Here is a 144,179-nt window from a genome sequence, read left to right on the forward strand (position 1 = left end):
ACAGACCAATGGAATTGAATAGAAAACAACAGGCAATCATAGATAAGAGACATTCTATAAGGGGGGGAGGAGGGAGAGGGATCAAGACAGGGGTGGGAAGAGCACAAGGGACTATGGTGATGGTGCATGGGTGAATTGGTGGTGGTAATTTCACATGAAATCATACATTGTACAAAAATGAAGGATGATGTTTAATATATATATATATGTATATATATGTATATATATACATATATATCTTATTGGGTTAGTTTTTTATGTCCTTCAGTAGGATTATTTTATTCATTTGAAATATAGTTAGATTGATGTTCTTCTGTTTATATTTAATTTTTGGCTTTCTTTTTCCTTGTTTTTTTAACTTAAAAAGGCAAAAGTTTAATATGCAGAATTTGGTACTATGACATAGGATTACAGTATCTTTTATCCTTGTTAATTTTACATAGTCCTTACCAGATTTTTGATGTCTCATAAAAAATATGAATGAAAAATCAGGGATCTCCAGACATATGATGAATGTTTCCAGCATTAAATCTAGAGGAAAAAAATTAGTAAAAATTCAGGGAATGGTGAACATATACACTAATGTATCTCTTCAGAATGATTCACAAATGGATTTAGAAAATAAAAGCAGATGGATAAACAAACTCAGAGAAAAGAGAGTTCACGGAATTAAAGAATACATTATTCGTTTTTTTTAAAAAAAGATTTATTTATTTTTACAAGCATTGAATACAGTCAGAAGCGTGGGAGGGTGAGAGAATTCACCAGAGACAGAGTGGGGAACAGACAGGCAGACTGACAAAGACACTGCTGAGGGGAGCAGCGGGCACAGCAGGAGAGATCTGCGTGCCATGTGGGACCCTCGCCAGTGGCGGGGGATAGAACCGGTGCTGCAGAGGCTGCAGGCAGCTTCGCAGCCCAGTGCTCAACCACTGAGCCACCGGGGAGGCACAAGAATATATTATTCTTAAATAATATTATTTAATTAAAATAATAATATTATTATTTAATTCTTAAGTTGAAAAAATCAATGGAGGAATTGGTTGAACAGTGAAAAAAATTTCCTAAGGAAGAGATCCAAATGACAAAGATTAAGAAAACATAGGGGAGAACCTAAGGGTCAATAGAGAATCAGTTCAACTCATCATCCAAACAACGGGGATAACATCAGTAAAGAGGAAACAATGTGCAGAGCAGAAAACAGAGAACTAATTAAAAACATTTTCCCAGAGGGCCTCCCCAGTGGTGCAACGGGTTGAGTGCAGCGCTGTGAAGCTGTCCGCAGTCTCAGCAGCATGGGTTCGATTCCCAGCTGGCCAGGGAGAAACCCACAGGGCGAACAGACCTCTCATGTTGCGCCCGCTGCTCCCCTCAGCAGTGTTTCCCTCAGTCCGCCTATTCTGCTTTCGGCTCTGTCTCTGGTGAATCCTCTCACCCACGGCATCTCTGGCCTGTAACCCAGTTCTTGTATAAATACATAAATCTTAAAAAAAAAAATTTTCCCAGACACAAAGGACATGAGTCTCTAAATTGAAGGGATGCAATGAATGTCCTCCCAAGGAATTAAAATGAGCCCCATTCATAATCTCAGCGTGATGAAACTTCAGAACATCAAGAAGAAGAGATGCTAAAAGTTTTTTTAAAGATTTATTTATGTATACAAGAACTGGGGTAAAGGCCAGAGGTGTGGGGGGTGAGAGGATTCATAAGAGACAGAGTGGGGAGCAGAACAGGCAGATTGACTGAAATACACTGCTGAAGGGAGCAGCAGGTGTGTCAGGAGAGGTCTGCTGCACCATGTGGTAGCTCTCTAGCCAGCTGGGGATTGAGCTTGTGCTGCAGTGCCTGCGGATAGCTTCAAAGTTTGCATCTTTTTTTTAAAAATAAATTTTATTTTTATATTCCCCATAGAATTGCAACCCCCTTACTTTGACCCCAAACCCTCCCCTCCCCGCCCCCCACACCCTTAGAGTGTCTCTGGTTCATAGTTGTTTGTTGATTTTGATTTTCACTTTCTTATATTCATTTTCCTGGTCCCTTATTTAAGTTTTCTAGATTCCTGCTATGAGTGAGACCATCCGGTATTTTTCTTTTTCTTTCTGGTTTATTTCGCTGAGCAGGATCTCTTCCAGCGCCATCCATGTTGCTGCAATTGCATGTGTTTATCTTTTTTGAATGCTGAGTAATATTCCATGGTGTATATGGACCACATCTTCTTGATCCAGTCATCTATTTTTGGGCATTTGGGCTGTTTCCAAAGCTTAGCTATTGTAAATAGTGCTGCTATAAACATAGGGGAGCAGGTGCTCTTTGGAATTGATGTTTCTGTGTCCATTGGGTAAATACCTAGGAGAGGAATTGCTGGATCATATGGAAGCTCTATCTTTAGTGGGTCCAGAAATCTCCACACAGCTCTCCATAGTGGTTGGACCAGTTTGCACTCCCACCAACAGTGCAGGAGAGTTCCTTTTTTTCCACATCCTCACCAACATTTGTTGTTGCTAGTTTTTTTAATATGTGCCATTCTCTCTGGTGTAAGATGGTATCTCATGGTAGTTTTAATTTTCATTTCCCTGATTACAAGTGATGTTGAACATTTCTTCATATGCCTGTTGGCCATTTGCATTTCCTCTTCAGAGAAGTTTCCTTTTAGCTCTTCTGCCCAGTTTTTGACTGGATTATTTTCTTTGTGTTGAGTCTCATCAGCTCTTTGCAGATTTTTGTGTTCAGTCCTTTATCATTACTGTTGTGTGCAAAAATGTTCTCCCAGTTGGTGGGGTTTCTCTTTATTTTTGTTATTGTCTCTTTTGCTGTGCAGAAGCTCTTTAATTTGATGTAGTCCCAGCTGTTTATCTTTGCCTTCACTATCACTGCTTTGGGTGATGTGTCTGTAAAGATGTCTTTGATGTGAATATCACGCAGTGTTTCGCCTATATTTCCTTCTATGTATATTATGGTTTCAGGTCTTATGTCTAGTTCTTTAGTCCATTTTGTGTTGATTTTTGTGTATGGTGTGAAGTAGTGGTCAAGCTTCATTCTTTTGCATGTAGCGACTCAGTTTTCCCAGTACCATTTATTGAACAAACTTTCTTTGCTCCAATGCATAGTCTTTGCTCCTTTGTCAAAGATTAGTTGACCATAAATCTGTGGGTTTAGTTCTGGATTTTCCATTCTGTTCCATTGGTCTGTGTGTGTTCTTGTTCCAATACCATGCAGTTTTGATGATTATGGCTTTGTAGTATAGTTTGAAATCTGGGAGTGTGATGCCTCCATTCCCTTCTTTTTTGTTTTTCAGGAGAGCTTTGGCTATTTGGGGTTTTTGGTGATTCCATATGAATGTCATCAATAATTGTTCTATTTCTTTGAAGAATGACATTGAACTTTGTATTGGAATAGCATTGAATCTGTATATTGCTTTTGGTAGGATGGCCATTTTAATAATGTTTATTCTTCCAATCCATGAGCAGGGGATGTCTTTCCATTTCTTTGTGTCTTCTTCTATTTCTTTTAACAGTGTTTTATAGTTTTTTTGTAAAGGTCCTTTACCTCTTTTGTTAGATTTATTCCCAAGTATTTGATTATTTTTGTTTCGATAATTAAAGGGATTTTTTTTCTATTTCTTCTTCTTCAGATTTATTGTTTGTGTATAGGAAGGCTATTGACTTTTGCATGTTGATTTTGTATCCTGCCATTTTACTGAACTCATTGATGAGTTGAATTAGTTTTTCTGTGGAGTTTTTGGGGTTCTCTATGAATAGTATCATATCATCTGCAAATAGTGATAGTTTGACTTCTTCTTTTCCTGTTTGGATTCCTTGTATGTCTTTCCCTTGTGTCATTGCTCTGGCTAGAACTTCCAGTATTATATTGAAAATCAGTGGTGAGAGTGGACATCCTTGTCTTGTTCCAGATCTTAATGGAAATATTTCAGCTTTTCACCATTGAGAATGATACTGGCTGTTGGCTTGTCATATATAGCCTTTATGATGTCGAGGTATGTTCCTTGTATCCCAAGAATTTCAAGGGCTTTTACCATGAATGGGTGTTGCACTTTGTCGAAAGCTTTCTCAGCATCTATTGATATCATCATATGGTTTTTATGTTTCTTTTTGTTGATTTGTTGGATAACGTTGATTGATTTTCGGATGTTGAACCATCCTTGTGTCCCTGCAATGAATCCTACTTGGTCGTGGTGAACTATCTTATGGATACATTTTTGGATTCTGGTAGCTAAAATTTTGTTGAGGATTTTTGCATCAGTGTTCATTAGGGAGATTGGCCTGTAGTTTTCCTTTTTTTGTGTCGTCCTTGTTTGGTTTTTGTATTAGTGTAATGTTGGCTTCATAGAACGTGTTTGGTATTAGCCCTTCCTTCTCAATTTTTTGGAAGAGTTTGTGAAGAATAGGCACTAATTCATCTCTGAATGTTTGGTAGAATTCATTTGTAAATCCATCAGGTCCTGGGCTTTTGTTTTTGGGGAGGTTTTTGATTACCATTTCAATTTCGCTAATTGTAATTGTCTGTTTAGGTGTTCTATTTCTTCTTTATCTAGCTTTGGGTGATTGTAGAGTTGTAGGAATTTGTCCATCTCCTCTAGATTGTTGAATTTGTTTCCACATACCTGTTCATAGTAGTTACTGATTATTCTTTTGATTTCTGCTGTGTCCATTGTGATTTCTCCTCTTTCATTTATGATCCTGTTTATTTGTGCTTTCTCCCTTTTTTCCTTTGTGAGCCTGGCTAGGGGTTTGTCTATTTTATTTATTTTTTCGAAGAACCAGCTCTTGGTTTCATTTATCTTTTGGATTGTTTTTTCAGTTTCGATTTCATTTATTTCTGCTTTGGTTTTTATTATATCTTTTCTTCTATTGGTTTTAGGGGTTTTTTTGTTGTTCTTTTTCTAGATCTTTGAGCTTCGAGATTAGGTTGTTTCTTTCAGTTCTTTCTTGTTTCTTGATGTGAGCCTCTATTGCTATATATTTTCCTCTTATTACTGCTTTTGCTGCATCCCATACATTTAGGAAATTGGTGTCCTCCTTGTCATTCAATTCAAAGAATTTTTAAATTTCTTCTTTGATCTCCTCATTAGTCCAGTGGTCTTCAGTAGTGTTGTTTTCAATCTCCATGAGGTAGGAGAGTTCCTTGTCTTCTTTTTCTGGTTTATTTCTAGTTTGATGCCTTCATGGTCAGAAAAGATGGTTGGTATGATTTCAATCTTGGTGTATCTGTTAATGTTTGTCTTGTGTCCAAGTAGGTGATTGATCCTGGAGAATGATCCTTGCGCACTTGAGAAAAATGTGTATTCAGATTTTTTTGGGTTTAGTGTTCTATAGATGTCTGTGAAGCCCAAGCGCTCTCGATCCTTATTTAGAGCTTTAGTGTCTTTACTTATTTTTTGTCTCGTTGATTTACCCATTGTTGATAGTGGTGTGTTGAAGTCTCCCACTACATAAGTGTTTTCTCTGATGTCTGTTTTCAGAGATGACAATAGTTGTCTGGTATATTTTGGTGCTCCTTCGTTGGGTGAATAAATGTTAATGAGTGTTATTTCTTCTTGAAGTATTGTCCCTTGATCATAATGTAGTGACCGTTTGTGTCGCTTTTTACCTTTTTTCAGTTTGAAATCTGTTTTATCTGATATAAGTATAGCTGTTCCTGCGTTCTTTTTTGGTCCATTTGCTTGTAGGACTGTTTTCCATCCTTTAACTTTGAGTCTATTTTTAACTTTTATAGCTAATTGTGTTTCCTGAAGACACCAAAAGGTTGGGTTTTGTTTCTTAATCCAGCCTGCAACTCTGTGTCTTTTTATTGAAGAGTTTAGTACACTTGCCTTTCGAGTTAATATTGGTATGTTAACATCTGTATTTGCCATTGTGTTTGTCTTTCCTTTGATTTTATTTATTCTTTTAATAACTTTTTTTTTGGCCTTCTTTTGTTGTTATTCGTCCCTCTGAGGTTTTGGCTTTTGTATTCCTTGTAGTATTTTTTGAAGTGGGGGTTTAGTCGTAATGAAATTCCAGAGTTTCTGTTTGTCTGGGAAGGTCCTTATTCTTTCTTCATAGAGGAGGGAGAGCTTTGCGGGATAGAGTATTCTTGGTTGGCATCTGTTTTCTTGGAGTCTGTTGACTATGTCCCTCCACTCTCTCCTTGCCCGTAGTGTTTCTTCAGAGAAGTCTGATGTCAGCCTGATTGGTTTTCCTTTGAATGTTATCTGTTTCTTCCCTCTTGTCAACTTCATTATTTTAACTTGTCCTGGATTCTTGGGAGCTTTACTATCATGTGTCTTGCTGTATTTTTCCTTTCATCGTGGAAGTTTGGTGTTCTTCTTGCTTCTTGTATATCAATTTTCATCTCCTTCTACACGTTTGGGAAGTTCTCTTCAATTATCTCCTTGAATATTTTCTCTGTTCCCACATCTCTGTCCTTTCCTTCTGGGATTCCTATATCTCTTATATTTCCTTTCCTCATGGAGTCAGATAGTTCCCAAAGTCTTTCTTCGTCCTTTTCCCTTCGTACTTCTCTTTCCTTTTCTGTTTTGGTTCTTTTTATTTCTGTGTCTTCAAGAGTACTTATTCGTTCTTCCATTTCATCTATTCTGCTTTCATTGCTTTTCCCAGAGTTCTTTAGCGTCTCCATTAATTCTTTGATCTCCTGCATTTTTTTACTTCCCTCTTTAGGGACTCAATTTAATTCTTCTGATCATTGATTATTTTTCTCATATCATTGCTTTCCTTTATGACTTCTGTCAGTTTTTTAATCATGGCAATTTTGAATTCTCTTTCTGGAAGGCTCAGAAGTTCTTCCAAGTTACTGTCATTGCAATCTGGGGGGGGGGGGTGGTTTTCTTTTTGTGGTGTGCTTTTTTCCTGAGGAGTTGCTAGGTTGCGTGTGGTTCTTCTACTCCCTACTGTCTGTTTTCTAATTTGCTGTATGCATTAGGACACTGTGTTGCTGGGACTGGCCAGCATCTTGGGTGAACTTCTCAGCTCCTCTCTTGCTCCTCCCAGAGCCATCTGTCGGTTTCAAGCAGTCTTTACTGAAGAAAGGTCCCTGTTCTAAAATGCTGATGTAGGGACAGGCTCCCCTGCACGCCCAGTTTGCCCTGGTGGTGGGTTCCTGCTCCGCCTCTGGGCTCGGACTGCAGGCCAGAAGGGGCCTGGCAGGGGCAAACTTCCCAGGTCACCTCTGGCTCCTCTGGGAACCTTCTGCTGGTTTCAGGCAGTCCTTACTGAAGAAACATCCCTGTTCTAATATGGCGATGCGGGACGCACTTCCAGTGAGCCCAGTCTGCCCCGGTGGTAGGTTCCCGCTCCCCCTCTGGTCTTGGACTGCAGGCCAGAAGGGGCCTAGCGTGGGTGAACCCAAAGGTTGCATCTTAAACCCTTTAGCCACCAGGGAGGCCCCAAGATCCTAAAAGTTTTTCAGAGAGTATATGTCAGGATCTATACAAAGCAATAAGAATCAGAAGAACTTTAGACTTAGCAAAATGCTCTGCATTTTAGAATAAAATGTAGCAACATCTTGAAATAAATATGGGAGGCAATGCTTTTAACAAATAAATACATAACAAGCAAAACTATAGATTAAGTATGATAGTGGAAAAAAGATGTTGAATATTTGAGAAACAAAACAAATGACTAGACAAAAGCAAACTAAAACAAATCCTGGAATCTAACTGTAGAATTGAGGCTACCAGATGAGGAAAGGGGGAAGGAGAACAAAGTATAGAGGGAACCCAATGGACTATGATGGAGGACTCTGGGTGCCTTGTTGGTGGGTGTGGTGTGGTGATGTACATCTGAGGAGGTGTGAATCCATACCTCTGAATCAAAAATAGTGTTAGAAACTAATGTTATCTCAGTAAATATAAGTGCAGTTTTTAAAAATATAATTTTTTTAGCAAAAAAATAATCCTCTCTTACCTTTTCTTCCATATTTCCCTACAATTTTTGCCATCTGTGCTTTAATTTTTACATGCACGTGTTGTAATGCTATATCACTTATACTTTCTTCTATACTTACACGTGTCTCCTGTGCTGTTTCTTTCCTGCCTAAATAGGGAAGTGAGAGTGAGAGTAGGGAATTCCTGGAACAAGAAAACTGCATAGATCTGGAAAAGCTCAGGCATGTTACTTGCCCTTTCAGTCTAGCCAAGTTAAAGTCCCATTCCATTTCCCCAGTATATGTATGTCTCAGAATGGGTCCTGGGATTCATGACCAGACACTTCCTCCCTCCTTCATTCCTCCAAATACGAATGTACTCACTGGGGAAGTGCTTCAGAGGACAGGGAGTGGGCCCCTATGGGCAGCAGCAGAGTACAGAAGGGTGAGTTGTCAAGATACTTCTCCTTTTGTATGTCATCCAGGAGCAGAGCTAACAAAGTCACTGGACCATGCCCCAGTTCTGCTCTTCCCTGCCAATAGACACATTTATACAGCAAGAGGTGTGGTACATCTCACAAAGGTGAGATATTATATTCTTCATATAATTTTTATATATGCCATCTCCATATTTCAGCACAACAACCCCATGTGTTTCTACCTTTATTCTATACATGGGGAATCCGAAGCTCAGAAACTGAATATGGCTATTACTTTCAAGGTGACACAAGCGTGATTTCAGTCTCTGCAGCCAGAGGGAGACTTATACTGCATGGTTTGCTAGAACTGCCTGAGTCTCTGCCACTCCCTCCTTAAGAGGATTCTTCAAACTTTGGGGTTGATGAGAGGGCTTGGGTCAGTGTTGATAACTCAGCAGCTGTGAATCTGTATCCCTCTTCTTTTTCTCTCTTTCCCCTTTATCAGCCCTGGGGCTGGCTCCTGCACTCTGGAGATGAAAACAAGATAGAAATGGTGGAATGGGAAACAGATCATGGAAGAAAAGTGCAAACTGTCCAAATGTCAGCATTCTTTCATGAGTCAGCAAAATGGAATCATCTGATTATTAACAAGGTTATATTAGGTGTAAAATAAGTCACTGCAATGTGAATTCTTCTTTGAAAAATTCCACATGAATAAAAAATGAGACAGGGTCTAATGGATTCAAAATTCCCAAAGTTTAGAAAATGAAAGAGTCTGTGGTATGTTTCTTTCTTTTTCTCCTCTTACCAAGAACTTTCTAGTAATCTTTCCTTCTAATTAATGCTAAACAATGAAAACTATACCTTTAAAAGTGCTTCTTATAGTGTAGATGGAGTATCCTGTTTTGTTATGTGAAGGGAATGTCTAGCAGATGAGGATGAAACTACAGAATGAGTCCTGTCTCAGATCTAAAAGGAGACCTGGATTTGAAGCATAGTTCTGCCATTAACCTGTTTTGCTCATCCAGGTCAACTCTCTCTGGGCTATTATTTTCTTATGCATAAAATAGAAATGATGGTGGACAGGTTAAACTAAGTAATCTCCAGGCCCTTTCCTATTCTATGGGCCGTGATCAGTCTGTCTCTTCTCCTGGGAGTATAAAATCCTTGTGACAAAATGGCAGCATTGGGCATCACCTTGAAGATCTCTTTCAATTCTTCCATTTGGGATCTGAAGTGATTACACATTTTTGCTCACCTGCCCCCTTCGCCAGCTCCCCACATTCGACATCACATTGGACATCTTGTCCTTGAAGCTGAGAGGTACCCCAGGAGAATGGAGTGTAACCTTGTTCAGAAAAGGTAGAGAAGAAAAATTATGGTATGCTGGGTGTAAGTGTTAGAAGTGAGAGGTAGACACTAATTCCCAGATGTTGTGCTTTAAGCAACTCATGTAATCACTGGGAGTCTTATTTTGTTTGTTATCAATATGTGGATAACAGACCATGTTGTAAAGATCTGGAGAGAGAAGACATCTCTCACTTAGGTCTTAGGACAATATTCATTGCTCTACAAAGACCACTTATGGCCAAATCTATTCATCACTGGGTTCACACTGGTATGGGGGTCAATCTGGTAGGTCAGAGCTTGGGTCATAATGAAACCAGATTCCTGCTGCATAAGCTCTGGGGCATGACTTGCTTTCCACCCTCCTCATCCCCTCCTGAGCTTCCAGTGTTGCCAGCTTTGTTGGGGCTGAAGTGTGCTGCCTCAGCCTACCACCTGCAAGTGTTCCTCCTCCCCTGGCCACAGCCTGTGCAGGCTACAGACCAGCACAGGCCTCTGTGAAAGCAGCCACTACTCTCAGTGTGAACTACCCTGCTGGTACTTCTGCAGCCTGCCCTAGGACAGGCTACCTCTAGACAGTTCCCAGGCCATTTGAAAGCTGCTGGAAGAGTCAGCAGTCATGGTGGTTCCCCCACCCCAGCACTCCAGGGCATAAAGCCCCTCCTGGGCTATAGTGGCAAGGTTTCCTGCCCTCAGAGCAAGCTACCCTGGGGCTCCCACAGCAGAGGCCTACAGAGTGCTGGGTCAACACAACTCATTCTGTAGCAGCTGTGACTCATATGTCAGTGCTGCTGCAGGCTCCCCGCTTGCATTGCTGCAACTGGTCCCACTGAGGGGCATTGGGTGCAGTATGCATCTGGTCCCACTGGGGCTGGCTCTGGCTGTGGTTCCTGGAGCTCCAGTGGACCTCAGTGCAATTCAACTCTGTGCAGGTATCTGGGTTTTCCCTTTTGTATATTGTGCCAGGATTATAAATGGACCAATCAGGTTCAAGCTCTCCAGCTGTCAGTCAAGGGCTTGAGCTCATTATTTGAATCAAAATTGAAGTGAAGTGATCGATACCTCCAGGAACAAACAGTTAAGATTGAAAAATGGTCCAATCAGGCTTGTAGGGTAGGGGACCCTGAAGAGGAGATAAGCAGGAAGTGAGCCAGCTTGAAATTCATTCAACTGACAGCCTCCAAAGAGAGAAGACTAAGCATTCAACCTCTGAAGAAAGAGGGATTCAGCAGATGGCATCTGAAGAAGAATCACGTAAACAACCCCTGTGGGATTCAGCAGACCTCCACAGACCTGCAGACCTCCATAGATATCCAGACCTCCATAGGACCTCCAGATCTCTGTAGACCTTCACAGAGACCTGGCCACTCTACCTGCTTCTGGCCCTGCCTCTGACATCATATGAAAAGAACACTGTTAGCCTTGGCCCAGTGTCTCAAAGAGCTGCTGGCTATTGATTCATACCAATATCTCACAAAGAGCTGTAAAACTGGTGTCTCTGACACTGTCTCCTGGTGACTAGTGTTGACCAACACTACTGACTGGTGACTGGCACTCTGGCCACATCTGAGAGCTATCCACTGCTCCTTATCTTCTGGCACCATCTCCCAGTGCTGTTGCCTCCTTACTTTCCAGTCCTGTGCTAGTGCTGTCCTTCCCAACCTTCAGACTGTTGTTGTGGGTATCACCTCAGCGATTCCACATGTGATCACCTCAAGCTGCTATCATAAATTGGAACCTGCCACCAGCTCCATGCCCTGTTGACAGCAGAGCACTATCTTACATGAGTGGCCTTTGCTTGGGACTACCAGACAGTATCTGGGATGAGACAGCCAACGACTTCTGGCCTTCAAAATGCTGTTTCCCCAATCTCCCATTTGTTAAATAAACCCTATAGTTGTTAGACCCCTAGCCCCAGTGGTGTCTTGGAATTTTCAGCACATATGTGAGAATCCATAGACAGTGATCTGTCCCCTGCTTTGGCACTGTTTTAAGTACTATTCTTAGCGCTTTTTAATGACAGTTGTGAAACATTTTCAGTATCACTCCCTGGTGATTATTATTATACAATGTTTCTAGAAGACCTCTTAGAAAAACCTGGAAGATCCTGGGTCCTGGGTCTTCTCAGCACCCAGAGAGTCACATCTCAGTCAGTCCTTGCTTCTTTATAAGGATGCCTGTTCAGATACGGGTAAAGATTTATTGCTGGGCATATATGTTCCTTCTGCAGATTCTTAACAGAGCTATGGTGGAGCATAACACAGCATGGCCATAAGTAACCTATGCACAGACACATTTAAAAGACATCTAAGATTGTGATGAAGACAGGTATACAATGGTTTTCAATAGAGATTTTGCTGAATAGGGGAAATCCTACTTGTTTGTATTTGACGAAATGACATGTTCCTTCAATGGAGAGATTGGCTGCCACTCTCTTCAAATTTAAGCATGCACAGGAGCCAATTGGGGATCTTGTTAATATGCAGGTTCTGATTCAAAGGTCTATGGGGGCTGTGACTGCATTTCTAGCCAACCCCTAGGCAGTTTGAGTAATTTTGAGGAATAAGCAATCAGGTGACTTCATTGGGATCATGTGCTCTGAGAGAATTACTTCTCTCTGAAAGAGGGGGTTGACTATTAATCTTTGCTTTTATACTTTGGTTCAAAATCAGAGCCTGGTAGTGAGGAGGAAGGGGACAGGGACCTACTCTAGCAGGGAATTAGTGACTGAGATGCAGCATAAATGAAATAAGACCTAGAATCTCTCCTTATCTGTTTTTGGGGGAGTCAACTAGCAATGACTGAAGTAGGGCATTCAAACAAATGGACAATTTACCATTTCTTTCTCAACCGGCTGTTCATTCATTTCCTCATTCATTTGCTAGCTCATGTAACCAGTAAATGTTTGTTATATCTCTGCTCTGTGCTAGCCCTTGTGATGAACACATTCATTCAGAAGTGAATCATATACGTAGCTTCATCCCTCAAGAAGCTCACAGTCTGAGAGAAACACAGCGATTGCAATTCACTGTGATACACTGTATAATAAAATATAAGCAAGATGAAATAGATTCATGAAGTAAAGGTTTCATGGAGAAAGAAGGTGATACTAAGGTAGGATTCGTTTTATGAATATGTCATGCCTATATGCTGGAGAATGCATTCTAAAATCAGCAAACACAAAGGCAGGTACTGGTGTGTTCAAGCAACTATAGATTGTTCAATATAGTTCGGACGCTTTCAATTGCAAATAAGTAGATATCTCACAAAAAGTATGAACACATGAGCAATTATTGATTTCTTATCTCACATGATTAGAAGTCCAAAGGTAGGTGGTTCCCAGATATGTTCAGTGGTTAAATGTTTCAAGGGCCCAGAGGTTATCTTATTCTTCTGCTCTATCATCCTTGGTGTCAACAATATTACTCTTCCGGATTGTAGGCACAACCAGTTCCAGAGAAGAACAAGAGAATCACTCCTTCCCAAACATGTTCTTTCAGTAGATAGAAAACCTTTCCCTGAAGTTTCCCATCATACATCCCTTCTAGTCCCTTGCCATGCCTGATGTGCAAGGGAGACTGAGAAGGCAAATATATGTCACTCTCAGCCAGTGCAGTGGCAGGCTCTACCACAAGGAAGGAATGGCAGGGAAGGAAAGGGCCTGAAGAAGCCAGGCCGTGAAGGCCTTATATGCCTCACTAACATTTTGCACTTTCTTCTACAAGCTATTTGTGAGAAAATGGATCAGAGGAATTATGTAACCATATCTGCTTTTTGGAAATATGACATTGTTACATATGTGTATATGAAGGTGCATATATAGAAAACATCTGGAATTGAGACTAATAATCATCTCTGAGGAGAGCAGTGGGGTTGGCACAGGTAAAAGGGGATATGTACTTTTTGCTTTTAACAGTGGTTCTCAACAGGGAAAGATTTTGCACCCCAAGGAATATTTTGAATATCTCCAATTTTTTTTTTTTTTTTTAGTTGTCACAATTAGGCGAGTGCTACCTGCAATTAATGGACAGAGGCAAGGAATGTTGTTAAATATCTCATAAGGCACGGGACAGCTCCCTCAACAAAGACTACAGTGTAAAACCTCAGTAGTACCAAGATTGAAAGGCTGTGCTCTTAGACTTCTTATTGCTTGGTTGTTTGCTACAAAAACATTTTCCTGTAGTATTTGTTTTAAAAATGTTTTAAAATGTTGAATAAAGTATAATTGAAAAGCAATATTGGAAATTAGATTGGAAGGGTGGACACTGGAGGCAGGGAGGTCACTTCAGGAAGCTGTTGTGGCAATAGTTAATGAAATTATAGCATGAATGAATGAATGAATCAACCAATCCATTAATCAATCATCACTGCCCTGGTTGAAGCAGGAGTGGGGTCTACAGCCCTAGTTTCTGATGTGCTCGCTCCACCTCTCCCTTTGTGGTGATCTGATTACTTCCACAGAGCATTTTTAAAAACTACTACCTCCCTGCCAAGGCAGAAATTGAGCCTTGACTCAGAACAACCTTCACAGGTTAGGTGTGTGCAGTATGTTTGCTAGAGCAGTCATGATAACAAGCCAGATAGTTAATTACAAACCATTTGCTACAATTGTGTCAATAAGAAGAGGCATCTTGGGAGCATTTCTAATTTGTGACAAGTAATCCCCTTACCATGAACACCATGTAAAGGAAAAGCTATAAAACTGAGAGTGATATTCAGCAGATGGAATCTGCTGGTGGAGGCTGCAGATAAAGGGTAGACTTGGATGGTCCAGGCTTAGGTAAGTTAGCCATCTGTAGAGGCAGGAAGGCATAAAGCAGGATCTATATGATCCGAGCAGACAGGTAAAGGAGAGTCCTGCAGCCCTTGGTGGCTTTTTCAGGCTTTTAGTGGGATTTTACCAGGTACACTGCAGGCTGGCAGGCCTCCCAGCCCCCGGCGAATCTTCACTCTTCTGGGTTCTCTGGTGTTCTCTTGTGGTCTCGTTCTCTCTCTTCTGCTGGTTCCATTCTCATTCTTTGTTCTTTCTCTGCTTCTCTTTCCTCTCCTTCTCCTTCATTCTTTCATTCTGTCTTCTACTGATTCCCCGTGATGTCGCTTTTATGAGCCCAGTCTCTCAGCCCAGATGTACCCACCTACGTATGCCCACACCCTATTCCAGGTGCCTGCCATCAGGCATGCATGTAGGACTGCAGTGATCCATTATCAACGCTAATGGCGGGAGGGCAATCACTTACCCTACACCATCCATAGCCTCATCTCTGGATCAATAAAGTGGATCATGGGAGGCAGAGGCACTATTGACTATCCAAGTACATGATAGGTTTTATATTTAAAACGTGGACAGTGGAACATTTCATAGAAGAAGGGGGAAATTTCTGAGCAGACAAAATAACTGACATGAAAGATTTGAGAGGAGTTCCTGAAGCTTTCAGACCCTGAGATTTCCAATGTTTCCTTCTACCTTCCTCCTCCCTCCCCCACCCCATCTTCTTCCCAACAGAGACAAACCTGTAAACAGACAAGGGCAGAGGAAGCTATGTAGTTTCTCTAAGTCCTGCTGTTCTTATCCTTACTCCTTTACTGTTTGGCTTTTATACTCCAAATGCCAAGGGGTAGCCAAATGATTTATTTTATTTATGCTGCCAGGTCAAATCCCTCTCCTCCTGAAGGACTTTCCCTCTCCTCCCTCTTTCTGTGGGAAAGCAGTCAATCCTCCTCCCTGCTAGTCGCCTGTAGGATAAATGATTGAATGATTGTCAGGCTTTTCTGCCCTCCCGCCATTAGGATTGATGATGGATCTGCGGTCCTGAATGCATGCCTGATGGCACACACCTGGGGTGGGGTGTGGGCATACATAGGTGGGTACACCTGGGCTGAGAGAGTGGGCTTATAAGAATATGTAGGGGCAGGATGGCCACGGAACAGATTCTATGATTCGAGCAGACCAGGTAAAGGAGGAGTCCTGGAGCCCTCAGTGGCTTTTGCAGGCTTTTATTGGGATTTACCAGGTACATGGCAGGCAGGGTGGGCCGGAGGCTTGCCAGCTTCCCAGCCCCCAGCAAGTCTTCTCTTTGTCTGGGCTCTCCTGCCTTATCTCGCATTCTCTCTGCTTCTCTCTACTTCTGCTGGTGTCCCCATGATGCTGCCTTAAAAGCCCAGTTGTTAGCCCAGGTGAATCCCATCTACATATGCCCACACCCTAATCCAGGTGCCTGCCCTCAGGCATGCATTCAGGACCACAGGTTTCTATCATCTATCCTAATGGTGGGAGGGCAGAAAAGCCTGATATTTTACTTACCCTACAGTCCACCCCCTCAGGGTTTTTTGCCATACAGTCTATCTTGGCAATATGAACACTGCAGCCATGGCCCATAAAAGCAAATGAAATACATCACAATATAACAAAATACACCAGAACGCAAATAAGTTCAGGCAGGGCACCAACCTAGTGGCAAAAGGCAATTATTGGCACCAGTTATATCCACCAAATCTGCTGCTGAAGGCACTGCTCATGGGAGGGAGGGGAACCACTCACTGCATCTACCATCACATGCCTAGGAGCCGTCAGGCTTCCTGACTTTCTCTGGCTGTGGTCTCGGCCACAAGCCACACACCGCATCCACCCCAGGATACACTCACTCTGGGATTGGCAATTCTGTGCTATTGGGGATAATCACCAATCTTCAGGGGTTCTGTCTGTGGTCGCTCCAACACTCGGCTTTCATAGCCACCAATGTGACATGCAGACCCCTGCACTCAGGCCAACCGATTGCATAAGCACATGGGTCGGGGATCCGTGGATACAGACTCCACATGCAGCCTCTCTTGGGTCCCCTTTTTGGCTGTGGGCTCCAACACAAGCCATGTTCCCCACCGGTCCCCCAAGGACAGGTTCCTCAACAACTCACCCTCACTCAACCGTGAGCAGGGCATCACCCATAGGTGACTTTAAGAGACTCACTGGCCTTTTCTTTTTTTTTTTTAAGATTTATTTATTTATTTATATAAGCACTGGGTACAGTCAGAAGCGTGGGAGGGTGAGAGAATTCACCAGAGTCAGAGCGGAGACCAGAGCAGGCAGACTGACGAAGTACATTGCTGAGGGGAGCAGCAGGTGGCAGGAGAGGTCTGTGCGCCATGTGGGACCCTCACCCAGTGGCCGGGGATAGAACCGGTGCTGCAGAGGCTGCAGGTAGCTTCCCAACCCAGGGCTCAACCACTGCGCCACCGGGGAGGCCCTCACTGGTCTTCTTCAACACATATTCAAGCTGTTTAACAGCCACTCAGGGCGTCTCAATCTTAGCACCAGCTTTTGCTTTCTCAGTTGGCTTTTCTCTTCTGCCTAGCTGCTGGGCAGTACACAGGCTGCTTTTGGCCACTGAGGCCCACTGGCCACCCCCAGATTCCCATCTCCTGGGGTTCACAAACAATACCATCCACCCCCAGGGTCCCAAAACAACATTAACTTGCCAAAGCTCCTCTGACTTCTGGTGGGATAGTCCATCAGTCCAAGTCCATTAGGCCTCTCCCTGCATCAGCACTGGTGAGCTCCGAATTGTGGTCCTTTCCTCCCTGACAATTCTGCTGCCTCAGGGGGTTGTTGGCTGGTCCTCTCGGGCCGTCAACTCCAGGCGAGGTCTTGTCCGCAGCTCCCGGACCTTGTCCACCTCCTGTGCTGCCATGATGCCTCCAGCATTGTCACAGGCTCGCAGTCTGCTACTCCTCAGTCCCTCCACGTCTTTGGAGGGCTCCATATATGTCTGCATGGATTATCCTGCCAACTACACCAAATGGAGGGGCAGAATGGCCACAGAGCAGGTTCCATGATTCAAGTAGACTTGGTAAAGGAGGAGTCCTGGCTTTTGCAGGCTTTTATTGGGATTTACTGGGGACACAGCAGGCAGGGGTGCCTGCCAGCCTTCCAGCCCCCAGCAAATCTTTACTCTGTCTGGGCTCTCCTACCTTCTCTCCTGTTCTCTCTGCTTCTCTCTGCTTCTACTGGTGTCCCCATGATGCTGCCTTAAAAGCCCAGTTGTAGCCCAGGTGAATCCCATCTACATATGCCCACACCCTACTCCAGGTGCCTGCCCTCAGGCATGCATTCAGTACTGCAGGGTTCTGTCATCTATCCTAATGGTGGGAGGGCAGAAAAGCCTGATATTTTACTTACCCTACAGGGCAGTGTAAACCAATCAACCTATTCCGGGTAGGTTTATGAATGGTTCTGGTAGCCACATGCTCTTCGCCATTGTTTGTAGTTGCCTTACTCCTCTGTACACTCCACTGCACTCCTCCACCCTCAACACCGCATTACCACCACACCACACTCTGCTGCACCACCCTTATAAACCAGTCTCTTAGCTCAGGTGGACCCACCTATGCATGCCCACACCCTACTCCAGGTGCCTGCCATCAAGCATGCATTCAGGACTGCAGGGTTCCGTCACCTATCCTAATGGTGGGAGGGCAGAAAAACCTGATACCTTTTACCTACTCTACAGATGGTGTCACAGGGATGCCAGCAGACCAGAAGGAAAGCAAGCAAGAGACCAGAAGAGAACCAGCAGAGAAGCAGAGGCCACAAGAGGACTCCAGAGAGCCCAGAAAGGTGAAGTTTTGTTGGGGGCTGGAAGGCCTGCCAGCTTCCTGGCTCCCTGGCACCCCTGCCTGCCATGTACCTGGTAAAACTCAATAAAAGCCTGAAAAAGCCACGAAGGGCTCCAAGACTCCTACTTCACCTGTCAGCTCGGGTCATAGAGATCCTGCTTTATGCCTTCCTGCTGCTACAGGCCCAACCTACTACAGCTTGGTCAGACTTCAGCTGGGACCCATTCCATCCCAACACTGGCAACATGTGCTCTCCTTTGATGCCAAAATGACCGGACCGGCCAGATCATTAGTCCTGTTATATTGTGATGTATTTCATTTGCTTTTGTGGGCCATGGCTGCAGTGTTCATATTGCCAAGAGAAACATATAGACTGTCTGCAGAAAACACTGAGGGGGTGGATTGCAGGGTTAGGTAAAAAGTATCAGGCTTTTCTGTCCTCCTGCCATTAGGATAGATGATGGAACCCTGTGCTCCCGAATGCATGCCTGATGGTGGGCACGTGGAGTAGGGTGTGGGCATGTGTAGATGGAATTCACCTGGGCTCATACTGCACTTATAAGGGTGGTGTCACCGGGACACCAGCAGGAGCAGAACCACGAGAGGAGCAAAGAACACGGCTACCAGAGAACGCTGGAGAGCCCATAAAGAGTGAAGTCTTGCAGGGGGCTTGGAGGCCTGCCAGTCTCCCAGCCGCCCAGCACCCCTGCCTGCTGTGTACCTGGTAAATCCCAATAATAGCCTGCAGAAGCCGCTGAGGACTCCAGGACTCCTCCTTTACCTGGTCTGCTGGATCGGAAAACCTGCTCTGTGCCCTTCCTGCCCCTTACAGGTGGCTTAACTGTTTAGCCCAGCATAAATAACCCCTTTCATTTGCATGGAAGTTTGTTGAGCCCCAGTATTTTCACATCTATCCTATTTATTTAATCTTAAGGATAACCCTAGCAGGTGGCCAGGACAGGGTTTGTTATCCATAGTTTTCAAAAGGTAAAAATGGGGCATGAAGTGATACAGAGGTTTTTGCCCAAGATCACTCACTTATAATGAACTGAGCAAGGTACAGCTACTACCTCTCAAATCTGTTTTGTTGCTGAGACAATATTGCTAACTTTTTGATGGGAGGACTGTGTCTTATTCAACTTGGGTAAACTCACTGGGCCTGATGCTAAAATTGAAGTGCTGACTGTGTGACTGTCTGAATGGGGCCCCTCATCTGAAAGATGAGGGGTTCACTGATAGTGACTTCCAGGAACTGGGGCAAAAACTAGCCACTTCACCCATTGCTTGACCTTGCCCCCAGAGTTCAGCACATGTGCTTACGAGCCCAGAGCCCAGGATGGTAAGGAGAGGAGAGTAAAAGGCACAACTGAGCTTCTGTTCCTAATGGCTAGTGAAGACACTCCTGTCATCCGTGGGAACCAGCCCACTGCAGGCACTTAGCCCTGGGTTTGTTAGGATGTGCCAGAATGCAGGGCTTTATGTGGGACTCAGTGAGATGTGGGCTGGAGGGTGAGGAGACAGATTGGGATGGTGGAAGGAAGCCAGGGCTGGCATAGAGACCTGGGCTCCAGGTCCATCCCTGGTGCTGTTAGTGGCTATGTGACTTCAGGCAGTTGCCTTTTACCCACGGGTCCTCAGTTTCCTGCTCAGCTACATGGGAGGTTAAACCAGAGCATGGGTCCATAACCAGATCTGCTCACCAGCATAATCTGAGGAATTTATCTTTTCAAAACACATAAACCCCAAGACCCCCAGCCCAAATCTGCTGAAGCAGAATCTCTGGAAGGTGGAATCTGTGATTGTGTTTTTGGAGATGGCTCCCAGCTGATTCTGTTGCACTCCTCTGGTTTGAGAACAGCTGGGTTGACTTGCTGCCAGGGCCCTAACCAGCAACTGAGCCCTGCCCTCTTCAAAGGCCATATAAGGAAGGCAGACCTGTCCCTGCCTTCACACTCCTCTCCTAGTCTACTCCCAGGGGCCACACTGGCCTCTCTGCTCACACCCTGGCTGTCGGAGCTTGCTGAGTTGAAGCCACAGGGCTCCAAAGAGCCTCTTCCCCTGCCCATGGGCTGCATACCCCAACCCGGGCATCCGCTCTGCCTTCTTCCTCTGGAGTGTCCTCTGTGTGAAGGAGACCTCCAGAGGCATCTGGGAAGGAATCATCACAGGACTCCAGGGGGAAGGGAAACATGGGAGAAAGAGGTCCCTGTAGAGACAAAAAGCAAAAGGGGAAGCACAGACTCTGCTGGCACTGAGGATTAGAGCAAGAGCCGTTCTCCCCATTTGGGCAGCTTTACAATTTTCAGAGCACTTCCATAGTCATCAACCACTTTATATTTTGGCCTTGAAGATAGGGACAGATATCTCAGGTCTCTAGACCTTGCTTTCTGGTCACCCTAGCTAAAATAGCCCCGTCATTTTTTATCTTCTTACCTTGCTATATATTTATAGCCTTCACTACCTGGAATTTTATTTGATTCCCATGTATCATTACTTGTTTCTTTGTTTATTGTTTGTCTTCTTCACTAGAATGTAAGTTTCAGGAGGGCAGGAAGTGTGGGCGTCTCATTAGCTCTTCCATCCCCAGTGATTAGAAGAGCATAAAATGTGAACTCAAGAAATGTTTGTTTAGGGCCTCCCCGGGGTGGCACAGAGGTTGAGCGCTGGGTTGCGAAGCTGTCTGCAGCCTCCGCGGCGCAGGTTCGATCCCCGGCTGCTCCCCGGCCACCTGAGGAGGGTCCCACATGGCGTGCAGACCTCTCCTGCCGCCCGCTGCTCCCCTCAGCAGTGTACTTCGGTCCTTCTGCCTGCTCTGCTCCCCGCTCTGGCTCTGGTGAATTCTCTCACCCTCCCGTGCTTCTGACTGTACCCAGTGCATGTATAAACAAAGCAAACAAACAAACAAATAAATAAATAAAAACATGCCTCTATTAAAAAAAATTAAAAAAAAGAAATGTTTGTTTAATATGTAAATGAGATGTATAAATGGGGAAAGCAAAATCCACAAAGAGAACCCCTTGGTTGCAAATTAAACAGCCAGTCCCAGCTTTAGACAGCACTGGATTCCATGTCCCTTTTTGTCCTAACTCCCTGGAAAGTCCTCTCTCTTCTCCCACTGTGTCAAGGCTGCTGCACAGCACTTAGCTCGAAAATCTCTCCATTGATTTGGGCTCCTGGCCACGAGAAAAGGGCCGTTGGGTTTGGTGGTGAGGACCCATGGCAATCACTGAGAACCTGAGAAGGGGCTGGTTTGCTTTGCCAGATACAGCACAGAAACTAAACCCCTCAGCCTGACCAGCCAGTGCCTTCCATGGTCTGGGCAACTGGAAGGACCAACTGATGAAGACCAACCCACACCCACTGATAGACACCCTCCCACTAACTGCCCATGGGCTGGCAGGTTTCGCTGGGCTTGTTTTTTGTTACTCTTCCCATGAGCCTGCCCATGGGAGACCATTGGGCATGCATTATTTATGCAGGCTTCAGCCTGCCAGGATTAGAAAGCTACCTCACCAACTTTATGATCTTGAACAGATGTCTCTGAACTGCCTCTGTTTCATCATTTCTACCTCACGGACAGGGTTCAATGAGACAACCCATAAAAAGTGTCCAGATGGGGTCTGGCACAAATTAAATGCTTAATGCATGTTACTCATGGTTGTGGTTATTTTGTTAGAGCTCAATATTTTATGTTCTTATTGTTTCTGATTTATTTTATTTCATCGTCCTCATTGCTATCATTGCTTTTACTTTGCTTTATTCTCCTTCCACATATTCTATGCATTCTTCTTATTCTAGACGATAGATAAGGAAATGGAAATACAACAGAAGCCCAGCAGTGACTTGTCCTGGATTCACCAGTCACCAAGAAGGCCATAGCCCCTGAGCTCAAGGGCTGCTTTAACCCTATACTTTTGGGAAGACCTCTTGCCACCATGGTTGGGACTGAGCCTTGCTGCAGGAGCTGGGTGGTGTTAATCACATGAGGCACACACTGGGCTGAATTTGACCCTGTGGGAGGCCTATTATCTAACCTTGCCAGGGACCCAACCACTATGGACTTCCTTCCTCCGTGGCTGAGATCTTTGAACCTCACCTTCAGATCCAATTTCATTCCTGGCACCCATCCTGACAATGGGCAGCCCTGGGCTCACCTGCTGCCTTCAACATCAGCCCTTGGGTGGCCTGGTCCTGGCCTCGTGTCTTCATTCCAGTCACTGCGCACTCATTGGTAACAGTGACACATCCTTACCTTGACCACCCTAGCTCTTCTCCCTGGTTCTGTCCTTGGTGACTGGAGAACTGAGCCCTGCCTTGCCTTTGCTGGGCTCCTGCTGGGGTCCTCCTGCTTGTAGACAGACCCCCTCCAGCTGCCACATCCTGGGGCCCTAGGAGGAGGCCTCCACTATGTTATTGGCCCATATTTTGCTCCAAGGAAATGATTAACTGCCTCACATATGCTGGAATTCCCCACAGTGAGGACACTGAAACTGGTAGTCTTCTGCGGCTAAAAGATGAAGGGGAGTCCCAAAATCTTGTGTGCAATATTTTGTATTGCATCTCCCTGGGGAGGAAACCAAAGAGGGGATATAGAAAGAGCTCAAGTATAAAGTTATATCCTGCCTTTCTAGTAGAATCTGTTCATGGGTGGTTCATAAAGAATTATCAGAACCAGAAGAAGCCATATAGCCACCTGGTCCATTGGTTTCTAAACCCAACTGTTCATCAGAATCACCAGAGAACTAGGTCTTACCCCTTAAGATTCTGATTCAGGATATCTGGGAAAGGGCCTGACAGTGCATTTTTTACACATACATGTGCAGCCTGGTTTAGGAACTACTGCTCTAATCCAGTGCCTTTTTTTTTTTTTACAGATGGGGGAAACCGAGACTCAGAGAAGTATGTTTTCAAGATCATATGGCAACTACCTAACCTGACATCGAAGGCCCTCTATGATTTACTTCCAATCGACCCTTCCTCATTTTAGCATCTCATTTCTGCATGCTTAGGGCTGCTATATAAAATACAGGATGTCAGTTAAATTTGTATTTCAGACATTTATACTAAGAAAATTATTCATTGTTGATCTGAAATGCAAAATGAACTGGGCATTCTGTACTGAAGTTTACTCAATCAGCAGTTCTAGGGGCCTCCTGCAGGGCCCCTGAAGGAAGTATACATCAAGTTACTCAATAAATGTTAGCTATTGTTATAAATCATCATCATCTTTTCTCTCCAGGGCCAAGCAAGCATAGTGATCAGTAAAGATGAATGAATGAATACATGATTAAAAGTAAAAGGTGTGGAATTAAGGTCCTGTGTTCTAGTGACAAGATGTGCTAGATGCCAATGTGAGCAGCTTTGCATTGAAAATACATATGCATTGGAAGACTATGCGATAAACCTCTCTCTAGGGGAGTAAATTGCTTTTGGAGATTGTTACACAAATATTTGTTACACATCTATGTTTCTGGTTTTGGCAGTAATTATTGGAAATGAAAATTTAGACTTGTGCCTTTTGCTATGTGCCTGCTTTCTTGTGTGCTACTAGGAAACTGTTTCCATCAGGCTTCACTTTCTTTCTCCTTCCATCAACATGGAATTCACTCATCGGAAGCTTGGCAAATACTTCGAGGCAAAAAAAAAAAAAAAAAAAAGAAGTTCAAGTATAAAATCAATTCCTCACTGGGGCTTCCAATAAATATTGTAGTCAAGTGTTCATTGAGGCCATGGCTTTCATTAAAATGAGCATAAAATAAACAGGTTAATACTGAAATAAAAGTAGGCAATGACAGGTAGTTTTCTAGTGCAGTGGGATCTAGTATTCTCATCTAAAATCACTTCTGGCTTTTGTTGGCAGAAAGCACCCAGCACATTGCCTGCTATTCAGTAGGTGTCAAATAAATAATTGTTGATAAACGACTGGACATCATTGAATGAAAGGTAGTGTATAAATACATGCATACTTATATGAATCATTTCAAAATAAAATCAATGTGGAATAATTATTCTACCCCTTCTTTCTGTCTACCAGGTTCCTGGTTAAATCTGGGAAGTGACTGCTTAGACCTTGCTACAGGAACCCCACCTCAGCTTTCATGCATTTATATCACCATTTATAGTGATCCCTGTTAGGTACTTGAGGCTGATAGGTGAGTCAGACCAACTTTTCCTTATAAACACCCAGTGACTATTTTGGAATCTTTGCTGTGTTCTTTACTTATTCTATGATCTTTGAATGTTCTGAAAAGCCCTGACTGCAGCATCAACGATACATCTGGTACCAGAACACAAACTTCTCTATAACCCAGATTAAGTCCTCCCTACTGTATTACCCTTAGCACCATAAAGCTGTATTTATTCAAAAGTGATGGGGAAAAGAACTTTTCCAGGCAGCAGGAGACATGGATGCAAGTCCGAGCTCTGCATTTGATTTGCTGGGTAGATTGGATACTCCCTTCCCTTACTTGACCCTCAGTTTCCCTTTTTGAACAATGAACTGGCTGCTCTGCAAGATTGTTCCTGCTCATGTGTTCCAGGATTTTCTACTGAGGTCTAGTTAAGATCTCGTAATACAGTGGTTTCAAATTATACCCCAGCCATTCCTATAGGTTCCTGAGACCCTGGAGTCCAAGAGTCAACAAAGTCCCCCTTTTCAAACTATATATTTGTGGAAGGCAGAATTTTCTGATCTACTTCATCCATCTCACAACAGACTGAATGCAGAAATAGCAATGAAAACCTGGATGTCTTCCACTAAGCCAGACATTAAAGAGAATAGCAAAAAATGTAAAATCATGGCACTTTTCTGAGAAAATTTATTTTTGTTCTAGAAAATATTATTCATAAAATATATTAAGAATATGTTCTAATATCTGTAATTTATGTTAATCTGGTTGATTTGTAAAATCTTTTTCAAATGAATGATGAGTGAGTGAATCAATCCTCTTTAAATGTCTCAGTCTTGGGGCCTCCCTGGCGACAAAAGGGGTTAAGACACAACCTATGAAGCACAAGTTTGATCCCCAGTCAGGGAGCTACCCACATGGTGCAGCAGACCTCTCCTGACTCGCCCACTGCTCCCCTCAGCAGTGTGTTTCAGTCAATCTGCCTGTTCTGTTCCCCACTCTATCTCTGGTGAATCCTCTCAGCCCCCACCCCACACCTCTGGCCTGTACCCCAGTTCTTGTATGCATAAATAAATAAATCTTTAAAAAAAGTCTCAGTCTTAATTTCTAAGTAGGTTACCATCCACAAATATAACCCATGTAAATAAAAAACTCTTTGGTTTTTAATAACTTTTAATAGAAGAAAGGTGTGCTGAAATTAAAAAAAAAATCCCTAGAATAGCTGTTCTGTCACGTCTCTGACTTTTGTCTCATTTTATTTTTTCTTGTTAAATTTTTACTGATGTGCTGTTGTATCAGATCCTTGTCAGTGTTTGGACAGTGTAGGATTTCTCCTCTCAGGTGTGGTCATGGTAGCTCTCTCATCAGCTGTCTCATGTTTTACAGCCTTTTGCATTGGGGAACCCAAGTGGGATCTGTTCGGTATTGGGCAGAGGGATGGACACAGTGATCCGGGAAGAGGTACCTCTCTTCCTAACTCACAGACCTCAGCCAAATCAGGCTTCTCTTATCCTTTACCGGGGTCCCTTGACAGAGGCTGGTGGCTCAGGACTTTGTGGAGATACCCCCACTGCAGGCAGCGCCAATTTCTGGGTGGGTTAAAGTGAGAGTCTCTTCCCTGCTTGTCTGCCGACAGGTTTACAGTCCCTTCCAGTTCTGCCTGCCCTAGCTGTCACATTCTCCATACATCCTACCTCTCTCCACTCTCACCACCATAGAAAGCAGGCTTCATATCTGCTCAGTCTATCATGGGAAGCCCTGGGTGTGAGGGAAGGGAGTACTCCCCAGGTTCAGAGCTCCCTTCAGGCATGAGAGCAGAAAGAGAAGAGAGAAGGGAAGATTCCCCTTAACTGACAGAAGCCACTACACATCAGTCTCTTCATGTCCCTTCTCCCTTAATGGCAATCCTGGGAGGTGAGGAGAGATTTTTATCCTCATCCCCATGTTATAGCCAGGGAAACTGAGGGTTCCAGAGAGAAAGTGACTTGCTGAGATGTTACTTTTTGGCTAAAAAGTAGCTGTGCTTGGATTTGAGCTCTGATCATTGGATGAAACAGAGAGTACAAATACATACATGCATAAATCATTTTTAAACAAAATTCATGTGGAAGAATTCTACCCTGTCTTTCTGCTACCTCCTTGACTCCTACCAGTACTCCTCTGGTTATGAGAGCAGAATCCATAGGCAATGAGCTAACAGGTTCAGAGAAGTGAAGTGGATTTCTGAAGGGCACATTGCCAGAATGTAGCAGACCCAGCATTCAAATCTACGTTATGCTAGACACAGTACAGTGTTTTAGTTCATTTAACTTAAACCTTCCAACAAGGTAAGTACTAGAATTTCCCCCCATTGTATGGATGGGATTTGAATTCAGGCAGCCTACTGCCAGACCTCATGGGCTCCAACACTGCTCTGTGCTTTCTTGAGGGATGGATGGCATGAGAGGCCTAGAACCAAAGCCAAAGTCTCCTGATCTCTCAGGTCAGTGTGCCATGCACTATAGTTTCTTGAACGAATGCCCAGAGCCACAGCAGGCACAACTCCTCTTGAACCTAAAGAAAGTCTGAACCTAAAGAAGGAAGTGAACTCCAGGGAGCAAGGCCACACTCCATCCACGTAGACCTGTGCCCTGGCTATGCAGCCCAACCATCCTCCTATGTTGTCCCATGGTTCTCCATCCTCAGACCCTCTGGCAGCAGGCAAGAGAGTGAATGCTCTGAGGAGGGAGCACACCTCTGCTCTGGGTCTTCATGTTGCTACCCTGCCCTGTGTAGAGGACTTCGCCTTCTAAGCCCGTGTGCAGTTGGACACAGGTGAGAAGGAGCCACTAGTCTTGCCTGTTGCTGACTGCCATCCTGAGAGGCCCAATAGAATGGACATGTGCACAGCGCTGGAGGTCAGGGTTAGAGGTGAAAGATCAGTTATCACAACCTCTTGCAGTACAAATCTGGTAAGTAAGGGCCACAGAATAAGTTGTAAGCAGAGCTGGAGGGATCTTTGTGGACCCTTAGGACAAGCCTCTGGGCCATACCACTGATGAGGAAAATCTCCAAAGATAGGTGGAGGCTTCCTCAAGGCTGGTTTGGAGTTGAGGACCTTCCAGGGTCCCAGAATTTGGCCTTTTTCCTGACCAGCTCAGATCTGTGACACGGAGGGGAGATCAGAGGGAGTAAGTTATTCTGGGCGTTGTGATGACATGTGCTCCCAGAGACCCAAGTCTGGCCCTTTGCCATGGGGTCCCTGGGAGCTCTCTGGCTATCAGCCATGGCACCCTGCCTGCTGAGGCCTGGGGGGAGGAGGAATCACTGATTCTTAATGGCATCCTGCCCAGAAAGCCTACAGAACTGCCCAGTGCTAACTCTATTTCCACTGAAAGAATTGACTTCAGTGTATCCAGAGGGTTCAAGTTCAGATTCCAGGCTGAACTTCTGGAACTGGGCAGTTCTGAGCATGGCAGTAGACAAAGGAAGGAAGCCATTATCTCCTTAGATGTTCTGGAAAGGATTCATATCCAGTCTCAGTCTATCTGAACTGGGAGACAGCTGTTATACCCGGAAAGAGGGGAATGGATGAAATGACTTTTGAGAGCTCTTGTTCTCTTTGGGGCATTACCTGACAAAACACAAGCATTTCAAGAGGAGCTATGACTCCTGTGAAGAATGGTGTTTTTTTTCCAGACTTTCCCTGTAGATAACCCCAACAGAAGACTCAGAGACCTGAAACCCTACCTTTCATTATGCCACCGGGAAACTGAGGCCCAGAGAGGGAGGGGCCTCCCTGAGATGCCAGAGTGAGTCATGATTCCTGACATTAATGAGCAGAGCTGGAGAATTGACCCCCTCACCCAGAGCTCAGAATACCTGTCTGAGAGTGTTTCCTGAGGCCACAGCTTTTATCCTCCTACTGACTGTCTTCATACTGTCCATGTCCTGCCCAGACCGAGGGCTCTCTTCTCTTTCCCCTTTTTGTTGGCACACTTTCTACAGCCCCTGTTTGTCTTGGTTGTACACAGAGGCCCCAGGGAGCGCTGGTGTGGCCTTAGGCAGGAGGCAATCAGACAGGTTGCCAGATGCAGGTGACAGGACTGACAGGTGAGACAGCAGGCAGGCTTGACACTCCAAGTTCAGGGAATTTCAAATGGTATTGCTGTTCAGTCCCAGACTACTGGTTAACGGTGCCTGCCATGTCTGAATTGGTGATCCGCCTCCCAGTCCCTCCTCCTTAGCTAGCCTCTTTCTCCCTCCCTCCCTCCCTCCCTCCCTCCCTCCCTCCCTCCCTCCCTCCCTCCCTCTGTCCTTTTTTTTTTTTTTTCCTTCCTGAAGGCTCCTGGAGTTGAGGCGAACTGAGCTCAGGCAAGCCACTGCTCTCCGCCTTCTCCCCTCATGGTGCCCGCTGATGGAGCTTAGGACTAGAGCTGGCTCTCACAAAGCCCCCAGTCCCCTCTAGCCTAGTCCCTAGAGAGGGAGAGACTTATGCACAGCAGAGCTCTGCTGGGCCCTGCTACTTTTCGAGTGCCCCCATTATGCCTCTGCTGGATGTTTTCTGGGCTTGCTTCAAGAAAGTGAAGGTAAGTGCCTGCCTAGACCCAGCCCACCTGCTGCTCAGGGATCTATGAGACAGCTGGGGACCACCTCACACCAACTGGGAAGGCAGATGGGCTTCTGAGACTACCTTGGAGTTAGAAAATTTTGGGTTCAAATCTTGCTTTTGTCATTTAACCCACTCTGCGAACTTCTGCTTTCCCATGAAAATCAGTAAGCTAACTGACTCTTTTTCATAATACTTGTCTCTGTTGCTTCCTCAGCCTTGCCATAAAGGCATGATTCTTAACCTCTCTGAGTCTCAGTTTTCTCAACTTTAAAATGATGACGTTGGTGTTACTGTTTATATATTAAATGCATACAAATACAAGAGATTATGTGTGTGTAAAGTTCCAGCATGATTCCAGGAATATAGCATCCATATGAGTCATGGTAACTATTATTATGATCATTAGTACTAATTTCCATCAGCATTTATTAAGCACCCACTCTGTGCTAGGCAACATGGAAATTACACAAAGCCAAAAGGAGACTTGACTTCTGTCCTCAAAGAGGAGGTAGAGAAAGTGACAAACTTTTATCAAGCACCTACTGCATGCAAGACACTATGGTAGGTAGTGAGTTAGTCAATAAACATTTTTTGTGTGCATACTACATCCTGGACTTGGGGCATTCAGATACTAGAGGGATATGTGAAGAACAACTTCTGCTCTCAATAACCAAGGGATGATATTTGTTTAGTACCACTTATGTATCAGACATAGGCACTTTCAATGAACTTTTGTGGTAATCTTCAGCACCACCCATTACTTCCCTGCTTTGGTGGGTGGGGAAAGGAAACTGAGAAATCTTTGCAAGGTCACTTGTTAGGACTGGCAGAGTTAGGATCTGAATTCCTAAGTGCAAATTCTTCTCGACTTTATGTGACTTTCTGCGGCTCAACCCAGTAGAAAGACTTTTAAACAAGTTTGACTATAAGATAGGATGAAAGTAAGGCTAGGACTCTTGGAAAGGACAGATCACTTCCACTAGGAGGGACTAGGAAAGGTTTTATAGGGAGGTCACAGTTGGGCTGAGCCTGAGGCTTGAAGGAAGAGTTTTCAGTATGACAAGGGGGGGAAGGACATTCCAGGCATGCTTAGCAGAGGGAACTCTGAGCAAGAGTCTGCAGGCAGTCCAGGGGTGGTGGGCTGGGGGAAGGGCTAGTGTAGTAATGTGCCTGGAGCGCTAGAGATGGAGAACCAAACTGATTGAAAATGGTCTGTTAGTTCACTAACCTCAGTGACGTTTTCAACTACCTGTAGTAAAATGAGAGAAAAAGTGGGGATGATGTAGTACAGTTTTCAGAATGCTAAATTAAGTCAACTCAAAGGGATGTTCTTTATTTGGATATTACTATGTCCTTCATTTGGGGTGAGGAATCAAATTATCTTCTTTTTAATGAAATAGGAATGAGAGATCCTCTTGTGATTTTTAAAATGTTTGGCCCCATCACAATAAAAAAGGCACACTTTGTTTCTGTATTTAGTTATTTAAAAATTGTCTTCTTTATCCATGAAATCCCAAAATCTGGGGACGGGTCGTTTTCAGAGACAAGGATGGGGCAAATTCCAGTAAAGTGGAGACATAATTAAATGGGTGGTTTTTAAGGAAAGTACTCCAGCGGCCTTGGGAGGGGGCATTGCAGAAGGGCCCTATGCTGATGAGTGCAAGGAGGTGGCTGCCATGGCAGCAAGGGTGGTTAGGCCAGAGTTGAGAAGGGCATGGGTCTAGTGTTAAGCACAGGGCAAGGGGCTAGTGAAAGTGCCTGGGAGGTTTGATCTTCCAATTAGGCATTCTAATTGGCAGTGACTGGCAGTGTTTAAACCCTTTTGCACTCCTGACCTCAACCTCTCAGACCTGCCACAAACACAGTGTCTTAGAAATTGTGAAGGTGGGAAAGCCACAAGAGAAGGTCAGGGACCTCTATCCCAGATCCCAGACACTAACCCCTTCCATTCACATATGAACAAATCTGCAAACACAAGATGGAATTTGAGCACACTCTCAGCTATACCTTTTTCATCCACTTCAATTTCTTTCCCTTTGGTAATCACCAATCTGTTCTCGGTGTTTAGGAGCTTATGTTTTGCTTTGTTGTTCATTTATTTGGTCTTGTTTTAATATTTCACATGAGTGAAATCAGATGATATTTGTCTTTTTTTTCCTCTGCGTTATTTCATTTAGTATAATACCCTCGAGTTCATCCATGTTATCATAGGTGGCAAGGATTTGTTATTTTTTATGAGTAGTATTCATTAACTCATCAGTCAGTGGGCACTTAGGTTGTTTCCAAATCTTTGTTTTTGTGAATAGTGCTGCAGTGAACACATTGGTGCACAGAATTTGTCAAATTAATGTTTTCGCATTTTTGGATAAATACCCAGAAATGGAATAGTTAGGTATGTTACCTCTGATATATTGGTTATATTATTACTTTTTAAAGGGATGTCCCTACTAAGGAGATTGTGTCTTGGAGTAGGTAGGGCACAAGCCTGATTTTCTGGAAGCAGATGCCCAAACTGGACACCAGGAGCACCCAGAGAAAGAACAAGGGCTATGTGCAAACTCCAGGGTTAAGGCCTCAGGTCTTACCTGCTCCATTGCCGTGGGTCCCATTGGCCCTCTACTCTGGCCTGAATCTAGGAACAGAAGCCACCTGTTTGAGATCTTAAGAATAACTCCTCAGATATCAGGGATACTGGGAAGGTGTCAAGAGACTAGGCCAGGGTGTGGGATTGCTCTGAGCTGCACTGAGGTTAGGGGCAGACAAGAGACATGCATTTGAATGGGAGATGAACCCAGAATAAATCATTTGACATGTATCTGATGTGTCTTCCCTGGAGGCCAGTAGGGCAGGAAGATACCCAGACTGCTCAGCACAACCAAACATGCCTCATGCTCATGCCAGCCCTCACATAGGACTGTTTCTCTGATTGTCCTTTTGCCCCCTTCCAGCACTTCACATGCACAGAATGAGTATCCAGAACCTGAATCCTGTGTCATGTTGCTCTCTTTGTATCAGGTGGACATATCAGTTGCTGCAGGCCACTGGCCAAGGAGGTGGAATATCAGCTGGTGCTCCATCTCAGTCATGACCTCTAGGTGACTTTGAAAGGGTCCATACTGTTTTTTTTTTTTTAAGATTTATTTATTTATACATACAAGAACTGGGGTACAGGCCAGAGGTGTGGGGGGTGAGAGAATTCACCAGAGACAGAGTGGGGAACAGAACAGGCAGATCGACTGAAATACACTGCTGAGGGGAGCAGCAGGTGAGTCAGGAGAGGTCTGCTGTGCCATGCGGGTAGCTCCCTGGCCAGGGATCAAACTTGCGCTGCAGTGGCTGCGGTGAGCTGCGGCGAGCTTCATAGTTTGTGTCTTAACCCCTTGTGCCACCAGGGAGGCCCAGGGTCCATACTGTTTGCCGTCCCTCTATTCCTCCCTCTCATAACATAGAAAGATAGTCACACAATATCAGAGATGGAAAGACCCATAGAGATGACCTTTTTTTTTAAAAAAAAAAGATTTATGTATTTAAAGGGCCTCCCCAGTGGCGCAGCGGTTGAGCACTGGGTTGAGAAGCTGCCCGCAGCCTCTGCAGTGCCAGTTCGATCCCCGGCTGCTCCCCAGCCACCAGAGGAGGGTCCCACATGGCGTGCAGACCTCTCCTGCCGCCCGCTGCTCCCCTCAGCAGTGTACTTCGGTCCTTCTGCCTGTTCTGCTCCCCGCTCTGGCTCTGGTGAATTCTCTCACCCTCCCGCGCTTCTGACTGTACCCAGGGCTTGTATAAATAAATAAATCTAAAAAAAAAAAATTAAAAAAAAGATTTATGTATTTATGCATACAAGAGCTGGGGTGTAGGCCATAGATGCAGGGGGATGAGAGGATTCACCAGAGACAGAGTGGGGAGCAGAATAGGCAGATCCACTGAAATAAACTGCTGAGGGGAGCAGCAGGTTAGACAGGAGAGGTCTGCTGCACCATATGGGTTATCTCCCTGGCTGGGGATCAAACTCCTGCTGCAGAGGCTCCAGATAGATTCATATTGCTGAGACTTAGCCCCTTGCACCACCAGGGAGGCCCACGACTTTTCATCTCTCCCTCTTCCCTCTGAAATACCAAATGAAGAAATGGAAACCCAAAGAAGGGAAGAAATATGCTCAAGGTCACAGAGGGGTCAGTACATAGCCAGATGCACATGTGGTCAATATAGACCACATGGCCCTACTTGTTCTGTGACAAAATCCAAACACAGCTTGTCTCAGGTAGTCTCTAACAACAAAACCAGTGATTCACTTATACATGCCATATACACGTGCACACATAAACACACAGGATAATAACCCCATTGCTCCTGCCTATAGAGTTTCTATGCAAGGGAAAGCAAACCATGGACAAAAAAATCCCTTGCAAACTGAGAAGCCTCTTAGTGATTAGCTACCCATCCATGTGTCAACACAGAGTGTGGTGCTTTTGCTATCACTGCTCTCCCCTTAACCAGCCCGTGTGTGTAAGTGGTAATGTACATGTACACTTTTGCGACTTGTACATACAGTCACCTCTCAATTTCTGGGTTCAAGGAAATGAATTATGACATAGACTCCCAGTTCATGGAAAAACCACTTACCAATGGTAGGGCAAGATCCTGTACCCCATAGGAGGAGGCTTCACAGCCAGGATTCCTCTTTCAGTTCCACAATCCAGTAAAATGTGTCAGTTTTGTTATGGGTACTGGCTGCCAACATGGATGAAAAACCCACACTGTGGGTTGTGCCTATGTGGCTAATTGTAAATTTCTCAGCTGCTGATGACATATGTTGTGATTCTGTAAGGCACAGATATCTGGGCTGAGATGAAGGAATAAGTTGTTGTAGGCTTACTGTCACAGGTGGTCTTAAAGGAAGTTTTTAGATGTGGATGATCTAAGCTATCTTGGAGGAGTTTCCTGGTTCAGGACAGAAGGCGGCTTAGTATGGCAGAAAGAGTACTTGACAAGGGGTCAGAATGACCTGGATGTCATGCCCACCTCTGCCACCACTAGGCTGACTGGTCACAAGCAAGCCATCCAGGGGAATAAGACATAATGTAGTTGCCAAAGAACTGATGACACACCAGAGAGGCTCAATTGCATGGGAAAATGAAGGGACAATCTATGATGGTAAAGAGAAGGAAGGCTTCTCAAGGAGAAGTAAGTTTGGAGACAGGAGACGAAGGTGGCACAGTCAGGGAATTTGTCCTGGATATAGGGGTTGGGTAGGAACGGTGTGGGAAGAATGACCAAAATGAGAAACCTGGAATTTCTTAGGTGGAAGTTGGATCTTGGTGCTCTTGCTGCAGTGCAATCAGGAGGCTCTCTAGAGTAAGAAAACATGGCATCCAACACTTTACCTATCTAAGCCACAACTTGCTGGTTGTGTGACCTTAACAATGTTGTTTCACCTCTCTGAGCTTTCGTTTCCTTCTCTGTAAAATGGAGATAATAGTACCTACCCATTGGGTTAATATGTATTAAATGTTTAGAAAAGTACCTGGCACATAGTTAGTGAGCATTAACCATTTTTTTTATTGTTTGCACACTGGGGAAAATTATAATTCCTACCTTACAAGTCTGTAGTGAGGATCACCTGAAATAGTGATGATAAGGCTTGTTGAGATGTTTGTTGTTATTGTAAATGAAATGAGGAGTTTCCATAGCCTAGGGAAAGTTTTGAGGAATTCATTCTTTCATTCATTCAGCCTAACAATATTGTTTTCAGGGCCTACCATGGGCCAGGCACTGTGCTAGGCCCTGAGAAGATAGATAATGGTAGAATGGTAATGCTAGGCCCTGAGAAGATAGGCCCTGAGAAGATAGATAATGATAGATAATGGTAAGATAGCTGTGGGTCCTACCCTCATGGAGCTTACTGTTGAGTAGATATAAAATTAATAACGCTCAAACTTCCCAAATACCCTGTTGGTGGATATGGCTGATTTAGTCCATAAATTGTCAGCATGTGAAACTATCCAGTCAATTAACTAGTTTTGTCTATCTAATACTGGTGCTTGGCAGTCTTGCCCAATTCTCAAAGCAAAGGAATGTCTACACTGGAGCCCAGGGTACTTCCTGCACCAGCACAGTCAGGAACAATCTTGAAAGTGGGCCCAGCCTGGGAGGAGAAACCATAGGACTTGCCTGAACTGCACTTTTAATTTTTGTTCCTCCTTTTGTTGCCTCATGTTAGCACAAGTGATAAGGTTTGCTCAAGATGCATTTGAGGTAGAGTATATTCTCTAGGCAGTGGGAGAGATGGGCATAGGCACTCGGGAGGTAAGATTAGAAGTAGGAAGCAAGGCTTTGAATCTGACTTCTGTCTTGGACACAAATTCTTACTTTGCCTTCAACTTCTTTGGTGCCAAAAGGAATATGAGTGGGGACATAAAGAGGGGGGCGGGAAGTGGAGGTCATACCTGACAGCATGGCTGGTGGGGGCAGGAGTAACTGGAAAAGGCTGCAGATAAGCAATGCCAGATGTTTTCCTCCCAAAACATTAGAGAAAGTCAGCTCTTCACATGTGTTAACTCATTTCACCATCATAGCAACACTGTGATGTGAATGCTACCATTTTCATCATCCTCATTTTAGTGAAACACAGGCGGGTTTAGAAACTTGTCCAAAGTCACGCAGTCACTAAATGGTAAACTTGGAATTTCAAACCAAGCTAATTTCATTCTAAAGTCCATGTTCCATCTTTCAGGTTTATGTAATCTCCACCTATAAATGGAGCTGCTGGGTTGGTTTATCTTTGAGATTCATGTGACAGTCTCATTACATTTTATATATACTTATCGGAAATTTCAAACCAAATGAAAAAAAAAAAGCTCTCAAAATGTCAGTGATTTCCATTCAAGGTCCCTTGGGAGGAGGAGGGGGGCCCAGACTCAGGGAACTGTGCCTGCACTGGAGGCTGGTCCTCCAAGCAGCTGGCCCCCTAGGGCCTGAGAACAGCTGGAGCACTGAGAAACTGTGGGAACCAGGGTCTGGTCTGTATTTCCACGTCACTAGTAACAATAGCAGGCAGCAACAGCTCAGGTGGTCTGTGGCCGGAAGTGGGCCCTGAGGTTTCACAGTGGGGTCAGGGTGAAGCTTCTTGACTCACCCCTCTAGCCCACCCCTGAGCTGCTGCTGCCAGGGTCCTTGGAGTACAGTTGGATGGACAGTGCAGGTGCCAATATTGCCAAGGGGCAGAGGAAAGGAAGTCCTGTATTTGGGGAATGGGAGTTGAGGGCCATTCCTCTGCCCTGGATGGATCATTATGGGAGTTTGAGAGAAGAATATGATGTAATGGTCATAGTAGCTGCTGGAAATAGGATATCAATCGCTAGCCCGGGTTCTGCTTCTTATTACCCGTTCTGAGCCTCATGGGGAGCGTACTTCCTATTTCATAATTGATTGCCAGATGTGAAAAGACATGCCACATAGTATGCAGTCGGTAAAGAAGAGTTAAATTTGAGGATAATTGATTGGGTGTTCTTGGTGACTCTGGAGTCATGGCTTGTGTCCTCAGTTTCCTCATCTGTAAAATCAGACACTTGACCTGATTGAGGAGAGCTTAGAATTATGGACGTCCTGTGAGAGTAAAAAGACTATAGGAAAGACAGGTGCTACTACCACAAAGCACAGGAAGTGGGTTGTTTAGGTGGTTCCCCAATTCCTCTTATCCCCACCCCTACTCCAATACCTGGTCAAATTAGTTCAGAGGTGTGGAAAAGCAGCTTCATTCCACCCTGGAACCACCATGTGTCTCCCTTCCAGTCACTTCTTACACTCACCCTGTCTCAGGCCCCACTCCCAGAAAGTCTCCCAAGCTCCCAAGTTTGGAGCAGGAAGGAGGGTCCCTGTTGGCTGGTGGGAAAGTCACATCTTTAGGATATGACATTCCTGAGATTATCCAGAGAACCTCTGGGGGTTGCAGCTGTTGGCTTACTCTCCTCCCTAACTCAGCTCTAGGCCTGCTGTGGAGGTGGAAGAGTAGGCCCAAGGCTGGAGAAGCCTGGAGAAAAAGGGGCCCAAATACAGGAAGCTAGGCCTGGAGTGGTCTTGCAGGCCCAGTGAAAAGCAGGGAGTGGGGAAGGATAAAAGGCCCTGCCAGGAATTAGGGCAGAGAGCCCAATGCTGTAGGGATTTCTACCAGGGGGTAGTTATATAATGGTCTGTGGACCAGCATTCCAGAGGCCACAGTTCTGGTCACCTTGTGGAGCCAGGTGGGTAAGTGGATATTAAACCACGGTAATCCTGGTAGGTAGGAATGGAGGTCCCACACTCCAATATAATATGGGGAAGCTTGTATCCTCTGAGAGGTGACAAAGGGGAGACAGACTCTCAGACTCTCAGTTCTACAGAGGCCTTCTATTGTAGAAGTCATTTCTTCTATCACCCTATTCCAGCTGGGATTGTCCCTCACCCTCTTTCCTGTGATGGGAGGTAAGAATGTTTAGGACCTATTGTTAAGACAAGTCTAACCAGCAAAGAATTGGTCAAAGGCACAAGGTCAGGCCCAGCATGCCAGTGCTGGTCAGTCCTACTCTCTAGTAGGTCTCCTCTGTCCTTTCCAGGGAAAAGATTGGCATCCCTCAGGGCTGAAGCACCCCATGCTCAATAGACCTCACACACTGAACATGAACACATGTTCCCATGCCACTTGGATGGGGTTCATAAGACACTAATGATCTAATTTCCACCTAATCCAGCCCCAGCCAGCACACCATCCTATATATATATAGGATGTCTTCAGGCCAGACTAAGAGTTCCTCTAAGGACTCAGCCAAATACAACCCCTATTCTAGTTCTAGCATCATGGAAGTTGGCTGAGTGTGTAAAACACACATGTACACTCCTGCATGTATAAGTGGCCAAACCCAATGTACCTTCTCCCAGTGGAGAGACCCCAGGAAGCAGAGGAGTCAGCTCCTGAAGGGCCAGGGGAATCCACTACCCCCAGTGGCCATAGTCTATGTTGACAAAACACAAGCTGAGCCTGGGGGTGGTGAAAGCCAACTCTGGAGGTTGGCAGAGTCAGACTGTGAATAAGGCTCTGTGTGGCTCAGCTGAGAGGGCCGGGGGAGGCTGGAATGTCAAGAACGTACTCTCATGACTGGCCCCAGGCTTGGGCCTGTGGTACAGGGCTTGCCAGGGACCTGGGGGTGGGATGGCAGGGTGGGGGAAGAGCAGAGAAATGAGGCAGGCAAAGGATGAGGAGTCTCTCCAGGCCTGCCATCAAGATAGCAGGACAAGGGTTGTCAGGGAGCCTGCAGGCCAAGAGAGGGTGCTGGAGAGAATGAGCTCTTGCCCAGCCAGTGATGGGCATGGACTCCTTGAGCCTGGGCAAAGCCTGCCAATAGCCCTTGCAGCTTGTTTCCAAAGCACCCTTCTCTGACCTCCTCATCGAGCCACCAGCTTTGTGTTTCCGTCTCCCCTTTGATGATGCTCTCTCTTTTTCATTTTTTCAACACATCTCCCCTTTTCTGTAAAAACCTCCTGATGTCTTTTGCTATCTGATCACCCTCTCTCCCTCTGGGCCGTAAGCTCTTCAAGGGCAGGGACTATATCTTCTCCTGGGCAACTCAACATCTGCGGTTGGGCCACAGCGCCCACTGGACAACCCTGAGCAGATGTTTCACAGACCCCTCAAATCCAACACGTCCGAAAGGATAGTAATTACAAACAGAAGATTCCCTCCCACCTTTTCCCTCTGTTCCTGACTTCAGTTAGTGGTCATCCACCCAGTTGCCCAGGTCAGAAACCTAGGAGCCATCCTCAACTCCTCTCTCATCCTCCACATCCTGTCATTCACTTTGGCTCTATCATGTAAATAGTCCACACATTGGCCCCCTCTTTTCTACCCCATGGACCACTGAACCATCACTAGTTTTGCTTAGCCTCCCCCACCTCCATGCCCAATCAATTCTTCACTCAACAGTAACATTCTGAAACAGGAATCTGACTATGTTGCTCTCAGGCTTAGGCCCCTTCAATGTTCCTGGCCCCACTGGGCTTAGGATAAAGTTGAAGTTCCTTCATATGACCTACAGGATCCTTACGGTCTGGTCTGGCCCCTTCCACTGTTCACACTTATTTCTCACTCTCTGCCTGGCATTCTGCCCTTCAGCTAGACCACACACAGTCCCTGCAATCACATGCTTCCATACTTCTTTGCCCTGCTCTGTGCTCTTCCATCTGCCTGCCTTACTCGTTGGCCCCTTGCCTGCCTGATGAACAACTATGCACCCTTCATGACCTGCTCCCAATGCTGCTTCCTTCTAAAAGGCCCTCATGACAATGCATCGGTACTCCCAGCAACTAATTACTCCCTCTCTGCAGTTCCACAAGGCTTTATACTTTCCACAGCACTTACTTGAAATTGTGATGATTTGTTCACGTGGCATGTTCTTCCTTTCTTAGCCCCTCACCCCATAACACACACGATTGATTGTGAATTCATCAAAGGTAGAGAACAAGTCTGATTTATCCAAATCCCTGAATATCTAACATGGGGCCTATTTCTTAAGAGGTTCATAGTGAGAGCCTCCTCTGGATGGGAATGACCCACTGGATGGGAAGAATGTCATCACTACTCCTGGTCTCCTTGTAGCATGGGTACCTCTGTAACTGTTAGACTCCTGGCAGCTGGGTTCAGAACCCCCATGTGAGAGGAACATGTCTACAACCAGGAAGCCAAAGGAACCATCACTCTGTAGCAGAACTCTCTGATGTAGAAGTTCATGTCTCATCTTCCCCTGTAAGTGTCTCAACTACCAAACTAGTGCCTGGATCAGGGGTCAAAGCAGAGATGGACTCGTGGTCCTGACCCAGTCCAGGTTATCTTGAATTCCAGAGAGAAAAGGTAGGATTCAATGAAATTAGCAGCCCCATAAGCCTAAAGTGCAAACTTAGTTCTGAAGTGCACTGCTTATATGACCTTGAGTAAGTAATTTCACTTCTCTGACCTCATTTTGTTCATGTCACATGAAGATAATAAGGCTACCGTGTTGAATGTCTATGACAGTCCAACAAGGACATTTATTTGAACCTGTAAATCCTTGAATAAATGTAAATTATCTTTCATTGTTCTTGAATTGTCTTTAATTCTGTTATTCCTATGCTGGGTTGGGGGGTCGGGTGGAAGAGGAGGGAATTTAATATGACCAGAACATGACTACAGAGTGATAAGCAGTCCCATCAGCAGTTCATCTAATTTCCCAAACTGTCAATTTAGGTCCTTGCAGGGGCTTGCTTCTTTCCCTCCCACTCTCTCATTCTTTATTCCTGTTTGTCTACCACTGATAATGACATTGACTTGCTTAATCATAGGTCCACTTTAACTTTATAGGGGACTTTCATATTTCATTCCAGAATTTGCCATCACCCTCACACTACTGTTCTTCAAGGACCTTGCCAGTGGCTACTCAGAGGTGGAGGACTTCTGAAGCTTCCTTTCACCTGTAGTCAACTGTGGGTTGAAGATTCACCAGGTTGTCTTGTGGTCTCCAAGGATACATCTAACTGTCAATCATTTGAGAGTGATCTAGGACTGAGACAAATCTCGTAGGACCAGAATTTTCTGTGGTCAAGTGTCTCCATCTAATCTCCAAGTGCAACCACTGTGCAGAGGATAAAAATGATTCCCAGCACAATAGCAACTGCTTTCCCGATAAGCTTTTGCTTGATTTAGAGGCTGGCTGCAAAAAGGCAGAAGAATAGGCAAGGAGACCCTTCGACATCTAAAAGGAATCCTTATTTGTTGCTTTCCTTTTTCTGTTCATTCTCAACTACTGAATTAACTTATCTACCACTACTCAACCACTAATATTTTCATCTTAGCCACTAACATTGCTTACCTGAACTACTGCCTCCTCAGGAATGTCCCTGCTTCTGCTCTAGCTCCCCAAGCCATTCCCCACTCCTATAAGACAGAGTGATCTCTTCAAGGTGTAAATCTGATCTAGATATTCTCCTGCTCTCTGTCTTCCAGTGGGTACCTACTCTAAATTGAATCCTCAACCTGGCCTTCAGAGCCCTGCTCCATTTGGCCCTTGCCTCACTTCAGCCTCTGCCTGAAATCTCCTACACCCACATCTTCATATTGCTGGCTCCTGCTTGTCATTCAGGTCTCTGCTCAAAGTTCAGTTCCTTAGAGAGACCCTCCCTTACCACCTTTTCCAAAGTAATCTCTTCCAAAACCTCCCCCATCTACCGCCTGTCTTCCTATCACTCTCTAACCAATTCTGGCCTTAAAAGTGTTCTTTTTTGGTTCTTTATGATGTCAGAAATGTCCATATTTGTTTACTTATTTATTGTTTTTCCTTGCTCCATGAAGACTGGGCCCTTATTTGTCTAGATAAGGTCACTTCTCTATCCATACCTCTTGCAGTGTGCACTACAGGGCATTGGTGCTCTATGAATTAATTTGTTGAATGAATGAGTTATAATGAGCTTTCTCATTATAAAATTGACAATATTTAAAAATGTTTTCTTGTATATTTATTTCTCACAAAGCCTTCAAGGTCAGGATTACTTCTATCCTACTCTTATGGATGCAGAAACTGAGACTCGAGAGCTTATGGATGGTACCTAATGTCACATATCACTAAGTAGAGGAAGATAGCCCTGAACTTGAGCTTTCTGACACTAAATCATGCTCTTTCCACCAACACAATTTTCTGCTAATCTGTCTGATGCTATGTCTACCAAGGATGGCACCTGCCACACAAATGTTGACTAATTATCTGATAATCTTTAGGGTTAGGCCTTGGAATCGGACCGTGAACCATATGGACTATGTCCAGTCCCCGGCTTTGCGTACACGCTCCATTTTGTGAGAGTGGGATGATTTGGAGGAATCAGCCAGTGGGGTGGATACGGTAGGATGGAGTGAATGCTCAGGAGCCTGGGCGTCTAAGCTCCAACTTGCTCTCTCCTTCATCATAGACCATTGAACAACTAGGGTTTAAACTGCATCAGTCGGGCCTCCCTGGCGGCACAAGGAGTTAAGCCTTAGCACTAGGAAGCTATCTGCAGCCATTGTAGCACAAGTTCAATCCCCAGCCAGGGAGCTAACACACATGACGCAGCAGAGCTCTCCTGTCTCATCCGCTGCTCCCCTCAGCAGTGTATTTCAGTTAGTCTGCCTGTTCTGTTACCCATTCTGTCTCTGGTGAATCCTCTCATCCCCTGCATCTGTGGCCTGCACCCCAGCTCTTGTATGCATAAATAAATAAATCCTTAAAAAAATAAACTGCACCAGTCCCCTCATATATGGACTTTTTTTCAATAAATGCAGTTCAGAACCATGAACGTATCTTCCTTAATAACTTTTTCCCTCTCTAGCTTACTTAATTATAAGAATAGGGTATATTACATATATAACATGAAATATGTGTTAATCAAATGCATATATTATTGGTAAGACTTCAATAGCAGGCTGCTAGTAGTAGTTTTGTGGGAGTCAAAAATTATATGTGGATTTTTGACTGCACAGGGGGTCAGCACTCCCAACCATTACATTGTTCAAGAGTCAATTTTCTTTTTCTATGGGCTTCAGTGTGTCTTTCTGTGAAATGGGTAGATTGAATTTGCTGACTTCAAAGGTCCTTTCCAATTCTGACATGACCTGGGACTCTGCAATGCCTTGATTTCTTCTGTTTCTTTTGCAGTGCTTCTCATCATTGCAGGGGACGAAGAAAGCCGGTGAGTGTGTGAGGTGGGGCTAACCAGTGGCATGCAGTGGAACTGAGTTTCTCAGTCGTCAGTCCCCTTGGACTGGCTGGTCAGGTCCCTGGTTAGTGCCTAGATGCAAACGCTGGGGGCTTCTGTTTTGTCTTCCTCCAGCGGGCATTTTCTCTGCTCCTTGGACCTTGCCTTTTGGAAGTGAGTGAACGAGTGGAGTTTCTTTCTAGCTCAGATGGAGGGGTTTCTCTGCTTGAGGAGCCAAGGGAGGGTTTCCCCTCAGAGGTATCGGCAAGGGTTAGCCACCCATATGCTTCCCTTATTCTTGGATGTCTTCATTGCACTGGCAAGTATATTAGCACTGGGAGGTATTTTGGAGGAACAAACAGGTAAGTGGAAGATAAAGGGAAGAAACTTGGCCTTTGGGGTTCATTGTCTTGATATTTCTGACCTGTGTTTTATCTGGAAGGCTTCCCAGAGGGTTACATAGGACATAACCTTGAGGAAAGACATTCCTGCCTTTTTCTCTCTTACAAGTTTTTTTTTTTTTTTTTTAAGCCTGACTGTCTGCCTGCCTTTCATCTCCAATGTCCTCCTAGAGTGTGGACAACTGGGTGACATTCTGGGAGCAACTCCCTTCCATTGATGACTGGGGCAGCAGAGATAGTGAGATACCGGCCCATAATAAATCTGCTGCCAGTACCTGAAATAAATACTGGAGTTGGTTTTGCTGAGATAATCTAACCCATCCTCCTAGCTCCAACCTGCCCTCAACCATTCCCCTGGGCTCCAGTTTTTCATCAGTATGAGCCAATGCTGGAATGTGCATGCCTTCTATTTAGTACTAAGTGGTATTGGAAACTGAAAGACACCAATTAACAAGTGGCATGCTAAGGGTCTGTGTGAGGCCTCCTGGGGAGACACTGGAAGAGAACACCTGAACCCTTGCTTCAAAGGGTCTCTCCCAGTAGTTGGACCTGGTTTGAGCAGTCTTACCAGGGTTAGAGAGGGGTTGTGGTGACCGCCCCGGACTTTTCCACACCTTAGGAACTTGAGTTCTTGGGTGGTGTCTATTAAAAAAGAAGGACCAACAGAGCAAGTTGTTTATTTGCATTGCTATGACAGCAGATATGAGGGGACCTATTTGAAGCAGAAACACTGCTTTGATCAGCAGACAGCATACATCTGCTTCTCCAGACCCACCTCCCCCACCCTGTCACCATTCCAGGACTTCTTGCTGAGCACAGTTCCTGCTTTGCAACAGAAACTTCTGGGGACACAGGATCTGTGGACTGCCCATACTGGGGGAAGGACAAACTTCTCCATTTCAGAGATACCAGCTGTAAAGACTAAAAAGAAATCCCTTGGGCCCTGAAATAGTGACCTCCCCTTTTCCCCGCTTCCCGCAGACAAATGTATTCCCAGCTGCCAAGTTGCCGTATTAGAATGTCTGTGCCAGACTGAGTGACCAGCTCTGAACCCTGGGAGGATGGACACCAGGTGACTGAGCGGTCTGTGACTTCCAGGGAAAACAGTGTCTTTTAAAGAGCGGGGCCAGGCAGAAAAGGTTGCCACCTAGGGAGCTGAACTGGGATTGGCTTTTTTTCCCCCTAAGGATAGTATTTTTAAAAAAGATTTATTTATTTATGCATACAAGAACAGGGTGTAGGCCAGAGGTATGGGGGGTGAGAAGATTCACCAGAGACAGGGTGGGAAACAGAACAGGCAGATCGACTGAAATATTCTGCTGAGGGGAGCAGCGGGCAAGACAGGAGAGGTCTGCTGTTCCATGTGGGTAGCTCCCTGCCCGGGGATCGAACTCATGCTGCAGTGGCTGTGGACAGCCCCACAGGCTGCATCTCAACCCCTTGAGCCACCAGGGAGGTCCTGGGATTGGTTTTTGTGCTACTTCCGTAGGTTAAAATTTGACAAATGTCTATTTAAGAGCAAATGTGAACACATAGTCTCAGACTGATCCAAGGATAATCTGGCAAAAAGTACATTATGTGGCTGCAGCAATGGAAGTGGCAAGACATGGAGAATCAGGGCACCTGGATTTTAGCCCAAGTTTCATTGCTGGTTCACCACGTGAGACTCAACAAGGAACTTCCTGTCTCTGCGTCAGTGTCCACATCTATTAAATGGAGCTATTGCACAGGGCTCTCATACAGATCATAAAAGGTATAGTGTGTTAAAAATGTCAAAGTGCTGAAAAAATGTGATTATTTCTGAGATTAGCTCAGGGAAGGGGCAGAACTCTTTGTCTCACTATTTATTTAGTTTTGGAACTCCTGATACCTTCACAGAACACCAGGAATGCCCAATGTTTCAAATTTCAAGAGGCATGTGAAAATAAAAGGTCTTTTCCCACCCCTGCCTCTCAACAACCCAGAAATGTTCTTAGAGGTAACCAAGGTTACCAGTTTCTTGGGCCTTAGATGAGTTTAGAAGTGCTAAAAACATGAGCTGCTCTAGATAGGACTTCAGCGGAGGCTGGAGCTACCTGATTTGGGATGGAGGTAGGTTTGAGAGGATTGTGCAGAAAAGGTACTGAAATTGTGGGGTGGTTAGTTTGGGAGTTAGCATTAGTTTAGCATTAGTTTGGAAGTCAAGAGTCCTGGGATCCAGTCCTGACTGTGCTGCTCATGGTTGAATGATGTTGTCTCCCACTCTCTAACCCTTGATGTTCCTTCCATTCTCACAATGCCTGTTATATTCTCATATGCCATTCTTGCAAGTTCTAGTAGAGTAGAACACATGTGCTGGAGGACAGTCCCAACCAAAGACCTTCTGGAGAAGAAAAATCCAAGCCACCATATGATTTGCATATGTAGTTTTCCTGTTATGATTAGCCAACCAAGGGTTTCTCTGACATGTTACTGATTTGGTTCTAGTGGTCTCACTTACACAGCAAGTGTTTGGCACCATCTTCACAGGAAAACATTAGGAATGTTCAACTGGCTTCTACATATGTAGTGCTGCCCAGACATAGGAAAGTGCCTGAATGACCTGTGACTGTCCTGCTATCGTGGTCCAAGATTCCACCAGTATTATGTTTCCCGAATGTCACAGATTATGAACCAGCTTCACAATTTTGCCACCACTTTATCCTGTAACATTATATACTTGTTATTTTCCTTTAAATCAACTCAATTTTAAACAAATATGCCATAATATTTATGAAATTAGGTTTTGAGGAATAAGTTATCATTTTCCGATTCGATGCTGAATTTTATCTGTATCATGATTCAAGATGTCAGTGCCTCACTTCACATCATCCTGAATATACAGGAAGCACTGGAAACAGAACTGGTGATGACAAAAGTCCTCCCTAGAGGAGGGTGAAGATTTCAGGGCTCACTTCAAGACTCTTCAGGGGCTTTGGGTTCGCTGTGTCACTTCACATTCCTTTCAGGTGCTCATATCATGTGTTTGAGCATGAATTGCTCCTTAGATATAAATGGATTCTGGGGTCTAAAAAAGATTCCCTTCCCTCCAAACAATTCTGGCAGCTTCATTGGTACTGAAGAGAGAACATTTGTCTGGGGGAGTCAGAAGCTCTAGGTTCCTGTTTTGACTCTGCCCTTTGCCAGCTGTGTGACCTTGGGCCTGTGCCCTTCCTTCCTGGATCTTAGTGTCCCAACTTTAAAAGGATACTTTATTCTAACTGACCTCTGAGGTATCTTGATGTTCTGAAATTCAATAACACCTTTGCTTGCAGACCCCATACTTCTGCTTAAACTATTAACTCCCCTTCCTAGCAACTCCCAGAGGTGAGGAAGCTGATGATCTTCCCTCACATTGTCCTTGCACCAAATCCTTTATGAGCCTCCTTGTGTCTAGTGCAAAAAGCCCCCTTTTTTGGCAGGACTCATGCAGGGCTTCTCTCCAGGTTCCTGTTAAAGTGGCTAAGGTGAACTGAGGGGTAATAGTTGGCCTGTAATAAACAAAAGCTCAGTTCCCCAAACCAACTGGCTCCACCCTGGCTGTAGGCTGTAGGCTTGGCCTTGGTGCCATACTCCATTCATCAGCTACCCCAGAACCCTCCTTCCAGCTCTGTGGGATCAGGGCACCCAGGTTAAGAAGTGGAAAACAGAAACAAATATATTTATTTAAGTGCACTTATCTAAGTTGCTACTGAAAATCACTTCCAAGGCCCAGGAGAGTTGTAGACTAGCCCACAAAAACCATCATCATCATAATAATAATTTGATTCACTTCCATTCTTTTGAAAATGACCAAATCATTCTTGTAACAAATTCTTGACTGATCTGGTCATTTAACATTTACTATTGATATTTTATGAAGAACATTTTCAGTGCCTAGCTTATCTAGCATTTGACAGATTTTTTTTTTACCCAGCAACTTAAAATTGTGTAAAGATTTACTTAGTTAAGAAATATCTGGAACTGATTATCACTTGAGATGGAAAATCTTTCAACCATTATTGACAGTGAATTTGCTAAGGCAAAGACACTGGACTGTAGGTTGAGAAATCTAAGATCGAGTCCCAGGTCTGACATTAACTCCTCCTGTGACCTTGAGTTAGTTGCCTCTCCTCCCTAGGTCTCAGTTTCCTTTCTGAAAAATGAAAAGTTGAGCTACAAATTCCCTCTGACCCTCTCCCCAGCCCACACTTACCAGAGTCAAACTGAAAGGAAGGAGAAGGCAGGGATAGGGTCAATGGAAAGGGCAATTTCAAGATGTTCTTTGGGTTGGGGAAAGGATTTACAGACCTGTCGAGGGATATAACAGTTTCCTTTGGGGCCAAAAGGGATTGGGAAGCCCAGGTTTCCTGGTGTCTGTTTTCAGGAATGCAAAACAGAAAGTCAGACCTATGCTTGCAGATGCATGTCAGGCAAATGATTTGAGGCAAACCTAGCTGGCCACTTGCCAGCCTGGAATCTAGAAGATCAGCAAAAGCGCTGGATAGCATAGAATAAACACCCAGGGACTGGAGAGGGAATGAGAAAAGTGTGGTGGAACAACAGGTCTGGAAAAGACCTGGAAAGTACTATTGGAGCCTTCCAGGAGAAGGTCCCATGGTTCCTTCAAATTCAACACTAAAGATCATATTTTTTAAATCATTCCCCTGGAAACCTTTTCTTTCTCCAGGACTCTTTTCTCTTGGTTAATGCACTGTCACCCACCCAGTCACTCAGACAAGAATTATAGCAATTATCCCATCTCTCTCATTTGCTGTCATTGAGTCATGCATGAAGCTTCTTTGTAATGTTTCCTAAATCTGCCCCGCCATGTTATGACTGTACTCATCTTGGCCCACTCTGCATGAAGGGTTGCTCTGCCTTCCTGACTGTTGACCCTGCTGCCATGCTTTCCCTTCTAGTCCACTTCTCATGCTGCCCCCTGAGATCTCTCCTTGGTCATGCTGAAAAAGTTTTGATTGTTTCCTACCCTTGGTCAACATCCAACTTCTTTGCAATGACATTCAATGTCCCTCATCACTTAAAACAACCTATCTTTCTTGCTTCATCCACCACCACACCCTTACATTTTAGAGTCTTGGGAAAATGTACTATTTCCAAAACATTCCATAAACTCTTATATTGGCCTCTCCATTCGGTGTGTCTTTATCAGCCCCCCTACCTGTCCTGTCAAGCCACCTTGTAGATTCCCTCCTCATTTTGTCCAGGCCTCTATCATAACACATCACAGTGTTTTGCATTTACCTTTTCTTTCCTGTAACTCTCATAGACCATGGGATCTTGGTGAGCAAGGGCTACATCTGCCAACCCCTTGAATCCCCCTAACTTAACAAAAGGGTAAACATGAACAATGAATCTGCCAAAAAACTATCTTTTATTTTGGATGGCATGGCAAAAGAGCTCCTGGTAATCAGACTGGTAACTTATTCCTCTTCAGCAGACTTTCTTCCTTATCATTTCAGCTTTAAACTAGCTATTACAGATCAACACAGAGTCCCCACTGGCTCCAGATGACAAATCATCTTGAGACAGGGCCTTAAAGGTCCAGTAGTTCCAGTCAATGGTGCAGATCCATGTAAAAGACTTTCTCAACAAACCCTTGAAACTTGGAAGTTATCCTATATCTCAGGGTGAGATGGATACTTAAAGACCATTTTAACCAGTGGTTTTCAAACCAAATACTGAGGAACTCAGAGTCCCCAGAGAATCCTTGAAGGATGAAGGATATAGGGGTAGAACAGAGTTGAGGGGTATTTTATTTAACAAAATTTATTTTGCCTGTTGGAGGCTCCATGAAGATTTAACTTAGCGGCTGGATTTGGCCACAAAACAGGAAACTTTAGAGATCATTGCTCTAGTCCAATGCTCACTTGCTAACAAGCTACCTTTTCTATCATTCCTGCTATGTGCCTGCTTGGACTGAGATCAAACTCTGCAGGTATTTCCATGCTTTCCTTTTCATTCTGTACTCAGTGGAAATTTCTTTATATTAAGCCAAAATCACCTACAACTTCCACCCCATGATACTGCTTTCACCCCTTGAAGTCCCTATGACTAATCTTCTGGCATTGTCAACAAAATATGAGAGAAGAGAGGTAAAAGAGATCTTTGTAGCCCATACAGTCCAGTGCTCTTATTGCAGTTGGGGAACCTGAAGTCTAGAGAAAATAGGTGGTTTACACAACAGCAGAAAGTCAGTGGTAAAATTGAGACTACAGCCCAATTCTCCACTCACCACTAAAATCCTCCCCATTACCTGTCCTTCCCGAGAGTGAAAAGCTCCAGTTCCTACAACCACCTCTGTCAGTTCTAATGACTCTTCCCTAAACTGACTCCTAATTTACAGTAACCAATGGCTGAAAATCAGCAGCTCAGTTGGTGAAAGCCCCATTGAGCCCAGGCTGTGGTCAGCCTGGATAAGAGCAGAGGCAAAGGCAAGCACTTTGGCTTCAGAAGAAGCGCTGTTCCCCCATCACAGACTGGGGCCCCATCTGCTTGTCCTCCTCCTCTGTCCATAGAACTAAATTCCATTCACACAGCCCTCCTCCCATGGCAGGGCAGCCAAAGGGCTGCTCTCAGAGGCCCCTCCTGATCTGATTGCTAGAGGATCCCTGCTGTGTGACCTTCCATATCCCAAGCCCAGAAACAGGAAGAGTTGCTTTGGTTTGCTTTTTGAGAAGAAAAATGAAAACATAGGAAGTAGGGCTCCTAAGAACAGAGGCTTCCAATTCTGTGTCCATGTGCCCTTGGAGCAGGATATTTCAGAGAATACATTCCACAGGGGAATGGAATGGCCTCCCTTATTAAAAACAAAACACAAAGTCCTTCAAGGTTTGGAAAGAGAAGAAGGCCAAAAGTAGACTTCTTTAAAAAGAAAACAAAACACAACAGCAACATTGTATTATTTCTTTGTGAGGTAATGTTAGTTTATAACACTGTACATGATTGGGGGGTGTAGGTTCCCACTCTTTTGAGTGTTTGTCACCATACCACATCCACCACCAAGGTTCCCATAGTCCTCCTGCATTGTCCGCTGGGCCCATGCCTACTTTTCTCCTCATCGCCTTCCCTCCCCCTCTGGTAGCCTCCATTGTGCAGTCAGATTTCTAAGGTTTGTTTTGGTTTAGTTTGGTCTGGCCCTTTGTTTTGTTTCCTTATATTCTACATATGGGTAAAATCATCTGGTATTTGTCTTTCTCCAAAGGAGACTCTTAAGCCAGGGAGCAACAGTTGTTTCAGAATCTTCAGCATCCCCGCTCCTGACACTTGGAGCTGTCATAAGTTGATCTCACTGCTGTTATCTCAGCATCTACCCCCAGAGATGCTCTGCTCCCTTCAACATGTGGCACAAAGATCCCAGCCCCTTTCTTGTTTTCCCCAGGATCATCTAAGTAGGCTGGCACTTAGAACCTCCCTTTAAAACCAAGAAAAAGCAGATACAAAATAACTATCCACAAACCGCACACTATGTTCAGTCTTATGAAGTCCATGCTTCTTGTCTCAAGCAAGCCAGCAAAAGTAGGCCAGTGCTTTGCCTGCCCCGGATATCTGCAGAGTAACAACTTTGTTGCCCCGCATGAATGGCTGTAAATTAATCTGGCTTTCTCCCCTCTCAGCTATTTGTTGCTGGGAGGTGGCTGCCATTTTGTTACTGAAAGGGCCAATGCAAAGGGTATTTTAGGAAAAAAACTTTCCATGTGAATTCTTTCCAGTTCTGGCTTCTGGGCTGTGGAACATGCCTAGATCACAGCTAGTTGGCAGGGTAGAGACATGGATCATCAGGGTGTTACACGTGTGCTGCCAGCACAGACACACATACTTTGTCCACACAAACCTTTGTTTTTCAGAGAAACACCACATTGACCACATGAAAAACTACCACTGTATTTTGCTTTTCCTTTTGAGAAGCATGTATCCCCTGGGCCCAGAGGTAAGCAAAACCTCTTTCTGCAAGATGCTTCCAAGAATCTGCTTGTAGTCATATGTTTTCCATAAAAGATCAGGGGGCAAAAAGTCGCTTATATAGAAAAGCAGACATAGATATGGGCTATGGGATAGCATGCAAAATTCACACCAATTTGTAAGCCAGATATGAAGGCTTCCAATAAATTTTCTTACTTTTGGTTGGCTGTGTGGGATGCTCCAGCTCCAGTTGTGTGTGGAATGTTTAGCCATGTTTAGCCACCAAATGCAATGCAAAAATTTGAGAACCATTCACTGAGATAGTCAACTTTCTCATGGTAGAAACTGTTCTCTTGTCTTTGTGTATGCCCCTACCTGACACACAGGCAATCATAGAGAAAGAATATTCAGGAACTATTTGCTACATCCTTCCATCCACACATCTGCTCATCCATCCATGCCAAGAAACACGCAAAAAAGGTAGACTTAAGCTGATGTAAAGAACTCAGTTTCTGGAAAATTCATCTAGGTCTGGATCTGAATCCTGATTCCTGTCACTTATTAGTTGTGCAATTATTTCTCTAAGCCTCGGTTTTCTAGTTTTAAAATGAGGATCCAAATGCACAGCTCCTACATTGTTGTGGGGACTAAGTGTGACTGTGGGAGTGAGATGCTATATAAAACTCCTGAAAATTCACACATTACAGTGATTAAATAATTACCCCAGTACCACCACTGTGACGAACCCCAGCAATAGGGTGGGGAAGGGAAAAATGTCTCCAATCCAGAAGTCTGATTTGAGACAAAGGAAGCAGGATATGAGGTCAGCAATGAGCCCCTGGGCCTCTAGGATGGGGAGGGCCAATGTTTAGTCATGGCTGCAGAGCCCCATCCCCACACCAGGGAGCCAGTGTGTAGGCCAGAGGGCAACTTCTGGTACAATGATGGAAGGATCAGATGTCCCTCTGACACCTCAGGTCACCCACAACCAGATGTGTTTGCCTTCTCATGTCTGTTCATGAGCTCTCCTGAGGCCTGGCTAACAGTAAGTATCATTTGTCAGAGGGGATTAAGATACAATCAGGGGGAAAGTTTTGGTTGCTAACAAACTGTGACCTTGGACAAGTGCTTTCTCCTTCTGGGCCCCCACTTCTTTGTTTTTTTTTTTATTGTTTATTTATTTATTTTTATAGGAGCACTGGGTATAGTCAGAAGTGCGGGAAGGTAAAAGAATTCACCAGAGCCAGAGCGGGGAACAGAACAGGCAGACTGACGAAATACACTGCTGAGGTGAACAGCGAGTGTGGCAGGAGAGGTCTGCGCGCCATGTGGGACCCTCGCTGGTGGCCGGGGATCGAACCGGCACTGCAGAGGCTGCGGGAGGCTGCGCAGCCCAGCACTCAACCACTGCACCACCAGGGGAGGCTCAGGACCCCCACTTCTTATCATTAAAATAAGGAGAGTGGATAGGGTGGACCCTAAGGCCTTTCAAGATCGTACACACTCTGGTTATAGGATCCTTAACCATAAAGGGATCTGACCTTGATTTTCCAAAAATGTGATCAATCTGACCATTGGATCATTTGATACTGACTCCCGCACCCTGGTGAAAAATTGTGAAAAGCGTGTGGGGAGGCCTGGCTGGGGCCCCCTTCTGTTTGTAAGTCTGCTTGTTCCTCTATCTCCTGCCGGTGTTTGGCTGGACTGGCCCTGCTGGATGTCACCCGAGTGATCTGTGATCATAGTACAGGCGAGGGGTGATTGGATGAAGCAGGTTTTTCCCAAGCCCTGGGCTATGGCACAGGTATCTCACAATATAAAATGAGGAAAGGAAAGAAAACAAGAAATCCTGCCTGTTATATACACCTATTTTTTTCAGGAAGAACTCCTTCTAGGCAGGCTTGTTGTCTCAGAAGTCTGTAACAGCCACTGAGATGGAAAGCTGCCAGCCACTGTCTCTGGGACGCTGGACTTCCCTGCCTCCATGGAGGTGTTTTGGTCTTTGTCATTCTCAGGAGCTTGGTGAAAACATCATCCTTTCCTCCCTGAAATCCCAAACAGACTGTGTTTCTGTCTTACAGCATGGCCCGTGTTCTGCTTTTTATTGGAACTATTTCTTCTTATCTGTGGGTTAGAAATAAAATACATACTCTGGAAAAATTTTCTTTTTCTTTTTTTCAAAGATGATTGCAGATTTTATTGTAAAAACAAATACTCCTTTTCATGTAAAGAGATATAATTCAAACAATTTCAGATATCATTTCAGAGACTAGTGTTTTTATTTGTGTTATTCAGAGTATTACCCTTTTACTAAATTCTTTCTAAATTCCCTTTGAATTCCTTATAGAAAGGAAAAAGTTAACACAATTGTGACTCTAAAGCTTACTTTTAAATCTACTTATGCAAAGTTTTCAGATTCAAATATTATAATTTTTTCATCAACTAAATTTTTAGTAATATTATTTAATTTATTTCTATTTAAGTCTCTTTTTTATTTAGATTTTATTTTTATATTCCCCATACAATTACAACCCCCTTATTTTGACCCCAATCCCTCCTTTCCCCGCCCCCCACCCCCCATAGAGTGTCTCTGGTTCATAGTTGTTTGTTGATTTTGATATTTTCTTTCTTATAGTTATTCTTTTTCCTGGTCCCTTATTTAAGTTTTCTAGATTCCTGCTATGAGTGAGACCATCTGGTATTTTTCTTTTTCTTTCTGGCTTATTTCGCTGAGCATGATCCCTTCCAGCACCATCCATGGAAAAAATTTCAACCTGTGTGTCTGGATATAAAATGGGGAGCCAGGGTCCCATAAGTCTTCATTCCCACTTTCCAGAATTAGCTGCTGTTAGGAGGTTTATGTGGTACTTTCCCCCAAAACTTCTACTGTCCAAGCTATTGAAAACACAAGCTCGTGATGCTTCAGACAAAGCTCTGACTTTGGAGACTGGACACTTGTATCTATGTCTCTGCGCTCTACTTGCTTACTGTATCATCTGGGTTGATTCTGTCTCCTCTCTGACTCTCAGTTTTCTGTTCTATAAGATGACAAAATAGTTCCTCTCCTGCTGTCTCATATGGTGGGTGTAAAGACCAATGAGACAAAAGAAATGAAAGCACTTTGGAAACTGCAAGAGTGCTTTATTCAACTCCATGTTGTCTCTGCAACCTGGTTGTAAGCATCTTGAGAAGAGGAACATTGGTCCAGCTGGGGCTGGGTCCCATTGGCCCTAGTTCTGTGACTTGTTTAAACAGGCAGGTGGTGAATGCCAGGGGTGTGATATGCCTGGAGGGGTTAAGCCTCTGCCCCTGTCCTCATCCTGGGTACACAATTCCTGATCTTCCTTTGGACCCAAACCCAGCTAAAAGAACAACTTTTCTAAAGTTATTTCCAAAATGATGCTTCAGTTCAAATATTTTGCAGCTGCTGTTCCTACCCCCTAACTCCCTCAGCTCTCAGTTCATCAGATTCTGGTCCCAAATAATGCTATCAGATTTCCTGACACAATGCACACCCACAAATGTGGGGTGTGTGTGTGTGTTTGTGTGTTTGTTTGGGGGGCGGAGAGAGCAAGAGAGAGCAAGCAAGCGAGCAAGCAAGCGCTCAAGCAGTGGCCAAGAAGATTCAGTTTTCCACTGGAAATCAGCACTGTAAAGCTCCTCATATACCATTCAGTCCAGTTATTCCCCTTCAATCTTTAACAGATAGAGAAACTGAGACCCAGAGAAGGGAAGGGATTGGCTGCCCAGGGAGTTGGTGGCTTGGATAGACAGACGAGAATAGGGGTAAAGGGTCGAGGGGGTACAGTTAAGGGAACCAGTCTAGGGGAGGTGGGTGGGGTCCCTAAAGAGATTAATGTGACCAGAAAGGGGAGGGTAATCAGGAGAAACAATGGGGACCAGCTGCAAAATTCCCCTGCAAAGTGGAAATATAAGAAATAAGAGGGTTGTGGTTTAGCAAGTTATTATGAATCTTGCTGAACAAAGAGAGAGTGGAGAGAAGAAGAGAAAGACAGAGGGGGCCAGAGAAGGGAAAAAAGGAGAAGGAGAAAGACTATGTGGTGATGTTTACAGTGGAGGGGGCAGGAAGGGTTGAGCGTGGCACATTAGCATGTCGGTGACACACACGCCATCTGACCACCTACACGTTCATACCAGGTTTGCTCCTGCCTGTTTTTTTTTTTTTTTTTCTAGGCTCTGAGCATGCAAGCCTGCACATATTTTCTTCACAAACTCAGCATTTTCCCTCTGTCCACTGTTTGGAGAAGTGGGTAGTCTGCAGGTTTTCCTTAGCATATTTGCACACAAGGGTGCTGTGTAAACAGACCTGACTGCCACAGAGGCAACATGCCCATTCTGAGGACAAGATGGGATTTTAGGTATCATCACACTGAGGTGAACTCAGCCCACTTTACTGACAAGAGATAAATAATTTACCAGTGAAAACAATAACCACTATATTAATAAAAATAATTCAATATATATTGAGAACCACTGGTTGTACTGATGAAGAACAAAGGCCTTAGAGCCAAACTACCTGTATTCAAATACAAATTGTACCTACACCCCTTATTAACTGTGTGATCTTGGATAAGTTGCTTGATTTCTCTGAGCCTCAGTTTCCTATCTGTAAAAATTAATAATAATAATAATAATCTCTGAGAAGATTTGGAAGGATGAAATGAGATGACTCAGGCACAGCCTGTAACAATGTGTGGCACCTAACAGCACTCAATAAGCGGGACCTGTCATCATTATAATGTGCTGGCTACTGTATTATGTCTGTAATGATCACAGAAGGTGATTGTGATTGAAAGTTTTTCTTGATACAGATTGAGAATTTTTCCCCTCCCACCCCCGCCCCCACCCCAGTCCCAACTGTACCCTATTTCAAGCCCCAATATATAAAACAGATAAAAAGCAGCATGGATCTGACTGGAGGAGATGGGGTAGGGTGGGGCTGGAGCCTCCAAGCTCAGCCTTCTCTTATTCTCCTCTCCTGAAACATCCCTAAGATTGGCCCCAAGGCTCCTCCCTGGTCACAATTCATAAGGTGATCTAGCCCATCTAACCTTTTTTAGACCCAGATAAAGATACCCACCCGTAACCTTGAAAAGACAAGCAAAGTGCCCAAAGTTATGCAGCAAGACAAAAGCAGAGTGGGTTGGCACCACCAGGCATGGAGTAAAACACCTTAGATCAAGAGAAGACCCTCCTTGGTTAAACTGGAAGCAGAACACACTGGGCTTGGGTAGAAAAGAGTTGGGAAAGGAGGGTCAACAGGGGGCAAAGGGTGGCTAATCCAGGGGCACTGTCCTAGGGCCCTGAACTCTTAGATCCTGCTGGGACCCCTCCAGACTTCAAGACAAGGCCCCATGCTCATGGGACCACTCACTGAACAGGGTTTGGGGTTCTATTTTGACAAAAATGTAGTCCCCTGCCCCTGAGGTGTCCAATCAGTGGGATACAGCTGACAGGGCTAATTCTGCCCTTCAGGCCTTCCAACTGGACTCCTGGCCTGCGTTGTTTTTTTGTTTTCTTTTTTTTTTTTTTACAAGACTCCTCCTCCAGAGTTCCAGCATGGCTGCCTGGTTTCCAATCCATAATCATGCGGGAACTGGAGGGGGCAGGCCTGGTGCTCCGCCCCTTTCACAGCTATGTGTACAGGTGCCCTAGCTGTTTAACAGGTGCTGTTTATTTAAGAACCTGTGTGTTGCCAGCTTTTGTTTCTAGACCTCAGCATAGGTTACCTGAGGACCCCACAAGAAGGAGAAATTATAGGAGATCTTTCCCCTAGAGAACTCTGGGATTTCTCTGGAATCCCTTTTTCTGACTTCATTGCTTGAACCACTGAGGCCTAGTGAGGACTCTGGAAAACCAAATCTCTAGGGCAGGGTAAGCTTTCGGCAAATACTGCGGGGCAATGCCCAGGTGCAAGGCCCTGACTTGCTTGGTTCTCAGAGCCGGGATTTCTGTGTGTACCATGAGGGGATGGAGTAGCTGCCCCCTGATGATTTCTGTGAGAGCCTGGACCCCACAGTGCTCTCTCAATACACTGGCCTAAAGTCCCAGGAGAACATACCGATGATGGATGCAAATGAAACCTGTCTGTTGCCACGACCTGCCAGGTCTCCTGGCGAGTCACAAGAGGGTGGGGATGCAGGAGGCAGACTATTGCCTGTCTGACACAAAAGATCATTTGCTCAAATGGACAGAGCCCTGGATCCCTGAGCTGACCACAAGGTACATGCTACTGTGGGTTGGTGCTGCAGCTTGCCAGATGATAGAGAACAGGTTTCTGCATGTTCTGACCTGGGTAAAGGTATGTGTACTCAGGCTGGGGAGTGGTCCTAGGGGACTGCTATGGATGAACTCTCTACCTCCCAGATAAAAGCATTGAGCCGCTAATATAATACAAGGACAGGAAGAATGCAATGAGCCTAGGTGAAGGACTACAGGCTGAGTTTGCCTCCAACAAAGACATCTTTTTGATGCTTAAGCATCTGAGCCACATAGTAGTGTAGGGTGGTAGGTGAGGAAACAGGCCAGGGAAATGACTTGACATGTCTTCTAGTAAGTGTTGAAGCTGGTGTTTAAACCCAAGAATGCTTTGCAAGTTGCAGTTCTTAAGAGACCGTTCTCTAGAGCTCATAAAATCCACACATGAGTACACTGCCCATCCAGCAAATCTTTTAAGACTTGGCTGCAAGGTACTGAAGCATCCTCCCTTCCCATTTGACTGAGATGCTGAGAAGGCAAATGATTGAGCCATCATCACACAGTCAGTGGAGACCGGGAAACGCTAAAGCCCAGGTTTTTCATCTTTCTGCCTTCAACTGGAAAGCCACAGAACGTGCTAGAAGTAGCACTCCTACTGCTATCTTCTCTGCATCTGGTCATTTTCCACTTGTAAGTGCCCCACAGCTGCTGACTTTCATGGCTTACTAGACATCCCATCAGCCCAAATGGCTTTGTGGACAGGGAACCAGGTTTGGTTCAGCCACACAGATGGCAAAATGAGGTGTGGGGGACATCTTTCTCTTTCCCTCTCACCACCTGTGCTTGCACTTCATGCTCAGTCATTGAGTCATCATTTCATCTGTCTGCCATAATGACACTGGAGAAAGAACACCCATATCGCTCAGCCATGATTTGGTGTGGTCAAGGCTGCTTCTGGACCTCTCACTCACTCACTCTTCATTCAGTCCTTTAACCCATATTCCCTATGTGTCAGTTTTATGCCAAACTCCATTCTGAGTCATAAGTAGTAAAGTACAGTCCCTGCCTTCAGAGAATGCAGTCTTACTGGGGCGGAAGGCATACTGGTAACTCAATAGGGAATGATTGCTAATGTAACTCAGCTGTGGGAAAGTATCCAAGAACAGAATGGTTTGTGCTATCATTAGGAAGGGCTGAAATGATATGTTGTGTTTTTCCAGGTGTAGGAGATAGGACACATAACTCTTTGTGCCTCAGTTTCCTTATCTGTAAAATGGGACAATAATTTTACCTACAGGGTTCCTGTAATAGTGTATGATTTAAAATGTGCAAAGAGCATCAAACAGCTCCAAGAATACTGCAAACACCATACACATGTTTGTGAAATAAGCCAAGAAAATAAGGATGAGCATTTTTGTGAGAGAGAAGAGCACATGTCACACATTTGGAGTTTTAACAAAATTTAGTGTGTTCCGGGAAAGAATGCCAGCTGATTCGGCTGAGTGAGCTTCGACAACACTCTGAACGTCAACCTCAGAAGTGTAGACTCGTCGCTGAAGGTGATGGGCAGCCATTTCTGAAGTTGGAGCTTTGCCGTGGAGGGTGGCCCAGGACTCCTGTGTGAAATGCTAGTGCTCCCCTGTCAGCACCAACAGAGTTAGGTGCAAGAGACTGTCAGTGGTCAGGACACAGTCAGTTGCACACATGAATGGCGGACAAGCCCTGTGCACAGTACAGCCCCTGGCTTCGCATGGGTCTTGGGAAGGAGGAGTTGGGAGCAGAAACAGTAGGTCTCTGTCTTCAAGGAGCTGGTAATCTAAGTGGAATAAGACCTGCTTCCGCCAAGAATTAACTCAATCTTCCTGGAGAAATAGGTGGGTGAGAGGCTCTGCTGTGGTTTGAGAGCCAATACGTATAGTGGCTACTAGCCAAGGCTGACAGTCTGAGTGTAAAGCCCAGGGGTCACTTCCAGACTGTGTGATCTTGGGCAAACTGCCGTATCTCCCTCTGTGCTATAATTTTCCCACTAAAAATGAGGACAATGTTAATTACTCTTCATTGAGCTATCATGATGTATAACTTGTATGTGGAAAGTGTTCAGAAGTTTGGGTCATATCGCAAACTTCTTGAAGGTAGGTTATCGTCAGGAACTAAGGGCTCATCATGAGCCAGGTGTCTGGTGCCCCACGGTAAAAGGCACAGGACTGTAGACGTGAAGGAAAAGGACCAATGTCACCTACCTTCCAGGAATGCTAACTTTCCTCAAAGGGTAAAAGGAGAAAAATATCCACTTTTATATGAAAACAAAATTGATATACAATGGAGTTACCTGGGAAATTCAAGTAAATATTTAAGAGCAGGAACCTCAAGGATTTTCCCTGCTTGGAGCCAGGACTTCAGATTACATGTTCAGCCCTCTAGGGCTCCTTCATTTTCTTCTCCCTCGGCCCTTAGGGGTACTTGGGTACAAAAATCCCAGCTACCCAGGCATGGGTAAACTTATGGAATCTTTATGATGGATCATTCTCTGCAGTAAGGATGATGGGCACCATTATATGCATTCAGGGTTCTGGACTGAGGTTCAGGGCTTGTAGTCTGCCATTAGCTGTGAGGACGCAACAAGTGACATTACTGTTGTTATCCCACAGTTTCCCCATCTGTGAAATGTAGATGATGGGGACAATGATGACAATGATGATGACAATGGTGATGATGATGATAAAAGTACCTACTTTAGAGGGTTGTGGTTAATTACACAGATTAATAAACAAAAAAAAAATCAACACTTACAAAGAACATGCCAGGCATTTAGTTAGTGCTCACAACACATTAGCTTTTCCTCGATTTCACCTCCCCCACATTTTTTCCCTCACGGTTCTTCCCACAGCAACACAGCCAGGCAGGTGTCATCCTGTCCATTTTATGAAGGTGGAAAAAGTTAGGTCAGATGGCCCTCCTCTTGGCTAATGGAGCACATTCCTACAGTGGGGTCTGGAGGAGATGCAAACATATGACCTCTATGATCTTTCCCAGTTCTAAGGTTCTGTGATTCAAGTTTAACTTTGGATCCCTCTCATTCACTGTTCTGATTGGGGCCAAAGCAGCAGAACTCAGGAAAAAAGGGAGGGATTGGCTAGAGAGGGAGATGCCTTAGCAGGGTAGGAAATGACTGCTGCCACCCTTCCTTCTAGGCTGCTGCTACCCAGGGGCTATGTCCCACACTCCCATTCTACCACGAGCAAAAGGGAAGCTCCTATGCTCAGAGGGCGCTGACTGGGGCTTCCTTTTCCTTAGAGGGGAACTTAACTCTGTCGCAGGGGCAGTGCAGGGGTCACTAGAAACTCAGAAGTCAAAGGTTTGGCAACACCAAGATGGGCCCAGAGAGGTATCCCAGCAGCTGTTTATTCTGGCTGAGCTAGTCCAGCATGGGGACTGCTGAAAGGACAGAGGGTCCTGGGAGACAGGGATGGGTTCCCCATTGCTTTATGATCAGATGGGGAAAAAACAGAAAGAATGCAGTGAAACAAAATCGCCTAGTAAATGAAGGAGTAGACAAGAGATCTGTCTTCATTCTGAAATAGACTCATTGTGTGACCTTGGGTAAGTCCTCTTCCCCATGTGAAGAATGCATTCACTTAATAAATATCTTGTGAACACCCACCGTGTGCTGGCACTGTCCTGGGAAAAAAGTTGAATGGCATGGAGACCAATACTTTAATATTTAATTCCCTTTAGCTCTAACACTGAATCTATGAAAAGTGGGGATAAATCTTATGTAAATAAGCATCCTCAATTAACAAACTCTTCTTCCTTTCTCTAGGCTATACCTCCACAAATGGGGCTGCTTAACTAGTCTCCTGGAAAGAGGTATAGAAAACTTAGAGTAAGGGGCTGTGGTCTTCACCTGTGTATCTTCTTATCATTATTCCCATTGGGTCATAGAATTATTAGCCTCTTGTTACAGGAAACTGAGACCCACACAGGAAAAATGGTCCAGGTTATGCCTCACTTAGCGCAGAGCCAGTATTAGAATCTCAGCCCCACTTCATGGCCCGCACCAGAAGTGGAATGGAAATAACCAGCCTTGACAGCTTGGCAGCTGTCTGTCTTCCTTCCACAGTAAACAAAGATAGATAGGACTCCCCAGCATCCCCAAGTCAGGTTATGCAAGTTTGCTGGCTTGGGTGGAGGTTAGAGGTAAGGGAAAGGGCTATGTGCAACTTAGGGCCCAGGAGTCCAGGCTTTGTGTGTGTATGTGTGGGGCGGGGGGAGTAGATTCCCCAGTAACCATTTATTTTATCCTAAAATTCAGTCTTTCTTTATGGAGAGTATACTTTGTGCCAGGTATCATGCCCTGCCCCTCTGGCCCCTCACCACAGTCCTGCAATAGAGATAACTATTCCCCATTTACAGGATGGCCAAGTCATTTGCATTCTTGGGCCTCTGTTTTGCACCCATTAGAGAGTCTGAAAGGAAAGCTGCTCATAAGGTCCAGAACATTCTTGATAATAAAAGACCCTCTTTCAGGGTGCCCATGTTGGAACCCAAGGTCCTGTTGCTCTGGTTAGAAAGACAGAAAATGGGGGTGGAGGTGATGAGAAGCAGGATGACCAGGAGGCTGAAGAATGAGCAAATCAGTTTGCCAAGATGGCAGGACATCGTTCTCCCTCTTTATCTGGCTTTGCACAAGGTCTTTTGCCATGTCTGCTTGGGGAGATCTGAGGTAGCTAGGAGGAGACTGAAAAGACTGTCTCACCCTGGGAGAAGAGAGCAGAAAGCAGTGGGATCTGTGGCAAAACAGCTCATAAATATGGGGCCCAGGATAGAAAGGGCAGGGAGTGGGATTCTAACCTGGGAGAAGCAGCCCAAGGGCGATGGGGAGGTCAAGTAGGAGAGCTGGACGACTTAGAGCCTGCGTGCTTAAAGGAGAGAGAAGGTGGGTGCGAGTTTCCTGCTCAAGGTGAAGGAGTGGAAGTTTCTAGGCGCTGATGAGGGGGTGGGGCAGCCGGGCTATTGCTCTTCCGTAAGCCCCTCCCTGGGAGCCGTCTCAGCTACCACTCACTTGAGGTGAGACCACTGGAGGTGCCAGTGCTGCTGGAGCGGTAGCTGCCGGTGGGGCTCGGAAGCCGCCCACGGACCCTTGACCCAGGGGGCGCCGGGTTGGGGGGCCAGTCCTATGGCGCCCAAAGCTCGGGACAAGAACCCCGTGGACTCCGAGGGCTGTGAAGGGCACACGATGGGACAAGCCGCGCTGGAAGTCAGGTGAACAGAGCCAGGCACCCTGGCTAGGAGGTTAGGGCTCAGCTGCACTTCCCTGCCAGCACGGTGGTCCAGAGAGTTCCCCTGTCTTGGATTCCATTCCTTTTCCATCCATTAGTACTATGCCCCCACCCTGCCTTGCATTCCCCTTTATCACAGCTTCCACCCCTCATGCAGAGGTCAACACTTGGCACTGAGATCAACACCCTGGCTGTTGATCCTGCTTACCCTGTTCCTCTCCCCAGCCCCCTGCAAGTGCCTGACAGGTTAATGCATATGAAGTCTGGGCCCTGCCTGGGGACCAAATCTGAGAGAGAGAGAGAGAGAGAGAGAGAGAGAGAGAGAGAGAGAGAGAGAGAGAGAGTTTCAGGGTATTAAGGGAAAGCTCTGTTCATATTCTAATTCATATTTAGGCCTTTCAGTCCCAAGGGGCCCCATCCTGTTATTATCCAGACAGCCCTGCTGGTTTCACCACTACCCCTCTCTCCTGCTGTCTTCATCTGCCACTCAAAAAGGGCATCTTGGTTATTAACACACAGTAGGGGTTTAGCAAAGAGTATGTTCCTGACCCCCAGGTTCCTCCAGTACTTCTTTCTTCATCTCTGCCTCTGGTGTTGCACTAGCATCCTCCTCTCTTCCTGTCCTACTGGATGTCTGACCCTAAGCCTCTGCTTTCGCCTGTTCATTCCATTGTCTGTCTGTCCTCTTACCCCTTTTTTTGCTCTTCATCTCCTGGGATGTCACTACACAGTAGTAAGGGGGTAGTTCCTCACACCCTCCCTCATTGCTGCAGGTCCTGACGTTTTGCCCTGTCCCTTAGCTCCTGACAGTAACCCTGATAGCACCTCTTTCATCAGTTCAAACCTCCATTCCAAGGCTTTTTCTCACTTCAGTGAGTCCCCCAGAGTGCCTGGCACTTTGTCTTTTTATTTATTTTTTAAGATTTATTTATTTACACATACAAGCACTGGGTACAGTCAGAAGCACGGGAGGGTGAGAGAATTCACCAGAGCCAGAGCGGGGAGCAGAGCAGGCAGAAGGACCGAAGTACACTACTGAGGGGAGCAGCGGGTGGCAGGAGAGGTCTGTGCGCCATGTGGGACCCTCCTCTGGTGGCCAGGGAGCAGCCGGGGATCGAACTGGCGCTGCAGAGGCTGCGGGCAGCTTTGCAACCCAGCGCTCAACCGCTGTGCCACCGGGGAGGCCTTCACATTTTTTTTTTAAAAGTGGAAATATATTTATATTTCTTTGAGCACTTAAAAAATTCCCAGGCTCTGCTGGTTCCTTTTCCCTAGCAAATTCTCCCCTACTCCCCACCCCCCCTCACCAAATGGCAGGGAGGAAACAGTGAACTGGGTTGTGTCATGAGGTAGGATGTGAATGCACAGAATGGACAGAATCTCTGGAAATCCACGAATCAGACCCTCTGACAGTATCTCTGCGGACACTGTGGCCCAGAGACAGCCAAACTCTTAGCAAGGTCACACAGCTCCTCTATGGCAGAAGCAGGGTAGAAGTCAGAGTTGCAGTCCTGCCTCCTGATCTAGGAGCCTTGGTGTGGGTAGGGTCCAGTAGCTGCCTTCCTGGTGTTGCTTGAGAGGAGTCTGTTGATCTAGAGACATTAGGTATCCAACCTGGAAGCCTTGCTTTCTCCTCCCTCCCTGTCCCTGGGACCTAACTTGGCTGCCCACCTGTCTGGATTGGGCATTCTTCATCTAGGGCTGCTGTTGCTTCCCCCACTGGCATCAGAGTGGCTGGATACCAAGGTACCCTGGCTGTTGGTCATGTCTACCCTGTTTTTCTCCCCAGCCCCTGCAAGTGCCTGACAGGTTAATGTGTATGAAGCCTGGGCCCTGCCTGGGGACCAAATCTATGAGAGAGAGAGAGAGAGAGAGAGAGAGAGAGAGAGAGAGAGAGAGAGAGAGAGAGAGAGAGAGAGAGAGAGAGTGTTTTGGGGTATTAAGGGAAAAGCTCTGGGGAAGTGCCTACTGAAGGGGCTCCAAATCCAAGAAAAGCCCAGAGCCTTCCTTGAGTGACCTCAAATCTATGCCCTATCTGGTGTCACCCCAGGGCCTCTAAGGGCTTCCTTTCAGAGACTGGAGACAGGGTGAATGGGTGGTGACCAAGGGGCGGGCTCAGTGTGCCTGAATTGAGGCAGCCAAGACCTAGAGACCTATAATCAAGGGTTGAGCTGGACCAGGCTCTGGGCAGGGTCTATTAAAGCTACTCCCCTTACTCCCAAGCTTTTCTCCAACTTCACGGGCACTAGATTTGGTTTCAGGCTGAGGTCAGGCTATGTTGGACTGATGGTGGTCCCTGTGGTGGAAAGAAAGAGCTCCCTCTTTTTTCCTCTTCCATCTCCTCCTACATTTTATCTTGGGAGCTGCTTCCTGGAAGAGTCTGGAAGAGTCCCAGACAAGAGGACAGGATCCTGAGCACTGTTCAGGGCTTTGGGTGTTTATTGCGACCCAAGTGTCCTGGAGTGAGGCTCAGGACAATGGTATATAGTATTTCTCTTTGCCATCACCAAGAAGAAAAAGGCTGATTGACCCTGGAAAAAAGCCTTCATCTGCAATACATTTAGTGCCATCTTGCCCCCCGCCACAACCCCTTATAGTACACCCTCAAGTTCATTATCTCAACAATGCCCTCCAGGGATGATGCTGCATCCTCATGTCACAAGTGAAGAAACTGATGGTTAGAGGCTCACAATGACTTGCCCTGAGTGACATAGCTGGAAGGTGTTAGACCTGGGACTAGCACCCAACTCTCCTATTCACTGATCCAGGGTTTTCTCCAACATTGTCCAGTTACCATATGAACACTCAGGAGCACTTATTATGTACCAGCCACCATTCCAAGTGATTTCATCTAGCAGATCTACTTAATACCCATTATAAGATCAGGACTGTGATTCTCATCCATATTTTACAGATGAGGAAATGGAGGTAGGGGAAGTTGGTGAGTAGTTTGCTCAAGGTCACACAGTCTCAAAATTGGGCTTGTACCCAGTTTTCTGGCTCCAGAATTCATTGTTCTGCTTTTGATATGATACAACTAGGCTCTGGTAGTAGTGGAATGAGGCAAGCCTCATGCTTTGGTCATAAAATACACATAGACACCTGAGGCTTTTTCCATCTGCCCTCTTGCTTTATGTCTCCTTGCCTGATGGTTGAGTTGGCAGCCAGGGCAGTAGCAGTGGCAATCTAGGGCACACAGGCAATAGAGAAGGCTTGTGGAAAAGGGACACCAGAGTCTTAAAAGCTCTAGTTATTTCCAAAGTCACTCAAAATGCAGCCTGGAAAGGAGTCTGTAAAAAGTTACCAGCCACTTTTTCATTTCAGGCACTATTACTGAATATCTCTTCCATGCAAGATATACTGGCTTAAATCGTGAAGTGGGGTTGCTTGGGGAGCAGGAGCTAGTGTGATGATAGAAGGTGTGATGATAGAAGGGGGTGGGTATCTTTGCCATTCTGAAGAGATTGAACTCTCATTGCCTTTCTGAAGCTCATGGGGTAAGGGAAGGAGATCAGAAAGATCCCAAGAAATAACCTAGAAAATGATGGTGCCATTTCATTATGTCACAGTGTCCATGACAAATATTAGGATTATAGCTTCCCTGATTATTTGTGTTCACTTAATCATTCAACTGATGTTTTTATTAAGTATCTACTCTGTGCCAATGAAGTTCTTGTTCTAGTTATTTATAGCAATTACTTTTTTAATTCTTTTTGTACTCTTTTTGTTGTTTTCCTTTTTGTAGTTTTCTGGTTATCTTGCCCTAAAAAAACAATATGGAGCTTTCTCAAAATATTAAAAATGGATCTTCCATAAGACCCAGCATTGCACTACTAGGTATCAACCCAAAGATTTCAAAAATACTAATTTGCAGGGATATATGCACCCCAATGTTCATTGCAGCACTATTTACAATAGCCAGGTTATGGAAACAACTTAAGTGTCAATGGGCAGAGGAGTGGATTGGAAAAGTGTGGTAAATATTCATAATGGAGTACTACACAGCTATAAAATGGATGAACTATAGTGATTTGTGACAATATGGATGGAACTGGAGAGGACAATGTTAATCAAAATAAGTCAGGGCCTCCCCGGTGGTGCAGCGGTTGAGCTCTGGGTTGTGAAGCTGCCCGCAGCCTCTGCAGCGCCGGTTAGATTCCGGGCTGCTCCCTGGCCACCAGAGGAGGGTCCCACATGGCGCACAGACCTCTCCTGCCGCCCGCTGCTCCCCTCAGCAGTGTACTTCGGTCCTTCTGCCTGCTCTGCTCCCCGCTCTGGCTCTGGTGAATTCTCTCACCCTCCCGCGCTTCTGACTGTACCCAGTGCTTGGATAAATAAATAAATAAATCTTATAAAAAAAATAAGTCAGAAGGAGGAAGACAAATACTGGATGGTTTCACCACATGTGCAATATAGAGAAATAAAACAAAGGGTCAGACAAAACCGAAGCAGTAACACACCCTTGACACCTGACTGAAAAATGGAGGCAACCAGAGGGTATGTGGGTGGGGTGGGGGCATGGTGGAGGATTACTGGGGCTTTGATGGTCATATGATATGAAAACATACATTCGTGGAGGCTTGAACCTTTAACCCCTAAAACAAATACAATGATATAAATCAACTTTACCTCAAAAAAAAAAAAAAAAAACCTTGTATCTTACAACACATCAAATATTATTCTGTTTAATGTATCTACTAAAAGATCAGTTTGGTTTGCTCATTACTCATAGGATTATAATTTATTCATGGTTGTCATTTGAATATCTTTCAACATTCACTCACCCATGAGCAAACCTCTATGAGAAATTATTTTAGGCTCGGTGCTTGGTGCCATAGGATGGATGGAATTGACTTTGACTTGACATGATTTCTTGCCTTTAAGAAGCTATAGGATAATTGTACGACTCACACTTTTATATCCTTCTAGCATTTTCCAGAAGCAAGATAAGTTTGGCCCCAAATCAGAGTCTTAGAGGATGCTTAAAATATAACAGCCCAGCCTCAGGAAGGAGGTCATCTTCCTTTCCATCCATCATAAAGATGCCTGACTATGGGTAGTATTTTGTTTCTAAAAGTATGTTCTGTTGTACAGGCCTCGGCCTCATTCACATCCAAGATCCACAGGGATTTGGCTCACCCTGAACAAAGTACCAGCCACCCATTTGCCATTCAGAGGAAAGATGGGGTACACAATGGAGGTAGCCCTGATTCCTCATTTCTCCTCTGATTCTCATCAGGGTTGGCAGGACAATAGGTGAGGGAATTCTAATTTGGCCTAGTGGACTGAAGGCCAGACGGGGGGGCCACCTGGAGTTAGGTATGGCTCTGTCACTTGCTTTAGGTGACCATAAGAAAGATGTTGTTTTAAGAAACATTGATTTTTTTTTTTCTCTCATCTGTTTTGGGTACTCTAGCAAACAAGTTCTTCCTTTCCAAGAATCTCAGTTTCCTGTCTCCCATCTGTTAGGTATGGACAAAATAACCATAATGTGTATACAGGTATTGTTCCTGCCATAGATTTGCTGGATAAACGTGAGTGAGCCATCTCTCATTAATTTCTGTATTATAAACATGGAAGATGATTGTTTGTATGACATATGGCCCTGGGTTCCTCTAGCCCAGCCTAATAGGAGTCCTCAATTCAATAGTGAAATCAAGGCTGTGGGTTTGTGTTGGACCCTAGTGAGAAAAGGCAAGCGAGAAACCATAACTGAACTCTGTTTATTGTTGAATTTAAGCAGAGTTTCTGATGCTAACAACTCTTGGGAGCCCTCTTCTGCCGTGATAAATCAGATGCCCCTAGTTTTTCATGCCTGTCTCTGTGGAGGTACAGCTTGGACTTTGGGTACTGGAGAAGTTGCACAATGCTGGGGCCTGAGCAAGGTGGGAATGGCAAGTTCTTGCTCAACTGTATTTTCTGGTTCTCGCTGGTCTGACCCTCAGAGACCTCAAGGAAGCTATGTCTTCTGAATGCCCCATACATTATCCTCAGCGAGTCACTGAACATTTCCGTGCACATGGCCTATGTATTTAAATCCAGAGACATTCAGAGCTCAATAAGTATTAGCCAGTGTGCCTGGCCAACTTGCTCCTTCACTCTCAGTCTCTGCCTTGCAACTTCTGCTCCGCCCGGCGTCCCACCCCTGGCTGCGGTGTGACCTGAGGAAGAGGCAGCCGCGCAGGGATTGGAGGAGCTGGAAGGCGGCGCCCGGTCAGCCAAGCTTTGGGGGACTTTCTGGGGAGTCCGGTGGGCCGGACTGCACTCTCATTGGTCAGAAGGTCTGTAGGTAGGCGGGGCGTCCCCACAGTCCGACTCGCCACAACTCCCTCCCCACCTGCGCCTAGAGTGGACTTGGGTTGACAACAGCTAGGCAGTCGCGGCAGCGGCTCCTTCGGCTGGCACCGTGACACCGCCCGAGCTCAGGCTCTGCGCCCCCAGACCGAGAAGTCACGCCCGCTCACGCGCGAAGCGGTGGACACAGCCTCAGGTAGGAACTGGGCAATGGCAGCGGGCGATCCGGACTAACGGGCCGCCTAGCCTCCCCCCGGGCGCGCAGGGCGGCCGTCTCAGCGGCTGGGCTGGGCTGCATACAGCAGAGGCTGGAGGGGCTGGTCGAGCCCCTTTCGACCTGGGATGGCCGAAATCGGGAGATCCCTGAGTCCAGGGAAGGCTCGGGTGTGGGTAGTGGAAGGCGTTGCTCTGGGACTTCGGAAGGGGGCCTGGAGTTGGGCGGGGATGGCAGGGTTCAGGCTCTGCTCCTTGGTCATGCAGCTTCTCCGACTTGCTCCTCCAGCTCCTTTTGAGGGCATTCCCAGGAAGCCCCCCATAGGCGGGTATCTAACCGGCTTTCCTGTCGGGCTATCACTGCTTGGGCTTCTGAGAAATGCCTCAGACTTTCGGGGTATTAAGGTGGTTGCTGGGACAAAGCAAAATCTTTTAGGTAAGCCTTACTTTTCAGGGCTCAGTTTCCCCCTTAAGTCCAAAATGGATTTGGATTAGAGAACCTCTGAGGAAAGGTCTTTCAGTGGAATTTTGGGGAGATTTCCAAATTAGGTAGTCTGGGGTTCTAGTTCTCTTTTCCTTTGACTCTTTAAAATTAAGCCCTGAATTCCGACTCAGGAATCCAGGAGTCAGTCATTAATTCATGTGCCCTTGGGCGAGCCGGGAGGCTTCAGTGAGCAACCTTGTTTTCAGTTGTACTTCAGGGGGAAGGCTGGTTTTCAGTAACTAAAGAACCATTCTCTTCTGCCCTGACATTTGGTGACTTGTTCCAGGGTCCAGACTCCAAGCTGGCAGGTAAAGTGCTGTCTCTGAGATACTTGGGTTGACAGGAGCGAGAGCTTTGTGGTGATTATGCAACTAAGCCCACTGAAAAACTAGTAGTTGTGGGGAATGAGGACCGCAGTCAAAGTGAATGTGGGTAGGGGAAGATCCTTGGGCCCCAGATGTTGGGGGTCCTAGAGGTTGGACTTGTCTCTGTCCCACACAGAGTACCCAGGTCTGAGACCCTATAGTAGATAGTGATGAATCACACCCAGGGCTATTTTCAAACCCTGACTCCTACTATGGGATCTGTTCCCACCCCAAATCTAGAGGTTGTTGTACCCACCTGCCATCTGTCTTATTGCTCCCTGAGTTCTTCACTCACATTCATTCTCCTGGAATGACAACTCTTGTCTGGGGACAGGAGGGCAGACAGCCCAGGACGCTAGAGATGGTGGCTGATTGACTTATGGACCTGGCAGAGCAAGAAAGAAACAATGGGGTTGGGGCTGGGAGACTCTTGCCCCCTTAAGCTACAGCTACCCTATCTCCAGACATTCTGGGCTGGTCCTCGTGTTCAGAGTTGGACCTTAGCCCAACTATGTTCTGGACATAGACAGAGACTTGTCTTGCCTAGTGGCTTGCCTTCTCTCCACTGTTTAAGTGACTCTTGGAGAAGTGTGCTAAACGCCTCCACATCTGCGGCTCCCTCTTCCATTAGGAGAGGAGAGGCTATTGGGAGATGACATCTGGAGGTGTTAGAGCAAGAGGCCAAAAGTGCACAAAGGGGCTGTGGAACCTGTGGAGTTCTAGGCCTAGGTATGAATCATGCAGGGAGGACAGAAGGACCTTCTTTTTTTTTTTTTTTTTATAGAGGCATGCTTTATTTATTTATTTGTTTTATTTGTTTGTTTGTTTCGTTTATACATGCACTGGGTACAGTCAGAAGCGCGGGAGGGTGAGAGAATTCACCAGAGCCAGAGCAGGGAGCAGAGCAGGCAGAAGGACCGAAGTACACTGCTGAGGGGAGCAGCGGGCGGCAGGAGAGGTCTGCGTGCCATGTGGGACCCTCCTCCAGAGGCCGGGGAGCAGCCGGGGATCAAACCGGCACCACAGAGGCTGCGGGCAGCTTCGCAACCCAGCGCTCAACCGCTGCGCCACCGGGGAGGCCCCAGAAGGACCTTCTTAATTAAAGCACCATGCCTCCCGAGTTTGAACAGAAGAGCAAAGAAAGTAGCACAGAGAAGTCTGAACTTTGACCCTCTCTGTTTTTGAAGTTTTAAAAATCCATTCTTAGGCCTAGGAATTGGAAAGGGAGCAGAGGATCCTGGAGCCAGGTATAGGAATAGCAGCAGCAGCACAAGAGCAAGCAGGTCTTAGAGGGAGGAGAGGATAGGGTCTCTAAGTGGAATGCTGTCACAGATGCTGGAGCTTTTCTGTTAGGAGACTCCTTTGTTTCCTGTCCCAGCCATGGAAAATTTATGTTCCATAAATGGTAGGCTTGACAAAGACAGGCTGTACCCCCACTTTTGTGGGGAAGGTGGACCATTGGGTCCCTGGCTAGAAGCAGGAGTTTCCTCTGGATTGAATAGAATAGAGGGAACTTTTTCCTTGAATTTCCAGTTTGGGTAGGACCAAGTGTCAAGGCCCTGGGCCATTAGGAGGTTGTCATCAGATGAAATATAGAGATAGGATCAAAGATGTGAGGACTCTAGGAAGGGAAGTGAGCTCCTCCACCCCATAACCTGAACAGCATGGAATGTAGGGCTGGGCACATAGTTGTTGGTGTCAAGTGCTTATCAAGGGTCTTGCGTGTGGTGGTGGGGAGGAGTCTTGGTAAATTTGATTCAGTGAACTGGAGGCCACCATCTAGGCCCTTGCCACACGTCCGAAATGCTGTTTGTCAGTTGAGTCTTCTCTTGCCCAACTCTCCACCCCACTGGGAACTTGCAAGCACAGTTGCTGTGCCTGTGCACCTCCATGGCAGGCAGGGACCTTAGAACTTGTGGTGAGTCCTCATGAGATTAGGCTGGTGTAAGGCAAAGAACCTGGGACTAGGAGTTGGACATATGGAGGTTTAAATCCAGGTTCTGTGGTTCTGCTCCACCTCTCAGACTCCTGATTTTCCCTGCTTTTTCCATTTCACCCGATTGAAGATATCCATGACTAAGTACTTTTTAAACTACCAAATGCCATACAAATTATTACTCATTAAGTTCAAACTTCATGCTAGGTCTTGTGGAAGACATGCCCCAACTTCAGGGAATCTTCCTTCTAGTCTGTAGATAGTGGCATAAATAATACTAAGGTGACACTCTACCTCAGGGACAGGTTTTTTTTTTTTTCAGTAAGTAATTATTAGTTATTTAATCATATATATTTTTATTGAAGTAGCATAGGCTTCTTAAAAAGTGAAGGTTTGTTTAAAAGTATCGTGAATAATTTCAAACATATATAAAATTAGAGGCGATTACTGTAATAAGGCCCCATGTGCACATCACCACCTTCCTATCTACACCTCCTTTTACCTTACATTCCCCCTTTATTGTTATTTTGAGAGCAACCCCAGATCCTTTATCAATTTATAAATAGTTCAGTCTCTATCTCTAATAGATAAGGACTCATTAAAAACAGCCACCATACGACTAACACACCTAAATCAGTCCCTTGATATCATCAAATATCCTGTTAGTGTTCATATTTCCAGTTGCTGAGGAGGGCATTTTGCCCTGGGATGCCTGACCAGGAGCGATTGCTTTGGACTGAGGCAAGGTGATTGACAGAAGCAGTGACATTTGAGCTGAACCTTGAAAGAGGCCCAGGAAAGGTCCGAGCTTGAGCTACAGGGATTTGGAGCCCAAGCCCCTAATTTTACAGTGCTGGCCAGCTGCCGGCTCTGGGACTCCAGCTCCCAAGGCTGACTTGTGGAGGCTTCTTTTGGAAACCCTTGGGCCTTGGTTCTCTAATGGTAAGTGGGGCTTCCAACTCTCCTACTGGTCTCTCAAGTTCCAGGGCCACCCAGGAGCCTGAGGTCATTAGGCAGGAATTAGGAGAATTCCTGGGAGGCTGATTTGTCCCTGGGGTCCCTCCCCTTCCACTGCCCCTGAGGACTTTTCAGAGCAAAACAGGATACATTCAGGATGAGCGTCCTTCCCAGCTAGTCATCTAATCACCATGGCCCAGCTTGGAGCTTCCTCTCTCATTCACCCCCCAGTGAGGGTGTGCTGACTTCCTCCATATCCGGACCAGCTCTCCTCCACCCCATGTGGGACAAGGGAGAGCTTCCTTTAGTCCAGGCCTCTCTTCCTGCCACCGCCCCACAGGGGCGAGAAAGAGAAAGAGACCAGACCCCTTTGTGCTCCCCCTAGCTGCAGTCTCCTGTTCTTGGACTGTCCTTGGGAAAGGAGTGGCTGCTTTCCAACAAGCCTGGGGTCCTGCCACTGCTTGGTTAATGATTGAGCCACATAATAATCACCTTGGAAAGTCACCTCTAGGGAATGGCCTTTAACTCCCTGTCTACCCTAGGCCTTAAAGTGACCCCATCCTGAACCCTTACCTTCCCCCTAAGGGGACATTGACAAACATTCAGTCCCAGTAACTTCTGGAGCCAATTAAAATTCTGCCTCTCTGTGCTTCACTTGGGCAAAGAGAAGTATTCTCATTGCTTGAAGGACACAGGTTCAGCTTCGTGGTACTGAGAGGGGCATGGAGTTGAGTTGAGTTGATAGGGATTCAGATGGGTGGTGTGGAAAGGGATTATTTTAAGCATTAGAGTCAGAGGGATGTTCCAAGGAGCAGTTGACCCAGTGATCTCGATTTGAAAGTCAGAAAGAACCAGAAATGCCTGTCCCAAAAGCCTGCTGACATTACCAGGGTAAGACAGGGTCCTCTGCTAGTGCTCCTGCACTCTCTCTCTCTCTCCTCTTCTTCCTCTTTCCCTCCCTGTCTTTAGTACTGCTATGGATCCCTCCATACCAGGCCAAGAGTGAACTGCCTCCCTGCTGAGGCCTGGGTAGTAGAGGAGGTGGTTTTCTCAGAGAACCTATATCTTCACAAGCAATGGGAGTTGAGAAGGGTCAGGCTAGAACCCAGGTCCAATTGAGAAAACTCTGGACCATCAGCAACTTTCTGCAGATTCAGTGAGAAGAGCAGGAACAAATATTTAGTGGAGCGCAGGGGCCTATTATGGAGTCAGAAAGCCGGCTTCTGGTTGTGCCTTTCCACAGTTGCTTCTCCGTGAGTGACTCTAAGAAGACATTTGCTTTTTCTGGGCCTCAATGCCCACATCTATAAAATAGATAGGGCAGGTAACTTGGCATCAGTGGTCTCTTAAACTCCTTTCTAGCCGTGATAGTATGTTTTTCCAATTAAAGACCTTTTTATTATCCACAAGGCAAAAGTGAGCTGGCTTCATATTCTGCAAAGCCCGGTCCCTAAATACCCTTTGCTATTGGTCAGTTTGAGCTGACTGTGTCTAGAATTGCCACAGCTTGGATTTTCCTTGAGCTTTGGCTTCTGCGCATTTTGCCCTCTAGTCCCTCCCCATGTTTGTGTGTGTCCCCAATGGCCACCTTCTGACACATTCAGCCACAAATTAATGAGTGACCTGCTCCCCTTGGGTAGTACCAGCCCAAGGTGCTTCTGGGATCTTGGGTCTCTGTGGTAATTGACCAAGGGCCTAGCCAGCTCAGTCACCTCTGTGCTTTCTCTCATGCTACTCCAGAGGTAGGCTGCTGATGGAGTCTGGGAAGAAGGATTTTTACAGGGCAGTAAGTTCAACTCTCCATTTGAAGCATGAGCCTTCCTTCCAAGTACTAGTGCACTTCCTGTTCACCTTGTTCAGTACCTGGGAGTGCAGTTTGTCAAGGCAGTTGCTTTCCTCCATGGAATATTTGAAAGTTTTTCTTATGTTGAGCTGAACTTTATCTCCTCATGTCTTCTACCCCTGGGTCCCAACTCTGCCTTCTGGGACCATCTAGATTCTGTCTGTTCTCTCTGACCTTCAAAGGTGTGAGATGTGAGAAAAGAATCCGAGTTCCCCAGCATATTCTCCAGGCAAAACAGGCTCAACTCCTCCAAGTGCTTCTTGGGGTCCGGTTCCAAGCCTCAGCATTCCTTTATCTGCATATGCTCTTGTGTGTGGTCCCAGGGCGAGGAAAAGGGACTCTGGAAGCCCCTCTCTCACCTCTGCTGCTTTCTAGCCTGGACTTTTGGAGACGACTTCTCCATTATCTCATTCTGGTGACTCCAGCGGGCAGATTCTGAACCCCCAGAGTCTTGCATCCAGACACCTCCTCCAGCTCTCTCTGATTTGTTTGTCGTTCAGGTTCAGCAAGCTCCTATAACTGGGAAGCTCTTGGAAGGTAAGGCCTTCTTGGTGACCCCTTAGCAGATGGCAAACCCAGCGAGAGCCTTGATGAACTCATTTACTGCAATGTACTGTGGAGGCTGCCAAAATATTCTGCTTCCTACCACTAGATTTCACCTCTTGAATGGGTAGGGGATGTGGGAAGGGGCTATTTTAAGGAATCCTGAAGCGGAAATGAGTATGAGGCATGCCCACAGTGGGGCCTAGAAGGGTGACTCAGACAGGGAGAAACACCATTTCAGCCATTACCACTCTGGCAGTTGATGATGATGAGAAGGAGTCCTCCCATTTCTTGAAAGTTTCCAAGTCAAGTTCACTTCCAGATCCCATTCTGTTCCCAGAGGAGCCCACTAAGTAGACAGTGTGAACCTGCACTGTGATCCTCTTTGATCCCCAACTGAGGCCCAGGGAGGGAAGGAGACAGTCTCCAGTGAGGAAGGAGTTGGAACCCAGGTCTCCTGTCACTTAACCCTCTCTGTTTCCCCCAAACCACACCCAGAAGCCAAGGCAGCCTGGGCTGACTGGGCAGCTTCCCTGCCACAGAGGATTCTCTGCAGATGGCAACTTTGTTCCCATTGTAGAGGGACTGACCTCCTGGGGAGGTAGCAGAGGATTTCCTGGCCTTTATGGGGATTAGCCTGTCTGAAGTGTGAGATAGGGGACTGCAGCCAGCCTTTTGGCCCCAGGCAGATGTGGAGTCAGACTGGGGTAGAGTCAGGGAGCGTGGCCTCATGCATCTGGCTTGAGCAGCCCCCAGTGCAGCAAGGGTAGATGGGAAAGAGGACAGGAGTATGCCATGGTGAAGAGCATGGGTGACTTTGGAGAAATTACTTAATGTCTGTGAGCCTTCATTTTGTCAGCTATAAAATGGAGTCCTGTTCTTATGTCATAGTGTTGTTGAGTATTCAGCAACATAAACGGAAGTTTCACTGTTATTGTGGCTTAGCAGTGCTTTCTGCCACATTATTGCTTTGCTATTTTCACTGATCTGGAATGGGCACTGCCCAAACCTGTTGCCTCCTGGGCATTAAGTCTGGACTTTTCTGTCACTCCAGATTCTACCCCCATCATGCCTACTATAGTACTCCCTTCCTCTGGCCTACTTTAGTGGCATTTATGACACCAATGACAACAGGTTGTAGTAACTATGATAACACCAATAACAATAGCCAACTCTTCTAAATTCTTGACACATTTGAGGTTGCTTAGCTACCATAACCATTCTGTAAGGTAGGTACTGCAACTACCACCTGCATTGTACATATAAAGAAACTGAGGCAAGGACAGGGTAAATGAACTTGGTCAAGGTCACACAGCATTCACAAGAGTGATGGAAGTGGGATCAGGATCCAGGCAGTCCGACTTCCCCAACCATGCCTTTAATCACTGCACCAGGTCTCTCCTTGACCCTCTCCAAGATGCCTGTCCAGGAGGAAGAGTTGAGTCCTAGATCTCCCTTCAGCCTCTGCTTGTTCCTTGTACCCACCAGCAGTCAGTTACTCTTAGCCACACAGTCCCTAGGCAGTTGCTCCACCCACTGCTGAGGTGGACAGATGGAGAGGAGGGAAAACTGGAAGGTCTGAGTATTTGCTCTAAAGCAGAGCTGCACTGGGTGAAAGGAGGGTATGTAGAGGGGAGTTGGGAGTGTTTCTTATGTCAGCATCAGGCCTGCCTGATTAGCACCTTTTGTCACTGGGGGTGGAGATTAGGGTGCAGGGTAGCATCAGCAAGAGACATTTTAATTAGCTGTCTTGGCAACCAGAATGCATTATTTAGAAGGAGTGGGTGGTTAGGGGCAAGCAGGAGGCTGGCTGGATTAACATTTGTGGTCCCTATAGTTGTTGTGGCCCATGCTGGAATGGGTGTGTGTGTGTGTGTGTGTGTGTGTGTAGGGGTTGTCCAGAAGCTCTAGCCCTCACCCTACTGTTTCCATGTCAGGGCCCTCGGGTACCATAAGCTTTATAAGCTCATGCTGGCCCAGCTGCCAGCTCCATTGCTTTGGAGTTCATCTCCTGTTTCTTCCAAACAAGCTCCAGGGGGTTCTTCAACAAGCAGTCCATACTAGCATCTGACCCTGAGAAGGATGTGCTGGTAGCAGCTCTGGCCAGGTACCTCAGGAGGGTGTGTCTTTGGTTCAGTTTTCAGATCTTAGTGCCTAGCACAGGGCTGCATAGAATTGGTGCTCAGGTAATATCAGTTGAATAAGTGCACAGCCAAGTTGGAGGCAGGGGAGTGGATTTGGAGGGAAGAGCCTAAGGAGGACAGGGGAACAGATCAGCAGGAGGGCCTGGGGCATTTAGGTGGGCTCCTGATCCCCATCTTATAGTCCACTTGAAGTCATTTGATCTTTCATGGCTTTCAGTCTCCCTATTTATACAGTAGACGTTGTCTGCGTTGGGCAGGGCTGTTCTGAGACCAAATGAGATGTGAGATGATCAAGTGTTTTCTTCTCTGTTGAGACATTCCTTCAGGCTAAGGTTTTAGACTGTAAAAACTTATATATATATATATATATATATATATATATATATATATATATATATATATATATGTCTACCATGTGGTAGGCCCCAGCCTAGGTTGTTTCTCCCATTTATTGAGATGCTTTCTAACTTGGTAGCTCTGACTCTGGAGCCAAACTGCTTGGATTTGTAACTTGGCCCTGCATGTCTTAGCTGCTGGCTTGAGCAAGTTACTCTGGGCCTCAGTTTTCTCATCTGTCAAATAGACATGATTAGAGCACTTGCCTCACAGGTTTCTTATAAAGACTCACTGATAGAAGCCGTAGAAACATTCACTACCCAAAAGTCTGCCTGGGACATAACTGTGACTCAGTGCCCTTTGGCATTATTATGATCTCGTTTTATACTTGCAAACACATCATGTTGAACTATGATCATATCCTTATTTTACCAATGAGGATACTGAGGCACAGAGCAGTTAAGTGTTGCCCACTACAATCTGTGTAAAGTCTTTGGCCCAGGGCCTGCCTCATAGTAAATATTCAGCAAATATTAGAGTCTATTATTAATTGTTATTAATAATTACATTCAGTGTCATTAATATTGATATCAATAATGAGCACAGCCACAGCTGAGAAGAAGCAGAGCCAGGGCGAAAAGTCCCATCTCCAAATTGCTAGCCATTTATTCTTTCCACTGTACCCCCAAATCTCTATGCCACTAGGTCCTACTTAGCTGTGAGGCTACCATTTTGTTTTTCCTTCCCTTGGTCTCACAATGGCCTAAGCATGTAGTCCCCCAAGACCCAAGGCCTCTGCCCACTGCTTTGTGCTCAGCAGCACAGCCCTCCCTTTGGCTGACTGTAGGGCTCGGGGGAAGGGTTATGTCTGCTGGCTTCCAGAGAGAGAACAGGCCCTGCCTGAGAAGGCCACTTCTTTCAGGCCCATTTCCTTTTTGTCAGAGACAGTTTTCTCTGGATTTCAGGGTGGGGCCAGGCTCCTTCAAGGCATTTCCTGATGGGAGTTTATATTTGGCCTCAGCAAAAGGAAAGGGAAGTAGGCGAGAGGGGTGGGATGCAGAAGTGGCATAGAGTCAAAACAGGCAAGTGCCAAGATTTTGTAGGCCAGGAGAGGGAAGCAGGACATGGCACCTGCCCCCTCCCTCTGGTGAACTTAGATGCCCTCACCTCACCTTGGGATGGCAGAGCTAAATGCTCCTTGAAGTCAGAATGCTGCCACCCTCAGAAAGAGTTTACTTTCCCTTCCCAAACCTTTGGACCTTGGTTTCTGGCCCTCTGGTTTCTGTCCTGGGGCAAGGTGTTCTGTCAGTCAGTCAGTCAGTCAGTGAATCATTTGACTGAGTTATAAGTGTTTGCTCAGTTCTACATCCCTGATCTGGTGATATCAGAGGAAGGGGTAGAGTCAGAGGCCCCGGCAATGTTTAGTTGGAAAGCAGGAAGCAGTTGCCAGCACATTCAGTAGCCCTTACCACACTGCAGTGGGAACAGTGAGACCAACAGGATGCAGTGCAGTGAAGCTCCCATTGAAACAGAGGAGAGAGACTCAGGTGCAGATAAGAAGGTAGTAGAAATGGGTAGGGGGCCACTTAATTTAACCCAGCCATTCGGTGGTAAGGGGGTGGTGAAAGATCAGAGGAGGAAGGCTTTGCAGAAGGGGGTGTTTGGCCTTCATCTTGGTAAATATTAGGAGTTTGCAGCTTTGAATCAGACAGGCTCTAGACTGTGGAAAGCCTCCAAGGTCAGTTCAGAAGTCTAGTGTCTGTCCTGGGCTGTGGGCAGTGAGAAGCCCATTAGATTGCAAGGCAGGAGAGTGGCCACGTCAGAGCTGGGCTCTTAGAAAAGCAGCTTGCAGAAAGCCTGTGGAAATGAGAGACTTGAGACTGAGAACTGGGAGGGATTATATAATCCAGAAACTGCAGCCTGACTGCACATGGGAAACTCAAACATGACCATTTGAGGGAAAAGTTGAAAGACCTTAGTGACTAAAAACCTGTACAGAGAAAGGATGGAGCAGGATGACTGGAGATTTAAGCCTTGCTGTTTGGTGCCTTTGGAGTAGGAATATCAGGCGACCGGGTTGGGAAGGATCATTGGTTTAGTCTCGGTCCCCCTGAAGACCCTCATTTGAGTGTCCCAGAAGAGAATGTTCAGGAGCTCCCTCTACCAAGCAGCCAATGTTGATTGCACACACTACTGCTCAGTCTAGATTTTGGTTAGTGGCAGTGTGAAGTGGTGAAACAGGCTCAGAGAGAAATTAGAGCTTTCCCAAGGTCACCCAACACAATCCTAGTGGTGTGAAGGCCAGAACGGAGATCTCTTGACCTTCAGTGCAATACTCTTTCCACCCATACCACAGTGGAGGGTAGTTACCACCGGTCTGACATCTACCCCAGACCGGTTAGACTGGCATCTCTTGCCTCCAGGCTGGGGATTGGAGGTGATAGAGCAGCGAAAAGCTTATTAAAACACTTGCCCTTCCTTGTCACAGTGACCTTGTCAGAGCACCTGGGACTAGGTGGGGGCAGAATCCCCTGGGAGCAAGAAAGCTAATGAAGGGATGGTGACAAAGTAGGTGACAGCTTTGACCTTTGCTGTCACAGGAAAGCCCTGGGTTGGGCAGGAATGTGAGTTGTCTGTGCCGGCCCTGCTGTGTCGAGCCAGGGAGACCACGGGCCAGTACAATTCTGGACCCACATTCTCAAGCAACCCCAATAGGCTAAAGGACTAACTGGTTTACCCACAGGGCCTTCCCGACCCTCCCTCACTTCCAGTGTATGCCAGAGCTCAGGCCCCAGCTTCACGAAGGGGGGTGGTACAGCTGAGGGCTCCTTATGTAACTCCAATGTTTACAAAAACTCCAAACTAGAATTGCCACCTCTTCCTGACTGAGCCTTCAAGAGGTCTACAGTGGTCACAGACAAGGGACCGTCATTGAATATTGTGCCTATTCTTCATGTCACCCTTTGGGACATCTCAAGATGGGGTGAGGCACTTGAGGTCCCCAGATAAGATGTGGGCTGACCCTCACAGTCACACTTCAGGCCTGGAGTCAACCTTGCTTTTGTTGTGGGGCTTCCTGTGTTTTCTCAGATTTTTATGGCATTCCTGGTCCCTACCAGTAGATGCTAGTAGTGTCCCTCTACAGTTGTGATGACCGAATATGTCTCCAGGCATGCCTGAGGTTCCCTGGGTGGCACAGTTGGCCCTGGCTTAGAATTCCTGGGGCCATGTCGTGGCCATGGAGTGTTGAGGAGACAGGGGTGTTAGAATGGAGAGCCACACAGGTAAACCTACTGCTGATGAGCATGAAGATTCAGTGGCTTGATTTTGCTGCCACCCAGTCCTGCGATACTGCAGCCTCCTGGCTAGTTTGCTTTGGTGGGGCCTCGGTTTTCACATGGAAACTCTAAAAGTGTTGCTTGCTTGGGCCCAGGAGCTTGACAACCAGCTGTAGCTCTGACTGAGAATGAGGCTGGAATTTGAACAGGTGCAACAGGGGCCCCTAGTTCTGCCTGGTGACCTCACAAGGTGGAGGCCAGCCAGCATCCAGCACTGTCAAACTAGGCTGCTTTAAATCTGGCAATCTGGCGGCCCTTGCTGTGGCACCCCTCCTGTGATTTGGAATGTGGGATGAGAGCTATTTTGGTCTTGTCTCCCTTCCTCCCTTCGCCCTCCTCCCCTGTAAGAATCTAGTTAGAGATGTGGTTCCAGCTAAAAGCAGCAGGAGCAGGGAGAGGCAGCAAGAGTACCTGACCTCCCAGTGGGTGGGGTATTGCAGAGCCCCCTGAATGTTCACTCCAGCGTTAGGAGGGGAAGTCTCTGCAGTCCTGCAATCCCTACAGTCCCTAGTGTGGGCTCTCATGTACACCCCTCTCCCTTGCCACCTCCCCCCACCTGCCAGAGAGAGAGGTGGGACAGCCAGTCAGTCATCTTGCAACAACTCTGCCAGTCACTGCCAACTTAGAGGGCCCCTTGGTGCAAACTGGAATAAAACACCACCTCGGGGATCCGAGGCTCGAGGCTGGGTGGGCATACTCTTGTGACCCAGGCCCCTTAGTGCCTCCTTATGGGCTGATCAGAAGCACTTGGAGCCAAGTGAGTTACTAGCCCTCAAACCCTTATGACGTTAAAAGGCCAGCCTCTCCTCCTCAAGCAGGGTACCTCTCTAGAAGTGAAGGTAGGCAAAGGAAACACTCTTGTTTTCAACCAGAGAAATGATCTGAGAAGCTGTTTGCCAGGACCTAGCATTTCCCACTCTACCTACTTGGGATACCAGCTGGGCCTCAGAGACTCCCTTGGGAGCCTGGGTTGTCCCACAGATGGCATCCTAGGTCTCCCTTCACCCCCCAGGACACTGACTTTTCTTCCTGTGCTCACTTAGAGCCCACTACTGATAGCAGACCTTATTTTGGAGACACCCATCCCATGTTGAAGGGCCATGGAGGAGATGCCTTTTTAAAGAAGCTGATAAGGAAGGTCCAGGAAACCAATCCATTTGTTGAAAGCTGCTTTATGGAGCAGGTCAACTAACTGAGTAAATGACATTCACCAACACCCACAGACCTGCCCTGTGCTGACCTACCGTATGCACTCACACTACTGCTCTTCACTCTCAATTGCTTGGGCCTAGAGAGAGCATGACCAGTGATTAGAGCCGGCCTGAGTCTAGCCTCTGGCTGAATCTTTCAAAGGACCTATGCTGTTGCTATTTCCCTGGCCTTGCCTGTTTATTGGTTCTCTTAGCTTGGCAGCACTTGCTTTAGAATCACCAAGAGAATTCTCAAAAGCAAACAACAAACCCTATACCCTCGAGATTCTAAGTTCATTGGTCATGCTCAGACCCCAGACTTTGAAATTTTTTAAGTTCTTGGAAAGATTGTAATGTGCAGCCCACATCGAGAGGTTACTACTCTGGCAGTAACAAGACACTTTGATCTGGGGCTCTGATCTTCCACCTACTGCTTGTCCTGGGCCCCAGGTGTCTCACCTGGTCCCAGGCCTGAGTTGGATTTGGGGTGAGGAGGGAGCAGGCTGAACTGGGGCCCAGGCAGCTCTCACAGAACACTGAGAAGTTTGAGTAGCTTCCCAGTAATCTGGCAGAGGGGTTGGTGACTTTGTGACTTTGTATGGGGGGCTGACCTCCCACAGCTTAGCTTCCTGTTGCCATTATCTTTTTCTCCCCACCCTCTTTTCTCACTCCTTTACAACTTGAAGATAATCCGAGCTGAGCTCAAAAGACAACGTGAATGCAAAGTTCAAGTAGTCATAACAAAAGCAGTCTTCTCTAAGACTCGCTTTCATCTAGGCAACTGCAAACCAGCCAAAACCTGACCAAATCCACATAGTAACCACAGAGGGAGGCAAGGAAGCTGTTAATCTCCACTGTGTGAAAGCAAAGGTTAATGCAAATTGCCCAAGATCACTTAGGCAGCAAGTAAGCGAGCTGCCTGGATTGGTAAAAGTTTTTCCTCTGGCACATTTACCGTCTTTGGGCACTGTTGCATTTCCTCGGTAGGCAATGCTGCTGCTTTTTTACTGGGTTCATTCACTCTAGTCTTGTTCACATAGTGTTTCTCAAGAACAGAAGGCCTGATTCTCTCATTCCACTTTTCTGCTCCGTACTGAGGCCCCCTGAAACGTGGCCTGTGTAAGTATGGGTGCAGGTATTGTCACTGACCTCTGAAACCACACTGGGTTGCTCAGATACTTTCTCCAGGAGACCTATTGTGGCCCTGGGGCCTGATTTGATTCTGGAGCTTTCTACTACACTCCCTCACCCAGCTCTTCTGGCTTTAATTAGCCAGGCCCTTCTCCAGGGAGAGAGTTTGGGTGTAAGTGCAACTTGTGCCAATCGAGTTCCATCCCTAACCTGTCCTGGCATATCACCCTAACCTTAGCCAGATCACAGCCTACAGACTGTAGCAGCTAAAACTCCTGGAATTTGCACATCTGGAATCAGAGGGCAGACCAGAGGCTGCAGACATTCCTCCATTACTCACCTCAGCCTGCCCAGTGTCACTCTCCCCGCCAGGTACATAAAGCAATTCTTTTTTTTTTTTTTTTTTTTTACTCTAAACACTGTTTTTATTATCTTTTTTTAAACTTTTTTTATTTAAATAATAAATTTTATTTTTATATTCCCCCATACAATTGCAAACCCCCCATTCTGACCCCAATCCCTCCCCTCCCGCCCCCCACCCCCCAAAAAGTGTCTCTGGTTCATAGTTGTTTGTTGATTTTGATTTTCACTTTCTTATATTCATTTTCCTGGTCCCTTATTTAAGTTTTCTAGATTCATGCTATGAGTGAGACCATCCGGTATTTTTCTTTTTCTTTTTGGCTTATTTCGCTGAGCATGATCCCTTCCAACGCCATCCATGTTGCTGCAAATTCCATGTGTTTATCTTTTTTGAATGCTGAGTAATATTCCATGGTATATATGTACCACATCTTCTTGATCCATTCATCTATTTTTGGGCATTTGGGCTGTTTCCAAAGCTGTTTCCAAAAAAAACGGAGTACACATTTTTCTCAAGCGCACACGGATCATTCTCCAGGATCGATCACATACTGGGGCACAAGACAAACATCAACAGATACACCAAGATTGAAATCATACCAACCATCTTTTCTGACCACGAAGGCATCAAACTAGAAATAAACCATAAAGAGAAGGCAAGGAACTATCCTACCTCATGGAGATTAAAAACCACACTACTGGAAGACCACTGGACTAACGAGGAGATCAAAGAAGAAATTAAAAAATTCTTTGAATTGAATGACAAGGAGGACACCAATATCCTAAATGTATGGGATGCAGCAAAAGCAGTAATAAGAGGAAAATATATAGCAATAGAAGCTCACATCAAGAAACAAGAAAGAACTCAAAGAAACAACCTAAATCGAAGCTCAAAGATCTAGAAAAAGAACAACAAAAAAACCCCAAAACCAGTAGAAGAAAAGAAATAATAAAAACCAAAGCAGAAATAAATGAAATTGAAACTAAAAAAACAATCCAAAAGATCAATGAAACCAAGAGCTGGTTCTTTGAAAAAATAAATAAAATAGACATAAAGCAATTCTTGTTCTGGGTTGCCTGCGCTCTGACTCCATGTGAATACTCAACTGGGTGTGGGTGGTCACTTCTGGCCCCAGCCTGGGCAGGTCAGGATGGGTGGGAGGGACAAAGGCAAAGTCCTTTAGCTCAGTCCTTAATCACCAAGATCTCTGTCTGACAGTTCCATCTGGGAGGGAGCCTCAGGGTCTCCAGCCCTCCTTGAGGTGGTATATTGTCAAGAGCCAATGTCCCTGACATCCTGTTGTGTGATAGCCCATCACATTCTCCAAATTCCTTGTAGCGACAGCTGTTGGGGCATTCAGCCTGTGGCCCTCTTCAAACTCCTAGGCTCTTTTATCTGTTGCAGCCTTCTTGAAACATCTTACTCCACACCTCACTGCCCTGAGCTATTTGGCCCTTTTTCTGACAATTGTGTGGACACAGCTACTTTCCAAACCCAGGAGAGAACACTAGCTGGGCCTCATTCTCCTGTTCGCTCTTTCTCCTTGAGACCCTTCTGAGTCAGAATGGGGAGGGATCTCATTTGCTGGTACTATGTGCCAAGGGATTTTCTTCTCTAGTATTTTATCCAATGCTCTCACTGGCTATTTTTAGTGGATTCTATTACCCCCATTTTTCAGAGCAGAAAACTAAGCCTTAGAGATGTTCAACTACTTACCTCAAATTAGCTACTGACTGGCAGCACTGGGATTTGAAGTTAGGCTTGTGACTGCCCTCAACCAGAAGGGGCCCAAAAGTTGGCTTCCAGTTGGTTGTTTTACGTCTCAACCCTCTGCTCCCTTGGCATCTGAGGACCAGTGAAGGGAACCCACTGTGAAAAGCATGGGACTAGAGGGCTGTAGGTGGGAAAGGAAATCCTTGGTGCCCACTGAAGTGAGCATCAGGGAGCAGCAGCCCGTCATATCCCGTGCTCTGTGGCTTGGGTAGAAGCTGCAGATGTGGGAGGCCCAGGATGGCATCCTGCCTGCACTCTTCCACCTTTGGGCTTAGGCAGAGGCACAGGGGTGATGAGCAGGAAATCCACTCTCAGCCCCTCTCTTTGCTCGCCCTCGAACCATGACAGACTGATGGAGTGGTACTTCAGCAGTGTGTTCCTGAGTTGTGGGTCTCTCCCTGAAGACTGGCATTCCTGTTGGGGGGTTGCTAGACTACAAATGACCTTTTGGGCCCAATCTCTCCTGTGCGTGCCCTTCTGAAAACTCCATCCTTCCCCATCCTTTGAAACATTCCCTTTATCCTAATGACAGGAAAGCAAAGGTGCCTTTTAGGAGGTGCAGTGAGGATGGGGACAGGCCTTCTTCAGGAACTCGGCAGACAGTAATGGTGGGAGCCAGCTCCGCTGTACTAGCAGGAAGACCATGTTCTTCAAATGCTCCCTGGCTCAGCATGTGAAGTCATTTTCAGGGTGCTTTTACCACATCCCCCAGATACCAGTGCCTTTAGAGTCCTGGATCCTTTCCTGGGTCTGCATTGCCCCCTATCAAAGGTATTGAGGTACTGCTAGCTGGGCTCTACCTGGGATCTCTCAGAGGCCCTGGTGATTCCTAGGTTTCTATCATAGATTAGAAAGTTCCAGTCACGTAGAACACACACATGCACCAACAGATTCGGATGTGTGCACAGACACATAATGTCACACCCACCTACATGGATCATGGACCTGAGCAAACTTGGGTACATCTATTTCTAGAGACAGATGCAAGGGTGGGCTCTGATCTGACAGAAGCCCTTGTGGATATGCACAGGTGTTTGTGTCCGCCCCACCCCCCCTCTCCCCAGAAAACCCTCACCTGAGGGACTCTTTCCCCCCTCAATTCCTCATCAGCTCATTATTGTTTTGGATCAACTTCTACCCTCCTACAGTCTTCCCTCCCTCATGAGCCTTCCTGGCATTTCTGAAATACAAGTTTGTCCTTTAACTTATCAGTCCCAGCTGCCAGGATCTCATCCTGGATTTCCTTGTGGGAGAGCACAGGGAACAGAGAGCTCTTCCTGTCTTGGAAACACCCCACCAGTCTCCTTGGAGTCCCTTAGCCACAGGCACTAAGGAAATGGAGGCAGAGTTGGGGAGCAGGACTCCATGGCCAGAGCAGCTCTGTTAAGCCAGCAGCCTCTCCCCACCCTACAATGCAAGGTCCCAGAGTCCCACCTCACTGCTCCCTGGCTCTGCCCAGGTGGGAAGCAAATGGCTCCCTGAGTACTCCCAGGGCTGCGCTGCTGGTACTGAGTCTACCCTGGCCAGGTGGGCCTCCTCTGTGGCCTCAATCCAGCTACCTGGCCCCATGAGGCTAGCAAGGGTGCCCTCTCTTTATTTATTTATTTATTTAGTTAGTTATTTATTTTTATAGAGGCATGTATTTATTTATTTATTTGTTTGTTTGTTTGTTTGTTTGTTTTTGTTTGTTTATACATGCACTGGGTATGTTATAGAGCAGCCCCGATATTAAACAGGTTCCTGGCTGTGGGTCCTCACCCGCGCGCTTTAAAGAGACTTATGAATACTCTACTACAGACACACACAAAAGGGTTAATAAAAGGTTTATTTACAAGAGAAAAAGAAAATAAGGAAAAGGTACAACTCAGGGAGAAAATAGGGAAATAAAGTCTTTAATGCGTCCTACCCGATCCGACGACCTGGAAACCCAAAGTCACTCTCAGAGCTGACCGGACGCTCCAAGCTGGCCGAGAGCCCAAAATGGAGAGCGAGAGAGAGCCCACGTGTCTGCCTTTTGTATCCACCTGGCTGCTTAACCCCACCCTCAGGTCCCAGCCACCTTCCCTTTTGTGGTGATGGGATTTGGAGTTCCCAGTGTCTTTGGCTTTGACCTGGGGTGGGGGTGGAGTCCACAAAGCCTATATGGAATTTGCTTTGGGACATCCTTTTCCCCCTAACAATTCCCCCCTTTCACTTGTTGCCACCATTTCCATGGTGAAATATATGGATGTTGGGATGCAGTCTCAGATGAACATTTTGTCAGGTTCCAGTGTGAAAGAAAACCAGTCTCTCCAGGTATTTGTCCATTGTGGAAAGCAAAAGTCCTCCACTCCAGGAAAAATAGTTCATCAGTTTAAGCCAAAAAAAAAAAATCTGGAGGTGTTAGCCAAAACAAGACAGCAGATATGTAAAAATTACAGGAAAAAAAAAATCTTAAAATGGTTCAACTGATGTGAAAAAAACCACAAATTTTCTCAACCTTGATCCCAAACTTTTAACAGCAAAGCAAAAGTTTGCAAACTAAATCTACTTTTAAACCATTTTTCCTATTTTTGCATAAAATCACAGGGTAGAAATAACTAACAGCAATTTGTTTAGCTGGCTTTGTTGAAATATTCCATACAGGATCAGAGCGAACCGGTGGCATCCAGTCGATGTAGGCTTCAGGTATAAAGTTGGTCTCATCAGACTCCACCTGGGCTTTCCTCTTCTCGAGGGTACCAGGAAATTTTCGTTGGCCGGGTTGTCCAGTCCTGCCAATGGAGGCAAGCTTCCTCACCTTCTTTGGAGGTTTCTGGAACCCTACAAACAAGGCAAACAGGTTCTCCTCTTCTTGGTTCAGCTCTGTTTCAACTTTTTGGAAGAACTCCACACAAAGCCACACAATCAAACTCGCGTCCAATTTTTTGTTAAAACAGACAAAATCCCTATGGAAGTTATGCAAAAAAACAGACTCTAAGATAAGTAGCAAAAATTACTACCACTATTTGTATGCTGTGTTGGTATCAAGGGGAGAGAAAATGTGACAAGTTAGTTTTGCTGGAAAAAAATTACAACCTTTCTGCAGATCCTGGTTACTCAAAACAAAACAAAACAAAAAAAAAACTTCGTGGAGTCAGGACAGAAATGCATAAAAAAAAAGTTCCAGTATGTCAAAGAAACCTTAGTAAATGTCAGGTGTATTTCCAGGTCTATTGAGTCCTTTGTAGGAAAGTTTTTTTTTTACTCTCAACAGTTCCATCAATAGGAATCTGTTGAGACCTTTTCTCCCTATATTTCCAGAAACAATTTCTATAGATGTGAAACAATTGAATTATACAATATTACAAGGTGACAATCACCATTGACAATTTACATACATACCCGATACTACTGTTAACATATTGTACATACCAAAGTTTTACCATTTTCCCAAGTGGCAATGCTTCCCTTCCAGTTTTACTTCATTAGGTAAAAGCCAAATAGAACAAATTCATGTAATGCTTTCCCAGGAGGAAAAGGAGAAACTTCGTGGAGTGTCTCAGGAGCTCTACTGAGGTTCCACAAAATTTCCTTGCATCAGTCAAATGACAGGCCACCAAATTTGTACTTGAATTTCAAATCCCATCACCACCAAAGGGAAGGTGGCTGGGACCTGAGGGTGGGGGTGGAGTCCACAAAGCCTATATGGAATTTGCTTTGGGACATCCTTTTCCCCCTAACAGGTACAGTCAGAAGCGCGGGAGGGCGAGAGAATTCACCAGAACTAGAGCGGGGAGCAGAGCAGGCAGAAGGACCGAAGTACACTGCTGAGGGGAGCAGCGGGCGGCAGGAGAGGTCTGCGCACCATGTGGGACCCTCCTCCGGTGGCAGGGGAGGAGCCGGGGATCGAACCGGCACCGCAGAGGCCGTGGGCAGCTTCGCAACCCAGCACTCAACCACTGCGCCACTGGGGAGGCCCAAGGGTGCCCTCTCTTATGCTGGGCACTCCCAGAGCAGAAACGGGAAGCTGGCCCAGCCATTGCTCTTCAAGATTCTCACAGACCTTCACTGTGTCAGCATGACTGTTGGCATGGGGTTATGCTGCAAATAGGCCTGGGCAGAAGAGGGGGAGGGGAACTGGTGCAGTCTTGGGAGGCTCCCTGGGGAGGGACAGCTTGAAACTTAATGAGTAGGGAGGAGGGGGAGAAGAGCCCTGGGGAAGCTGCCTGTCAGCAGGATAGGAACCTTGAGCTGGAGTCAGAATGAGCTTGCTCTGCAGCCCCAGCACAGCTACTTTGTCAGCTGCAACACTACACGAGCCTTTCCTTTCTGGTCCTGTGTCGAGATCCATAAAATGGGCACAGTGAAACTTCTCACCACTTACTACATGTGTTAAATGAGTCTCGGTTATGAAGATGGCTGAGGATGTCGGATATGATGATGAGGAGAGTGAATGAGCATTTCATAGCCCTTGCTGGTCTAGGATGATCAACCTGCTCCATGGATGGCATGGTTTGAGAATATGAGTAGGACAAGCAGGGAATTTGGCTCAAGGACAGTGGCCCACAACATACACGGGGTAGGGCTTGGGAACAGGGGGAAATCTGAGCTGGTTGTGATATGGAACAAATGTGCTAGCCTTTCAGTGCTTCTCTCCCCATTTCTAGATCACTAGAACTAGAGCTGCAAGCCCCTACTAACCCCATTTCCCTGCCTGCTTCTCTCTCTGGTTCTGTTTTAGAAGCTGAGGCCAAAAAAGCATGTGAGTGGCTCCGGGCAACAGGATTCCCTCAGTATGCTCGGCTTTTTGAAGGTATGGCTCCCCCACCTCACCCTACCCAACACTATCCCACCCCAAAGCTTTCCTTATTCTTCCATTTTGTTTTTCATCTATAAATGGGTCAAATCAGATCCTGTCTCTGACCTCATTTAAAGCTGTGTGCCTGGATCCTGCTCAAAGTTTTTCAGGGACTTTGCTCCTCTAGTTCCAATCCATCTCCTACGTCATTGTCTCTGCTGGAACACTCTCGTAAGCTCTGGTGTTGCCCACATCTTGACCAGGGCCACTGTTTCGTACCCCTTTTGAGACCACCATTTACTTAGATGTCATGTGGAGCATACACCCTGGTGCCTCTGCCCTCACCTCATCTTCCCCGTGGCCTCACTTTTCTGTTTCCCTTTATTTTCCTGTTTTTTTCTTTTTTTAAAGTGTTGTTCAGGCTTGCTCTTTCCACTTCCCCTCTTCCTTCCACACCCCCACTGCACCCTGGCTTCACCCCCATTTTGCCAACAAAACAGTCCTTATCAAGCTCTCTAGTGACCTCTCTGTGGTCAGATTCAGTGGTCATTTCCCAGTCCTTACTCAGCCTTTCAACAGCACTCAGTGCAGTTGGCCACTCCCTAGCTGGACTAGGATCATCTACTTCTGGAACATTCTCCCATTCCTGGCTTTCTCTCGCTGCTGCTCTCAATCTTCTTAGCTGCCTCTGCTAACTCTAGCTGGTAGCTAATATGTCCTAGTGCTCAATCCTGACCCCTCTTCTATCTCAACATTTCCTTCTCAAGAGCTCGTAGTCAAGGAACCCTTGTGCCATCTGTATTCCAATAACTAGGAGGTCTAGGCTCACGGAGTCCCTCTAGCTTCTGTGCCTCCAGAGTAGAGAAGAGAGTGTGGATATCACTTCCAAGCTCCAAGACCTGATTGGCCACCAATTTAGTATCTACACAGATGTCCAACTGTTGTGTGAGATTTAACAGATCTAAATACCAACTTCTGAGAGCAAGATCATCCACGTGAGCCTCACATCCAGGAAATCTCTTTAATTCCTCCTTCCCTTCACCCCTCCCCCATGTATGACCCTTTGCAAGTCCCTTCTTCCTTTAGAATATATCTGGAATCAATCCACTAACTACCACCTTTACTGTCACATCCGGTGTGATTCAACATAATCGCTGGCCTGGCCTAGTGATTCAGCCTTCTTCCTGTGTTCCCTTCTCTACTCTTGGAGGCACAAAAGCTAAAGGGACCCCATGAGCCTAGATCTGACTCCATCACTTTTCCCCTGCAAACCTTCCTCTGGCTTCCCAGCACACTCAGCTAAGTAAGCCTGAGCCAGCACTGTATTCTTGCCCACAAGCCCACACCATCCAACTTCTATCCATGCTTCTTCTCTCCAGGCTTCTTCCTACAGCCTGCTCACACCAGGCTCTTCCCAGCTTGGAGGCTTTCATGTCCATCTGGCCTAGGGTACTTTCCAGGCCGTTTGCATGGCTGGCCCTTATTCTCTGGACTCAGCTCAGAAGTCACTGCCTCAGAAAGTCCTCAACTGACCACATCTCTCGAGTAGCCCCCACTCCAGCCTCCCTTTACCCTATCACCCCAAATAATGTCCTCCATGGCATTTATAACTGCAGTCCCTTGTTTTTCTCATAGTTTATTGTCCATTGCCCCCATGAGAACGTAAACGCCATGAAAGCAGGGGTCATTTTTGTCTTGTTCACTGGTGTATCCCCAGTGTCTGGGACAAAGTAGGTGCTCAATGAATATTAGTTAAATGAGTAGATGGGCTTGTTTTAACAGTAAAGCTTAAAGGTGTGTGGCTTCCCTCTCCCTTCTCCTCTGCTCATTCTTCCCGCTCTTCCCGCTCTCCAGAGGATCAGGATCCCCTGTTCTGGGTCACCTACACATGGTCTCCTCTGTCCTCTGTGCTACGTTCTCCCTGCCCCCTGGCTCAAGGAGGAGGCTCATAGTTTGAGCAGCCCAGGATTAAATGGGCCCAGGGAGGGGGTGCTCCCTTGGTGGCACAGCGGTTAAGCACTGGGCTGCGAAGCTGCCCGTAGCCTCTGCAACACCTGTTCGATCCTCTGCCGCCAGCGAGGGTCCCACATGGCGCGCAGACCTCTCCTGTCTCACCCGCTGCTCCCCTCAGCAGTGTATTTCGTCAGTCTGCCTGTTCTGCTCTCCGCTCTGGCTCTGGTGAATTCTCTCACCCTCCCACACCTCTGACTGTACCCAGGGCTTGTATAAACAAACAAACAAACAAACAAACAAACAAATAAACAAATAAATAAATAAATAAATAAATCTTAAAAAAAAAATAAACGGGCCCAGGGGAGCCCAGGTAGGTTCTTGTAGCCACCCGGGGCCTCGGGCGTACAGTCCCTCAGTCCCTCATGGAGCTGTCTCAGTGACTGATGGGTCCTCTCATTCAGCTCCACTCTCCTGGCCTCTCTTCAACCTTTCCCCCAGCAGTCCCTGAGCTCCTGGGCCCCTCCTTTTTTTAAAGATTTATTTTATTTATTTTATACAAGAACCGGGGTACAGGCCAGATGCGCGGGAGGGCGAGATGATTCACCAGAGACAGAGTGGGGAACAGAACTGGCAGACTGATGAAATACATTGCTGAAGGGAACAGTGGGAGTGACAGGAGAGGCCTACCGCACCATGTGGGACCATCGCCGGCTGGCCGGGATCGAACCGGCGCTGCAGAGGCTGCGGACAGCTTCACAGCACGGCGCTCAACCGCCTGCACCACCAGGGGAGGCCCTGGGCCCCTCCTTTACTTCAGGCTTTCTCCTTCTCCCTGGCTCCAGCCATCTTGCCTCCCTGTTTCCCTGACTTCCCTCTTCGAGCTCAAAGGTTATTGGCACTGAATTTCTCACTCACCACTCTCAATTCATCTTGGCTTCTCTCTGCTATACAGAAGATTTGTTTCCCCTGGATATTGGCTCTGTGAAGAAGGACCACGGTTACCTGGACGAGGACTCTTTGGGGGCCCTGTGCAGGTAGGGGGACTTTGGGTCAGGCCTGGGAGGCCAAGAGCCTGGCTTGGAACTTGCTTCTGGAAAAAACAAACACTTGACCCCTCTAACAGGAGAAGGCCAACCTATTCACCAGATGCATCTGCTGGGATCAACAGGTTCACTCTGATTTCTTTTTTTTTTTTTTAAGATTTATTTATTCATGTATACAAGATATGGTGTACAGGCCAGAGATGCAGGGGGGTGAGAGGATTCACCAGAGAGAGGCGGGGTGGAGGGGGGAGAAGAATAGGCAGATTGACTGAAATACACTGCTGAGGGGAGCAGCAGGTGAGGCAGGAGAGGTCTGCCGTGCCACGTGGGACCCTCGCTGGCCAGCCAGGATCGAACCTGCGCTGCAGAGGCTGTGGACAGCTTCACAGCATGATGCTCAACCGCCTGCACCACCAGGGAGGCCCCACTCTGATTTCTGTATCACTCAGGCACCCTAGCTGAAAGCCAGGATGTGGCTTGTATGCCTTCTCCCTTCAGTTAGGTCCCCTAAACATTCCTCTGACGTGTTCCCTCTTTACTCATATGATTTGGCCCTTGTTTGAGGTCAAACCATGGCTTCTCCTTAAAACGACTACAGTTGCCTCCTCACTGGCCATCCTCTTTTCAGGCTTTGCATTCCGTCCCAGCCACTCGAGCCTCTCCACAGCAACCAGGGTCAGCCTCCAAGCGGTGCCCCTCTGCTTAAACCATGTCCCTGCACGCGGGTGAAAGTCCAAAGCTTTTTTAATATGCAGGATGCCCAAGGCTTTTGGCAATCTGTCTTTGACTTAACCTTATCAGCCTCAGCCACTGTCTCACATCTATACTGGTTTGTTTACTGACCCTGCCTTGTCAGAGCTCCTGTCCCCTTTTCCCTCTCCCTCCAAATCTCATTTTTCTCCTCTGGGAAGGCTTCTCCATATGCACCCGCCTCCGTTCATGGAAATTTATTTTTCCACCTGCTCTGTGCCTGCTGCACCTCCTGTTTGCTCTGCTCTGCTCTTGAACCTGTCCCACCTTGGTAGTAGTTTGTGTCCATCTATAAGCTCCTGGAGGGCAGGAGCTTCCCAGTGACGTGCCTGGTGCTGAAATCTCACAAACATTGGGGTTGGGAAAGGTTTTGGTGGCTTGGGCATGTGATGGCCTCTTGGAAGTGTTTGATAGGCTATGCCTGTTATGGGGGGCTGGAGCCCTTGGGTCAGTGCTGCTTCATTTCCTTGCAGGAGGCTGATGACCTTGAACAATTGTGCCTCGATGAAACTGGAGGTTCATTTTCAATGCAAGCAGGCGAGTCATGGCGAGGGTGCTGTCTGTGGTCTTGGACCCCGGGGGAACACGGGACATGCAAACCTCTCTTGGGAAATTAGCTCCATCATCCTGGGAGTCTGGGGTATCCAGAAAAGTGCCCTTCTCCAGCCTGGGAGTGGGGTGCGGGGAGCTCTATGAGGCCTTTGGGTCTTGGCGAGTTTGGAGTATAACAGCATGTGTCCTGACCTTTGGGCTCACCTACCCACCCCTGCCCTCAACCCACTTCTCCCATCTGCATTTACTAGAGAAATCCATCTGCTTCAATTACCTCCTTTGATGGCAGAATGTCTTTGACCTTGGTTTGTGTGTGTGTGTGGTGGGGTAAGGTGGAGGGGGTGCTCAGAGGCAGAAAAGAACATGTGGTAGAAAGAACATGGCCTGTATGGTCTGAGAAGTCAGGATCCCCAACCCCACAAGATCTCATCCCTTTGACCTTCATTTTATACAGTAAATTAGGGGTGTTATCAATAGCTTCCCAAGGGTCTTTCTTATTCTGCCAATCTGGGACTGCAGAAACTGAGAGGACTCTGAGACTGCACAAAGCCCTTGTGTGTGGGGTCAGGCTTTGCAGGTCTCCCCTGGGGATTTCTCCACCAGAGGCCTGCCATCAGTGGGTCAGCCAAGTGGTTAGAGCCCTGAACCAGGAAGCAGGAAACCCCTGGTCCCAGCTCTGCCACTGACTACTGAGTGACTTCGGGCTAGCCTCTTCTCTCCCTGGGCCTCAGTTTCTCCACCTTGAAGATGAGGAGAAAAAAATTGAAAATGTAACATTTCCTTTCAGTTCTGGCATTCTATGATTCTAATTTAAGACTGTAGAGACTTGGGAGGCTGCTGAGGTCAGGAGGTCCAGGAGCCTGGATTCTAACTCTGGTCTGTTATTGACTTACTGCATGATGGTCTAGGGCCCTGGGCCAGCAGCTTCCCATTTGTAGGTCTAGGTTTTCCTCTCTGTAAAATAGTAGGAGGGGGAATGAGATTAATCAGATCATCACTACCAACCCTCTAGGCTCCATCTATGACTACTGGCTTCCTCCAGCTCTGCCAGAGCCAATGCTCCCCTCTAAAACATATCCCCAGGCAGAAGGCAGGGCCCTGCACCTCTATGTCCCCCAAGAGTTTGGAGACAGAGAGTGGAACACAAACAAGGGCTTGTGGGCTGGGTTTCTCTGACCTGCTCCTGTGGCACCCTTCCCAGAATGAAGACTCAGAGGAGGAAGAGCAGTGCACCATCAGCAATCACTGGGCCTTCCAGCAACAAAACAAGTGCTGGTCTCACGTGGGTTCCTCTGATCTGCTGGCCCCACTGAGCCCTAGCCTTCCAGTGACCTCCAGCTGTGAGAGTGTCCTCACTGAGCTTAGTGTTACCTCCCTGCCAGCCATTGCCGTGAGCTTACCGGCCCCTAAGCCAGCAGACCTGCCTTTCTTAGGCTGTACCCCTGGCCCAAGTGAACGGCCCCTCCTCAGCCCCACCCGGGGCCAAAAGGGTCTCCAGTCCAAGGCCAAGAAGCACCGTTCACGTAGCTTCCTCAAGCACCTTGAGTCTTTGAGGAGGAAGGAGAAAGGTGGCGGTCGACCTGCAGAGCCCGAGCGTAAGGCAGCCACCTTGGAGAAGACCACCAAAGCCTCTACTTCCTGTAGTCGCCGTGGCTTCCTCTCAGCTGGATTCTACAGGGCCAAGAACCAGACAGTTACTTCAGCCAGTGGTGGTGGTACTGAGGTTCAGAGGGCCTGGGAGGCCTGGCCTGCCACATTCTGGCACCCTCAGCTGACACACAGGGGTGACTACTTGGTGCACGTGCCCAGGGACCACAAACCAGGCACATTCCCTCGCTCCCTCTCCATTGAGAGCCTGTGTCCTGACCATGAACACCGCCTGGCAGATTGGCAGCCAGGTAGGCGCTGGGGCTACGAGGGACGCCGTGGCTCCTGTGGTTCCACAGGCAGCCACGCCAGCACCTATGACAACTTGCCTGAGCTGTACCCAGTGGAGCCTGTACTGGCCGGGGCTGAGGCTGAAGATGAAGAGGAGGGTGAAGGCAGCTATGCCCACCTGGACGACATCCTTCAGCATGTATGGGGGCTGCAACAACGGGTAGAGCTTTGGTCTCAGGCCATGTACCCAGATCTGGGGCCAGGAAAGAAGGAAGAGGAAGAAGATGAGGAAGAAGAGGAAGAAGCTACTTTATCAGTAGAAATAGCAACAGCTGAGGATGAAGACCAGGCCGAACCTCTGGGCCAGGTAGAGGCTGTGGCGCAAAGACAGTCCCCTGTCCTGGGCCAGGCGGATGTGCAACCGGTAGTCCCATCTCAGACTCCAGCTGAGGCTGCATTCCCAGCACAGGCAGAGGCTGAATCCCCCAGTCCAGCCCAGGATGATGAGCAGGAGGTGAATTCAGGAGGAGAACCCACTTCTGTGGAAGAAGGACACTCCATTTCTTACACTGGGGCCTCCTCGGGTGAACTGGATAACAGTGGGAGCTTCATGAACGAGGGTGAGGCCGCAGGGCCCCCAGCTGGACTCCAGGCAGCAGCTCCCCGGGAACGGCGAGATTCAGGCGTTGGGGCCTCGCTTACCAGACCTTGCAGGTGGGACTTCATGGTAGAGGTGGAGACAGGTTCCTCTGTTGTCTCTCTACCCCCCTCCACTCCTTTTCCCTCCCTTCTCCCATCCTGCCTCCCTTTTAAGTCAGTTTCTTAATGGAGAGGACCAGGGGTAGGTGCTTGGGAATGGGTTGATTGCCTCCAGGCAGCCAGTCCCAGGAGGGAAATGGGAAGCCTGCAGGACTCCAAAATACAGAATGTTGCTTTAGGCCCTGCCTCTGGTATCACCTGGAGTAAATTGTAGCTCTTCTTTGGGCCCCAGTTTCCCCATGTGGAAACCGAGGGTGTTAGAGGAGATGGTCTCTGATCCCCACTTTTCCATTCTGGGATTTCTGGAGCAGCCCTGGCACAGAAGTTTCAGTTGGGGGTTGTTGGCACTAAATGGGCCATCCTCCCTGACAGCATCTTGGGCAGCCCTGGCATCTAAGATGATGCCCTCCTCAGCCCCCTCAGGGCCCAGCAGCAGTGTCAACAGTAGGTAGTTTCCCCATTCCCCTGATTTATTTTGTCTTTTGGGAGAATAAAGGGACTAGAAGAACATAACCTTTTCAAAGCTTTACCCAAAACTGCTCCTCTGGCTTCCTCCCCTTCTTCTCAGCAGGAAACTCCGCTGGCACAGCTTCCAGAACTCCCACCGGCCCAGCCTCAACTCTGAGTCTCTGGAGATCAACCGACAATTTGCGGGCCAGATCCACCTTCTGCACAAGGGCTCGCTGCTGCGGCTCACCGCCTTCATGGAGAAGTACACGGTGCCCCACAAACAGGGCTGGGTCTGGTGAGTGCTGCTGAGCCATGGTGGCTGGGGAGCTCCTGCCCATATCCTGTCTTCTTGCCTGACCTCATGCCAGGATATTGGGAGGGTGAGCCTCAGAGGGTGGCTGCCAGCAGGCAGAGTCTCCCTGCCAGCTCAGTGACCTGACGTATCAGGCCAGAGGGGCTGTGGCTCCAGAGATCAGTGTGGCTCTTGGTATCTGGGGCAGGGCAGTGCATATGGGATCCATGTAAGTATGGGTGCCATGTTTGACGAAGGGAGGTGAACCTAGGGCCTTGAGCTGTTCCTCTCCATTCCAACCTCCATGCCCCCACCAGAGACATTGGCTTAAAATGGAGTTTTGGGGTCACTCTCCAGACCAGCTCCCTTCTGTGACTCCCCATTGCTAGAGAATTCCTCCCCATCATAATCCTTTCACTGCATCATCTGTCAGGCTCTTTAGTTAGCCACTCATTAGCAATGCCAAGGGGAGTAAAATATGGACCATTAGAATGAGGTGGGTATCAAACACTTCAAGAGGTCACAAATATAGACCAACATATATGAATCTCAGTATAATCTGCAAACAAAAATCAATAGAAGTAACACGTGTTCTTTTTTTCTGAGCCCCCTGAGACTGCAAACAGTCTCCAAGCCATGTCAGGACCTGTTCCACTCCTTCCTCACCTCTTGTCCCTCCCCCAAACAGGTCAGTGCCCAAGTTCATGAAGAGGAATAAGACCCCAGACTACAGAGACCAGCATGTGTTTGGGGTGCCACCCCTCATCCATGTGCAGCGCACAGGCCAGCCACTACCACAAAGCATCCAGCAAGCTATGCGCTACTTGCGTAGCCAGTGCCTGGACCAGGTGAGACCCTTTGGGGAGCCACAGAGGTGGTGCTGGGGTGGGCTGAGGCTGAGCAGTTGGGGAGGGCACTGCTCTGCTCCTTCCCCTGGATCTCACTGCTCCACCAGAGGCCTTTCTGGTCCTCAGAAAGTCCCAGCAAGGATGGAACCAAAGCTCCCTTTTGCCCAGCCATGCGCCAACTTCTTTCTGGCCTGGGCTCTGTTGCCTTAACCTAGGCCCACCTTTTCCTACTCATCACTAGGAAGCCAGCTTTTGCCTTGGCTGAGGCCATCAAACCCCTTCTCTCTGGTGTTACCATTCTCACCTCCCCTGCCAGTGGGAAGCCTGCCAGGCTTGGAGATCTCTGGGGGACAGCCTACACTCCTGACCCATGGGCGAGGGCTGGCCTCACGGGCCCCCACCCACCCTTCTACCCCTCCTTCCTTCCCTCCTCTGCATGGACCAGGTGGGCATCTTCCGGAAGTCTGGAGTGAAGTCTAGGATCCAGAACCTGCGCCAGATGAATGAGACTTCCCCCGACCATGTCTGTTATGAAGGCCAGTCGGCCTATGATGTGGCTGACCTGCTGAAGCAGTATTTCCGGGACCTGCCCGAGCCTATCTTCACCAGCAAGCTCACCACCACCTTCCTGCAGATCTACCAGCGTGAGTTTCCTGCACTTTTCCCCACAAAACTGCCCTGCTCTCAACCTCTCTGAATCCCAGGGCTTGTGGGAGATAAATCTCGTGCAGGCAAATGGAGCCTCACCTGTTAGCTCATTGGAACATTCACCATCTGGCCTCCCCAAGCCTATTCTGTGGAAGGATGGACTGAGGCCCCAAGGAAAAGTAGGGACTTACCCAAGGTCACAGTGCACATTAGCAACACATTAGCACAGTGCACATTAGCAACATATTAGCACATTTGTGCACATTAGCACCTAGATCTGGGTGCTAGATCTAGCACCCAGAGCCCACCCCCTTCTGTCTCCCCAACGTCCCTTGGCATTGCTGTGCCTTCTGCATTACCAAAAGCAGGAGGTGCACAACTGGGGCCTCTAGGGGAATAAGGAAGCCTTTCTCCCATTTCTTCCTCATAGTCCTGCCCAAGGATCAATGGTTGGCAGCAGCTCAAGCCGCTACCCTGCTACTCCCTGATGAGAACCGAGAGGTGCTACAGACCCTGCTCTATTTCCTAAGTGACATTGCCTCTGCTGAGGAAAACCAGATGACAGCTGGCAACCTGGCAGTGTGCCTGGCCCCCTCCATCTTCCACCTCAATGTCTCCAAGAAGGATAGCCCCTCACCCAGGTGAAGCAGGGCAGGGCAGGGAAGGGAGGGTTTGGGTCCCATTGGATTTTTGGCCCTTGATGGCTGGCACTGCAATTCAGCCTGATTTCTCAGGCACCATGGTATGTTGTGAAGTAGGATCTTCCAAAGAGCAGCAGGACCTTTTGTCTTCACCACTGGCAAGCTGGCTTCTAGGGAGCTGGAAGCTAGTGGCTTCTCACATGTCTTGCCTCATGCCCTTGTGCCATCCTTTCCTTCCTGGGCCTTTCCTCCAGAATCAAGAGCAAACGCATCTTAGTTGGCAGGCCAGGCCCTCGGGACTTGAGTGAAAACATGGCGGCTACCCAGGGCCTATCACACATGATCAGTGACTGCAAGAAACTTTTCCAGGTGAGTTGCTCAGGCCCACAGTGCCTCCTTTCCAGATGCAGGGAACCATTTGCACCCAAGTCAGGGGTCGGGGTCAACTTGACTCAACCTCCTATTTCCAACCCTTCTCCCAAAAGATTCCTCACCACTCTTATTGCAGGAGCCAGGCCTCTCTACCCCCTTAACTACTGATGCTCCCCGTGACCATAGCCCAGTGTGTGTGTGTGCCCTCCCAGGTGCCCCAGGACATGGTGCTACAGTTGTGTGGCTCCTACAGTGCCGCTGAACTCAGCCCTCCTGGCCCCGCCCTGGCTGAACTGCGGCAGGCCCAGGCAACTGGAGTGAGCCTGAACCTCTACATGGAGGAGAGCGTCCAGGAGCTGCTGCGCGATGCTGCCGAGCGCTTCAAGGGCTGGATGAGTGTGCCGGGACCCCAACACACAGAGCTGGCTTGCAGGAAGGTGAGTGCTGATTATCTCCAGCTGCCCAACAGCTAAGAGAGGGTATGCTGCAGGCAGGGGCCTGGATCCCAAAGGGAGGTGTTGCCTGCCAGCCTCACTGTGCCTGTATGTGATTCTTAGAGAATGTCAACCAGCAGAGCAATTACCTTAAGGAACTGAGAAGCATGAGACCAAGGGGTTTCTGTCTGGATCCCTGCTGGAATTACCTTGCCAAAGCCCTGCTCCAGATTGTTACTACTCCCATCTCGCCCTGAACCAGCCATGCTGAGCCCTTGATATTTCCACCTTGGTACTTTTGCCTGTGCTGTCCTGCTGCCTGACTGACCTGTCTCCAAGCACTGCATTTCCCAGCCACTTGAAGCCCCAACTTACCATGCCACCTTCTCCATCCAGAGCTTCCTGTCATGTCGCAGGCTAGAAATGACTCTCCTGTCCTTCTCTTGCACTGGTCATGTTTTTTTGAAATCTGATCCTGACTAAGATGGCAAGGCTGCATTTACCATGTATTATAGTCATAGTAAAAACTTCCTTACAGGGTCACAGTGGGGAGAGGCTCAGACAGTGCCTGGCACATACCAAAGCTTCGGTCAGTGGCTGTTTGTGTGGCCTGCACAGTTCTGTCACCCACAAGAGGTGGTGATCCCTTTAGGACCATCACCTCCTCCTCTTCCTGTTCATTTCCAGAAATGCCAAGCACTGTGCCTATTTTTTTGGTAGAGCCTAATAGGCCTCAGGGAACATTTGTTCTGTCACCTCCATGTACTCTTGATGGGGCAGAGAAGCAGCCGTCTGAAATGGAACAGGTCCAGGAACTTAGGGATGGCCAGTCTCTGCAGTGAACACAGGCCTGGCCTGAGGCTGGAGTGGGACTGACCCAGACCTGACAGCTGCCTCCTGCTCCCAACCTTGTGACTGATAGGCAGCAGATGGCCACCCCTTACGTGTGTGGAAAGCGTCCACAGAAGTAGCAGCCCCTCCGGCTGTGGTGCTGCACCGCATTCTGCGGGAGCGGGCCCTCTGGGATGAAGACCTGCTGCGGGCCCAAGTGCTGGAAGCCTTGATGCCTGGTGTGGAGCTGTACCACTACGTCACTGACAGCATGGCGCCCCATCCCTGCCGTGACTTCGTGGTGCTCCGGTGAGGAGCCCTGGCTGTTACCCTGTTGTGCTCTGGGGTAGCGGGGAGGTGAGTAGGTGGCCTCCAGAGGAATCTGAACATGTGTGTTCCTTCCCTGCAGGATGTGGCGCTCTGACCTGCCTCGTGGGGGTTGCCTGCTGGTTTCCCAGTCCCTGGATCCTGAGCAACCTGTGCCAGAGTCAGGGGTCCGGGCCCTGATGCTCACTTCCCAGTACCTCATGGAGCCCTGTGGCCTGGGCCGCTCCCGGCTCACTCACATCTGCCGCGCTGACCTAAGGTACCAGACCCCATAGCTCTGGCCCCTTCCTGGCCTCTGCACCAGGCCACTGATCCCTGGAGGTTGGAGGCAAGTCCTTTCTTTCCTCTCCTGGCAAGGGCTCAGGGAAGAACCCATTGCTCACACATGCCTGCTTCTGCCTCCCCAGGGGCCGTTCTCCTGACTGGTACAACAAAGTCTTTGGGCACCTGTGTGCCATAGAAGTGGCAAAGATCCGGGACTCCTTCCCCATCCTTCAGACAGCTGGCCCTGAGACAAAGTTGTGAGCTTCAGCCTGAACCCAGGATGACACCACTCTGGAGCCTGGCACCAAGGGTGTAAGGGGGTGAGAGGGGCAGAGCAGCCCCCAGAGGTGGCATCTAAGGGCAGAACTGGGTCCTTGTGGCCCCCTTACCTTTCCTTCTCACTTCCCAAAGATCCTCTGAACATACAGGGCAGGAAAAGAGAAAGTCAGTGTGCCATCTCCACTCTACCTCCACTTCCAGCCCCGGAACCTGTTCTACTCAGCCAAGAGAGAAGAGGGGTTTTCCGAGTAGGAAGGCCGCCACTGCCCTCCAGACCCACATAGCCCAGTTGGTCTGAAGCCTTGATGGTTTTCCCACCTGCTGGGGAAGGAGAGGAGAGCAGACTGTACCGTCAGAGTTCTGTCAGATTGAGAGGCCAAGCCACCCTTTTTCGGTGCTAGACTCCCTGTGGAGGTTCTGATCCTGCCCATGGGGACAACCTTGGCCCTAAAACTAGCTTTTCCAGAGAACTTGGCCTGGAGAAGATAGGCACAGGCAGTCCAAGGGCAGCCGAGCCACCACAAAATGTTTTAGTTGTATAAATACGATGCTGAAATTGATGAGGCTGATTTAAAGCACAAGCACGGATGGGCGTCTAGCAGGTGACGTGATGATTTGGGATAACTTGGGATTTGAGAGTGTGTGGGTGGGGATCCTTCCTTTCTCAGGTCTCAAGAGACCAATTAACCAGTCCCCACTGATCTGGATCCCACACTTTGCCTGCCAATCCCTGAGGGCCCATGTAGCCTTTGACCACGAACTGCCATCTCTGGAGAGTGGAGGGCCTCACTCTCACTGTGCAAGCAGAGAGCAAAAGCACATGGCAGCGATGAGTTTGTATCTGTGTCTTCGCCCCTTTTCCTGCTCTTTCTGCCTCTGGGAATAGGAACCTAATAGTTCATTCAAGCAGAGACCTGGCCCCTGGCTTGGTGCTCAGGCAGCAGGTAGAAGGGCCTAGTGTCATTTCAATCTGCTGGGTTTTATCCAAACCTGATCTATCCTGTCCACTGGCCATTTTGGTTCATATGGAAATTCAAATGACATGCAAATTCCAACTAGTGCTTTATAATTCTTTCAGCTACATAAACTGGAGTGGGATGGTTCCCAGCCAACATTGTAATTTTTAAGCCCATCTCATTTATTTGTACCTATAAATACTGTACAGTCAGAATATATATATGTATTTGTGTATATATAGACACATATATCACACATATACACACATTCATATATATTCTCTCGTGAGTGTACTATAATCTGTGGGTGGGGCAAGGGTCTAGAAGGCCTCGGGAGCAGAGCACTTAAGAGGAGAGGGAAGGCAAAGAGCAGGGTACATGTGACCCCTCAGCAGAACAATAAAGTATTAACTGGAGATGCACTCTGGCTGCGTGGCTGTCTTTGCTGAGATGACAAGCCATGTGGAACTGCCACATGGGATGGGTGACAGCATGGCTTCAGTGTTAGGTCTGAGGCTGTGAGCTCTATTGGTATAGAACTAGAGAAAGCTGAGGAGGAATGGGGAGGGGCCTCAGCGCTTCTCTTTAGGAGGTGATTTGGGGGTGGGGCAGAATCTGAGGATCCAGGCCTTGGGCATAAACCACAAAGTACCCCCTTGACCTGGCTGGTGTCCCTGATGCGAGTGGCCCACACGCATAGCCTCAAGCATCCTGACTGCAGCTCCATGGGAAGATGACCCTGACTGTGCTGTCCTTTCCATTCTACACACATGAAAAGTGGCAACCCAGCCCCAGAGGGCTTGAGGACCCTGTTCCAGCTGTCAAATCATCTAAGAGAGGTCTGAGTGCCTCGTGGCAGCCCTTGATCTGGCTCTAGTGACCAATGCAGCTCAGGGGGTTAGAGGAGCCCTGCATTTTGACTTCCCCCAAGAAAAAAAGCTTGCCTTTGCCATGTTGCTGTAGGATTCACATGTCCCAGCTTGGAGGGGCAAGAGAGAGTACAGGCTTTGTGATCAAATGTATGCTGAGCAGTCGGGGGCAAGCAAGGGTCTCTCCTGAGCCTCCGCCTCTTCAGAAAGGAAATGGGGAAGTGATACCCGATGCTAGTCTGGCTCAGTAGGTGTTCAGGTTTACCTGCCTCAGTCTGTACCCCTCCAGCCTGAGCAGATTGGGGTGCCTTCTCTGTCTCACTTCTCTGTCACTGCCTTCCACTCTTCTGGGTTCTGCTTTGCCTTTCCTCACTGCTGTTCCTAAGAGCTAGGTGGAGCTACAGACCTATGAGCCTCTTGGTTTTGGGAAAACAGTGGTGGTACCCCACAGCTGCATGTAGTAGGGTGGGTATTAAGGGATAGCTGTGTGACACTTGAGTCACAAGTTCTGGAGGAAGGCAGTGAGGGGTTTTCTGGCACTGGAATGACTACTTTTCCAAGGTGAAGAATGTCGTGAAGGTGAGCAGGATGAAAACCCAGGAGGTGATAGAATCTAGGAGACAGTTATGAGGGATAATTTGGGGAAGGCTTGAGAATTCCTGTATCCTTTCTGTTGTGGACTCTGTTGCCCTGGACCCCTATGTCCAGCATTCTGGGAGAGGTAGTGCCAAGCAAGAGAGCTTCTTTGGACCTCAGTGTCAATCCCTGCATAAAGCAGAGGCTGCCATCCCCACCTCTCTGCCCAGCTCACCATGCAGTCTACAAATGGATCACCACAGCCTGTGCACGCGGGAGTGGGTACCATGATGATGTGCCTGGCCCAGGCCGTTACTCCCACACGACGAACACTATCCACAGCCACTTCTAGCCCTCAGTCTTTTATCTCATGCCAGCCTGAGTTCGCCTCTTTCTTTCCCCAGCCTCAGTCATCCTCTCCTAACTGATTCCCTCCCTTTGCTCCTCAAACACTTTTTGAGTGGACTTTGGTAACATAAAACTAACCTCAAATGTACCAACATGTCTCTACATCTCGGTGGTGACATCAGGGACGGGACTAGGTGAGAGTCGTCCCTGTGGCCCAGTGTCCACAAAGTGTCTGGATCAGCACAGGGAGTGTGTGCTTAGTGCCATTAAGCATGCGTGTGGTGGGGAGGGGGAGCAGGGAGCAGGGAGCGTGAGACTGCATGACTGGGTGCTGGGAGTGGCATGGACATCTGGGAAGGGTGAGAGAGGATGACAGCAAACCTTTTTTTTACTGTCCAGGAGAGAATTACGGACACTGTGGAAGAAAATCAGCAGTTTAAACATAATTGTGGAAGAAAATAAGCAAAATTTAGGCACAAAGCAAAATAGACCTGTAGAGGCTGAGTCAGCGTATCAAAGAGATTTGCTGTAAAAAAAAAAAAAAAAAAAGACCCTAGTTTATTTTTTTTGTGTGTGGTCAAGAACATGTGGTATACACACACACACACACACACACACAATGGAATACTATTCAGCAATCAAAAAAGATAAACTCATGCCATTCACAGCAACGTGGAAACGCGGATATAGATAGAAGTTATTATGCTCTGTGAAATAAGGAAAAAGAAAAATACCGATGGATTCACTAATAGGAGGAACATAAGGGTACCAAATATGACATCAGAGGGAAAAATAACAATATAAAACACAACAAAACAAAACAAAAACAGACAATGATAAACCAGACACATTCTGCAGAGGAGGAGGAGGGAGAGGGATCAGAAGGAGGGAGGACCACAGCAGACTGTGGTGATGGTGCAAAGGTGAATTGGAGGAAATTCTATGGGGACTACACCTGAGGGGGAAAAAAAAGCAAACATTGTTTAAAAAGGAGCAATGATGTAATATATTTATATATATATATATGTAAATAAATTTTAAAAATAAAATTAAAAAAATAATAATAAAAAGCACCCTGCAGACACCTTTCCCTGTGGCCACCACAGCCAAAGTTTTCAATCAGAAAGCCTGGAGCACCCCCTGAAGCCACACAAAGCATCCAACTAAACAGGCATTTCCCATATGATAGATCTTTCTCTCCTAAAGTCCGCACCTTCCTCACAAGCAGATTGCACTTGTCACAGAAATAATGATTCCCTGAGCTTAACGTATGCATATCATACTCTGTCAGGATGATAGAAATTTATCAACGCCCTCCAAAATGAATGCTTGCCTGCTTAATGTGAGGGTTTTTTTTGTTTGTTTGTTTTTGTGCTTATTGCTTTGTTTTGTTTTACTGAGAATAACCCTGCCTCTATAAGCTGGATCCTACCTCATGGGGGTTCAGGAGGGGAGACCGCAGCTGCCAGGACCCTTTTCCTATCAGATTGTTCTTTTCCAGATTAATCTTCAATTTTTTGACTCTGAAAAGATGTTTTTCCTATCCTCCACAAGGTGGTTATTATTTTTAAGTTAAACTGCTGACTGCCTGTGATACACCAGGCACCATGCCATCCATTTTCTCACACAAGATGTCCTCTCAACCTCAAAGTCCCCTGTGAAGTGTTGGCATCCACCCTTTCAGGATGGAGATCTGAAAGGCAAGGAGACTTGCCCTGGGGTACAAAGAAAATAGGCAGCTGGACTAGGTCTGCAGTCCAGACTCCCAAGTCCAAGCCCAGTATAAAGGGAGAGAAAGCTCCTTCTGCCCACTGGAGGCCTTAGGTTGGAGTAACAGTGGGGAGGGAACTGAAAGTGGCAGGTGTGACAGCTATTGCATAAAGGAAGAACTGCATTTGGAGAACACTGGCGGAAGGGAAGTAAGGCCAGGAGGAGTGAAATACAGCCAGGGGACAGGGTGTGAAGTGTTGGGTCATGGAAGCCACCTCCTCTGTCTCCAGCCCTGGCTTGCTAGGAGTTGGCCTCCCCTGCCCTGCCTCTGGGATTCCAGCATGGTCAGGAAGTGTCCAAGGTTGAACTGGGCTGCTGTGGGGCCACTCAAACTAGTTGAACCGTGCAGTGTGGCCCTGGGATTGAATAGAGACTAGGGCCACATGTGGACTTCATGCCCTAGCGACATTTGCATTGGTGTGCCCTTCCTTCAGAAACAATATTAAAATGTATTTTCTGACTGTATGGAATGGAATCCAGGCTGCTGTATGTTCGTCATTATATATTCATGGTTATTATGTTCAGTTTTTTTCTTCTGATGTTAAAATAAATTAAAATTACAGCATTTCTGTGGGCCTGAGGTTCTGGGCCTCCTATACCTAGCAGTAAGTTGGCGCTGGCAGAGGGCACCAAAGAAGGAGTGTCTGTAGAAAAGTTAAAACACTGTTGCTCAAGGGAAGGAGGCCTCGAGACCTGGGCAGCTGGATGCCTTCTTCTATACTTCAGGCACATCAAGCATATGTGACCACAGCAGTGCTTTCTACCACCCTTGTTGGAGTATAAACTCCCTTTCTCCTTCCCCAGCTATGCTTCCTAGTTTAGAGGAGCAAGCAACTTTCTGTTAGGGCACCTAGCTGGCTCCCATGACCTGGGACAATCCCCTTGACATCAAATTAGAGCAATTTATGGTCAGGGCTCCTGGTGGGGCTCTCGGGCTCTCAGCTTCCTCTCCTCTAATGTGAAGAGGAAGAGCTGGGCCCAGTCCGAGGCTGGCCTCCTTCCAATCAGCTCCTGGGGGAATGGGGACTGAATCTGTGGTCCCAGCTTGTCCATGGAGTAGGACACAGTGTCCAGGTCACAGAACAATGCCAGAAAGAACAAGCACTATTTGTGTAGACAGAGGAAGTGGCTGTGTCCTGGCTGGTGACAACTTTATTAGGAAGAGAAGTAGGAATAATGGAGGAGAGAGTGGTTAGAGTGACATAGTGGGGATAGAAGCAAGGTTTTAAGAAGGCTGGCAGGCCTCAGGGCCCAGGAAAAAGAGGAAAAACACAGAAAGAGAAAACAAAATTTCACCATATGGCGGACATAGCTCATTCACCTGTTTTCTCATACCCTATAGCTGGGTACAATTTTCATCCCCATTTTAGAGGTGCAGAAACTTAGACTCAGAGAGGCAAAGGAAGTTGTGCACAGTAATAATCAGGTGGTTAGCAGGGAAGCTAGGTGGGAACAAATTTGGTCTTTGTGGCCCCATGCTGAGTGAGTGGGAAAGAGCAGTCAGTGAGGGCAGGCAAGGTGGAGGGAGGTAGGGGAGCCTTTTGTCATGGTTTTACATGTCTGGGAAACCAGGTCAACCACTGCGAATAAAGTATACTTCATTTTCTCCCAAATGATCCTGAGGTGAGTAGCAGCACAATAGCTAACATTTATTGAGGGCTTATGTCATGCCCTGCCTACTGACTCACACACCCTTCCTCTTCTATGCTGAGTGCGCAGTTGTCATGTCGGGCACTATATTGAATACCTTATATGCATTAGTGTGTTCACATTTCACCACCACTCTTTGATTAATAGCCCCATTCTACAGATGAGAACAGCTGAAACCCAGAGAGGTGAAGTGACTTCCGTGAGGTCACAGAGCTAGCAAATGGGGTAACCTGGACTTGAAGCTTGGCCCTGCAGACAGGAAAGTCAAAAACCAGACTAGATTGGGCAAGGTGTTTAACCTGGACTTGAAGCTTGGCCCTGCAGACACAGGAAAGTCAAAAACCAGACTAGACTGGGCAAGGTGGTGTGACAAGCTAGGCAGAGTGATGAGGTTGAAAATGAAGCCCAGTTAGAGCAGGAACAACAAATGATGGGCTCTGTTCTTCACCCACAGGGTGGTGAGAAATGGATTCCATGCCCATGGACAAAAGAAATGAAGTCTGTCTAGGAAGCAGCTGGAGAAATTGGGGTTGTATGTTAGATCACTAAAGCACCACCTATCTTGCTTGGGGGTGAAGAACTGGCTATAATGACTCCCATGAGACCTGGAGTTAGAACCAGAATTTGAGGAGGATAGGCAGGGACTCAAATTGTCTGGCACATAGCAGGGCTGAGCTCCTACCCTGGAGAGCAGCTCATGGGAACAGATGGGAGGAGGAGAAGTGGACTTGAGCCCCAGACACCAGATTTTCTCAACATCTCCAACATCTGCCTTCTTAGGTCAGGTCTGACCCTGAGGTGAGTAGCAGCACTGTTTACACCCTAGTGGCACACTTACTTCCTACTCTGACTGAAGCCTAGAGGCCTGGCCCCAGAGAGGGCTTTGTAGCCCTGAATCTCTGCTCACAAGGAAGTGCACAGCGCTACATCACTGAGTTAGGCATCTCCCCAGCTGAGGCCCTGGGCCGTGGAGATGGTGAGATGAGGAAGGGTGACGGGAGACCATGTTCAGGCACCTTCATGCTACACAGACTGCTACTGCTTCGGTCTGAATCTCACAGCACTCCCATGTTCTGAGGGCTTAGAGATCCATTTTGCAGGGCCAGGGAAACTGAGACTCAGAGAGGGCTAAAAGGTGAGAGGAAACATAGGAGATGTGCCCCATGGCAGAGAGGAGAGCACGATGTCATCTTAGTGGGTAATAAAGAGGAGCATCATTTCAAGGTAGCATTTGAGAGGGGCTCAAAGAGTGGACACAGTGTGAGAAACATGGAAAAATCTGAGAGGTCCCAAAAGGAAAGTAGTGCATTGGTTTAGGACTTGACACTGTAAATTCAGAGTCAACTTCACTGCTAATACACTGACAAGTTCCCACGTCCTCCCCAACACTGCCTCTTCCCTCCCCACCAGCTCTCATCCCAATCTACTTGCCTCCTAGTCCTCATGATTTGTGTGAAAGGGTACCTAGGCATATCCACCAAGTGTTGGCCCCTGGGGTTATGGGTCTCAGTGCCAAGCAATCAAGGAGCCTGTCAGGAAAGGGTCTTGCGTGATCATGGTAGTTTGTACCCGAACTAGCCCACCACTCAAACTAGCCCACTGTAGCCTTCCCAAGACAGGAGGGCAGAACCAAAATAGTTCCCTTCAGTGTAACCCTGTAATTCATACTTGAAGGCAATTTTGCCTCCCAGGGGACACTTGATAATGTGACAACTTGAAGACAGAGGGGAAGGGTGTTCTAGTTGCACGTAATGTGACGCCCAGAGACTAGGTTCCTGCTGCTCAGGGCACAGGTTGGGCTTCGCAACCAAGATTCCTCCTCCTGACATGTCAATAGTGCCAAATTTGAGAAACTTCAGGGTACCTGAATCCTTCCAGCTGCAATTGGGGTTAAGCGGCCAAGGTTAATAGGATCAAAGTGCATAAGGTCAGGAGATCAAGGGGGAGAAGATGAAGGGAGCAGGAAGGCTCTAGGGAATGTGATATATCCCACAGCCCTACTCCTAGAGCTCTCAAGGAGGGGTCTTTGCAGCCAGTTCAGCTTAGGTATCTGGGTGCAGGTAAGATGGGTGAGCATGGAGCTAAGACAAGTGTTCAGTGGGTGCCTGGAGAGTGGCTATCAAGTGGACAGGACTGAGTGTCTTCTGGGGGCTTAGAACTCTGCTGAACACTCCAGGGAGACGCAACACCCAAGAGCCATCTCTCATGACCCTTTACATCCACCAAGCACTGTCACCCCATAGACTCCTGTGGGGCCTCAGGCATGCTCCATGGGACTGGTGGGATGAAGATTCTTCTCCTTGCTCTGGGAGAATAGAAAAAACCCAGTTTTAAAAGCCAGGAGTCATGGGATCTTGTGTCAACTCTGTTGCTTCTGAGCTATGTGACTATAAGCATCAACCCTCACCCAGCTCTTCCTGTGTGCCCACCCAGTGAAGGTGGAGGCATGGTCTAGGCAGCTGAAAGGGCCTGCCTTCCACATCTGCCACCAGTGCTAGCCAATGGACTTGGGGACTTCCAGGTCCCTGTTCTCTGGGAAGAAGCCCATGTCCTCCTGGGGTCAGGAAGAACTATAAATACACAGATATGCCAACAATCAGCTGCACTGCACATGCATGCTCATGTGTGTGCTTGCATGCACACGCACACTCACACGCACACACACACACACACACATGCACACATGCATCCCAGATTCTTTGCTCCCTGGCTGGAGCAAATATGGGGAGAAAGGAAAACAGTATCAAGGACTTACAGAAAGTCCAAGGAACTCACCCTCAGGAAGGAGCAGCAGGATGAGGTTATTGTCTGACAGTCCCCAAGGAGATGATCCTCGACAAGAGGTACAGGGAGGGGCTGTCCGGACAGGATTCTGAAGGTGGTGCAGCCAGAGGCCTGGTGCTCAGTCTGCCTCTCCCCAAACTGCTGCCCTCATCCCAGACAACCTCCAGGAAAGCTTCACAGTATTGCCTTGACTGTGGGGACATGAAGTTTGTGAACACCAGAGGTGACATCTCCTCACATAGTTGGGCCTCAGTAGGCACTTGGTCTAGCATTGTCTGTATTCATCCGAATATAAGGGGTGACTGGCAGCAACCACTGTGTGATGTGGTCTCATCACTTCACTGTTCATGGGGTGGTCAAGTTGTGTAGCCAAGGTTGGAAGGCAGGTAAGTACCACCCAGGGAAGAGACAAGTGCATGATGAGGTCCCTTCTTCCATCAATACACGTGGGGTTTCACCAAGTCAAATGGGACCTGCTCTGGGGCCTGCACTGAGGAGGTTAATGGGCTTTGTTGGAACTTGGTTTGCCTACCCCCTTCCCTACATCTTGGGTCTGACTGTGTTCAGTGACTAGCAATAAATGGCAGCTCCATCTGTTCTGTTGCTCAGAACAAAAATCTTTGAATCATCCTTCATATCCATCTTTCTCTGCACCTTGTCCAATCTAAGCTCTATTGTTTCTCTTTTCAAAATCTACCCAGAACCTCTCCACTCTCTCCCACCTTCACAGATTCCATCCTAGTCTTTGCTAGCATCATCTCACCGGGTAACTGGGGACTCTCAGCTTCTCCCTGCTGCCCTGGTTGCCTCCATAAATCCATGGTCAACACAGACTACAGAACGACCCCCTGCTCTAAACTCTTCAATGGCTCTGTGCTCAAGTCCTGGTGGTGGTCCAAAAGGCCCTGTCCATCTTCACCTCTTGTCGCCTCTCAGACCACATCTTCTAACATCACTCCTCATTCTACCAGCAGCAGCCACATTGGCCCCTTTGCCGCCTCTTGACCATGTAAGGCATACAACTGCCTCAGTGCCCTATGCTGTCCTGCTAGTTGCCCAACTCTCTCTCTTCTCTCAGGGTTCTTATATTTGAGATGGCAATATACACCCTCATCGGCCAAGCATTCCTTTCCCTGCTTTGATACCACCTGACATATATGACATTTATGCATTTTCTTCTTTTATTTCTGATAGTATATTATACTAATCTAAGGAAAATTTCAACTACTGTGTTTAAGATTATTTATATCCAAAACTCTAGCTTATAATTATTTTGCACTGTCAGTTCATCTACTTTGTTATTTTATCTTACTGATATATGTGAAATTGCCTATTTGTCTTCTTCCTTCTGATTTACTTTGCTCTGCATAATCCCCTCAAGTTCCTTCCATTTTGCTGTAGATGGTAACATTTTTCTTTATAATTTCCTGAATAATATTCCATTGTGTGGATCCACTACATCTCTTTGTCAGTGGGTACTTAGATTGCTTCCAAATCTAGGTACTGTAAATAATGTGGTGATAAACATAGTGGCACATAAAATTTTTCAAGATGTTGCTTTCGTGTTCCTTGGCTACACATGCAAAAGTGGGATTGTTGGATCATAAGGTATTTCCATTTTTTAAATAAATTTTATTTTTATATTCCCCATACAATTGCAACCAACTTATTTTGACCCCAAAATCTCCCATCCCCGCCGCCCACTCCCAATAGAGTGTCTTTGGTTCATAGTATTTTGTTGATTTTGATTTTCACTTTCTTATAATTATTCATTTTCCTGGTCCCTTATTTAAGTTTTCTAGATTCCTGCTATGAGTGAGACCATCCAGTATTTTTCTTTTTCTTTCTGGCTTATTTCGCTGAGCATGATCCCTTCCAGCGCCATCCATGTTGCTGCAAATTGCATGTGTTTATCTTTTTTTGAATGCTGAGTAATATTCCATGGTGTATATGGACCACATCTTCTTGGTCCAGTCATCTATTTTTGGGCATTTGGGTTGTTTCCAAAGCTTAGCTTTTGTAAACAGTGCTGCTATAAGCATAGGGGTACAGGTGCTCTTTGGAATGGATGTTTCTGTGTCCTTTGGGTAAACACCTAGGACTGGAATTGCTGGATGATATGAAGCTCTATCTTTAGTAGGTCAAGAAATCTCCACACAGCTCTCCATAGTGGTCGGACCAGTTTGCACTCTCACCAGCAGTGCAGGAGAGTTCCAATTTCTCCACAACCTCGCCAACATTTGTTGTTGCTAGTTTCTTTTTTTTTTTTAATATGTGCCATTCTCACTGGTGTAAGATGGTATCACATGGTAGTTTTGATTTCCATTTCCCTGATTAAAAGTGATGTTGAACATTTTTTCATATGCCTGTTGGCCATTTGCATTTCCTCTTCAGAGAAGTTTCTTTTTAGCTCTTCTGCCCATTTTTTGACTGGATTATTTTCTTTGTTGTTGAGTCTCATCAGCTCTTTGCAGATTTTGTGATCAGTCCTTTATCATTAGTGTTGTGTGCAAAAATGTTCTCCCAGTCGGTGGGGTTTCTCTTTGTTTTTGTTATTGTCTCTTTTGCTGTGCAGAAGCACTTTAATTTGATGTAGACCCAGCTGTTTATCTTTGCCTTCACTGTCACTGCTTTGGGTGATGTGTCTGTAAAGAGGTCTTTGATGTGCATATCATGTAGTGTTTCGCCTATAATTCCTTCTATGTATTTTATGGTTTCAGATCTTATGTCTAGTTCTTTAATACATTTTGAGTTGTCTTTTGTGCATGGTGTGAGGTAGTGGTCAAGCTTCATTCTTTCAATGTAGCAACCCAGTTTTCCCAGCACCATTTATTGAACGAACTTTCTTTGCTCCAGTGCATATTCTTTGTTCCCTTGTCAAATATTAGTTGACCATAAATCTGTGGGTTTATTTCTGGATTTTCTATTCGATTCCATTGGTCTGTGTGTCTGTTCTTGTTCCAATACCATGCAGTTTTGATGATTATGGCTTTGTAGTATAGTTTGAAGTCTGGGAGTGTGATGCCTCCATTCCCTTCTTCTTTTTTTTTTTTTTTTTTCAGGAGAGCTTTGGCTATTTGGGGTTTTTTTGTGATTCCATATGAATTTCATCAATAATTATTCTGTTTCTTTGAAGAATGACATTGAAATTTTGATTGGAATAGCACTGAATCTGTATATTGCTTTTGGTAGGATGGCCATTTTAATAATGTTTATTCTTCCAATCCATGAGCAGGGGATGTCTTTCCATTTCTTTGTGTCTTCTTCTATTTCTTTTAACAGTGTTTTATAGTTTTCTTTGTATAGGTCCTTTACCTCTTTTGTTAGATTTATTCCCAAGTATTTGATTATTTTTATTTCAATAATAAAAGGTATGTTTTTTTTTATTTCTTCTTCTTTGGATTTATTGTTTGTGTATAGGAAGGCTACTGACTTTTGCATGTTGATTTTGTATCCTGCCACTTTACTGAACTGATTGATGAGTTGAATTAGTTTTTCTGTGGAGTTTTTGGGGATCTCTATGTATATTATCATATCATCTGCAAATAGTGATAGTTTGATTTCTTCTTTTCCAGTTTGGATTCCTTGTATGTCTTTCTCTTGTATTATTGCTCTGGCTAGGACTTCCAGTATTATATGAAAAAGCAGTGGTGAGAGTGGACATCCTTGTCTTGTTCCAGATCTTAATGGAAATGCTTTCAGCTTTTCACCATTGAGAATGATACTGGCTGTTGGCTTGTCATATATGGCCTTTATGATGTTGAGGTATGTTCCTTGTATCCCAAGAATTTCAAGGGCTTTTATCATGAATGGGTGTTGCACTTTGTTGAAAGATTTCTTGGCACCTATTGATATTATCATATGGTTTTTATATTTCTTTTTGTTGAAGTGTTGGATAACGTTGATTGATTTTCGGATGTTGAACCATCCTTGTTTCCCGGAATGAATCCTACTTGGTCGTGGTGAATTATCTTATGGATACATTGTTGGATTCTGATAGCTAAAATTTTGTTGAGGATTTTTGCATCAGTGTTCATTAGGGAGATTGGCCTGTAGTTTTCCTTTTATGTGTTGTCCTTGTTCGGTTTTGATATTAGTGTAATGTTGGCTTCATAGAATGTGTTTGGTATTGTCCCTTCCTTCTCAATTTTTTGGAAGAGTTTGTGAAGGATAGGCACTAATTCGTCTCTGAATGTTTGGTAGAATTCATTTGTAAATCCATCAGGTCCTGGGCTGTTGTTTTAGGGGAGGTTTTTGATTACCATTTCAATTTCGCTGCTTGTAGTTGGTTTAAGTGTTTTGTTTCTTCTTTATCTAGCTTGGGGTGATTGTAGAGTTGTTCGAAATTGTCCATCTCCTCTCGATTGTTGAACTTGTTTACATATAACTGTTCATAGTGGTTACTGATTATTCTTTTGATTTCTGCTGTGTCCGTTGTGATTTCTCCTCTTTCATTGATGATCCTGTTTATTTGTGCTTTCTCCCTTTTTTCCTTTGTGAGCCTGGGTAGGGGTTTGTCTATTTTATTGATTTTTTTGAAGAACCAGCTCTTGGTTTCATTGATCTTTTGGATTGTTTTTTTTTTTAGTTTTAATTTCATTTATTTCTGCTTTGGGTTTATTATTTCTCTCCTTCTACTGGTTTTGGGTTTTTTTTTTTTTTGTTCTTTTTCTAGATCTTTGAGCTTCGAGATTAGGTTGTTTCTTTGAGTTCTTTCTTGTTTCTTGATGTGAGCCTCTATTGCTATATATTTTCCTCTTATTACTGCTTTTGCTGCATCCCATACATTTAGGAAATTGGTGTCCTCCTTGTCATTCAATTCAAAGAATTTTTTTTTCTTTAAGATTTCCTTCCTTCCTTCCTTCCTTCCTTCCTTCCTTCCTTCCTTCCTTCCTTCCTTCCTTCCTTCCTTCCTTCCTTCCTTCCTTCCTTCCTTCCTTCCTTCCTTCCTTCCAGCACTGGGTATAGTCAGAAGCGCGGGAGGGTGAGAGAATTCAGCAGAGCCAGAGCAGGGAGCAGAGCAGGCAGAAGGACCAAAGTACACTGCTGAGGGGAGCAGTGGGCAGCAGGAGAGGCCTGCGTGCCATGCAGGACCCTATGCGCCATGCGGGACCCTCCTCTGGTGGCCAGGGAGCAGCCAGGTATCGAACCGGGGCTGCAGAGGCTGCAGGCAGCTTCACAACCCAGCGCTCAACCGCTGTGCCACCGGGGAGGCCCAATTCAAAGAATTTTTAAATTTCTTCTTTGATCTCCTCATTAATCCAGTGGTCTTCCAGAAGTGTGGTTTTCAATCTCCATGAGGTAGGAGAGTTCCTTGCCTTCTTTTTATGGTTTATTTCTAGTTTGATGCCTTCATGGTCAGAAAAGATGCTTGGTATGATTTCAATCTTGGTGTAGCTGTTGATGTTTGTCTTGGGTCCCAGTACGTGATGGATCCTGGGGAATGATCCGTGTGAGCTTGAGAAAAATGTGTACTCAGATTTTTTGGGGTTTAGTGTTTTATAGATGTCTGTTAAGCCCAAGCGCTCTAGATCCTTATTTAGAGCTTTAGTGTCTTTACTTATTTTTTTGTCTCATTGATATATCCATTGTTGATAGTGGTGTGTTGAAGTCTCCCACTATGTATGTGTTTTCTCTGATGTCTGTTTTCAGAGATGACAATAGTTGTCTGATATATTTTGGTGCTCCTTCATTTGGTGAGTATATGTTGCTGAGTGTTATTTCTTCTTGAGGTATTGTCCCCTTGATCATAATGTAGTGACCGTTGGGGTCTCTTTTTAACTTTTTGAGTTTGAAATCTGTTTTATCTGATATAAGTACAGCTGTTCCTGCTTTCTTTTTTGGCCCATTGGCTTGTAGGATTGTTTTCCATCCTTTAACTTTGAGTCTATTTTTTTTAAAGATTTATTTATTTATTTATACAAGCACTGGGTACAGTCAGAAGCGCGGGAGGGTGAGAGAATTCACCAGTGCCAGAGCGGGGAGCAGAGCAAGCAGAAGGATCAAAGTACACTACTGAGGGGAGCAGCGGGCGGCAGGAGAGGTCTGTGCGCCATGCAGGACCCTCCTCCGGTGGCTGGGGAGCAACTGGGGATAGAACCAGCGTTGCAGAGGCTGTGGGCAGCTTCTCAACCCAGAGCTCAACCACTGCGCCACCAGGGAGGCCCTTTGAGTCTATTTTTATCTTTTGTAGCTAAATGTGGTTCCTGGAGTCAGCAAAAGTTGGGTTTTGTTTCTTAATCCAGCCTGCGAATCTATGTCTTTTGTTCAAGGGTTTAGTTCATTTACATTTAGAGTTAATATTGATATGTTAGCATCTGTATTTACCATTGTGTTTGTCTTTCCTTTGATTTTATTTATTTATTCTTTTACTAACTTTTTTTTTTGGCCTTATTTCGTTTTTATTCGTCCCTCTGAGGTTCTGGCTTTAGGAGTCCTTGTAGTATTTTTTGGAGTGGGGGTTTAGTCATAATGAAATTCCAGAGTTTCTGTTTGTCTGGGAAGGTCCTTATTCTTTCTTCATAGAGGAAAGAGAGCTTTGTGGGATAGAATATTCTTGGTTGGCATCTGTTTTCTTGGAGTCTGTTGACTGTGTCCCTCCACTCTCTCCTTGCCCGTAGTGTTTCTTCGGAGAAATCTGATGTCAGCCTGATTGGTTTTCCTTTGAATGTTATCTGTTTCTTCCCTCTTGTCAGCTTCATTATTTTTTCCTTGTCCTGGATTCATGGGAGGTTTGCTATTATGTGTCTTGCTGTATTTTTCCTTTCGTTGTGTAAGTTTGGTGTTCTTCTTGCTTCTTGTATATCATTTTTCAGCTCCTTCTTCACGTTTGAGATGTTCTCTTCAATTATTTCCTTGAATATTTTCTCTGTTCTTACATCTCTCTCCTCTCCTTCTGGGATTCCTATAACTCTTATATTTCCTTTCCTCATGGAGTCAGATAGTTCCCAAAGTCTTTCTTTGTTTTTTTTTCCTTCGTGCTTCTCTTTCCTTTTCTGTTTTGGTTCTTTTTATTTCTGTGTCTTCAAGAGTGCTTATTCGTTCTTCCATTTCATCTATTCTGCTTTCATTGATTTTCCCAGAGATCTTTAGTGCCTCCATTAATTCTTTGATCACCTACATTTCTTTTACCTCCCTCTTTAGGGACTCAGTTTCATTCTTCTGATTGTTGATTATTTTTCCCTTATCATTGTTTTCCTTTATGACTTCTGTCAGTTTTTTTAATCATGGAAATTATAAATTTTCTTTCTGGAAGGCTCAGAAGTTCTTCCAAGTTACTGTCATTGCAATCTGGGGGTGGTTTTCTTTTTTTGGTGTGCTTTTTTCCTGAGGAGTTGCTAGGTTGCATGTGGTTCTTCTACTCCCTACTGTCTGTTTTCTAATTTGCCGTATGCATTGGGGCACTGTGTTGCTGGTACTGGCCGGCATCTTGGGTGAACTTCACCTCTCCCCTTTGGCTCCTCCAGGAGCCATCTGTTGGTTTCAAGCAGTCTTTACTGAAGAAAGGTCCCTGTTCTAAAATGCTGATGTGGGGACACGCTCCCCTGCATGCCTGGTCTGCCCCGGCAGTGGGTTCCCGCTCCCGCTCTGCACTGGGACTGGAGGCCAAAAGGGGCCTGGCGTGGGCGAACTTCCCAGCTCACCTCTGGCTCCTCCAGGAGCCTTCTGCTGGTTTCAGGCAGTCTTTACTGAAGAAATGTCCCTGTTCTAAAAAATCGGTATTTCCATTTTAATTGTCTAAAGTAAGTCCAGATCTTTTTCCAAAATGGCTATACCAATTTATATTAGGATTCCTCCTTGTTAGGATTCCTGTTAGGATTCCTCCTTGCCCACATCCTCTCCAGAACCTATGGTTGGAGATATTTTTGATGTGGGCCATTCTCACTACCCCTTCTCTGGCATACACCCCAGTTCTTCTTTGCAAAAATAAATAAATAAAACCTTAAAAACATAGAAATGCTGTACCAATACTGACCCATATAATCTCAGGTAACTTTCAAATAATTAAAACTATATGCCCATCTCATCCAAGGTTCAAAATAGCTAAAACAAAAAATTCAGCTATCTGTAATAAGAATCTTTCAATTATAAAACTATTGAAAGATTATGAGTCAGCTAGCCTATGAAATTATATATGATAAAACTGAAAAAGCTGGGTTTTTTTTAAACAATCAAATGCATTTATGTTTTCCACTAAGGTTATAAGAAAATGGAAAATTTGCCTTTAAATCATCCATATATTAAAATCAACAATTTTTATCTCCTCTAAGACACTAAAATATTCATCACTTAAAATCATAAATATTCACAACACTCTAGTTGGTTTTTTGTGGACATTTTTTACGCCTTTGAGGCTAGAATATATGCTGATCATGACCTGCAGCAAACTCTTCAATGTTTATGAGTGTGAACCGGATAAAATACTTTTCCTAGAAATTTGTTTCCAAAAGTCACAGACAATTGTTGTCTTTGACACTGTGCTTCTGCCCCTCCTACAACAGCTCCTGAAAGCCTGCTTTCTCGAATTCTAAGTCTGTCTCTTTCTAGAACTGCACAGTGTGTCTCTATCAATGTTAGTAAACCCTTCTGCACTTACTGGATCCATCAGGCTTTTGTTGATTGTGTTTAGACAAAGACTAGCAAGCTGAGGCTCATCCAATAATCTTGTCTGAGTAAGTAACGTAAAGGCATTATCTGCCCTAAGATGTTTGGTGAGAAATTCCACACAATGTGCTTCCAAGGCTGGGACTACATATTTCTTAGCAGTATAAAGAGAGCTCATAATTGCTTTTGGGTCAATTTGAACTTCATCTGAACACAGAAATTCACCAGCGCCAGGAAGGTGGCAGGCTCCAGTAGGGCAGCTCCATCTAGGCCGATGTGGGGTGGCCATGCCATGCTTGAACATGGCTTGAAACAGAGTGCTACAGATCACCAGAACTAAGTGGTGCTAGGGCTTGTGTGTCAGTCCCTATCTCTCCCCTTCCCAGCACAAAACACATTGATGCTCAGCAGCTCTGATTTGAAGAGGAAGGCAAAGGCTCATTTAGCAAGGCTTTGAAAGCCTGCTACTTGTACAGTGGCTCCTGCTACAGTGGCAGCAGGGAATCCAGGGCCTACTGCACCCTGGCTCAGCCTCTGCCTTGCCCTGCTCATCCAAAGAGGCCAGCCAAGGTGAGGCCATCCTCCAGGCACCAGGTAGCAAGAGCGCTCACATTGGCAACTGCACATCACTCTGCACCAAATTGTTTATTTTGCTTTTATTTCCCTTGCCGTAGGGGTAGAATCCCCAAATACATCTTTGTCATTGATGTCCTGAAAGTATTGCCAATGTTCTTTTCATGTGTCTGTCCAATTTTCCCAATACCAATTGTTATAGAGATTCTTTACTTTCCTTTGTATGATTGTGGCTTCTTTTTCATAAATTTGGTATTGATATATGTGTGGATTTATTTCTGTGTTTTTGATTCTGTTCCATTGATTGATGTCTCTAGTTTTTATTACAATACCATGTTGTTTTAATTACTGTTCTTCTATAACATAGTTTAAAAACAGGTAACAGATATCTCCATTTTTCTTCTTTTTCTCCCTCAAGATTTCTTGAGCTACTTGAGGTCCTTTCTGTTTGCATATAAATTTTATTTTTGTTGTCGTTGGTGCTCTATTTCCTTGAAGAATATTACAGGAATTTTATGGGGATTACATTAAATCAATATATCACTTTTGGTGAAATAGTCATTTTGCTATATTAATTCTTCCCATACTTGAAAACATGGACTATCTTTTCATCTTTTTTATGTCTTATTCAATATCTTTGAATAGTTTCATAGTTTTTTGTTATATAAATACTTCACCTTCTTAGTTAAGTTAGTACCTAAGTATTTTTCTTTATTTATTTATACAAGCATTGGGTACAATCAGAATTGTGGGAGGGTGAGAGAATTCACCAGAGACAGAGTGGGAAGCAGAACAGGCATACTGATGAAATACACTGCTGAGGGGAGCAGCGGGCAGTAGGAGAGGTCTGTCGCGCCATGTGGGATCCTCGCCAGCAGCCGGGGATCTAACCGGTGCTGCAGAGGCTGCAGGCAGCTTCACAGCCCAGAGCTCAACCACTGCGCCACCAGGGGAGGTCTAGTACCTAAGTATTTAATATTTTTGATAGGGTTACAAATGATACTGTTTTCTTAATTTCCATTTTCTCTTACTCATTTTTATATAATCATGCAACATTTTTGGTGTTAATTTTGTAATCTGGCATCTTACTGTATTCACTTATAGTTTCTAGTAGTTTTTTGAAGGAGCCTTTAGAGTTTTCCATATACATTATCATGTTATTTGTAAATCATGAGTTTCACTTCTTGTCCAATCTGAATTTATTTTATTTCTTGTTGGTTTCACACAAGTTCTAGCTAAAAACCTCTAATATTAGGTTGAACAGAAGTGGTGACAATGGGCATCCTTGCCTTGCTCCTGATCTTAAAGGGAAAGCTTTCAGTTTTTTGCCATTCAGTACAATATTGGCTGTGGGTTTATAATATATGGCTTTTATTATATTGAAGTAGTTTCCTTCTATTCCATCTTGCTAAAAGTTTTTATTGTAAATGGGTGATGTATCTTATCGAGTGATTTCTCTGCATCTATTTATATCATCATGTGATTTTTATCCTTTCTTTTGTTGATTTAATGTGTTACATTAATTGATTAGCATATGTTAAACCATTCTTGCATCCCTGAAATAAATGGCACTTGGTCAAGTTGCATTATCCTTGTATTGCTGAATTTGATTTGTCATTATTTTGTTGAGGATTTTTGCATTATTATTCATCGGAAATTTATTTTTTAATGCTATCATTGTCTGTTTTTAGCTTAGGGTAATGTTAGCATCATAGAAATGCTAGGAAGTATTTCTTCTTGGATTTTTTGAATAATTTGAGTAAAGTAAGTATAAGTTCTTTAAAAGTGCTACGTCTGGCAAGATGGCAGAAGAGTGATGATGCTGGTTCACCTCATCCACACATTTGCAACCAAATCATACTTAAACAAAGACACTTTGCCATTTTGCCAAACTCTCAGCCTAGTCTACCTTAAACATGCCCAGAACACTTACATTAGCCTACAATTGGGCAAAACCATCTACCACAAAGGACTTTTATAATGGAATGTTGATTGTCAAATGTAATTTATTGAATACTGTTTTAAAGGTGAGCAATAGCCTGTAGAGCAATGGTTTTTACCTTGGTGATCTCAAGGCTTACTGGGATCCCAAGGCTTACTGCTGTTGCCCAGCCTCATAAGAGAGTATGTACGCATATTGCCAGCTTGGGAAAAGATATGAATTCAAAATTCAAAGTAAGGTTAATACTGAATACATAACACTTTTGCACTGTCATAAAGTGAGACTGTCTTAAATCAAACCATCATGAACGAAGGAACTCTGTATTTGGTTACATCTTAGAATTTCTCACTAGACAGAAAGCTCCTTAAGGACACAACCAAGTTGTTTTAGTCCTTGTATGGCATCTTGTAGGCAATTACTAATTGCACATGGCTGAATAAGGTGGAGATACCCTGATACACTGTGCAGAGAAAGGCAATGTTTATTATATTGAATTACTATCCAGGAAACATGAAGTAGATGAATATGTTAATGAAACTGGGTGATATTTGGGAAAAATCTGAGGTAGTAAAGCAGAGTTTTGGCTGGAACATGAAGATTCTGCTAGGAAAAGCTAAGTAAGTTGAGAAATGGGTTGAGGAGATGAGTTGAAGTAATGGATGGGCATCAGGGGATGTCATGGCATAGAGGCCTGAAGGAAGGATGCCAGATTCAGCTTTTCATGCTGGGCTGTAACTGCATTGCCCATTCCACACTGTGGGCAGCCAGTGTGCTTGTGCACACTGTAGCATTTTGAGGGTTGGGTGGCTGGCAGGGGGAGATTTGGGTTGTGAGACCCCCATGCATCCACAAATTTTTACTGAACACCCATGATGTGCCAGATGTTGTTCTAGACACAGAGGAACAGGACAGTGAATATGAGAGACAAGAAAAGTACAAAAATCCCTCCCTCATGCAGCTTACCTTCTAGTGAAAGGACACAGACAATCAATGAAATAACACTTACAGATTGTTACATGGTTGTAAATCTATGGAGAAAAATTAAGGAGTTAATATGTTGGTAGAGGGGGTATATACTTCAAATATATAGGGGTCTTACAGGAGATTAGAAGCCTTTTCTGTGGCAGTGGGGCTCCCTGGTGGCACAAGGGGTTAAGACTCAACCTATGTAGCTATCCGCAGCCACTGCAGTAGAGTTTGATCCCAGGTCAGGGAGCTGCCCACATGGTGCAGTAGACCTCTCCTGTCTCGCCCGCTGCTACCCTCAGCAGTGTATTTCATCAGTCTGCCTGTTCTGTTCCCCACTCTGTCTCTGGTGAATCCTCTCACCCCCCACACCTCTGGCCTGTACCCCAGTTCTTGTATGCATAAATCAATAAATCTTTTTTTAAAAAAGAAGCCTCTCCTGTGGGGCATATTTTAGGGAGGGTCAGTAAGGCTGGATGTTGTGAGCTCTCTACCAGGTTGAAAGAGGCTAAAATGAGGAGTCAATGACTAACCAAGCATCCTGAAGATTGGCATGATCCTGGGATTTCACAGCTCCTACCGGCTAATCTCTTCCCACTTTCTACTCCGTGTCTTCACCACATAGATGCATAGTAATAGTGCATCGGCCCTCACAGTTCAGAGCTGCTTCTTGGTTGCTAGTGTGTCATGCTCCACCTTACTTCCTTACAACTGAAGCTCATCATCATTTTTGGTGTGACTCACAAACCTGAGTAACCAGTGCAGACTGCATGTGTGACCGCAAATCCCTGCATTTATCAGGATGACAAAAGTGAGCATGAGTAAAACATTACCACTAACATGTCCACAGTGTGTTCCAGGTGTGCAAGCTGCAATTGGAATTCCTTGTGTAGCTGTACTGACTCTGAGAAGTACCTGTACTCTCTCTAAGGCTCAGTTCCCTCATCTGAAATATGAATTGCCTGCCCTCCTCCCTTAAGGGATACATAACTATGAAAGTGATGTGAAAAGGTTAAAGCACATCATAAAGGTCCTTAGTGAATGTCACTCTAGTGTAGTCTTTCCCAAAAGGTGGAAATGACCTAGTTCCTCTAGCCACCCACAAGTGTTTGGTCCTTGAATGAAATTTGGGGTGGTTTCATTTAATTGATGATCAGTGTCTATATGTCAGACAGAGCTGCTGAAGAAAGGAGGGCAAGGTGGAAAAATAAACTGCCTCATTAGCTGGTTGGGCTGGGGAGGTGCAGTCCTTTTTTCTCACTTGCTTACCAACCTCGGGGAAGAAATCCAAATGTGTTTCTCTTAGGTAGATGAGGGAAATTTAAGAAGCATTAATCACAACAGGCATTGCACTAAACATACTGTGTTTCCTCTTGTAGGTGATGGAGAGAAATACAAACATAAACAATGTCTGTTTTTTACCTCAAGGAATCACAAATTAGTAAGGGGAGAGATAGGAAATCTGAAGGGGTGCCAAGCAGAGTTTTAAGATCTCCTAGGTATGGAGAAAGGGATGGCTGGAGGCAAGGTCACCTAGGAGGCTTTTCCTGTGGTGCAGGGAAATGATGATGGTGTCAGGGACAAGTGAAGAGTCGATGAGAAGAAAAAGGAGGGGACACTAGGAAAATGGTGGTAGATGTCCCTGCAACCTTGCTAGGCAAATGGTTGATTAAAGAGAAAGTTTGAATGGGCTTCTAAGTTTGTTGCTTCTGAACTCTGTCTTCCCCTTTACTAGACTTATGCAGTTGGATTGAGGGTGAAGGGTGGGATTATTTACAAGTTATATTTGCTGCTATGACATCTCACCCTGTCCATTTTAACCCATCATTGCATTCTATAGAGAACTCTGACTCCACTTCACTGTCTCCACATAGTCACATGTATCTGCTAGCCCTCCTGGATTTGTGTAAATTGCCAATTGTCAAGATCCAGGTTGCTTTTTAATTCCTGTATATTGTCATCTATGTGATTTTTTAAAAAGATTTATTTATACAAGAACTGGGGTACAGTCAGAGGTGTGGGAGGGTGAGAGAATTCACCAAAGACAGAGCGGGGAGCAGAGCAGGCAGACCGCTGGACAGGACTCAAACGTCCCCCTGCAGAGGCTGCGGACAGCTTCACAGCACGGTGCTGCGCCAGAGGGGAGACCCCATCTATGTGATCTTGGGCAAGCTACTTAACTTGGCTAAAGTCACAGTTTTCTCATCATTATGGGAATAATAATGGTGTCTACCCTAAGTGTTAATGTGAGGATTAAATGAGTTAATTCATGAAAGGAGCTCAGTGCTTGCCACCTTATAAACACTTGAAAATGCTATCATTATTGTTCAATGCAATTTCACTTAGTACCTATATTGTGCCTGACTGTGCCAGATACCCTGAGGGAAGCAGAGAAACATTAAGCCAGGTTTCTGGGAAAGAAATGTATAGTAACTGGCCAGAATCCAAAGGCTCAGGGCTGAAATAGAGATAGGTTCATAGTATTGTGGGAGCAAGGGAGAGAAGCAGAAGTAACTGAACCTGACGGGTGGGGGAGGGGTGAGCATGGCCAGTTGGATCAAGTTGGCTGTCTGACCAAAGGTCAGTCTACTTGGTAGTGCCATAAATGTGGTCTGGCAGGAAAATCTGTGCAAAGGGGATTATGAATTGGGAGTTAGAGAAAATCAAGCAGCTGGAACTTGGAGTTAAATCTGAAAGGCTGAAAAGAAGGACTGAGTCAATATTTAAAATCCTGCCGCTGAGGTCTCTAGAGAAATTAGGATCCAGGTCAGTCTCCATAAGGGCAGATCATACTGAGGTGGTTCTGTTTTTTTTTTTTTTTTTTCAAATTCCATATTACTTTCCCTTTAGCTCTTATTGACCTCAAATAAAAAGTAATCAATTACTCTGACAACAAAATGGGTTTATTTGAAAACATACAACAGTAAAGATAACAGACTGAAAATGTGCTCATAGTAAGGCCCTCATGGACTTCCCTAATTCAAGACTAATAAACCTCTAAATAATCTCTGGAGGACATCCCTTTCAGTTGCCTGAGAGGGAAACATCATTTTCCCGTGTGATATGCAAGGCATGTTGGGTTCTGTGGTTTGCTAATTTATGCATGTGTCAACACCCTCTAGCTTCCCAACCTCATTTAAAATAGAGCTCCTGTATATTAATGTTCATAATTTGTACATGAAACCTCCACTAATTGAGCTGGCCTGAATGGGTCACACTTTTTTTTTTTTGGTTGTCTAAGTGGATCTTATAAGAAATGAATAGCTTTATTAAGATATAATTCATATAACATACAATTCACCCATTTAAAGTACATAATATAATGGCATTTAGTATATGTGCAGTCATTAACACAGTCAACTTTAGCATATTTTCATCACCTCAAAAAAAAAAAAAAAAAAAAAAAACAAAGCCCAACCCTGTACCTATATTAGCAGTCATTCTCCAAACTCCCTCTCTTCAACTCTTGGCAAACACTAAATCAATTACCTATGTTTATGGATTTGCCTATTACAGATATTTCATATAGGTGGAGCCACACAATGTATGGTATTTTTCAGTTGATGCAATGGTTCCAAGGAGCATCTATGATGCAGCGCTTATCAGCATTTCATTTCTTTTTACTATTGGAGAAATTTTCACTTTATGAATATAGCCTATTTAACTCATCTATTTATCAATTGATATTTGGATTGTCTCCCACCTTTCAACTACTAAGAATAATGCTGCTATAATTATACATAAACAAGTTTTTGTGTGAATGTATGCTCTTATTCTTCTGGGTGAAATTGCTGGTTCATATGGTAACTCTATGTTTAACCATGTGGGGAATTGTCAACTTGTTCTCAAAAGTGGCTCTATCGGGCTTCCCCTGGTGGCGCAGGCAGTTGAACACTACACTGTGAAGATTTCCACAGCCTCTGCAGCACCAGTCCCACATGGTGCAGCAGACCTCTCCTGCTGCACCTGCTGCTCCCCTCAGCAGTGTATTTCGTCAGTCTGCCTGTTCTGTTCCCCACTCTGTCTCTGGTGAATCCTCTCGCCCTCCCACGCATCTGGCCTGTACCCTAGTTCTTGTATAAACAAACAAACAAACAAACAAACAAACAAACAAATAAATAAATAAATAAATCTTTTTTTAAAAAAAAGTGGCTGTATCATTCTATACACTTACAGCAGTATATGATTATTCTGATTTCTCCACATCTTCAGTAACATTTGCTATTATCTGACATTTTTATTATAGCCATCCTTGTAAATATGGAGTGGTAGCTCATTGTGGTTTTTATTTTATTTATTTTTTTAGAGGTATGTTTTATTTATTTGTTTGTTTGTTTGTTTGTTTTGTTATACATGCACTGGGTACAGTCAGAAGCATGGGAGGGTGAGAGAATTCACCAGAGCCAGAGTGGGGAGCAGAGCAGGCAGAAGGACCGAAGTATACTGCTGAGGGGAGCAGCGGGCGGCAGGAGAGGTCTGCGCACCATGTGGGACCCTCCTCCAGTGGCCGGGGAGCAGCTGGGGATCGAACTGGCGCCGCAGAGGTTGCGAGCAGCTTCGCAACCCAGCGCTCAACCGCTGTGCCACCGGCGAGGCCCTCATTGTGGTTTTGATATGCATTCTACTGTTTACTAATTATTTTGAGAAACTTTCATGTGTTCATTGACCATTTGTATACCTTCTCTGGAGAAATGTGTCAAAAATGGGCCCATTTTGGGCCTCCCCAGTGGCACAGCGGGTTGAGTACAGCACTATGAAGCTGTTCGCAGCATCTGCAGTGTGGGTTTGATTCCTGGCAGGCCAGGGAGATTCCCACATGGCACAGCAGACCTCTCCTGTCTTGCCAGGGAGATTCCCACATGGCGCAGCAGATCTCTCCTGTCTTGCCTGCTGCTCACCTCAGCAGTGCTTTCAGTCCATCTGCCTGTTCTGCTCCCTGCTCTGTCTCTGGTGAATCATCTCACCCTCCCACACCTCTTAACTGTACCCCCGCTCTTGTATAAACAAACAAACAAATAAATTAATAAATCTTTAAAAAAAGTGCCCATTTTTAAAATGAGTTGTTTCTTCATTACTGAGTTTTAAGATCATAAATATTTACATATATACACACATATATATGTAAAATGCAAATTCCATATGATTTACAAATATTTCTCCCATTCTCAGGATTGTATTCCCATTTTCTTGAGAGTGTCATTTAAAGCATGGATTGTTGGGATTAACATGGTGGTGAGGAAACGCTGCGAGTAAGATCTCCCATTATAAAAAAAGTAAATAGGGAGGAAAAGCGGCAGGTCCCAGTGAGAACTGGGACACAGAAGATAAACAGGTGACTCCAGCAAACTACCCGAAGAAGAAAGTTGCCAAAAAAGAGGACTAGAATGGAGGAAAGCTCAGAACCCTGCTACCCTCCCCCACCCACAAAGTCGGCACTCTCCGACCAGCAGAAAGGAGGAAAAAACAAAAAAAACCTAAAACAACCAAGAACAAACTATGCATCAAGCAAGACTGTGAGTGGAAAGGAACTATTTCAGCCACCACACCCCGTGAACTGGAGCTGTGGAGAACCCTGCAGGATTTGTCGTGGAAGTGAGCGAATGGCTCCAGGCACCATTAGAGAAAAACAAAGACTCCCGGAGACCTACACACAGCCCCCAGGCCAGCCAGTAAGCTTGTAAGGAAAAGCAATGCACTTGAAAAGGATACGCGGATCGCGGCTGCCCAGGTCCCCACGCCTGCGACCTAGGCTTGTGGGGAGATGCGCTGGGGCCCTCACTGAGGTGAATGTCCCTCACTGAGTAATCAGAAACCAGGCGCCCGGACACGGGAGCGGGGTGCAAAAGGTGCCATTTCCGCAGACACTGAACTGGGCTACAGCTTGCGTCCTGGACCTGAGGGCTTTGGAACTGAGACCTGGGGCACGAAATTTGGGGTGTGGGATCCCCACGACGGTGGGGCACAAGGCAGACACAGCACCCCAAAGCCATTGAGGCTTTCCCCACCACTCGCACTCTGTTCCCCTGTCCCATGGGGTTAAAAAAAACAGCTCCCCAAGGACACTAGGAGAGATCTCTGGCACCACTTGGCGACCAGAAAAAAATCACCAAGACGCCATAGAATAGGGACCTTTCTTCAGTAAAGACTGCTTGAAACCAGCAGAAGGCTCCCAGAGGAGTCAGAGTTGATCTGGGAAGTTCGCCCAAGCCATGTCCCTTCTGACCAGCAGTCTGAGCCCAGAGGGGGATCAGGCACCCATGGCCAGGGCAGATCCAGTGTGCTGGAGATTGTGCCTGTCTCCAAATCGCCATTTTAGAATAGGGACCTTTCCTCAGTAAAGACTACTTGAAACTGGCAGAAGGCTTCTGGAGGAGCCAGAGGTGAGGTGGGAAGTTTGCCCATGCCAGGCCCCTTCAGGCCAGCAGTCCAAATCCAGAGGAGGAGCGGGCACCCACAGCCAGGACAGACTGGGCGTGCCTATCTCCAAAGCGCCATTTTAGAACAGGGAACTTTTTTCAATAAAGACTGCTTGAATTTGGCAGAAGGCTGCCCGTGGAGCCAGAGGGAGAAGGTTCCCTGCGCAGTCAGAGGTCAGCTGAAGGCCCCCACAAGCCCAGTCCCAACTGGCAGGAAGTCAGAGCCCAGAGGAGGATCCAGAGATTTGGAACCCAGAGTGCAATCCAGCTGCCCCACCTCCAGGGAAGTTTGTGGGACTTCAAGACACACATTTGTAACTAAACACAGAAGGAGGAGAGATTCTGTGACAGTGACCATTAACATACTCAAAGGACCACTGCCTCACTAGACTTTTGGCATAACAGTTTTTGACTCATTTGGATTGCCAGTTTATGAAACTCCCGAAAGAACACACCAAAAAGATGCCAGCCAGTACCAGCGGCACAGTGTCCCAATGCATAATGCAAATTAGAAGACAGGCAGCAGGGAAAAGACAAACTACAAGCAAAGTAGCAATGCCTCAGAAAAAAGACACACCACAAAAAAACAAACAAACAAACAAACACCCACCAGCTTGCAACTACGGTGAATTGGAAGAAATTCTGAGCCTTCCAGAAAAAGAACTTAAAATTAAAAGAACTTAAAATTGTGATGATAAAACTGATGGAAGTCATTAAGGAAAACAACGCTCAGAAGAATAAAATTGAGTCCCTAGAGAGGGAAATGAAGGAAATGCAGGAGATCAAAGAATTAATGGATGTGCTAAAGAACTCTGGGAAAAGCAATAAAAGCAGAATAGATGAAATGGAAGAATGAATAAGTACTCTCAAAGACACAGAAATAAAAAGAACAAAAACAGAAAAGGAAAGAGAAGTACAAAGGAAAAAGAATGAAGAAAGACTTTGGGAACTATCTGACTCCACGAGGAAAGGAAATATAAGAGATATAGGAATACCAGAAGGAGAGGAAAGAGATGTAGGAACAGAGAAAAGATTCCAGGAAATAATTGAAGAGAACTTCCCAAATGTGAGGAAGGAGCTGAAAATTGATATACAAGAAACATGAAGAACACCAAACTTCCATGATGAAAGGAAAAATACAGCAAGACACATAATAGTAAAGCTCCCAAGAATCCAAGAAAAGGAAAAATAGTGAAACTGACAAGAGGGAAGAAGCAGATAACATTCAAAGGAAAAACCAATCAGGCTGACATCAGACTTCTCCGAAGAAACACTACAGGCAAGGAGAGAGTGGAGGGACATAGTCAACAGACTCCAAGAAAACAGATGACAACCAAGAATACTCTATCCCGCAAAGCTCTCCTTCCTCTATGAAGAAAGAATAAGGACCTTGCCAGACAAACAGAAACTCTGGAATTTCATTACGACTAAACCCCCACTCCAAAAAATACTACAATGAGTCCTAAAGCCAGAACCTCAGAGGGATGAATAACAATGAAAGAAGACACCCAAAAAAAAAATTTACTGAAAGAATAAATAAATAAAATCAAAGGAAAGACAAACACAATGGCAAATACAGATGCTAACATATCAATATTAACTCTAAATGTAAATGGACTAAACTCTTCAATAAAAAGACACAGATTCGCAGCTGGATTAAGACACAAAACCCAACCTTATTCTGTCTCCAGAAAACACATTTAGCTACAAAAGATAAAAATAAACTCAAAGTTAAAGGATGGAAAACAATCCTACAAGCAAATGGGCCAAAAAAGAAAGCAGGAACAGCTATACTTATATCAGATAAAACAGATTTCAAACTCAAAAAGGTAAAAAGAGACCCCAGTGGTCACTACATTATGATCAAGGGGACAATACTTCAAGAAGAAATAACACTCATTAACATATATTCACCAAATGAAGTAGCACCAAAATATATCAGACAACTATTAACATCTTTGAAAACAGACATCAGAGAAAACACATACATAGTGGGAGACTTCAACACACCACTATCAACAATGGATAGATCAATGAGACAAAATATAAGTAAAAACACTAAAGCTCTAAATAAGGATCTAGAGCGCTTGGGCTTAACAGACATCTATAGAACACTAAACCCCAAAAAAACAGAGTACACATTTTTCTCAAGCACACACGGATCATTCTCCAGGATCGATCACATACTGGGACCCAAGACAAACATCAACAGATACACCAAGATTGAAATCGTACCAAGCATCTTTTCTGACCATGAAGGCATCAAACTAGAAATAAACCATGAAAAGTAGGCAAGGAACTCTCCTACCTCATGGAGATTGAAAACCACACTACTGGAAGACCACTGGCCTAATGAGGAGATCAAAGAAGAAATGAAAAAATTCTTTGAATTGCATGACAAGGAGGATACCAATTTCCTAAATGTATGGGATGCAGCAAAAGCAATAATAAGAGTAAAATATATAGCAATAGAGGCTCATGAGCATCAAGAAACAAGAAAGAACTCAAAGAAGCAACCTAATCTCGAAGCTCAAAGAACTAGAAAAAGAACAATAAAAAAAACCACCAAAAGCAGTAGAACAAAAGAAATAATAAAAACCAAAGCAGAAATAAATGAAATAGAAACTAAAAAAAAAAAAAAATCCAAAAGATCAATGAAACCAAGAGCTGGTTCTTTGAAAAAATAAATAAAATAGACAAACCTCTAGCCAGGCTCACAAAGCAAAAAAGGGAGAATGCACAAATAAACAGGATCATAAATGAAAGAGGAGAAACCCCAACGGACACAGCAGAAATCAAAAGAATAATCAGAAACTACTATGAACAGTTATATGGAAACAAGTTCAACAATCTAGAGAAGATGCACTAATTCCTACAACTCTACAATCACCCAAAGCTAGATAAAGAAGAAATAGAACACCTAAACAGACCAATTACAAGCAGCGAAATTGAAATGGTAATCAAAAACCTTCCTGAAAACAAAAGCCCAGGACCTGATGTATTTACAAATGAATTCTACCAAACGTTCAGAAACGAATTAGTGCCTATCCTTCACAAACTCTTCCAAAAAATTGAGAAGGAAAGGATAATACCAAACACGTTCTATGAAGCCACCATTACACTAATACCAAAACTGAACAAGGACAACACAAAAAAAGAAAACTGCAGGCCAATCTCTCTAATGAACACAGATGCAAAAATCTTCAATAAAATTTTAGCTATCAAAATCCAACAATGTATCCATAAGATAATTCACCACGACAAAGTAGGATTCATTCTGGGGACGCAAAGATGGTTCAACATCCGAAAATCAATCAACGTTATCCAACACTTCAACAAAAAGAAATATAAAAACCATATGATAATATCAATAGATGCCAAGAAAGCTTTCAACAAAGTGCAACACCCATTCATGATAAAAGCCCTTGAAATTCTTGGGATACAAGGAACATACCTCAACATCATAAAGGCCGTATATGACAAGTCAACAGCCAGTATCATTCTCAATGGTGAAAAGCTGAAAGCATTTCCATTAAGATCTGGAACAAGACAAGGATGTCCACTCTCACCACTGCTTTTTCATATAATACTGGAAGTCCTAGCCAGAGCAATAAGACAAGAGAAAGACATACAAGGAATCCAAATAGGAAAAGAAGAAGTCAAACTATCACTATTTGCAGATGATATGATAATGTACATAGAGAACCCCAAAAACGCCACAGAAAAACTAATTCAAATCATCAATCAGTTCAGTAAAATGGCAGGATACAAAATCAACATGCAAAAGTCAGTAGCCTTCCTATACACAAACAATAAATCTGAAGAAGAAGAAATAAAAAACCCATCCCTTTTATTATTGAAACAAAAATAATCAAATACTTGGGAATAAATCTAACAAAAGAGGTAAAGGACCTATACAAAGAAAACTATAAAACACTGTTAAAAGAAATAGAAGAAGACACAAAAAATGGAAAGACATCTCCTGCTCATGGATTGGAAGAATAGACATTATTAAAAATGGCCATCCTACCAAAAGCAATATACAGATTCAATGCTATTCCAATAAAAACTTCAATGTCATTCTTCAAAGAAATAGAAGAATTATTGATGACACTCATATGGAATCACCAAAAACCCCGAATAGCCAAAGCTCTCCTGAAAAAAAAAAAAAAAAGAAGAAGGGAATGGAGGCATCACACTCCCAGACTTCAAACTATACTACAAAGCCATAATCATCAAAACTGCATGGTATTGGAACAAGAACAGACACACAGACCAATGGAGTCAAATAGAAAATCCAGAAATAAACCCACAGATTTATGGTCAACTAATCTTTGACAAAGGAGCAAGGAATATGCACTGGAGCAAAGAAGGTTTGTTCAATAAATGGTGCTGGGAAAACTGGGTCGCTACATGCGAAAGAATGAAGCTTGACTACTACCTAACACCATGCACAAAAAACAACTCAAAATGAATTAAAGAACTAAACATAAGACCTGAAACCACAAAATACATAGAAGGAAATATAGGGGAAACACTACATGATATGCACATCAAAGACATCTTTACAGACACATCACCCAAAGCAGTGACAGTGAAGGCAAAGGTAAATAGCTGGGACTACATCAAATTAAAGAACTTCTGCAAAGCAAAAGAGACAATAACAAAAACAAAGAGAAACCCCACCGACTGGGAGAACATTTTTGCACACAACACTAATGATAAAGTACTGATCACAAAAATCTACAAAGAGCTGATGAGACTCAACAAAAAAAAAAAAAAAAGAAAATAATCCAGTCAAAAACGGGCAGAATTGCTAAAAAGAAACTTCTTTGAAGAGGAAATGCAAATGGCCAACAGGCATATGAAAAAATGTTCAACATCACTTGTAATCATGGAAATACAAATCAAAACTACCATGAGATACCATCTTACACCAGTGGGAATGGCACATATCAAAAAAACTAGCAACAACAAAAGTTGGCGAGGTTGTGGAGAAAAAGGAACTCTTCTGCACTGTTGGTGGGAGTGCAAACTGTTCCAACCAGTATGGAGAGCTGTGTGGAGATTTCTGGACCTACTAAACATAGAGCTTCCATTTGATCCAGCAATTCCACTCCTAGGTATTTACCCAAAGGACACAGAAACATCAATTCCAAAGAGCACCTGCACCCCTATGTTTATAGCAGCACTATTTATAATAGCTAAGCTTTGGAAACAACCCAAATGCCCAAAAATAGATGACTGGATCAAGAAGATGTGGTACATATACACCATGGGATATTACTCAGCATTCAAAAAAGATAAACACATGCAATTTGCAGCAACATGGATGGCACTGGAAGGGATCATGCTCAGCGAAATAAGCCAGAAAGAAAAAGAACAATACCGGATGGTCTCACTCATAGCAGGAATCTAGAAAACTTAAATAAGGGACCAGGAAAAAGAATAACTATAAGAAGGAAAATATCAAAATCAACAAACAACTGTGAACCAGAGACACTCTTTGGGGGAGTGGGGGGCGGGGAAAGGAGGGATTGGGGTCAAAATAAGGGGGTTGTAATTGTATGAGGAATATAAAAATAAAAGTTAAATTAAAAAAGTAAGGCATGGAAGTTTTTCTTTTGATAAAGTTCAATTTATCTAGTTTTAATTGTGTTTCATGTGCTTTGGTGTCACATATAAGAATCTATTGCTTGACTCCACACACATGATGGAATAGGGAAGTTTTGGTATAATTCTCCACTAAGTACAACTGGGAGAAACTTAATTTTGCTCACAGAAACTTCACCAGTTCTTTGCTGATGATGAAGGACTGATACATGTATGTTTTTCGCTGAGGCTGATGGTTCGCTATGGCAGCAGAACAGGGAGTGGCAAAGTGAATTGTGACTGGGGTAATAGCCATTCCAGTCAACTTAACAATTCAGGGACCAGACACAGACTGGGCATGGTGAAGCTTTGCAGAGAGTGGCTAATGCACACCTACATGCAAATGGTACTGGGACCACGGGTTTATCTTGCAGAATCTGGCTACAAGCAGTGTGAGTGGCAGTTCCCCCTCCTTCTTCCCTACTGGGAAATTAGAGAAAAAGACCTGCTACTTACTGTGGAGAAGAGCAGCAAGGAGGTACAGCCCTGCAATTTGGGCTCCATGAAGCTGGCTCTGAACAAAAAGGATGAAGAAGCAGAATAAATCTTACCACCTGGAATAACCATCCCCTTCCACCAAGACTGAGATTGAATCTATGGAATCCAACTTCCCGTCCTTAGCTCACCTGACACCAAATTAAACAGAGAAGATAAAAAACAAGACCAAAAAAAAAAGTGCCCCAACCCCAAATATACAAAAAGTTATCACATATGCCTAAGAATCAAGGAACATCTGAACACAAGATGGAAAAGCTGAAAGAGAAGAATGGAAATCCAGAGACATAAGTAAACAGACACAGAATATAAGGCTCTAACAAAAATTTTAGAATAACAATAAAAAAAACTCAGTGAAGGGGCCTCCCTGGTGATGCAAGGGGTTAAGCACCGCACTATGAAGCAATCTGCAGCCTCTGCAGTATGAGTTTGATCCCCGGCCAGCCAGGGAGCAACCTACATGCAACCCACATGGGGCAGCAGACCTTTCCTGTCTCTCCCACTGCTCCCCTCAACAGTGTGTTTCAGTCAGTCTGCCTGTTCTGTTCCCCACTCTGTCTCTGGTGAATCCTCTCACCCCCCACACCTCTGGCCTGTACCCCAGCTCTTGTATGCATAAATAAATAAAATCTTAATAGAAAAACACAGTGAAGTTGTAAAAGTGCAATGAAACACAAAAAAGCAGGTTCTGGATCTCAGAAAAGAAATCCAGGAACAAAAGGAGATAACTCTTCACTAAAGAGATTGAAAATATTAAAATACTCACACAAGACTGAATTAAATGAGAACAAATATGGAAACCAGGGTGGAGTCCCACCGAGTGACCAATAGCCTCAATGAGGGTTCAAGCAAGGGACTCAGATTGCAAATCTAAGTGAAGTTAAAGATGCACAGGCCATGTGTTGTTTTGCAGTTACCCCTGGGCCTTGTGAAAGTAGCAGCATGTATGAGAAACCCCACACCTAATGCTACCAGCCTGTTGCCCAGCCCATGGTGAGAACCTGCCTGGGATTGCTACTGGTGCTTAGTCTACTGCTGCAGTCTTCCTGGGGCTTGAACTGGGTGCTAACACTTGACCCCCCAGCAAATGAGAATATCACCATTATGTGTCACAGCCTGTGTTCTAACTCTAATAGGAACCTGACTCAGGAAGCCATTACCACCAATCATCATGGTATTCTTTATCCAAGCTGCCCTTCCCCTGGCCACGGAGCTGGCATTACTGGTGAAAAAACTGAGAAAAGTGGCAGATGAAAGGTACTAATTGACCAAGCAGTGATGATCAGGTACATACCCTTGTACCACCATCCCCAACCTCAAGCTGCCTCCTGAGGACTGCTCATCTGAACACGAGGGTCCACCACAGCCACCACAACTTCCCAGGACTTCTCTGCTCTTATTCACACACAGCAGCCAACAATGAGACACGAGCATCTGATGGTTTGAGACAACATGCATATAGTTAAATGAAAATGAGTTGATATCAGAACATAAAAGACTTTTTGATATGTAAAATATGATATAACCCTCATGGTAACCACAAAACAAAAATCGAGACTAGAGATAAGAAGAAATGAAAAAAAAATTCTACCATGGAAAATCATCCAAATGTAAAAGCGGATAGAAACACATGCCATTCAATTGCATGTCTTTTCATTTTCAGTTGCAGCTTCTTTCACTTTGCAGATGTATTTAGTTTGATGTAGTCCTAGTTGTTTATGTTCTTTTGTTGTTGTTGTTGTTGTTCTCCTTGCTGTTTGGGACAAATCACTAAAGACATCACTAAAGCTTCTGTCATGACATGTTTTGCTGAGATTTTCTTCTATGTATTTTATGGTCTCAGATCTTATACTTCATCCTTTCATCCCCTTTGAATAGATTTTCGTGTACGGTGTGAGATAGTGGTCTAGTTTCTTTCTTTTGTATGCAGATGCCCAATTTTCCCAACACCATTTATTGAAGTGACTTTCCATGTTCCAGTGTATGTCATAGAGTAACTGTCCATATAGGTGTGGGCTTATTTCTGGGCTTTCAATACTATTCTATTGGTCCATGCAAGAGAATGCCAAATGTAAAATAGAGGTGGTAGAAATTGAATGTAGAAGGGATAGAAGAACAGTAGGGAAAACCAGGGTTATTAATACCATAATCTCATGGAATGATGAGCCAAAATACTGCCTAGAGCTGGTATAACAAGAAATACAAATTCAAATATATTGTCTAAAGCTATATAGAAAATCAAGTGAGAAATTGGTATCTTTATGCATAACTAGTGGGGATGTGAAATGGTATCACCCACTGTGGAAAGATAAGAGTACAAATGTAAGGAAATTATATGCAAAAATAGCTTGTATATGGCAAAGATAAGAGAAAAGGTGTTTGTGTCTTAATATATCAAGGAGTAGTAGGGATAAATGAGGGAACTAATTACTAGGAGAAACAGCTAAGAGGGGATTGACAGTGGCTGACATAGAAAAGGTTTCAGTGAGTTAATGATGGTAGTTATAATAATTGTTTCTGCTCTTGGATTTTTTTAAAAGATTTGTTTATTTATTCATACAAGAACTAGAGTACAGGCCAGAGGTGTGTGTGCGGGTTCAGAGGATTCACCAGAGACAGAGCGGGAAGCAGAAGAGGCAGATTGACCAAAATACACTGCTGAGGGGAGCAGTGGGTGGGTCAGGAGAGGTCTGCTGTGCCATACTCTTGGATTTTTAACCATTTACATGTGGAATATTTTGATTTCAAAAATACTTTTCAAACTCTGTAATTTTAACCATGTCAACTCCTGGCCCTAAATTCTTCTAAGATCCCCAAATGATAAAGTTTAACATGAATTTTTTACATGCTATTCAAGGTCCTTCAAAATCTTACCATGAGCTTATTTCCAGTGTATTTTCCTTAATACACTTGAGACTCTGGACGCACCAATCTATTTAAAGCATCTTGAGCATCATTTTCTTCCACGCATTTGCACATTTTGTTGCCTCTGCTTGGCATTCTCCTCCTCCTCCTCTTCTTCTTTGTCTCCCTCATGAATCAACCCACACCCATCTTTCTAAACTCCACAAATGTCACCTCATTCAGGAAGCCTCCCTTGCCACCCTGCAAGAAAGGTTTTGCCCTCTTCTGTGCTCTTTGAGCATTTTATATACCTCTACTATAGCACAGATTATATGAGGTTTAACTTAATGTGTCTGCTTGCCTTGCTGGATTGTGGGCTCCTTCACAGCAGTGATCAGCTTTTATTCATGTTGGTATCCCTAAAGTTTACTCCATACCTTACTGAATATAATACACTTTCAAAAGATGTTTGAAAAAATAAGTTTTTTCAAGAACTACGGAAAAACAAAGTCTCAGAAATTAGTACAGGTGATTATATTACAGCATCACCATAATGATTAAGAAACACTGATAGTTTAATAGTTCCTCAACACATTAAACACAGAGTTATTATATGACCCAGCAAGTCCACTCATAGGCATAAACCCAAGAGAAATTAAAACATGTCTAGACAAAAGCTGGTACATGAACGATTATAACAGCATTATTTGTGGGAGAGTAAAATGGAAATAATCCAAAAGCCCATCAGCTGATTAATGGATTAACAAATTATGGTGTACCTGGAAATATTATTTGAACACAGAAATGGATGAAGTACTGATTCATACTCTAATGTGGATGAACTTTAAAATCATGATGAGTAAAGCCAGACACAAAAGGCCACATATTGCATAGCTTCATCTGTGAAATGCTTAAAATAGGGAAATCTATAAAGGCAGAAAGTAAATGAACAGTTACCTAGGGCTGGAGGTGAGGTAGGGCAAATAGAAGTAACTGCTAATGGGTACAAAGTTTCAGGGTGATGTATTGTTCTAAAAATTAAATAGTGATGATGGTCATACAGCTTTGAAAATATACTAAAATATGTTATAGTGTACACTTCAAAAGTGTGAACTTTCAGCCAGAGGCTTATAAAAAGTTTTAAATGGAAAAAAAATTAAAAACCAAAAGGGTGAACTTTGTGGTAACTAAATTATATTTTTTTTTATTTTTTTTTTTAAGATTTATTTATTTATTTATTTATACAAGCACTGGGTACAGTCAGAAGCACGGGAGGGTGAGAGAATTCACCAGAGCCAGAGCGGGGAGCAGAGCAGGCAGAAGGACCGAAGTACACTGCTGAGGGGAGCAGCGGGCGGCAGGAGAGGTCTGCGCACCTGTGGGACCCTCCTCCAGTGACCGGGGAGCAGCCCGGGATCAAACCAGTGCTACAGAGGCTGCGGGCAGCTTCGCAACCCAGCGCTCAACCGCTGCGCCACCGGGGAGGCCCTACTAAATTATATTTTTTTTTAAAGAAGGAAGACCAGGAAAAAAAAAATATTGAAAGGAAATATACCAAAAAGGTTGAGAAGTCCTTGTTGACTTTGGTTTATGGAGCTTTGTGAGGGTGATTTTTATTTTTTTCTTCTGTGTCACAGTGCTTTCCATGCGGTCTATGATGAACATTAATAACAGACAATTCATTTTTTAAAATATCAAGGAGGAGGGGAAAGAGGGGGATTAATATGTTCTGAGTACCTACTCTATACTAGGTAGGCTAATTGCCACAGCCTTCCTGTCAGATTGCTGTTTTCATTTCAGTTTCACCAGATATGACAGGAAAAATGAGATGTGAGGATTCATTATCTTTCCCCATTCTCTCCCCTCTCCCAAGAAGCTTCTTGTTTTTTGCTTTTTTTTTTTTTTTGGCTTTGATTTGGGTTATTTTGGTTTGTTAAACTGGTAATGGCAAAAGGAAAAGTGAAAGAGATCTTGAAAGGCTGGACTGATTTACTGTATTATAAGTAGAGAGTGAACAGAGGAAGCAAAGACAAACTCTAGGGAAAGATCACAGGAGGACAAAGAGGAGAGGTGGCAAGGGCTGAATGCATGGGAGATTAGTCTTGTGTGTAGAACCCTGGACAAATCCTGTATACTTTCTCCTTTTATCATTCTGATCTCAAGTCAGCGATGGCCTCTTGAAAGACCCTCTGATGCCCACTACTAAAGTAAACCTGCCCACCACTATCTCCAGCTCTTTCTATCCCATGATGCTGCTTTGTCCTCTTCGTAGCATTGATTACTCTCTGAATGTGGTCAGTCTGCTCTTGCTGGGATGTGAGCACCATTCCAGAGCCAGGTCCTCCTCTGGCTTTCTCATTGCTCTATTGTGGGGCTGAGAACCAAGTCAAGTAACATGTTGGTGTACAAGAAATGAGAGCTGCTGCCGCTGTTGTCTTTCATTGACTCCTCCACTTGTATCCACTTTCTTTAGAGCTTTACTCAAGACTTACCAACTCATAGAACTCATGCTCCTGAACTTGACACAAGAGCCCTCGACTACTCCCACATCCAGCTCATAAGCTCTGATACCAACATTCATTCTTATACCTCACTACAACAAATTTTACTGAGCTTTTGGGTGTGTGTCAGAAATGAAATAAAACGGGGCCTCTCTGGTGGCACAGGCGGTTGAGCGCAGAGCTGTGAAGCTGTCCACAGCCTCTGCGGTGCGGGTTTGATCCCAGGTGGCCAGGGAGATACACACATGGCACAGGAGACCTCTTCTGATTCGCCCACTGCTCCTCTCAGCAGTGTGTTTGAGTCAGTCTGCCTGTTCTGTTCCCTCTCTGTCTCTGGTGAATCCTCTCACCCTCCCGCACATCTGGCCTGTACCCCAGTTCTTGCATAAGTAAAATAAATCTTTAAAAAAATGAAATAAAACAATGTTAGAATGTATTATGAAGAAAACAAAAGAAAGTAATGGCCTAGGCAATGACTGGAATTGGGGAATATGGTGGCACTAATGTAATCTGGAAGGTTGTAGTAGGTTCTCTAAGGAGGTAGCAATTTGGCTGAAACCTGCCAGGTGAGATGAGGATAGCTTTCTATATCTTCCACAATGCCTTGTATATGGTATGTATTTGCTGACTGACTATGGAGTCTCAGTTGTGGCAAGTTCCTAAAGCTTCACAGAGTCCAGGTCCAATCCTACTTACATTTCATCTCCTGACAGTAGACTACTGGTCCCAAGTAAGACAACGTGCCTCAATGTCCCCAGTTTCCCACTAACATTGTTTCACAGACTCCTTTATGGATAACTGCAGAGCCGCATTTTCTAGGCTCTTTCTGTGTGTTAGATACTTCCAGCCCCACTATTTTACTTAATCCTCACTGAGCAGTACTATTATTATTCTCATTTGAAAGATGAGGCAAACTCAGAGCATTTATGCAACTCGCCCAAGACAGCACTGCCAGCTAGGTGCAGTGTTGCTGTAGTGAATGTGACTGACTCCAAAGTCAGTGAATCTTGCTACCATTCCTCACCCCCTTAATTCAGAAATTGAAATCATCCTGTTCAATCTTAGAATTTCCTTGAGATTCCTAACCTCAGTACTGGCATGATTTATTTGAACCCCTCTCACGGGAGATAACAGCTTAGGCTTTTCCACATAGTCTCCCTACATAGGCATGTGAAGCTATGCTGTGCTATTTTATTATTATTTATTTTTTATATCATTGTTCATTTTTAAACAGTATTTGCTTCCCCCTCCCCCCATCTGTATTCCCCATAGAATTTCCTTCACCAGTGCACCCGTGCACCATCACTACAGTCCCCTGTGCTCCTCCCTCCCGCCCTCTGATCCCTCTCCCTCCTCCTCCCCTGCAGGAAGCTATGCTGTTCTTACTTTTCCTAATCATAACATGAGGACTGAGAGCTGTATAATGCAAAATACCTCTGGCAGGACAGTCTCATACCTCTTCTTTCGCAGTCTCCTTTCTCCAAATCTTGGTGTCCCTCATTAATCTTATGTGGGCAGAAAGGGGGCATGGAGATTCAACGATCCTGTCTGCTTGCTTGATCCCTGGGCTAAGAGGTCATGTTGATCCTCTGCATCTTGACTTTTTTCTTCTCACCTCACTCCCCCACTCCAACCTGCTGAGCCTGGTCTGCCTCCCCTTTCACTATCTCCAGTGGTGCATGAACCCTGGGTGTCTGCTCTTCTGTATTCCAGAGAAAAACCTGTTAATTTCCTTTCCCTTTCCCTTCCCTCAGTCACCACAATCAGGGGGCCTGTGCCTGTTGCACCAGAGAGGGAAACATGGGAGCCAGAGCTTAGGCTTCTTGGGCAACTCTGAACCAGTCTGTGGTGAGGGGCGCACGCCCTCATGTGTTCGTCTCATGTAAATTCAGGCTGAAATTAGAGCCAAGGCTCTGGTAGGCAGGGCCTTCTTTCTCTATGGCTGGGCCAAGGATCTTAGACTTTGTCTGCCTATGCCATCAGTTCCTCTGCGCTTGAATCAGCCTAGCTCTTGGGGTCTCATTTGTTCTCATTCCAAATGTAATGCCTCTGGTTATTTCTCCCTTTGTCTCTTTCTAGAAACTGCCCTCCATAACAATAATAGCCACTGTTTGCCAAGCATGTGGTACATGCCAGGGGATTTATATACATTAGTTCATTCAACCAGCACAGCATGCAACAAGTAACTGTTATTTTCCTAGTACATAGTAGGCACTTAGTGAATGAATGAATGCTTTCTCCCAGTTCATCACAAGGCAGAGAGAAGATCAGAGACATTGCACAGGTTATTAGGGACAGAGGCAGAATTAAAACCCAAGCCTCAGACTTCTGGCTCCCAACAGTCTTATATACCAATATAGCAACTTGAATCCTAATCCCCAGGACTGTCTGAAGGGGAAACCGAGGGTTGTGGTTAGGGATACTGAATTTAAAGTCAGACATCTAATTAAGAGGCACCACCACTTCCTGGCTATCTGAGTGCGAGCAAGTTACTGGCTACATGAGTGCAAGCAAGCACTTGGTACCATGGCTTCCTTATTGGCAAAGGGTAATAATAATAACAAGTCAGAGGGTTGGGTCACTTTAATGATAATGTACATAAAGAGGTTCACATGGAGCTTGGCACTCAGTAATAACTCAATAAATGTTTGTGTTGGTGATGATGATGCCTGAGATTACTTGACAGTCCCTTCTAGCACCGTCTCTGTACCTTGCTTCTTACCCA

General features: G+C 45.5%; 1 protein-coding gene across 2 annotated transcripts; it reads left to right on the forward strand.

Annotated features, from left to right (window-relative positions):
* Nucleotides 1-28,908: 28,908 nt before the first annotated feature.
* STARD8 (StAR related lipid transfer domain containing 8) lies at nt 28,909-102,490 on the forward strand (the record flags this gene model as incomplete). 2 transcript variants are annotated; one of them, XM_084258235.1, is made up of 15 exons in its annotated part: nt 28,909-28,953; nt 42,662-42,695; nt 90,131-90,202; nt 93,093-93,174; nt 94,407-94,470; nt 95,687-97,077; nt 97,694-97,867; nt 98,553-98,712; nt 99,158-99,356; nt 99,791-100,001; nt 100,256-100,370; nt 100,586-100,810; nt 101,730-101,947; nt 102,048-102,224; nt 102,373-102,490. In XM_084258235.1, the coding sequence occupies 15 exons, from the start codon at nt 28,909-28,911 to the stop codon at nt 102,488-102,490; spliced, it is 3,285 nt and encodes a 1,094-aa protein (XP_084114361.1). The 2 variants fall into 2 exon arrangements, with proteins under 2 accessions (XP_084114361.1, XP_084114362.1); XM_084258236.1 differs by lacking the exons at nt 28,909-28,953; nt 42,662-42,695 and adding an exon at nt 62,452-62,503.
* Between the last annotated feature and the right edge of the window lie 41,689 nt (nt 102,491-144,179).

This window comes from Talpa europaea (genome assembly GCF_964194135.1).
Source record: "Talpa europaea genome assembly, chromosome: X".
NCBI classification, from domain to species: Eukaryota; Metazoa; Chordata; class Mammalia; order Eulipotyphla; family Talpidae; genus Talpa; species Talpa europaea.